General features: G+C 39.7%; 1 protein-coding gene across 1 annotated transcript; it reads right to left on the bottom strand.

Annotated features, from left to right (window-relative positions):
• Positions 1 to 213: 213 nt before the first annotated feature.
• On the bottom strand, positions 214 to 110,791 carry myo3b (myosin IIIB). The gene is made up of 36 exons (XM_047370294.1): positions 110,653 to 110,791; positions 110,125 to 110,308; positions 108,220 to 108,354; positions 102,786 to 102,890; positions 100,097 to 100,196; positions 99,469 to 99,545; positions 98,764 to 98,909; positions 88,879 to 88,944; positions 83,909 to 84,064; positions 78,086 to 78,170; positions 77,885 to 78,001; positions 77,241 to 77,345; positions 76,044 to 76,127; positions 75,721 to 75,923; positions 75,550 to 75,648; positions 73,185 to 73,299; positions 72,968 to 73,094; positions 71,476 to 71,686; positions 70,570 to 70,717; positions 68,261 to 68,414; positions 67,880 to 67,968; positions 66,499 to 66,628; positions 56,475 to 56,554; positions 51,433 to 51,453; positions 50,213 to 50,290; positions 45,684 to 45,889; positions 42,447 to 42,558; positions 42,172 to 42,334; positions 41,721 to 41,801; positions 37,219 to 37,315; positions 31,494 to 31,545; positions 30,469 to 30,592; positions 14,768 to 14,868; positions 14,342 to 14,388; positions 13,830 to 13,984; positions 214 to 342 (listed from the first exon to the last, which is right to left on the bottom strand). The coding sequence occupies exons 1-35, from the start codon at positions 110,679 to 110,681 to the stop codon at positions 13,852 to 13,854; spliced, it is 3,960 nt and encodes a 1,319-aa protein (XP_047226250.1). The 5' UTR covers positions 110,682 to 110,791; the 3' UTR covers positions 214 to 342; positions 13,830 to 13,851.
• Between the last annotated feature and the right edge of the window lie 11,105 nt (positions 110,792 to 121,896).

The raw sequence follows: 121,896 nt of genomic DNA, 5'->3' as shown, positions 1-121,896 counted from the left end.
TTTCTGCATGAAATTTGCATGTTCTCCTCGTTCAAGCGTCGGTTCTCTTGGGGTACTCATTTCGCAGTGATGCACCGGTTTGTGCGAATGTGATAGAATGAGAAAAAGGTCAATGAGTATTATTACTGCAATGTAAACTGTAATGTGTGTGAGATTATGTATTATGATAAATATGTTAAAGTTTAAGTGAGTAAAAATGTGTGAAAAAACATGATTGTTTAAACACATTTATTTGGCTCATATAAAACAGCATTACATCTAGAAATAAATAAGCATTTACAGTAAAAGTCGTGTATTCTTCAGCTGTAGTTGGTTTTTGGTTCCGCTCCAGAACAAGGCAACCTAAAGGAAACAGAACAGCGCCATTGGATTAATATTACTGTTATGAAACATGTAAATCATACCATTTGTGATAATTTTTCCCATTTTACAGCTGCATGATTCGCACTTCTATCTCTAATCCACTAAGGATCAGTGAGGAAATATGAAGATCTTGACAGTCGTAGCAGACTGACAGCCAGGACTTCAGATTTGACAGAGTGGTGGGGCAACGCCACAATACGAACCCTTTTCTAACTTTCCATATTCTCTGGACAGTTGGAGAGGAGAAAAACAGGTTCCACATCTGTCTCATAGAAGAGATTTCAGAGGCTGTGAGAGTGAGTGTGTGGGAGAGACAGAGACGGGGGAGAAGAGGGGGTAGAGATGCTCGAGGCTACTGGGTACTTGAGCCGCTATAATGGTGTCTCGTATGAGAAAACATCTGTGAATTTCCTCAGTGATCTACAACAAAGTATAACTCAGAGCAGTCACTCAGCAGACCTTTGAAGTCGCAGTCTGACAGAAAGCTGCCATTGTTCGCAGCCCCCAACACACAGAAACTCCAACTTTGGTCTCACTAATTTTCCCTGCAACGCGATACTACTCTTCTATCCACCCCCCCTCTTCTGAACCTATGAAGCTCGGGATCTCTGCATAGGAGCAAAGAGCAAAGCCTTGGCAATGTGCATCGCTGGCCCTGGGTCACGTAAAGGCGGGACAGGTCATTTTACCTCCTTTCAGCCCACCCTGGCTGCGCTAATCCAGCCTTAAAGAGGAAATCTCTGCCCCCTCTGTGATGATGTACAAGGTTCCTGCCTGCAGCGCACACTCAGGAAACAATACAATAAAAAGACATCACCTTCAAACTGAGATGTCACAGACAGAACAAGTCTCAGACGTTTCACTGCTCTCAGCGGCTATAAGCAACGCGCACACATCTTTACACATGATGTTTACAGCGTTATTATTATACAGTGGCTCGCAAATGCAACTTTTTCACCTTCTGTCACGTTGTTTTATTGGGATTCTATGAGATAGACTGACACAAAGTAACATAATTGTTAAGTGGAAAGAAAGTTATACATGGTTTACATTTTTTTTGACAAAAATCTGAAAAGTGTGGCATGCATTTGTATTCAACCCACAAAGTACATACTTAGTGGAACCTTCTTTCACTGCGACTACAGCTGAGAGTCTAACAGCTCTGCACACTTAGAGACCGAAGGCTCTACTTTGCAAAAACACTCAAGCTGAGTCTGACTGGATGGAGAGTATTTGTGAACATCAGTTTTTAAGACATCAGTTATTTTTAGGTTTTGACTTTAACTGGGCCATTTTAACACGTAATTATTTGATCTAAACATATGGTTCTCAAGCTTTTTTTGGAGAAGTACCACCTCAATAGAAGCAAAGGTTGTTGTGCTGAAAAGAAAAGAAATAATGTTCTTATCCATTTGTATATTTGGTTTAATGATCCTGTTGTCCTCAGATGTTGACATTTCCAAGTGTGATTCCCCAGATCCATGTTCCAACTTTACAGTAGCTAGTAGTTGTTTCTCCTTATTAGCTCTTTATAATTAAAAAACACCAGTCAGTCCTGAGTATCACTAGAGGCAACCAAACTCAAGAACTATAAATCTAAACCATTTTATGTTTGGTTCTGAATGTAAGTTTAGGGTCGCTGTCCTACTGGAAGGTGAACCCCAGTCTCAAGTCTTTGGAGCCCCTGACTAGTTTTCTTCCATTATTAACCTGTATGTAGCTCCATCCCATCAAGTCTGACCAGCTTCACTGTCTATGCTGAAGAAAGAAATCCCCACAGCATGATGCTGCCACCACTATGTTTCACCATGAGAATGTTGTGTTCAGGTAAAGGCCAGATTTGTTTAGAGCAAGACTTATATTTGCCCTGCCAACAATTCCCATATCAGGGTAAAGGAGTACAGATTCATGTCACACTTTTCAGATTTTTGTTTGTTAAAAATGTTAAAATCTTATGAAAAGCATAATTTATCTTCCACTACACAATAATGTGTTACTTTGTGTTGGTCTATAACATAACTCTCAATAAAAGTTTGAGGGATATAATATTTTTGCCGGTCTCTGTGAGTATAGGAGTAGGTTAAGTACTGCTGGTACCTCAACAAAATATCTATGTCATGCTTCATTGACTCTTATTCTGTGTTCCAACAGGTGACGACATACAGTAACTGTGGGAAAACATCTTTCATTTTTTTCAGCACCCATGCATGAGGACTTTAAAAAAGTTTGAAATGTCTAAAATGTTTTTCTTTTGACATTTGCTGCCTTTTAAGTAATTTTCAGAACTAGCCAGAAGAGGTTTAAGTTTTTCTACACTCTACGCCCTTTTACATCTACAGAAGTTGATGATACAAGATGTAAAAATGCACAAAATATCTAGTTCATATTTTTTCTCCCAAATTATGACACGCCCTTACAAAGACCTGCTCTGGTTTGGGTTGTACCAGTTTGGTAGCTGATCTCGGAATAAACTGGTAACTGAAAGGTTTGTTAGTTACAAAAAGAACAAAAATCTGCACCTTTTTGATGCAAGTTCACTTTAAATGGTGAAAGTTGTTTATAATATAAATGGCAAAGGGCAAATGACCTGTATTCATTTCACACAGAGATATATATTTATCGATGAAAACACCGTGGACCAACACCAGCAGATGTCATGGCACCCCAAATCATTACTTTCTGTGTAAATTTCACGCTGGAACTCAAGGAGCTTGAACTCTGTGCCCCTCCAGTCTTCCCATAGGTTCTAGATCTTTATCTCCAAATAAAATGCAAAATGTACTTTCATCTGAAAACAGGACTTTAGGCCATTAAGCAACAGTATAGTGCTTGTCCGCTTTAGTCCAGGTAACACCCTTCTTGTCTCAGTTTCAGGAGTGGCTTAACACAAGGACTATGACAATTGTAGCTCATGTCCCGAATACATCTGTGTGTGGTGGCTAATAAAGCACTGACTGTAGCTGCATTCAACACCTTCTGAATCTCCCCCAAACTCTTGAACGGCCTTTACTTTGCAATCTTCTCAAAGTTGTCGTTTCTGACCTTTTACTACCAGTGTTTTTCCTTCCACTCAACTTCCTGCAAATATGCTTGGATATAGCCCTCTGCAAAAAGCTGGCTTCTTTGGCAATGACCACGTGTGGCTCTTTCTAGAGAGTCAGTGAGTGCAGGTCTTCCTAATAATTGTGCAGACTATAATATGACATTTCTATATGAAAAATCTGACATGATATTCTAGTTTTCTGAGAAAATGAATTTAAGGTTTCCATTTGCTGTAAGCCATAATCACCAAACAGAAATAAACACTTCTAATACATTACTGTGTGTGCAATGAATCTATATATGAGTTTCTCTATTTGAAGTGAATTACAGAAATAAAAATTTTTGTTTGATGATATTCAAATTAATTGAGATGCGCAGGTTCATGCAAAGAACGAAGACAGGAATAGAAATAAGATAAATATAAAATCTGCACCCGGTGCTTGACCTCAACCATCACCTGGTTGTACACCAGGTGACATTTTATGCTCTTGCTAGCAGTGGCCAAAAAGTGACAAGCCTTCTTTGACGCATCCCAAGCTGAAACAAGGCCGTGGTAATTCTCACACCGTTACCGCTCCAGCATTTATTCAACGGCAGCTGGTCCCACCATCTGGGACAGCAAAGCTCGGGGAAAACAAAACAGGGTCACACCTTCGGCCATGCCAAATCTGCTTGTGCCCCCACCCCATCTACAAACTGAGAGAGGCTCATTTTAATTTCACGCTCTGATTTGTCAAAACCAATTCCAGCACCGGAGGCAGTGAGAAAACTTTAAGACAATACCTTTCACGGCACACAGCACCACAGACTCCACATACTGTTTCTGGTTTTCTATGTAAACCTTTTGTTTTGCTTGATCCTCTTTTTTAAGCAGAAGGAAACAGGTTCCAGGTCTATTTTACAACTGAAAAAGAGGCTGTAATTTTGACTAAAACATTCAGTCCCTTCTAAGACGAGCAGGCAGGAAGCAACTTTTATCCCTGCATGCATGCATTTTATATTCATGCAAATTTTAACTACAAAACAGCACATAGAGCCACCTTAACAAACTGCAGGTGAGAGAAAGCTGAAACAAAAGCCACTGTAACCCTAATGGCATCCTGGTCATTAAGAGAGCTTTGATGTATGTACTCAACAGACTCTTTTATCTCTTTCTTCCTCCCTTCCTCTTAGTCTTTGTGTCTCATCCAGGCTCAACCAGTTTCTTTATTAATTCCCGTCTTTAGGGAATGTCTCCCTTGCTCAGAGCCACCAACATACATCTGACATCGGATTGATGTTCACGTATGTTACCCCGTTCAATCTAATAGGCAGCAAAGTGCAGCAAATGTTGACTTTGTAGCTTTTTTAGCTATTTTCTTGTCACCTTTAATCGATGTTTGTAATGGGGAAAAAAGTGTAAAATAACCATCTGTGCTTATTCTTTACAATTAATACAGACAGGGCATGGCAAACATATTTACACCCCTTGAACTTTTTCAAACTTTGTCACATTAAGACCTCAAACTAAAATGTATTTAATTGGGATTTTATTTGACGTACCAGCACAAAGTGGTACATAATTCTGAAGTGGAAGGAAAACGATGACTGTTTTTTACCTTTTTTGTGAATCTGAGAAGTGTAACACATATTTGTATATTTACTTCCTTTACTCTGACACCTCCAAATATAATCCAGTGCAAGAAATTGCCAGAATAATAAAGTTATAGGAATAAAGTTATGAATAAGTTTAAAGCAGGTTTGGGATAGAAAATATTTCCCCAAGCTCTAAACAACTCATGGTGCACTGTCCACAATCCATCACCAAAAAATGCAAAGAGAATGGGATAAAAGTAAAGACTTGGCCATCAGCATAAACTAAAAGGCAGGGTAAGGAGAGCATAAATCAGAGGAGCAGCCAAAAGAGCCATGTAAACTCTGGAAGAGCTGCAGAGATCCACAGCTCAGGTCGAATAACCTGACTCAAAAAATCTAGCCTTTTCAGAAAATAGGCAAGAGCGAAGTAATCACTGTACGCAAGCCATGAGAAGAAATGTAACTTTTTATCTTACATGTAAAACTTTGGGGATGCTTCTCAGAGTTGATAGAACAGGAAAATTATGAAAGAAAACATGTTGCAGGCAGCAGAGACCCGATACCAATGTGACAACAGCAATTGAAAATCAGTGTTCACTGATGCCTTCTATCCAATCTGACTGAGCTTGTCTTATCCTGCAAAGAAGAATGGGTAAAAATGTAAGTCTCTATGTGTGTGTACCAATGCACATCACACTTTTCTGACTTTTATTAGTAAAAATTGTTGAAAATGATTTTGCTTTCACTATTATAGGCAACTTCAAGTATGGTCACATCAAATACTAATAAAATACACAGAGGTTTATGGTGTAAAGTGACAAAATGTGGGAAAATAATTAATGGGGCATAAATTCTTCAGCAATCAAGAGCTCGAAAAATAATTCCAGAACAATCTGACACGTGAGTATGAAAAGCACGTAAACTGGAGGATTCGAGGAGGCTGCACATGAAACTCTCCCTTTGAACTCTGAGTATATAGAAACAGTACAATATTGGCCTAATCGTGCTCTCTCTTTGAAGTGAGACATCACTATTAGGTGAAAAGGTAAGCACGCTTCTGACGAAAATAAAAGCTTTTCATCACTCATGGCGGCTGCATCTTGAGCGATTTCCATAAAATGTGGTTTAAAAAAATCTCTGGATAATGCAGTTTGGATGCATCTTTAATGAATGTGCACGCAGCCCATGAAGTAAATAGCTAAAATGGCAAAAAATAACACCAGCAGTTATGTTAGCCACATTAAAGGAGCCCTATCCCGCGCACCAGATGTTGTCAGATTTTAATGAGGCTCAAAACAAGACTGGGCTGGATTTGCAAAAAAGTTCTCAAAAAACACAGGTGTCAGAGCCTAAAGCACTGGTTTAAAACTGTCCCTCAGTGTCCTGCAGTCTGCACATCTCTACAACAACCAGGAGCTTCTGCTCGTCGGGTCAGCATTTCATAACATTTGCCTTTTGCAGCACATAATCAGCCATCGGAGGCAATTATGCACACACCTCTGCTCACCTCCTCTCATATGCTAAAAGCAGGCAATCAGCCAGGGGAGTTAATTTGGCAGAGAAAAAACAGGGGAAAGAAACACCCTCTCTGACACCGTTTGTCACCACAGTCCAACCTTGTTAGTCAAACTAGTGAGCCTATTTGAAATTCCTCTCTGTGGTAAAACAGGGCCGAAATAATCAAGGGAGCGTGATCACACTTAATTGATTCAGTGTACTTTTATGACGCACTACAGGGTGCTGTGGTGACCTATTTCAGACTGCTCTTCAGAGGAAGCAACTATCCCAGCAAGAGAGTAATGCACAATGAGGATTTTAATTATTCTGCGATCTGTGGCTAGGACCGGAGGTGAAATCTGTCTGAACTAACTGTGACACCATGATATAACACTGACAGTATTCTGCTGTATTACCCTTACATTTCATGATAAACCACACAGTCATGAGTTTAATTATGCAGGTACACAGAAATTTTTTTTTATTAATCATTAATGTTTCCAAAATTAATTAAATAATGTCTTATTATATGTGAGAGATCTCTCTAACGGTCTGTTATGGCTTACCTATGAACAATTATATGATTATTCCAATTTAACATTACCATTCCAGCCTTCCGCTTTTACTATTCCAGAGAATTTTATAATATTTTTTTTATCAAAAGCACTTACCTTTGCTGATTTGGAGAAATACAATGGATTGTTCAAGATTTAGGATCAGCAAATTACTAAACTTAACTTGACTTGAAGTTACTGCTGCAGAAAGAGAATGCTCATTGCTAATGAATGCATCAATAAAAGTAGTTCGGAATCAGAAAGGTGTAAGAATGATCAACGCTATTTTCTGCACAACAGCTTACTTATGTTTTTACTGTGGTATTTCCAATTGTACCCAACTGTAATGCCTAAATGCTTTGTATCAGGCATGGACTGAAGGTTTTCCAAGGTTTAAAATATTTGCTGTTTTAAAACCCGCTAAAATGAAGGATGCATCAATCAGGCTTTTTCTGGTCAGTATTAATTATCAGTATTCTTTGGGGTCTTACTTGACAGTTGAGATTTTGTTTTTACTCTATAACATATAAAACTATAACATATAAAAAAAATTTTTAATGTTTGCAACTTCTTTGATAAAGGTAGTATTTTTGAATCCATCAGAAAATGAAAACCTTCATCTGATTTTAATCTCCAAAAAGTGTCAAAGTAGTAATATTTTGTTGATGCATTTACAGGTCCTTCTCAAAATATTAGCATATTGTGATAAAGTTAATTATTTTCCATAATGTCATGATGAAAATTTAACATTCATATATTTTAGATTCATTGCACACTAACTGAAATATTTCAGGTCTTTTATTGTCTTAATACGGATGATTTTGGCATACAGCTCATGAAAACCCAAAATTCCTATCTCACAAAATTAGCATATAATTAAAAGGGTCTCTAAACGAGCTATGAACCTAATCATCTGAATCAACGAGTTAACTCTAAACACCTGCAAAAGATTCCTGAGGCCTTTAAAACTCCCAGCCTGGTTCATCACTCAAAACCCCAATCATGGGTAAGACTGCCGACCTGACTGCTGTCCAGAAGGCCACTATTGACACCCTCAAGCAAGAAGGTAAGACACAGAAAGAAATTTCTGAATGAATAGGCTGTTCCCAGAGTGCTGTATCAAGGCACCTCAGTGGGAAGTCTGTGGGAAGGAAAAAGTGTGGCAGAAAACGCTGCACAACGAGAAGAGGTGACCGGACCCTGAGGAAGATTGTGGAGAAGGGCCGATTCTAGACCTTGGGGGACCTGCGGAAGCAGTGGACTGAGTCTGGAGTAGAAACATCCAGAGCCACCGTGCACAGGCGTGTGCAGGAAATGGGTTACAGGTGCCGCATTCCCCAGGTCAAGCCACTTTTGAACCAGAAACAGCAGCAGAAGCGCCTGACCTGGGCTACAGAGAAGCAGCACTGGACTGTTGCTCAGTGGTCCAAAGTACTTTTTTCATATGAAAGCAAATTCTGCATGTCATTCGGAAATCAAGGTGCCAGAGTCTGGAGGAAGACTGGGGAGAAGGAAATGCCAAAATGCCAGAAGTCCAGTGTCAAGTACCCACAGTCAGTGATGGTCTGGGGTGCCGTGTCAGCTGCTGGTGTTGGTCCACTGTGTTTTATCAAGGGCAGGGTCAATGCAGCTAGCTATCAGGAGATTTTGGAGCACTTCATGCTTCCATCTGCTGAAAAGCTTTATGGAGATGAAGATTTCATTTTTCAGCACAACCTGGCACCTGCTCACAGTGCCAAAACCACTGGTAAATGGTTTACTGACCATGGTATCACTGTGCTCAATTGGCCTGCCAACTCTCCTGACCTGAACCCCATAGAGAATCTGTGGGATATTGTGAAGAGAACATTGAGAGACTCAAGACCCAACACTCTGGATGAGCTAAAGGCCGCTATCGAAGCATCCTGGGCCTCCATAAGACCTCAGCAGTGCCACAGGCTGATTGCCTCCATGCCACGCCGCATTGAAGCAGTCATTTCTGCCAAGGGATTCCCGACCAAGTATTGAGTGCATAACTGTACATGATTATTTGAAGGTTGACATTTTTTGTATTAAAAACACTTTTCTTTTATTGGTCGGATGAAATATGCTAATTTTGTGAGATAGGTATTTTGGGTTTTCATGAGCTGTATGCCAAAATCATCCGTATTAAGACAATAAAAGACCTGAAATATTTCAGTTAGTGTGCAATGAATCTAAAATATATGAATGTTAAATTTTCATCATTACATTATGGAAAATAATGAACATTATCACAATATGCTAATATTTTGAGAAGGACCTGTATATGCCAAATATCCTTAGTTATGATGGATTTAACAAATAGCAAAATAAAAAAATCCTATTCTTCAGTATTTGATGCACCGATCACCAATCCAACCCTATCAAGGGAAGATTCTCTGATATGGATCTCTGGTCAGCTGTGTTGTTACATCTGTTTAAGTTTTACTATATTGTTGGTGTACTTTAAAGTCCTTCTAACAAGGTGCCGAGGATGAGAGTTTTATCTGGCTGTATGGTGCGAAAAATAATATAGCGCTGACCCACCCCACTTGTTGCTTAGCTCTTTCAGCCAGCTGACAAACATATTTTCTCCCCTATAAGAAAGAGAAATTTGGCTGTTTGGACACATTGACATTTGCAAAAACTTGGACATTTACAGTGTGGAATCTAGTGCAGTGCCACTCAGAGTTCTTCTGAGGGTAACATGGTTTAAAAGACCTCATGATATTAAAACGTTACATTATTTTTTTATCGAAGTGAAGTCTTTGTCTATTCATAAGCTGTCAATGTGTGGCCTTGTGAAGTAAGTCTAAGCTTTTATCATGAGTCCTGTATATGCAGGTCTGTGTTTTAAAAGCTTGACACACTGTTATACCAACGTTTTATACTCTTATTCTAAAGTTAGAAAGGAAGTAGCTGTTGAGTTGACAGTCACATCTTCTGTTAGGTCGTTGCCTAACATAAGTACTGAACATGCTTCTCTTTCTTATAAACATTTTGTGTGGCCACATATTGGGTACTCAGTATAAAAAGTCCAGACAAGATGCAAACAATTCGTAAACACTTTGAGAATACCCTGATTGCCTAACCGTTAGCTGCTGACGATGCTAAAGGTAGCGGCTTACAGCCATTTTACAGTTGTATTAAAGCTGCAGTGGGTAACTTTAGTTAAAACGTATTCTTTATATTTTGGTTAAAATTGTCACTATGTCCTGACAGTAGAATATGGGACCAGTAATCTGTGAAAAAATTAAGTTTCTCCAGCGGATAAACAGCTATGGCACAATACCTGGTAGGGACAAAGCATCATTGATATGCTTTACATTGACTATGGCCTGCCCATACTTTAACTAGAAACTTAGTCCTCAAATTATTAGCACAGCACCATTAGGACAGACACCAGCAATCTTGAGCTTGAACAACGGTACGCACTGTGTGTGTGTGACACACACTGCTAAGACATGCCTCCTGGGTCTGATTGGTTGTTTCTGACTGGGGGAGCGGTGTATTTCTGCAGTATGACCCACTGGGAAGAGCCAGAGAAGCTTGATTTTTTTTCCACAGATTATCTGTCCATATTCTGCGGTCACGACATAGTGACAGTTTTAACAAATATGTAAAAAAAAACACATTTAACATTTTAACAGTCCAGACTTAAAAGCAGCTTTAAGTCTGGACTGTAATTTATCATTTTTACTTCAGCATCTATACATATATATATAAATGCATCAATTTTTAACAGTAGGAATAATTGAAGCTTTACTGTTAAAAAAAATAAAATTGTATCATCTTCTACATTGTAGTTCTAGATTTTCCTGCAAGTACATTGAAACCGTGTTATCCTTACTCAGTGTTATCATACTGTAAGAATCTCATACCACCCCAGGCCCACTTCCTACACTAATATGTGGGATTATTTCTACTGAAAAGATATGTATAAAGCTATGTGAGTTCCTTTTACAAACATTTGTGGCTGCTCAGAAAAACAAACAGAACAGTTATGTTTGGCAAATTACAGGGTCACAACCACAAAACTGGTGGAGTCACAACCGTTTACTGTCCTAATTTTAACTTGCAAAAAGTTTTTAACCACTTCCACTCCATTAGACCTAGTAGTTCCCATGGTAAAAATAGTTAAATAGATAGCCTGCAATGTCCTCATGCATCAACCTGCGTCGAACCCTCACACCGAACACTTTGGGCCACTTTAAACTCACCAGGATTCCTGTAAATCCAACCTAAGTGAAGCCAGTCTTGCTATCAAGGCAGAGCTCTAATGTTTTTCCCGCTGAGCATAAGGAGGATGAGATCCTCACTCATACCACCCTACTCTTCCTATTAAGATCAAAATCTCCTCACAGGCCCTCGGGTGTCAACAAAGGGAGATGCAGTAAATGATATGCAAATTGAAAAAAAAAAAGAGCTCCACAAATCAACTCGCCAGCCCTGCATTTCCGACATATCTTGAAAGATTTTTTTTTCTGTATTTAGGGTGAAATTCAAAGAGAGGTCTAGCTCAGCCTCTGTGAAGCCCCGTTTGGTGATTCTCTGCTCTCAGACAGCACAAAGCCCCTCCAACTAAAGGCAACTCACAGAGGGAAAACTCATCGAAAGAGTTCTGGGTTTTGCGCGGATTTGTCTTTGGATCAGTGTTAGACAGGAGACACGAGTCCCGGAAATAGGTAGATATTTCAATTTCAACACTGCTTAGGCTGGAGTTTTGCTGGGTGCAGTATGAAGGGCTTCTCATTGAAAAAGCAGATCTTGAAAATGGGTTGGTTAAAGAAATAAACAACAGGCATAACTTTTAACCTCAGATGTTTGGGGTTATTTCTAAAATGTTCATATTCATAGATCTATCAAAAAAGTAATGAGGAAATAAACGGATAACGAAAACATTAATTGTTAATTTCAGCCATATGGGACTTTATTTCAAGTGTTTTATTAATACAACATATTTTGAGGTGTACACCCCTTTAAGAGCAGCACAATATGTTGTTTTCCTTTTGTTATGTCTGTCATGATAAACGGGTTTTATAAAGGAACATCTGTAAAGCTTCACAGCAATCTGTACCCCAAGTAATATTTTTAACTTATGGCAGAATTTTATCTATTAATAAAAAAAATATCAATTGATTTTTGTTGTTGTGAAAGCAAATAAAGGCTAAGAACAACTGATTATTGTCAATCCATTTATACAGTAAAAACGAAAGGTTTCACAATAATGTAGAGATGCACTAAGAAATCAGCTGGTGACCAAAACCAGCCAACGTTTACTTTGACTAGTCCAGACCATTGACTGCCTGGTCAAAAACTCAAATTAACATTTATTTTTTGATAAGTGAACACACCATGACTGAGCACTAATAGGTTACGAAACAATTATCTTCTTTGTGGAAGCAGTTACTGTGGGATGAAGATTTAAATCAATCAACTTTTCCTGGAGTTATTCGAGGCTAATGTGAAAGCATGAATCATTGGTACACTTTTAACAAGCAGCAGGTGTTGCCTTGGATCCATCTCCAAGCACTCATAGGTGGTCCGGTCCTCGGGCAGCTGCAGTCAGAGCAGGAGATATTCACCCCTTCTGGTCCAGACTGCAAATCAGTCATGCATGTGCAAAGTGACTGCTGAGTTGTTGCTGTAAGTTCCTAAGTTGACCATAAGGTGAAAAACCAGATCAGACTTAAGAATGCTAAGATAAAAAATAAAAAAAAAATAAACTGAGTGCTTATTCACACTTATTATTTTATATTATATTTTTATATAATTTTTACATCAGATTTAGATGTAAAAATCTTTTAATTCTACAATAACTGAGAGGAAGGAAATGAGGCAGGTCTGAAGATCTGCGGATCAACCTGCAGATCTGAGACAAATCAAAACACAGTGTACAAGGGGTCTCCTTATTTGGAAAAAATAATCTCTGTTTCTCATATCAAAATGTACTTATTTCTTTCTAAATAATTAAAGGAAAACCTTTATTGGGATTAAAGCAGTCAAACCCCTCTTATAATTGCTGACAAATGATAGCATGTTTCCACCGGCATTTATAACAATTCATCTTTTGCAACTAAGTGCTTGAGATTGAAGGATCCCCATGCCATCGCCCTAATCTTGAGCTTCCTCCACAGAATGTCTGTCAGATAAAAGTTGGGAGTCTCCCTTGACCATATTACCTCCAAAAAGAGAAAAGATCTTGGTAAAATTATAACTTTAATCTAAATCTACCAGGTGTATGAGTGATTTTCGGCTGATCCACCTTGTTCATGGAACACCTTTTTGTGCACCTTTTTGGAGTTAGGGTAAGGCTCTACATTCTCTAAAGACAAACACATGCGGAGGGATGTTTTTGTAATGACGTCCATGCTAACTGTGCTAATCCGCAACATAAGATGCTAAAAACAGGTTAAAATGTCAATCCAATGCCATTTTGTCTTTGATTTAAAATGTTTTATAGCATCTGCTCCTAATAGAACAAATTAACAACCAACAGTGGGAAGGCAAGAAGAAAATTGTCCTGTGTGATAGTTTTGAAGAGCAGCTAAAATCGGTATTGACATGTCAAAGCTTCACATATTCATCAGATCAGTGCACCTTTAAAATACTCCCATAAAAGGTGAGTAAACTACTCTTACAAACTCTGAACTCTTTGGATTAACAGACAAGGGCACACTGCACAGATTGCTCATCCTGCACCACTTCTACTTGTTCTTCCTACCTAAGCACTTCCAACTCAGAGGAGTTTTCCTTTGGAGTGTCTGTCTGTCTCTGTGTCTGACATGTCTTTCTTACCAGCTGACACGGATGCAGAGCTTCAGCGCTGACTGACGAGGGGCCCGTTGGAAAGGGTGGGAGGAGGTTCAGTCGCATGCTCTTCCTCGGGGATCGACTCCACGGTCGACAGTAATTTGTAGTACTCGTCCTCTCCGTCCAACACTTTGATTTGACTGTGATGTGAGAGAAGACAAGAGCAGAAAACTTGGATAGAGAGCAGTTGATGAAGTTTTTCATGGTCTGAAGAAAAAGATCATATTTGCTGAAGCAGCAGGGATGTACTCAGGTGTTTACTTAAACATTGCGATTTATAGTACAAAGTCAGGCCTTTAATGATTAAAATTAACATTCTGACAAAAGCTTAATGTGCAGCCCCCCCTATAAAGACGCAGAGCATCCTCTCATAAAAAGCCTGTTATTTTCAGCTCTCCATTTACATTATGAGAAAACAACTCCATTTCTGGATTTTCCTATCCCACAAAGGGCCTGCTCTGTTTAGAGTCGCTGTAAGTAGGAAAGCAGTTATTTACCCAAGTTTTCTCGGCTTCCTCTTGCTCCCCTGGTGATCCAGAGATCTCTGAGGAAAGGGCCAAGAGCACACAGTCAAAAGATGAGCAGAGAGTCATTAATTTTTAATTCAAAGTGATTTTGTGTTGAATGTGAGCAGATGCTGATAATATCAGAAGTCACAGCATAATTTTTTTTCTGATCAAAGGGCTCAAGTGAGTCTGATGAAGCATGCATCTTGCTTGGCTTTGATAAACCACATCAATTATTCACCGTGAAGGCAGACATCCTGACATGAAAGCAACAGATAAAGAGCATAAGCACATGTTCAAGACAAGAGGCAGAGGAGCGTGGGGGTGGGGCTCCAGGGTCTGGCACAGGTAGGTTTAATTGTATTATCATGTGGAACCAAACTCAGACAAAGGCCTTTATTGGCACTTTGAACTCACATTTAGTTGGTTGTAGTAAAGGCTGTCTTCGGGGCTGTTGAGAAGCTTGGGCTGCTGACCACGGCGATGAGAAGTCCTCTGCTGCGGCGCCTTCACTGAACCTGAAACTGAGGAAAAAATGAGGGCACTGATCCAAGCAGGCTGAACAACAACAACAACAACAACAAAAACAAGCACCGACACGATACCAACGATGATGACAGCAGCAGTAAGCAGAATCTGCCCTCAACTCTTTTAATCTGGGTGACTGAAGAAGCAACTGATATGCTTTAAGATTCACTTAAATGCAATCACATTTCATTGATGAGATGACTCAATAACAGCTTAAGTTTACAAAGATCCACGCATATAAATCACTCAGAATTGTATCTCTCCAAACAGGTGCACAGCTGGATGTGTTGGTATTTTTTACGCTGCTGCAGAGGAAGCATTCAGAGGTAAAACTGCCCCACAGACTAATCAGATGAACCAATAACAGACTCAGAGCAGAGTTTAAGTTAATAATTATTGATTATGTGCCAATTACAAAGCAGACGTGAATAATGTTACAAATGTTGCAACCACCCTGACAGAGACTAACTCTGAGGTTCAGTGATTTAGAAAAGTATTCATAAGTTGTTTTATTTTTACATTTGGTCTCATTACAACCACAAACTTCAATCTGTTTTATTAGGATTTTATCTGATTAACACAAAGGAGTACACACATACGGAAAATATTATGTGGTTATAATTAGTTTGTTATTTTTGACAAATACAAATCTGAACTAAGTAGCTTTTGTACTCACCTTTGTTTACTCTAACACCCTAAATAAAATCACAATTACAACCAGTTACATTCAGAAGTAACAAAACTAGTATATAGAGTTCACCAGAGCTCTGTTCAATCAATCATCACATCAAAATGGAAAGAGCATGGAACAACTGCAAACCTACTAGAACATGGCAGTCCACATAAACTGACAGCAACTCTGGAGGAGCTGCAGAGATCCATGGCTGAGGTGAGAGACTCAATCGACAAGACATCTACAGGCCTTGTGTTTTACAAATCTGGGATTTTTGGAGAAGTGGCAAATAGATTGCCTTTGTTCAACGAAAGCCAAGTCTAGTTTACTATTTGCTACAAGCCATGTAGGGGGCAAGGGTCAAAGTGAAGGAAGATGCACAGATCAGATGATGCTGAACGTGAATGTTCAGGCCTACAGTTCAACTACAGATTAGTCACACCCTCTGCAGATTTAAATTTAAAATTATTTTCATTCAACCAAGAGGTTTGTTTCTGGTAGGCAATGAGACAGGCATCTCTCAAAAGATAATAAATCAATAAAAAAAACTAGTATCGGTTTAAAAAAAATTAATTTTGAATAAAAAAAAGGCATGTAAATTGTATATATGCCATTTTTAATAATTTGTGAAAAAATATTTAATGCATTAAACCAACCAAACACTTTATATTGACACCCAGCTTTTTACATGTTCCCTCTGGTATTTGGAGGAGTTATCTTTGGTGCTGAGCTCCAAGTCTTTGAGACTGGAAGGTCTTCATCACCCTAATGTTTAGCTCTTTCCACAGACTCTATCAGATTCAATTTGGGACTCTTGCTTGGTCACTGTAAAACCTCTTATCCATTCAGAAGGAACATGTTGGAATGATATATTTGAGTTAGACTGAACATGCAGAACAATGTGTGACAGAAAACTAAGTCTGCACCACAAAAACATAGCGGTGGCAGCATCATACTGCGGGATGTTTGTCTTCAGCAGGGATAGGGAAGCTAAATACTGGGTATTCCTGAAAGATGCGGCAAAAGACTTGAGACTGTGGTGAGTGTTTCTCTTCAAGAAGGACAACAACCCAATATCAACGGGGTCCAACTCCAGTCTTCAAGGGGCGGCATCCGGTATGTTCCTGATATGTCTTTGCTCCAACAGTAATCATTTGTATGGCCGAGTTACCTCTTCATCTTGTCGCCTAGCCCTGCTGAGCCCTGCCAAGGAACCATTCATTTAATTCAGACGTTGTTGACTCATGGTAACATTTAAAACATGCATGACCCCGGACTGAGGACAGTCAGTCCTGAACATGAGGATTAAATTTGGACACTGCTGGTTTAGATTAAATTTTTTTTTATGTGTCCATACCCAAATCTCAACAGTGAATCTGTGACATGACTGGAAAATTGTTGTTCAAAGACGCTCTCCATCCAATTCAACTTACCTTGAGCAAAAATTTCAATCTCAGGATATTCAAAGCAGGACTTGCATCTGCAAGTAAGTGCCCTATAAAGTATTGAATAAAGGGGGCCGAATACAAGTGCTCACAATCTTCTTCAGGTTTTTATGTGATTATTTAAAACTTTACAGATATTAACTACTTTGTGTTGTTCCATCACCTAAAATCCTAACGAAAAAGATTTGTGGTAAAAAGTTTATTTCTCCGTTTTATTTGGGCATACTGCTAATGCTAAATGCAATGTAGGAAATTCAGTGGTTGGAGTATACATTCAGAATAATCCAGGTTTCTAATGGCTTTCTTCAGTAGATAAGACCAGTCAACATGTTTATTTAATAAGAAGAAATCTCTTTTTAAAACACTCACACATCACAATGATGTCTTTCATAATTGCAGCACAAGTCATTGGATTTAATGAGCTTTGCTGAGAGTTGTCAGGTTTTAAATTTTTGGTCTCCAGAAGCTGAAGAACCGTTTCTAGATTACATGTACAAATAAAGAGCCGAAAGTCATACACAATATTAGTTTTCTGAAATGAATTATTTGCCAAGATAGACAAAGTCACAATCAGAGATATGTCATAGGATGTTTACAACTTAATTTTAATGAACTGCAATGAAATGAAAATAACATTTCATGGCAGTAATAACAGAAATAAAGATATTTAAAGCTCTCGTTCATTTTCTCCAGTACTGTTTAAACAACATTATAAAAAGAGCTTTAGGTGACATTGTAGGGGACAAACGGACCAATAAAATATGTTCAGCTGAATTCAAAGTACACTATATTGCCTGCTGTTTCAGCTTATTGTCAATAATAAAGAGAACATGAGCTATTCTAGATGTGTGTAAACTCTTAAAACAGTTCTGACTGAATTTGTCATTAAAAGGTGAACGTATGATTCAAAATATAAGAAAATAATACTAGTGTTCATTGACATTTTATTTAACAAAATGCCATTTTAAAAATTTAGACTCAAACCACTGAAGTAACATCACTGTAGATAAAAGTTATGAATCTAACAGGCGTCTATAACTTGGCTAAAACAGTTACATTTGGCCACTTAGCTTTCTGATTGTCATGTTAAACTAACCTGTTGCTGACTTTAGCCAAAACTCTCTGAATACAAGTGTGAGTGCAGTCAAGATGGACTGAGAATAGTTTCACCTAAACCTCCTTTGAAAATGATTATATACAATTTTATCTGGATTAATTTAGCAGGCAAAATGCTTAGGTTTAAATAGATTTTCAGTAGAGTTCAGGTGACAGAATTTATTAGTAAATAGTCCTGATGTTTGTTGCTCAGCCAGCTGACTGGCTTGACATGACTTGGTTTACTAGCAACAGAGCTGGAAATGGAGTTCTGTGCCACAATAACAGATTTTAATGGAAGGTGGAAACAATCATAGTTAAACTAGTCCAGTTGTAACTTTCGATTACAGTGATTTCTCATATTCTTTTTCTGAAGTGTACTTATGTCTAAGTGATAATGACTCATAGCACTGAAAAACAAAAGGATTTTCCCTCCTTTTTTTAAGACGAGGTAGAGAAGGTAAAGGACCCACTTCAGATTGATAAGTAGCTTTCTATTTAATTGATTGATAAACAAATAAGACTGATCAATGGTATGCAAAACTATAATAATATATTGTAGTTTTAATATCCATTACATTGGCCTGTATTGAATTGGAGACCTGCCCAGGATTCACCCAGCCCATAAACATGTTGGAGATAAATACCAGCACCCTCTGCAACCCTGTTCTTGTTAAAGCAGGTACTTAAAATGGATGGATGGATGGATGGATGGAAGGATGATTTAAAAGATGGCTTGCCACCCTATGCCTAACCTAGATTTTAAAAATTTACACATTACAAAACCCGAGACACGAGACAGCATCTATATTTAATGCCCAATAACGTTTAATCTCCAGTTGGTTTCAGTTAAGACACCACATTTCTTCATCGTCTCTTTCTAGCTCTGTATGTCTACCTTGACTAAAGCAGCATTTGCTCTTTCCATCTTAACACTACTTTGTGCTCACTTTGAACACACCTCATCACATCTCAATCCTGCATATCAAAGAGCAGGGTATCCCTCCACCCCTTCAATCTTCCGTCGGCTTTCTTGATGTTATTCAAACCAGCACGAGTTTACTAAAGTCACACTTAGTAAAAGTTCCTGTCAGTTTGGAGATATTGGCTAACTTCTACCGTGAATCTTATCTATCCATGCCTGGGAGGTGTTAACTGCCCACTGTGTGAATCCTTGTTACCCATGAGTATTTGAGGATACTTAGAGAATTTTCATAAACGCAGGGGGGAAAAATGCTTTGGGGGTGAAAAGGGGTTTGTCCCTCCTAAAAATACATTTAGCTGCATCAATAGCACCTTCAGTGCCTTGAGAAAGTAGTCATACACCCTAACTTTTTCACATCATGTCCTGTTACAACCAGAAACTTCTTTAATGTTTTCTAACAAAACCTCCAAGGCCTTTACAGAATAGCTATCTTTCTACTGATTAAATTACACACAGGTGGACTATTTACTAAACAAGTGACTTCGGTTGGCAGTTTGTTGCACTGGATTTTATTTAGGGGTATCAGAGTAAAACAGGCTGCAAAAACAATGTATTCTTTTCTTTCCACTTTATAATTATGCACCACTTTGTGTTGGTCTATCTCACAAAAGAAGATAAGAAAGAACATGAATGTTTGTGATTATAGCAGGCCAAAAATGTGAAAAAGTTTGAGGGGTATGAATACTTTTGCAAGGCACTGTATTTTTAGATCTAATTAAAAAATAAATAAATGTTGGCCTTTTGATGACACAGCGAGAGAAGATATGACCAAAAATAAATTTAAATGTCGTCGTCTCATTGTCTTCCACTTCATCCAGGACCGGGTCGCGGGGGCAGCAGACTAAGTAAAGACCAGCTCCTCCCTCGAGCCCTTAGACACGCAGCCTGTTTCTAGAAACACATTTGTATAAAATTGGGTCGTTCTCAGGTGCTCATTGAATTCCAATCACCAATGTGAAAGCAATTGGCAGCAACAGCGAATCTGCAGTTTTTGGCATTGACAGGTATAATGTTCAGCTGCATAGTGGCAGGTCTAAAGATTCCTAAACTTGGCTGACCTGGATTTAGTGGAAGTCTGAGCTTCTTGAGTCTCACCATGCCACAAAGGTGACCCTACTCACATGCAATGATGAAAAGAGTAAATGTTTTACAGGCTAATAAATACAGGCAATGTCATTAAGTTCATATATTAGAGTTGTTGCACGATATGAGTCATGGACGTGGTACAACAAACCTGCCGCCACCTTCTCACGCTGCATTGATATAATAAAACAGAAGCTTCTCTGCATGTAATGCATTGACCGTCTAAGCACGGAGATTGCTTTATTTCTCAAGCTATCATGGCAGACTGGATATCACGGTGATTATAGTTTTGAAAAGAAAATAATACACCGTGTCAGATCAAATATCTACAAAACAGATATTCTTCGTCATTTTAAGTCTTGTAATAAAATTGTATTTTAGCCTTAGGGAATTCTTGCAGAGCATGCTGGACATTATCTTATAATGTATTTTATCCTGATCAACAGGAGAAGATGGTGCTGGATTTCCGCAGCTATAGATCCACCGCACAGACACCGACAAACATCCAGGGAACTGACATTGAGATAGTGGACTTACAAGTACCTGGGTGTTCACCTGAACAATAAACTAGACTGGAGTCACAACACTAATGCTCTATACAGGAAGGGTCAGAGCAGACTCTTCTTGCTGAGGAGACTGAGGTCTTTCGGAGTGCAGGGGGCACTTCCTGAAGACCTTTTTTGACTCTATGGTGGGATCAGCTATCTTCTATGGTGTAGTATGATGGAACAGCAGTTTATTTACAGCTGGAAAGAAGTAGTTAGATAAGCTCATTAGAAAAGACAGCTCTGTCCTAGGATGCCCCCCTGACATAGGACTTTGGCAAAAATAACATCACTGTTGGACATGTTTCTTACTCCATACATGAAGCTGTTGCAGAACTAGAGAGCTCCTTCAGTAACAGACTGCTGCATCCTCGGTGCATAAATGAGTATTATCTCAGATCCTTCCTCCCAGTAGCTTTTAGACTTTATAACAAGAACTGTTTCTAAGAATGTTTACATTTCTGCTGTTATTTGCACAGTTTTTCCATTTATCTTAATCTGAGTATGCATTTTTAATAACTGTACAGTATTTTTTCCTTATGCTGTAAATTTGCCCCTACAGTACAGTCTCTTATTATTAGGTTCTGTGTTTACCTTCATGTTTATTGTCAGTGGTATGGTTCTTGACATTGGACCCAAGTGCAAACAGGCAGGAGCAGAACGGAGAGTTGAAGAAGAGATTTAACAAAAAACAAAAAGGCCAAAAAAAACTGAGGAGTGGCAAAACAGCACGGCAGGAAACAGGCATGGACTGGGGCTTAAGCAAAACAGCAATGGGCTTGGCATGGCAGTCAGTATTCTCCAGCAATGGGTAGACAGTACAGTAGAGTATATATGGAGCATGGACCCGGTGAAAACAGTGAGACTGAGTGGCATTAAACATGTGGACAGAGCTGTATTGGCACAGGGACACCATTAGAAGTGATTTTGAGGTTCCATATGAACGTGCAATTTCTTGACCAACTGAACTGTTGGGGAAAGGTTGTGAGATTTGTCTTCATATTATGTATTTGAAGCTCGTCTACAGGACCATCAAATCTGTAAACACTTTTTTCCCAGATCTTTTATTTAGTTTTATACTTTTTTATCTTGTTTTACGTGGTTTTGTTGGATCAAGAGTCAGTATTTGTTGGTATAATATCTCTTTTACTTCCTTTGTCAGTTTTAATGTTGAACCATCATGTGCCTCGAACCACAGATGAAAATTAGCCTTTTGGCTAAATCTGGAATATTTACAGGGTCTTTAATGTATATTGCCCCTCTTTAAATAACTATTTATATCAGGTTCTGAAAGATATACTAGCATGGTGAGAACTGAATGTAACTGGTTCTGTGTTTTTATCATAAACTAGACAAGCATATTTAAAATGTGGGTTTTCTCCAGGTCCTCTGGAGGAGTTTGCAGATATACGTGTAGATATCTAACGTAATTCAAACCACAGCCGAAGAGAGAAAGAAAAAAAACAATTAGATGATTTAATAAAAGGATGCTCTGGTCCTGGATCTCCTTCTGCCGATCAGGTCTTATGTACAACCTCACAATTTATCCTTTCTGACCTGCAGCGATTAGAACACGCTGCAGATCAGAGGATGGGTCAGGCCTCCCATCTCCTTGCCTCTGTTTGGGAAATCACTGCCATTTGATCCAGGGCAGCCCCAGAGGAATGCTGCTCCTGCAGATATATTACAGCCCGGGAGGCTGCCAACAAGGCCTCTGGCATAAGAGTCCTGCTCGGACATTGGCAAGCAGAGCGAGGAAGGTGTCAGATGGTGGCTCACATCAGGGTTAGCTAAATGATGGTGGGTAATATCTGTTGGTTTGGGAGGGAAGGAATAATAGTCAGCTGGGAATACAGAGCCAGCGTATTTCATGCAATATTGATTTCTTCCTATCAAAAGAAAGCCAAGCAGAGTTTGCTCCTCACGCTGACAGAGTTACATATTATACATGTTTGCTTCTTTAGATAAAAAAAAAGGACTGAGATCATTTTTGTGATAGGTGCTGCTTTCATTTTCAAAGAGCAGCAGATGAGCCGTGATACATCTCTAAATACCACTTTGAAATCTCTTGAAAAACCAGAATGTTTCTCAGAAACAACATAAAAGAGACGCTGAAAGGGATTTTTAGTGGAATAAATTAGAGATATATCGATTTACTTCAAATATCACGTGCTGCAATCACCTGACTATTCCCAGACGAACCATTTGGGCTTTGTTTATTCAGATGGAGAGAGCAGAGGCACCAAAAGGCATGGTTTATAAGGAAAAATCATCAGCAAAGGCCTTTGATGTCTAAATGAAGCATGTGCAACCCAGACCCCTCTCTTTACCTCAGCCTTTTCTCTCTCTCTCTCTCTCTCTCTCACACACACACACACACACACACACACACACACACACACACACACACACACACAGACACACACACACACACACACACACACACACATATTGAAACGTGTGCACAAAAACAGACACAAATGCAGACTTTAATCTACACAGATATCAGAACCTGAAGAGGATTTCCAGAACTTATCAAGGAAGGATTTTGTCGTTTTGGACATCGCTCCTAAAGCACCAACTCATGTGCTTTCAATTAGAGGACAAACTGATCAAATGTAGCAAATATTGCCAAAAGAGGGCACTTCCTGCATCTGTTTTCACTAACGCCAGCAGAGGATGTTGTTACTTACAAGCTATTTTTCACACTGAAATCAATCATCTGGCTTGACAGGGATTTTTTTTTCAGAACTTTGACTTCAGGAGAAATGTTCTGTGTGGAGGAGAAATCTCAGAACCTTGCTGAAATGGGTCATTTGTCAGAATATTTAATACAAGCGGTTTCATACAAGCAGAATCCATAAAATAAAATAATTTAGCAGTGTGGAGACATGAACAAGAAAAACAAGCCAACAATAGTTATTGAATGAAAGTCATTTGGAGCGGTGTCTGGATTGGATTTAATGAACATCCAGTTATTAAATTAACTTTGCATCAACAAAAATAAAAGAACCTAATTTGTTTTTAGCTTGGAAAAAAAACTTAAAAGTATAGTGTATTGTAAACAGTTACCCCTTAAAGTTTTTTATATTTCGTTACTTGGCAACCACAAACAGCGTATCTTATTAGTATTTTACATGATAGACCAACACAAAGCAGCAGGATAAAAGGTTTGCAAATTCTTTTAAAAATACAAATTCAAAAAGTCTGCTGTGTATGGCATTTAGCCCGTTATGATTTGACATCAGATGCACCCAATTGAACCATTCTATTGTACCTCTGCCTGTATGTTTATTGTTTTTGTCCTACTGGATTCTGTCCCAGTCTCAAGTATTTAGTAGTTTCTAACGTCTTTTCATTCAGGAGTTTCCTGTATTTAGCTCCATCCATCTTCCCATCAACTCTGACTAGCCTTGCATTTCACCCTGGTGGTGTGTGCAGTCTTAGTTTTCTACCACAAATTTGTGGAGTGCAAGACTAATAGTTTTCTGTGAACAGATTCTCCTACCGGAGCTATGGATCTCTGCAACTCCCACAGAGATACCATGGGATATTTGGCTCTGTCCATTTAGAAGGACCCCCATGTCTGTGTAGGTTTGTGAATGTGCCATACTCTGAACTATAAAAGCACTGAGAGAGCAGACCTCCACCAAGGCCAAGGCATGTCAGCTGCTGACAAAGTCACAAACCATGTGGGAATTCCAAATTGTCATGCCATGGCCAGGAACTGATAAACGAATCCTTCAAAACAATCTTGGATCCAGATGGTGCTCCGTATCATCACCAAAATCGAAATATCTGTTTATTGTACTACTAGGCACCTTATCTAAATATCTTATCAAAATCTGTTAATAACTTCTTGAGATATTCTGCAAACAGACGGACGGACAAACAAATAACTTCCTTGGTGGAGGTAATGATGCACTGAGCAGTGCTCTGTGAGATGTTTAAAACTTAGGATACTGTTTTGTAAACTAACCCTGCTTTAAACTTCTCCACAAGCTTCCACCACTTCCAAAAGGAGCATGACCTAACTGCCTGGTGGCACTGCTTGTTCAATCATGGTGTAGGCATCTGAGGCCTTCACAGAACAATGATTTTACTTGGTTGCATGGGATTTTATTTTGGCTATCAGAGAAAGGGGGAGATAAGACAAATGCCCACCACACTACACTTTTCAGATATGAATGGGTAAAAACAAATGTATACTTTTCCTTCATGTAAACATTGATGCACTGCTCTGTTGGTCCATCACATAAACTCCCAATAAGATACATTAATGTTTGTAGTTGTAACTTCACAAAATACGAGAAAGTTCAAGGTGTTTGAATAGGTTTAAAAGGCACTATTCACTCTGTCATAAGAAAATTAAAGAAAATTTTGAGCATCATATTTGCACCTTGCTTTTACATCTGGGAAGATTATTCTGCTGGAATTGTGATGATGAGTAGTTTGGAAGTACATCCTGTTAACTACTCCCACTGACATTAAGAGGATTACGTAGGTAGCGTCAGACAGAGGCAACTCCTTCCGTTAAGTTGAGTCTTTCCTATCCCGTCCAAATCTCTGCCGCCGCTCCACCAGCCTGTAATTTGCCTAAAACTCAAGGCATCCGGCAGAGACGCGGCGATACGTGGAGACAGTTAGATAAATCAAAAGGCTGAGAGACAGCAAGAGGGTGGGAGAGTATTTGTCTAGAGAACATGGAGAGGGTGGATCATTTGTCTGACAGATGCGTGTTGATACAGTGATGCTGCTGCTGCTGATTTGAAGGTGGTGGAAGTCTGTGGAGAAGCACCTGGTGGCTGCAAACCCTGTGGGACGACATGTGGGAAGTTCAAGGAGAAAAGGAAAACAAGATGTAGCAGTGAGTGTGACCTCAGTGTGGGTAAATGATGCAGCTATGAAGCTCAGAAAGAGCTCAGGACGACAAACAAAATCAATTTTTATTGACTTGAACCGTGTTATGCACAGAGGGGGATATAAGAATAACCCTAAAAGTCGAACATCCGACATCTTCCTCTTCGTCTTTGTTGAACAACCAGGTTAACCACCTTCTAAGGCGCAGAAGTAATTGGGCTCTGTGTTGTGGCTCCAATTTATCTGTCTCTCTTGACACAAATGTTTACCACAACTATAATCTGCAGAAAGCCTGTTAAACATAAGTAGCTTGGCTTTCATAAATCATAAAGTCAGCTCTGACTGATCCATGGCACCATCCTGTTTACCACGCTGAGCAGCATAAGCAGCACTCTGATCATATCTGCCACTTGCTAGCAGAAAGCTTTCTTTCTCCGCACGCCTCTGTGACTCATTTTCCAAACGTGCTGTGTTAATATTCAGGCGGCTGACAGGTGACGGAGGAAGGCGTCGTCTCATATGTGCAGCTTACATGACAACATGCTGTATGTGTGGCTTTTTTTACTGGCAAAACATGGTAAACCAAAGGTTAGGAGTGCAAAGTCCCTTAATGCTGCTTTTCTACCATAAAATACAGCAGTGTGAATATTTATCTAAAACGTGAGACTGCCTGATTAACTTAGTGTCAGGTTTAAAGAAAACAAATCTGTCCCTACTTAGAGCACGTGAAAAAGACCCAGCGTCCGTCAGGGTCACGCCCCCCACCTGTGTTTTACCATCATGGAAGCATTGTGCAGAGTGTGTGTGAGTGCATGGGGTTTCTGGAGGGTGGAGTAATTCGATTTCCACGGCTAATTTTCAGTTTTTCTCCACTGGTGTCTCGAAACAGTGCGGGTCGAGCTGCAGCCCGATGCGATCACCAGAGGCGACAGCAGGATGAGACGCAGGAAGGAGCCTGCTCTCCAAACATCTGGCAGGGGCAAGGCTTCCACGACTCGCTCAAAGGCCCTTCAGATCTGTTGGGATCAAAGCGTGCCCTGGGTGCCGGAGCCACCGTGGCCTCCCTCAACATATTCAAATGGGGTTTCCTGAAGACGCCACAAGCAGACCTCAGAATGTAAGCGAGGCGGGAAAAGGGGCAACAATGAATGCCTCAAAATCTGTGCACCCTTCACGCAAAATAGAGTTAGTGAAGGAGTCTGGGAATTTAAATATATCTGAACTGGCAAAAATGTTTTGCATGGCTTTAATTCTTATTACTTGGTAACAAAAAGAACGATAATAAGTATAATTAGTATGCTGCAAGACGTTTTGAGAATGACAGTGAGACAGAAATATCCATTAGGCCTAAACTAAAACCTCAAACCCACAAGATAAATCAGAAGGGTAACAAGATTAGCACAAAACGTCAGTCTTTACCACTAGGCCTTTGTAACATGAGGCCTAAAACAGTTTAACCTTCAAAGTCATTTATTAAAAGAAGCAATAATTTAGCTTTAATGTTTCTTGTTTAAAGATAATTTTTCCTGAAAAGTAAATTTACTTAAAAATTGGGATTTTGATTGCCGTGATTAGAGCATAATAGATGTATGAAGAAAAGTAATCAAGGCGCTCTTTGATTGTTTAGTCTTTTATAAATTTTCTTCCTGAGCTTTTATTTTATTTTTATTTTAGGTGAATAAACAATGAAAACATAACTAATGTATACACATAATAAGGCCACATCTGTAAAGAGAACCTTAAGCTCTTCATGTATTTTAGATGTGACCCAGATCTAAAGCACTTAATGACCCACAAAAGCTTAGGAACATTTATCGTATAAATATGCTTAACCAGACCTGTTTCTGGTATTTAGTTGAATTCTTGAAACACCAACCAAGACCTCACACTTGTTGACTCTCGATCCCAATTTTGGTTACAGACGCTTTTTGAGTTTCTGACAGACCGGTAATTTTCAGGTCACCAAAACAACACTTTATTGCTGAAGTTGCTACTGCAGAAGGAAGACTTAAAGATTTTTTTCTGTATGACAACATGAAGTCAGAGGAAGCACAAAAAGTGCAAGAAACTATTTAATAGGTAAATGTGTTGTCTGCAGAGACATAAAGGCTGTTCACAGTTTGGTGAAGTCATATTTAGCAGGTTTTCAGACACATCTAGTGACAAATTTAAAGAAAAAATGACTAATGACAAAGCAGGCAAATATTTCTGGTGTTATTGAAGAGTTTTAAAGACTCTGACGGGAAATCATGCATCATTATTACTCTTCTTAATGAGCAGTGGGTGCTGCTGGGAACCCCTACCCCCATCCTGAAGAAGTCACAGTCGGCCCAGTCCTCAAGCAGCATTAATTCCCAGCTGCAGTCAGAGCAGGTGCAAATCCTCTCTGTCCTGGCTGCAGTTTACTAACCCCAACCCACTAGCTGGGTTGTTGTTATTGGCTCCTCGATGGATTATAAGGCTAAAAACCAAACTATACTTAAGAGAAAAAAAGCTAAAAAGCTTTAAAAAAGTAAGCTGGCCTGTGTCTCTCGTATTAGTCACTTTGCCACTGAAGGGATGGACTTGTGAACTGGCAGTTTATTTTATATTTATTTTACTTGTTTAAAGATGTTGTTTTTTGGCACTAGTGGCCTTTATTGAACACTAATCAGACTGGAACAAGGGTGAAGAGAGATGACATGCAGCAAACGGCCCGATATTAGGAACTGAACCCAGGACAACTGCTTCAAGGACTATAGCCTCGGCACATGGCACACCTGCTCTACCAACGGAGCCACTAAGCATTCGCATTAATTAGCACTTTTAACATACTCAAGGAGTTTTTACTCATTTTGTCTCCCGTCCAGCTTCTACTGCAGCTACATTCACATGGCAAACAGTGCAAATGAATGACATCATTTAGTGACTTCTAATGACTTTTAGGATTACCAATAGCCAATTTGATTTCTGAGAAGTTAACCACACTGGCTGCTTTTCATATTTTCCTTTTTTTTGTAACATAGAGTGATATACGACTAAACTCAGCGCAATCTTCAGTTCAATGTCACCATGTGATTGTTCAGAAGGAGGAATTGCTGTAAGGTTAATGACACAATGTAATTACCAACTAGCATTAAAACTGAGTTTGAGTCCACTGTATTATTACCACTACTAAATTGGAATGTATGTAATTGCACTTTAGGAGTGGGTTGTATTGGACTGATTTATGAAAGGTTTTTGGATGTGAATTGGATTTGGTTGTCATGTCAAGTGCTTTAAGGTGACATTTGTTGTCAATTCATGGTGTAAAACTGAATTAAACAAACTGAAATTGAATTGTTGGTCATTTTATCCCTTCTTCATTTTGTACTTTTGCAGTTTAGACAAAAAGGACCTATCTGCCGTATGGTGTCAATTTGTACTTGTCCTTGGGACCTGTTGGCGAAGGAGAGAGCTGACCAAGATATGGCTACAGCAGGTACCAGGAAGGCCATCACAGCAAAGTTGTCCTGTTTTTTTAATAATTTTGAGCTTTTCACCTCTATCTGTCATAGGATATGCTTCATTTACAAATGTTGGCAGCATTTTTAAAACCTCAGAGCTGAGGTAAGAGACTACACACTGACATGGCTATTTACAGTCACTAACGGCACTAATCATGCTAAATTCAAATATAAGATAAGAGTTCAAAATGTCATCTCTGTAATTGTTTTATATTTGTTGTCAATTATTACCATGCTAATTGCTAATTTTATTTTAATGTGACTGCTGTCTCACACTGTGTGATGTTACCTCTGCTCCTAACACAAATAAATCATATTAATATATAAGGAAATAATGGAAGGTTAGAAGGTTGTTTGATTGACATAAATTATATTTACTCCAGGTCCAAGCTTTGCAAACTAGAGATGGCAAATCAGCATCACACTATTGATTGGTGGATCTGTAATTCAATTATTGCTGGGAAATAGGTATGTGGCTTTTAAGTGTGAAATTCAACAACTTGCATCATCCTTCTATGTTTTCAAATAAGAAAGAAAAGAAGAAAACAAGAGCTGCCATTAAGCTGTCTCCTGTCAGAAGACACATTTCAGGAAAAAGCCATGCTTTCTCTTTATAATCACTCTGACTCCATAAATTCATCAAACACCGCCTCGCTGAGCAGCCATGAAGCAGGGAGCCGGGGTCACCTGTATGCAGCATTACCGAATTAGCCGCTATCTAACCCAGACCTGCTGCGGCGTGCTGACAGTAATCCTGGGCATGCTGGAGAGCCCTGTCTGTGTTACATTATCATGTCTAATCCCTGTAATCTCTCAACTGCACCGCTAAACGTTGTTCCACCTCGGCCCTCTTACTTCATACCCCTCTAACAACCCTAATGAAGGGCCGGGCTCCATTACTGAGGCTGCCCCTACAGTTGTGGGCTGGGTGACGGCTGTAATAGGAGGCCCCCTGTGCAGCAACCCATTCAGCCTTCCAGGCAGCAGGAATTAATGTAATTCATTGCCTGGGGCAAAAACCAAACCAAACATATGTTCAACAAATCAGGGTTTGTGTATTTTCTTGTCACCGTCACTGTGCAGGTCTATTAGAGTCGCTGATGAGATCCAAAGCGAAGAGCCCGCCACGTGGGAAAATGAAAGCTTTTGATGTGCTCGTGCCACTTTCAAAGCCCCCCACTTGCCACAAGAAACCGGTGATGAGCTGACCCAGGTTGTTAAAATGCCACAGAAATGATCACCAAAAGCAGCTCTCTTTTTTTTCCGCTGTCAACAAAGAATGGCAGTATGGAGGATTGGCTGGGATGAAAAGGTTGAAAGGGCCGTCGTATTAAAAATGCCACTTTATCCATTAAAGCGGGATTTCTACTGTCTCTTTGTGTAATTACCTGCACCCGCCAGCTCTGCGCCCAGGCTTACCTTGTTTACACACCGCGTCTTGCAGCCTAGCTGTCTCCCTGCAAGGCTTCGTTACACCGTCTTCTCCTCTGCCTTTGTCTCTCTTGATGTCTCTCACTTGTCTGTCTCGGCTGTCAGACCCAACCTTGAAAGAGGAGGCATAAACACACCCAAAAGAGCAATGTCAATGAAAGCACCACATGAATACATACAAGTTAAAGCAAGCCTTCTAATGTTTTTTTTTTTTTTTTTTTTCAAATTAGTCATGTAGATGTTGCATTCATTTATTTACAATTTACAATTTGGCACTCATAACTGAAGCCCATTAATGTGCTTTGCAATGTTAATCAAATGCTAATGCAATTGCATATCCCCCTTTTACTGGTCCTACCTCCTAGCAAACAAGCAGCACACTGACTTAATTGTGCAGGGGGAAAAACAGCACATACAGACTTCCTCTCATATTTAATTTTATCTTTGAATAAAAGAGCTATAGGAAAGTATTAATCTGCTTAACATTTCTAAGTACATCCTCCAAAGGATTTTGCTTTTTTTAATCTTACATATGCTCAGCAGAGTTACTGGCAAAAACTGTACATTTTCCTCATTTCATCCTTTCAACATCAAATGGTGAGCAGCAAAAATTGGATCAGACTTCAAAGCTTGCGATGTGCTCCAAGTCACGGAGTGGCTCTTCTATTTCACATATTGAATCCGAGCAGGATATCAAAGTGCTACCAAAGAACCTCAGGTCTTTACTAAAAAAGGGGCCTAACATCTGTAGAAAGAGGAGCGCAAAGACAAATCACCTCGGGGGAAGAGCGAGCATTTATTCTCAGCCGTGAATTTCCAGCCTTTTGATTCTCCCCGTTCCTGTACCACCCTGTCTTCTCCACTGAGACCGAGGTTGGAGCAAGAGAACTCTTTTGTCTCAAGGACTCAAAAAATTTCCCAAGGAATAATCTGGGTTAAAGCTGCTTTGTAGACGAGAAGCGTTTTTTTTTTTTTAAGAAGAACAAAATGTTCATTGATGTTCTGTGACTTACACTTCCTTCATGTAAGTCATCTGGATGAGCCTCTTCATTCTTTGGGCCGCAGCTGTGGAAGTAAATATTTCTGTGTTAAAAAGAAACGTAATAATAAATATAATGCAGAAGGGGTGGGCATTATGACTATATTAGATGGTGAATGAATAGGACATTTTGACAAACTGCCAGTCAGATCATAGGATTGTCTATCGGGCACCTTCTACATATTGCTGTTCTACCCTCTTGCTTAGATGAATGAGTTGAATTTAATGCAGTATTTATAAAGTGGTTACTGGTATTGATGATTACCCTAGTAAAAGTTACCATTCATATATTGTTGGTAAGAGGCGTAAGATTCTCATGGCTGCCACTCTTTGTAAAAACAGCGTAAGATATTTCAAATAGTTGAGGATTAAATTCAGGATAAATTTAAAGACAGTGTCACCAGGAGTTATTTTAAAAGATTAGCTTTTCTTGTTTTACAGATGTGCACAGAGGTGGAAGACCACAACATTTTAAATAAACTGTATTATCTCATTTAGTTGTTCTGCTCTTTAAAGAGAAACACTAGGAGTCTAACAAGTTGACATTAGCTGGGTAATATAGGGTGTTTGCATTAGTATGTCACCAAACGTTGGTTAGCCACTCTGGCAGACATGCAGAGCAGACTAATAGACACTGGTACTGGAACCACGTCACAGAGGTTGTTTTTAAGTTTCTGATCTGCTCTGAAATTGTGGCAATCAGAGACAAAGAGATGAGATGAAAAACTTTTGCATTGACTGGTCACTCCAATCCTCCCTATCTTCCTTTAATAACTGCTTCTAAGTTTTACCTTCTCCAATGTCCCTGCATACGTCTCCCTGGTTACGCTTGTTGTTTGTTCTCCAAGATGGCCGGTGGGTGCTTTTTGTAAAGTCCATGTAAAAATGCTATTAGCCAGGTTATCTGCCTTTGTAGCGAAACTGCAGTCTGCTGCTAAGCAGAAGTCCTTTTTCTCCCATGGCATAACTTTCAAAACAACCAACAAGAGAAATGTGCAGTGATCTTATGATGAGCCTACCCAGGCAAAGGATTGGCAGCTTGTTGTAACTCTGCTCCAAACAGCTGAGAAAACTCTGGTCACTCCAGAACATTAAAGCCCTAAACTAAAGGAAAGGTACACGGGAAAACCTTAGTGGTCTTAAAAATATAACTTTTTAAAAACTTGCTATAGGTTGATACTGGAAACCTAGCCAGGCCTAGTTTATATTACTGTTAAAAATAAATTACCATAAACCCACAAGCACATTTTCACTGAATACATAATATATAATGTTGCATTTTAGCTTAACAATTTGAAATTGTGTGAAAGGTGAAAAGACACCCAAATAAAGGCATCTATTGATGCCTAAATGAGGCTGAAAGGAGTGTTGAGTTGATCAAATGGCTGAACCAGGCCTGAGTTTCAATGTCTTTGTCTAGGCTACAATATGGACAGGATACATGGGCTCAACATGTGGGCACAATTCATACTACATATTTCCCTAAGCTGAATAAAGAAAGGGACCGATCAACCTTAAATAGCTGCACATAGATGCACATTCAGTGTTGGTGGCATGATGGTGCAATTACAAAGTCTAGATTAATAAAGTTTTTATGAACATTAGTCCTCAAAGTAAATAGATAATCGCAAAACATTAGACCATGATAACATTATTACAATATGTTCATACTGTTGCAAGTGTGCACTTCACCTCAGTGTTGGTTTTATTACCTTTCAAATGAATTCCTCTTAGTTAGACAACAGTTTGAGTACTTCAAATCTTAAGTATGTACTTATTAAATATTATTTGTGCCTAACACAAGTTGGCTAAATAGTACAAGCCATTCAGCAAATATTCTTTGGCCTAAATATTCTTTCATATGTTTTCTATGTAATAGCTATGTTTTTACAATTGGAAATTATGATAAAATTGAATAATTGATTTTACCGTATGTTTTCTTGTTGTTTTCTCTTTTTATAACTCAGGTTTATGATTATGCAATTTGCAGAATACAAAATGGAAATATGTGTCTGTGCATGATCACTTGTGTTGCATTATTAAAAAAGAACAAAAACCAAAAGCCCACGTGTGCACACACATACACACACACACACACACACACACAACAATACGTGCTAGTAACAGTCATGCTCTGAGTCTGGAGGAATAAAATCTCATCCAATTTGGAACTGGTGATGCTGTTTGGATGCAAAACACCAAACTGAAGTGTGGCGGAGGAGAGGAGAATCAAAAGGGAAGAGAACAGCATGTAGGTGAGGATATAGATCTTACAGGGAGAAAAAATGGGTGAGATCATGTCAAAATAAATATATATGGAGAGATTCCAACACTGATTAAACAGAATTGTTAAGTGGAGGTTTGAAGTTTTCCTCACCGAGGAATATGATTGTAAACATGGAGAGAAAAATCCCCAATGAGGCACAGCTTAGTTCGAATATGAAACAAGCACAACATTTTCAGATGTGTAAATCTAGCATTTTGGATCTGAAATCTGGAGATGACTGTTGACCACAGAATTAAAAGATTTGAACAAGCTTTTTGTAGTTGTAATTTTGTTTATTCCTTGATGTGTTATAACATATTTTACAGAGAGCTTCTAAAAAAAATATATCTTTTGATCTAATATCATTCAGGAAAAATGTCTGGGGATTTGTGATAATTGATAAAAGCCAGAGCTTAAAGCCGTTGTCGATCCCCTATTTGATGCTGTTCAGTCAGTGGCTGCTCTCATGCCTAGCACATACTTTCTTAATGACTGGCCTGCCCATGTGCTGAATAAACACAAAGCCCCCAGCTTGTACATCTGGAGACCAATGCAGAGCCCAGCCCTATTTGTGGTCAGACAAGTGTGCTATCTTGGTGTAAAGTTATTTATTACATTTATAAAACGGAGAAAGGCTGTGCGCAGGGAGGAGCTTTCTCCTCTGGGGTGAAATAGCAAAACATTACATGCTAAAAGTAGCTCCTCCAGGACTGCTGAAAATGAATGACAGATTTAGGATGCAGGGCTTTCAATTCAGTTCAGATCAGCTGAGCTTTATTTATATAATGTCATCTCAAGGCACTTCACATGACAAACAGGTCTAAAACATATGCAGTTATATGGAATCCAAAATGGCCCAAATTCAGTTCAAATTAATCCGACACAGAAGCACTGTTTGCCCAACATCAGGAAAACATTAGAGATGCCATAATGCTGGTAAAAGATGCTGGTAATAAATGCCTAACTGTTAAGGTCTTTTTGCTTTGGGTTCATTGTAAACATAGGCCCCAGAGAGGAAGTACTGTATATAGTTACTGGGAAAATGTGAAATTCAGTGTTTCCATCTCAACATGGGTGTGTTGACTTGCATCTGCCTACAGCTGAATTTTTGGCAATAAAATAACTTGCAATAATAATGACAATAATAATAATTATAATATAAAATTTTATAACATGGTCTTATAAACTTTTTTTTAAACAACAAGCATGACCAAATCTATAACTGGTGTAGAGAAAACGAATAGATGGTACTTATATTATTGGCTTATATTTCTTGCAGTCTAAGGAATTCTTTATAGTAATATGTGGTAAAATGATATTGTGATGATGATAAATTTCAGATATTTTGTGAAGACCTACTCAAGAAGTACTTTCTATGTTAAAAAATGACAGAGTACATAGAGTTAATAGCAGGAATAGCTCTGCTGATGGCTTCGTCTAAGAGAGAATCAGTAAAATACATACAGTGCCTTGCGAAAGTATTCGGCCCCCTTGAACTTTTCAACCTCTTGCCACATTTCAGGCTTCAAACATAAAGATATAAAATTAAATTTTTTTTGTGAAGAATCAACAACAAGTGGGACACAATCGTGAAGTGGAATGAAATTTACTGGATGTGTCAAACTTAAAAAAAAAAAAAAAAACTGAAAAGTGGGGCGTGCAATATTATTCGGCCCCCTTGCATTAATACTTTGTAGCGCCACCCTTTGCTGCAATTACAGCTGCAAGTCTCTTGGGGTTTGTCTCTATCAGTTTTGCACATCGAGAGACCGAAATTCTAGCTCATTCTTCCTTGCAAAACAACTCAAACTCAGTGAGGTTGGATGGAGAGCGTTTGTGAACAGCAGTCTTCAGCTCTTTCCACAGATTCTCGATTGGATTCAGGTCTGGACTTTGACTTGGCCATTCCAACACCTGGATATGTTTATTTGTGAACCATTCCATTGTAGATTTGGCTTTATGTTTTGGATCATTGTCTTGTTGGAAGATAAATCTCCGTCCCAGTCTCAGGTCTCTTGCAGACTCCAACAGGTTTTCTTCCAGAATGGTCCTGCATTTGGCCCCATCCATCTTCCCATCAATTTTGACCATCTTCCCTGTCCCTGCTGACAAAAAGCAGGCCCAAACCATGATGCTGCCACCACCATGTTTGACAGTGGGGATGGTGTGTTCAGGGTGATGAGCTGTGTTGCTTTTACACCAAACATATCATTTTGCATTGTGGTCAAACAGTTCGATTTTGGTTTCATCTGACCAGAGCACCTTCTTCCACATGTTTGGTGTGTCTCCCAGGTGGCTTGTGGCAAACTTTAAACGAGCCTTTTTATGGATATCTTTGAGAAATGGCTTTCTTCTTGCCACTCTTCCATAAAGGCCAGATTTGTGCAGTGTATGACTAATTGTTGTCCTATGGACAGACTCTCCCACCTCTGCTGTAGATCTCTGCAGTTCATCCAGAGTGATCATGGGCCTCTTGGCTGCATCTCTGATCAGTCTTCTCCTTGTTCAAGATGAAAGTTTAGAGGGACGGCCGGGTCTTGGTAGATTTGCAGTGGTCTGATACTCCTTCCATTTCAATATGATTGCTTTCACAGTGCTCCTTGGGATGTTTAAAGCTTGGGAAATCTTTTTGTATCCAAATTCGGCTTTAAACTTCTCCACAACAGTATCTCGGACCTGCCTGGTGTGTTCCTTGGTCTTCATGATGCTCTCTGCGCTTTGAACAGAACCCTGAGACTACGACAGAGCAGGTGCATTTATATGGAGACTTGATTACACACAGGTGGATTCTATTTATCATCATCAGTCATTTGGGACAACATTGGATCATTCAGAGATCCTCACTGAACCTCTGGAGTGAGTTTGCTGCACTGAAAGTAAAGGGGCCGAATAATATTGCACGCCCCACTTTTCAGTATTTATTTGTGAAAAAAGTTTGACACATCCGATAAATTTCATTCCACTTCACGATTGTGTCCCACTTGTTGTCGATTCTTCACAAAAAATTTGAATTTTATATCTTTATGTTTGAAGCCTGAAATGTGGCAAAAGATTGAAAAGTTCAAGGGGCCCGAATACTTTCGCAAGGCACTGTAAGTCAGGAGTATCATCTATTACACAAAAGAATAAGTGATTAAGATAGATGATGGCCGCAAATGCTTCTTGAGTGGCTTCGTCAAGGAAAGAGACACTGTTAAACACACAATCGGTGGATCAACTATGTTTCAATGAAAGTTAAAACAGAGACAGAATATTAAAGCAAAAGGACGGTTAAACACAAAAACTCCAAGACTTTTTGCTTGACAAATCATCCCACTTAAAGGCTTTCTTCAGTTAGCTTTAGTGTGGATAGTAAATAATTAAAAAAGTAAATGACTCAAAACACATCGTTGATAACCATAAATCCCAAGTAACAGTGGATGACAAAGCCAACCTTGTGTGCTCTTCCTTGGTGGTCTTTCCTCCAGCCTCATTGTGACATTGTTGCGTTTGGGGTCCATGATCCTGACGTACTCGCTGGCCCCTGCCAACTGCACAAGATGCCACTATCAAATGTACTCTCTCGTAATGAAAAATCACACAGAATACAAAAGGCTGGTAAAAACTCTAAATCCCAGAATGCACAGCTTTAACCCACCCTCCTGCACAGCTACCATGAAGGAGTTACAGCTAGATTTGATTTCTAATTCGGCAAATCACACTTTATAATATTTTATCTTGCTCTGATTTGCATTGGTTGTCTGAACACATATAAAGTGTTGCTCTTAATTAGTTTATATATATACAGTACAGACCAAAGGTTTGGACACACCACATTCAAACAGTTTTCTTTATTTTCATGACTATGAATATTGTAGCTTCACACTGAAGGCATCAAAACTATGAATTAACACATGTGGAATTATATACTGAACAAAAAAGTGTGAAACAACTGAAAATATGTCTTATATTCTAGGTTCTTCAAAGTAGCCACCTTTTGCTTTGATTACTGCTCCTCACACTCTTGGCATTCTGTTGATGAGCTTCAAGAGGTAGTCACCTGAAATGGTTTTCACTTCACAGGTGTGCCCTGTCAGGTTTAATAAGTGGGATTTCAAGCCTTATAAATGGGGTTGGGACCATCAGTTGTGTTGTGCAGGAGGTGGATACAGTACACAGCTGATAGTCCTACTGAATAGACTGTTAGAATTTGTATTATGGCAAGAAAAAAGCAGCTAAGTAAAGAAAAACGAGTGGCCATCATTACTTTAAGAAATGAAGGTCCGTCAGTCCGAACAATTGGGAAAACTTTGAAAGTGTCCCCAAGTGCAGTCGCAAAAAACCATCAAGCGCCACAAAGAAACTGGCTCACATGAGGACCGCCCCAGGAAAGGAAGACCAAGAGTCACCTCTGCTGCGGACGATAAGTTGATCCGAGTCACCAGCCTCAGAAATCGCAGGTTGACAGCAACTCAGATTAGAGAACAGGTCAATGCCACACAGAGTTCTAGCAGCAGACACATCTCTAGAACAACTGTTAAGAGGAGATTGTGTGAATCAGGCCTTCATGGTAAAATAGCTGCTAGGAAACCACTGCTGAGGACATGCAACAAGCAGAAGAGACTTGTTTGGACTAAAGAACACAAGGAATGGACATTAGACCAGTGGAAATCTGTGCTTTGGTCTGATGAGTCCAAGTTTGAGATCTTTGGTTCCAACCACCGTGTCTTTGTGGGGCGCAGAAGAGGTGAACGGATGGACTCTACATGCCTGGTTCCCACCGTGAAGCATGGAGGAGGAGGTGTGATGGTGTGGAGGTGCTTTGCTGGTGACACTGTTGGGGATTTATTCAAAATTGAAGGCATACTGAACCAGCATGGCTACCACAGCATCTTGCAGCGGCATGCTATTCCATCCGGTTTGCGTTTAGTTGGACCATCATTTCTTTTTCAACAGGACAATGACCCCAAACACACCTCCAGGCTGTGTAAGGGCTATTTGACCAAGAAGGAGAGTGATGGGGTGCTGCGCCAGATAACCTGGCCTCCACAGTCACCGGACCTGAACCCAATCGAGATGGTTTGGGGTGAGCAGGACCGCAGAGTGAAGGCAAAAGGGCCAACAAGTGCTAAGAATCTCTGGGAACTCCTTCAAGACTGTTGGAAAACCATTTCAGGTGACTACCTCTTGAAGCTCATCAACAGAATGCCAAGAGTGTGTGGAGCAGTAATCAAAGCAAAAGGTGGCTACTTTGAAGAACCTAGAATATAAGACATATTTTCAGTTGTTTCACACTTTTTTGTTCAGTATATAATTTCACATGTGTTAATTCATAGTTTTGATGCCTTAAGTGTGAAGCTACAATATTCAGAGTCATGAAAATAAAGAAAACTCTTTGAATGAGAAGGTGTGTCCAAACCTTTGGTCTGTACTGTATATATATATATATATATATATATATATATATATATACATATATATGCCTTGCGAAAGTATTCGGCCCCCTTGAACTTTTCAACCTCTTGCCACATTTCAGGCTTCAAACATAAAGATATAAAATTCAAATTTTTTGTGAAGAATCAACAACAAGTGGGACACAATCGTGAAGTGGAATGAAATTTATTGGATGTGTCAAACTTTATTAACAAATAAAAAACTGAAAAGTGGGGCGTGCAATATTATTCGGCCCCCTTGCGTTAATACTTTGTAGCGCCACCCTTTGCTGCAATTACAACTGCAAGTCTCTTGGGGTTTGCCTCTATCAGTTTTGCACATCGAGAGACTGAAATTCTTGCTCATTCTTCCTTACAAAACAGCTCGAGCTCAGTAAGGTTGGATGGAGAGCGTTCGTGAACAGCAGTCTTCAGCTCTTTCCACAGATTCTCGATTGGATTCAGGTCTGGACTTTGACTTGGCCATTCCAACACCTGGATATGTTTATTTGTGAACCATTCCATTGTAGATTTGGCTTTATGTTTTGGATCATTGTCTCGTTGGAAGATAAATCTCCGTCCCAGTCTCAGGTCTCTTGCAGACTCCAACAGGTTTTCTTCCAGAATGGTCCTGTATTTGGCCCCATCAATCTTCCCATCAATTTTGACCATCTTCCCTGTCCCTGCTGATGAAAAGCAGGCCCAAACCATGATGCTGCCACCACCTTGTTTGACAGTGGGGATGGTGTGTTCAGGGTGATGAGCTGTGTTGCTTTTACACCAAACATATCGTTTTGCATTGTGGTCAAACAGTTCGATTTTGGTTTCATCTGACCAGAGCACCTTCTTCCACATGTTTGGTGTGTCTCCCAGGTGGTTTGTGGCAAACTTTAAACGAGACTTTTTATGGATATCTTTGAGAAATGGCTTTCTTCTTGCCACTCTTCCATAAAGGCCAGATTTGTGCAGTGTACGACTGATTGTTGTCCTATGGACAGACTCTCCCACCTCTGCTGTAGATCTCTGCAGTTCATCCAGAGTGATCATGGGCCTCTTGGCTGCATCTCTGATCTGTCTTCTCCTTGTTCGAGATGAAAGTTTAGAGGAACGGCCGGGTCTTGGTAGATTTGCAGTGGTCTGATACTCCTTCCATTTCAATATGATTGCTTGCACAGTGCTCCTTGGGATGTTTAAAGCTTGGGAAATCTGTTTGTATCCGACTTGACTAGACTCCGATTTGTGAAAAACGTTTGACACATCCAATATATATATATATATATATATATATATATATATATATATATACACATCTATATATATATAGATGTATACATATCAGGTGTTCTTGTGTGATTATTGAGATTTATTAGACTCCGATCGAGGGTAAAAAAAACCATGCTGAGTTACTCCCTCGGCCCGCTTTGTGTTTTTCTGATAAAATTATATGCACAGGGAAAGACCGCTCAAGTACATTGTTGAGGAATGGTTCTACTTTGCATGGTCTAATCTGATCGATGGTGAGCATGTCCCTCGGGCCCTGCTGAGATCTGAGAAGCCACCAGGCTCATACATTTGAAAGGCATCTGTTTATTTTCAACATGCAAATGCAGCCCACCTCAAAGGCCATAAGCTCCGGAGAACACACAATGTGAATGTGCTGGAGTGCCAGCAGGGGTGGGGTGGTGGTGGAGGGGGCTGAGGCCCCACTTGTGTCAGGTTCAGGTTCCCCCCCACCCCCCCCCGTAAACCCCCGACGGCCACACACTAACAGGCTTGTCTGAAAAGAAAGGCAGTTGCGACAGAGAGGCTTTCCTCACACCAAAACCATGTTTACCCATTCAGCAGCTTTATTTACAAGGGCTTAATGGAGCACATTTACACAAGGTGTGCAGGCGACTGAGAAGCTCCATGTGCTAGATGAGGGCAACCCTTAAGAGAGCCAGAGGAAAAAATGCCAGATCTCCTCCCCCTGCCCTCCTCTCTCCAGCCCCTTTTGGCACCCTCTCTTGTCCTCCACTGAGAGGCTCCAAGAATTGGGGGGCTGGGGCTGGGAAGGTTAATGTGCCCACTTTGATCTTCGTCAAGGCACACTGAGTAAGAATTAATTTACATTTCAGATGAAAAGGTTGACAGTATAAAAAGGCATCTTGTTTCTGGTATGTGAGAGCTGTGTAATAGGCCAGGAATTTGAGAGAGGAAGTCATGAGGAAACAGAAGGGATAAGCCCCTCTCTTGCCTTTACTGGGAATGAGATGAAAGGAAAGACGGATCTCAGTATGCGCGGTTCTTCAGAAACATGGGGACCAAATGCTGCCCAAACTTTCAAATGCGGTTCTCCATGCATTATTAATTAATAATTACTATTTCGTGGGCCACTCGTGGAGATCAAACAGGTGTTTCACAAAGATGCAAGGTTTGTAGACCTTAATCCACATTCTTTTTGAAAATTTTCTCCCACACAGAGTCACATTGGACAATCCAGATGTTTGCACATCACTGCATGATGCACAGAAACATTTAATACCTGACTGTATGTGGATTGCAGCTTCTTCCCGCTCCTTCTTTATTTGCTTGAGGTTCTGCCGTGCAACGTAGCCCCTCCAGGCTAGATGAAAAGGGAGGAACAGTGTATGTGAGAGAGATCGCCTGACCTACCTCTGTGAAACAAAATAGACTGCATATACTACCACAAGATCCCACTTCAAAACACTGCTAAACCAGGTGGCCATAGAACGGCTTCCTTTGAACTCTATGAGGTCTTATTGTTTGCTCTGAAGCATTGCTCTTAACCCATGTGGGTCAACCTGTGGTTATCAAACCATCTCTTTCATGAAGATTTACAAACACAAATCACAAAGAATCCAATAATCGGCTTCACGTTTAAACTGCAACTGTTTCATCATTACAGAGTAAAAGAAAACACAGGAACTCATTTGCGAGTTTTACGTTTGAATATTTTTTAAACAGAACTCCACCTGACTGGATGATAATGGCTCCACGGTTTCTCTTGTCCTTTACTTTCTGGTATCGGCGGGCCCCGAGCCAGCCTTTAACGTAAGCTTGCATCACCACCACCCGAGCAATCACCTCCCGCAGCAGCAGGTTCAGCTGCTCCACATGGTAATACTTCAGAAATACCTTCAGAAACACATTTAGTTTACCTATGCTCTCTTTCTTCAGATTTATAATAATAAAACATCTTTCACACATTACCCAGTTATTAAACTTTAAATGTTATTAATCATGCTACCTTTGTCTTCCCCAGCACTGTGCCCTGTAGTTTGGCCCGTTCCAATATAGCAGCCGCATTTTCTTTGCTTGTTTCAGGTATCTGGTGAGCTCGAAATGCAAGATAATAATATCTGTGAGAAAAACAAACATAAGAGAAATTACAGAAGTGGAAATCATTCAGTGATGGCAATTTACAGATGAACTGAGACTGCCAACAAAATATTTTTTAATAACAAAATAAAAACTTTCTTAACTACACCATTGCCACAATTAATGGAACCCCAATTATTGGATGTGTAAAAGCCTATTTACTACAGTTCTCCAACAATGAGCTTAGGAGATTTTGTTTAACCTCCCTTCCCATCCTCTTTACTTTGCCTGGGGGACAGGTGAACCTGGGTCCTCATCCAGACTTGGTTATCACAGTTCCAGTGGTTTTAAATTTTTACAATTCATGATTCAATTGTTAAACCAAGTAGCTATTTTCCTGTAGTGATATCCTACTTTATGAAGATCTGCACACATCTGCTTTACTTCAAAGACACCGTCTCTTGTCTTTTCCATTTTGAAGAGAGACCAGGAGACACTGACCTTGGTGTCATGGCATATTTATTCCACAGGGAAACAAAATGGTGGATTTCTAATTAAACGTTTGTCAGTGTATTTAGAAAAGTGAAGTAAAAATATTTTTTTTAGTTAGAATTATTTTATAGAAGCTATGAGGGGTGCAAATAATTCTGGTACCAGTCATTTTATAAATAAAGTCAAATAAAACATTTCGTAATATGGGAACATCCCATGCAATAAGTGTACTCATTTTACAGGGTTTGTCTTTCACTTTTTTCCCATGGTGGATTATGAGACTACAATAAAATGTATTTTGAGGCTTTTCACTCATCATTATCAGTGTTACCATTAACTGTAAGAAAGTGCTATAGTTTAGTACCTGAAAGAAATAATAATATAAGTGACAGCAAATAAACAAATGCTGTTAAAATTTTTGAAAGCTCTAATAAACAAGTTAGTCTTTTTATAAACAGTAACATCATTAAAGATAAGAAGAATGCAATAAAAAATAGTTGTTTGGAAGAAGTACATTAGCTCATATATTGCTGTATAAAAGAATAATGTCTAACTAATTTTGGAAAAATCTCTTTAATTAGGCCACTACTGGCAGAGTAGTGGCCTAGTGGTTAGAGAGCATGATATTTGCGTTTGAATAGCATGTTCTTTTGTCCTTCCGATTTAGCAGTTTCCTATAAATTTGTGCCTCTTGTCACATCACATTTAAACTTCAAGGAAACATGAAGTCAAATATTAATAATGAAACGTTCCTTAATACTCAACTTAAAAGAAAAGTAAAACATAAGATAAAAATGCCTCAGGTACATTTATTTCATAGGAATTGTCAGTGGTGTTGGTAAGTGTAGCAACAGTAATTTTGTTCAAATAAACTATTTCCTAATGTAACATTTTAACACATCTTTCCCAGGGGTGCCAATAAGTTAGTACCTGTTAAAGTTAAAAAAGGAAATATAAAAACATACATTTTTGAAAGCTTTTATGAAGTTGGTGTGTTCCTAAAAGCAAAACAAATACAACAAAATAAAAAAAACAATGGATATAAACAATGCAAACAGAAGAAAAGTTATTCCTGACTCCCTCTTTAATTTAGTTCCTGTGAATGCTAAATATTTGATAACCATGAAGTCCTACAGAAATTAGTCCCGCGTGTCACGTAGCTAAGTTTAAACACGTTTCTGCTTTTAAAGCAAATCGAGATTTTCAAATTAGTTTGAAAATCAGCTGCTCTGAAAACTCATCTCAGAAATAAGATGAGTCCATATCAGAGGCCATTGAAGATGCAGTCATCTCAGACCTGTCACCATGCAGGCGGCCCGCTGCTCTTTATTGCTCACAGTGTCTGAATCCAGGGTTTTTTGTTGGAGCTTACAGAATAGCAGCCCAGAACATGGTGGCTCTGAGTATTTGCATGGGGACATCAAGGCTCCAGAGCCCATAGTTCATCTCCAGCACTCCGGAGATGGTCAAGAAAAGAACAACAAGAAGAAAAAAGTTCTTTGAACTCCCCTCCCCGCCTCAGTCTAAAGCCTTTCATACTAATTCCTGTTGATACCTGTTATTTCTTTGATGGTAAATACAAAGCACTGCAACATCAGACGAGCCTTTGATATGAGAGCACAAATTTAAATCAGTTTTTCAGTAAATGTGCAGTTTAGCCATTCGGGTCTGTCTGTACAACCCCGACCGGGCTCAGGTGGGATGATGCGGACTGAAACTCGAGGTTAAAACTGAAGCAGCACAGTCTTCAGTTGGCAGAATCACACGTACAAAGACAACAAAAAAAATGTTTTCATGTCAAGTCCTGCATGATCCTCTAGAAATCACTCTGATATAAGGAGCAAAAGTAGGACATGCAATGCATCATAAGCTCGCTCAAAGTTTCAGCTCACCAAAATTAAACAAACACTTTAAAGCTTCCTTTCAGCAGTGAGACTAACCAGTCATCTCAAAGTTTTTTCCTACTGGCCAAAAGCCCAAGTTAATTAAATTTCAGACCATTTAAAAGCCTCTACATTAGAAGTGGATGCATATTTTCAAAGCAACATTGATCAAGCATGAGGGGTTTTCTCACAGATCCGTCTAAAAATTTTTTGGTTTTTTGTTTTTTTTCCTTCAAATGACTCAGGATGTTCAAGTTTGCACTTTTGAATGTTTGGACGAGCCATGTTGAAAGCATTGTGTGGTGCTTAGTGAGAGTTATCAGATCATGTTCCACATTTTTGGAAGAAAAGCACCCTTATGTAAAGTTCCTCTAATGATGGAGCTTGTTTTAATTGTGTTCTGACATAATACCAGTGGGAAAAGGGAGGCTAGGTTTGAGCTTTTCCAGGTCATTTGGTGCAAGAACAAACTCCCATTATGAATAGTAAAAGAAAACCCATTAAAATGCATCTCCCCTTATAATTATAATTCCACCCTGTTTGAATTTTATATATATTTCACAGACTACAGTATCCACCCAGTTAAAGTACTCCTAAGATTAGGTTCTGCTCTATCACTAATGACTACCAATTACTCAGCCTCTTGCTCGGCTCAACTTGAACTTCTACCTAATTAAAGAGCTCGTGTTTCTGTGATACAGAGCAGCGCTAACTTGTTCCGCATCCCCTCTGGAGGAGACACTCAGCGATGCAGAGTGTAAAAGACAACCTCATCTCGTTACCACTACAACCTGTTGACAAACTCCTCGAACTGGATGCGGTGGGAGTAGCCTTGCCGGCGGATGTTGACGGTCTCCAGGATCCCAGTGTAGCGCAGTTGCACCATCACCCTCTCCTTGCAAAAGTGCAGCGCCTGCCTGTCGTCGTTGGGTCTGATGCAGCGCACAAAGTGTGGCTGGCCCACCACCATCTTAGAGAGCAGGTCCATCAGAGAGTACTGCGGAGTAGGACAAAAAAACGAGAAGAGGCACAGCAAGAACAATGTAAAAACTTTGATTTTATGGATGCATATCAAAAAGTGGAAAAACTATTAAATTTTTCCCAGACAGCCTGATGTAGAGGTAACAGTACCTGGCAAATTTATTCAGTCCCAAAATTACTGAGCTGTTTTAAAGTCTCATAGAATAGACTCAAATATTTGAATCATCATACTTTTTTTTTTTGTTGCATTATTAAACTTTTTTTAAACTATCCTAATACTGGGGTTTCATAATATTACAAATGTGTATGAATGCAAAGTGTATAAAACATTTACAACTAAGTACTTATAAGATACTACCAATTAAAAATATGAAGACTTCTGAAATATGTCAATGCATCAGCAGAATCCTTTAGGCTGTCTTGTCATATTTTAAAAATAAATTCCCAGTAACACAGCAATTGAGTCCAAAACGTGAAATGACAGGAGGAGCTAGCTGATGAAAAATGTGGTGGACAGGTTTACTAATCTGGGGACTCTATTCTCACACTGACTGCTTTCATTGAAACTTGTGATTTTCCTTTTTCTCTTTGTGTTCAGAAATGTTTATGTACCAAAAGAAATTGAGGAGTTTCATTTGATGATTTTTGTGCTCAAAAACCAAATGATAGATTTTATGTTTGCTTTAAATGTAATATTGGAATTGGCTTGGATGCTTTTAAGGCACTTTTAGGATACATTGAAACCTGAGCGGGCGGGATGGTGGAACAGTGGTTTGCACTGTCACCTCACAGCAAGAAGGCCCTGGTTAAAATCTCTTTTTCTATCAATATTTGATCCATGCATTGCGCTTAAACCTTACAGGGTCGTGGTGCCTTTCTCCAGCAGTCACTAGGTACTTGGAAAGGTACACCTTTAGGTACTTAAGGGCAATTTAGAGAGACCAATCAACTTAACATGATTATTTTTGAGTTGTGGGAGCAAGCTGGAATACCTGGAGAGAACCCTCACATGCTTGGGGAGAACATGCAAACTCCATGCAGCAAGAGCCTGTTTAGGATATGAACACAGGACCTTTTTCCATCAAAGCAACAGCGCTAGCAGCTGCACCACCATGCAGACCACCATATGTAAAGCTTTCCTGAGTGTTATGTTGATATTGTGTTGCTGTGTGCAGTCAAATGGGTTCTTGGTTAGACTCAGTAGCAAATGACAATTTCCCTACAGCTAATGTCACACTGTTTCCTTTGTTGCCATGCATGTTGGTGCTTCGGAAGACATGTTTTACATGGGTCTAAGGATGACGAAATTAATCATATATTTTAAAAAATCAAGTCCTGTACCATTGATGAAGTATGTGTAATTTATTGTTGGTATCCCAGCCATGGGTTATAGGCTGGTATGAACCTCTGCACCTTATAACACCCTTCACAGCTAAGAAGTGTAGCTGCAACGCTAGTCCCTTTGTTAATGCTCCCGGCCGGGGGTCTTTCTGCACGGAGTTTCATGTTCTCCCCGTGTTCTCTCCGGGTACTCCGGCTTCCTCCCACAGTCCAAAAACATGACTGTTAGCTAAATTGGTTTCTCTAAATTGCCCTTAGCCGTGAATGAGTGTGTGCTTGGTTGTTTGTCCTGTGTGTGTCTGTGTTGCCCTGCGATGGACTGGCGTCCTGTCCAGGGTGTACCCAGCCTCTCGTCGGTAGACTGCTGGAGATAGGCACCAGCTCGACCCACTATGGAAGAAGCGGTAGAAAATAACTGACTGGCTAAAATATTAATATTAAATATTAAATAATATATTCATACTAATAATAACAATATTATGAATGCTCCAAAAGTGACCTTGGTGAGGTCTTGGAACCAAGACATGGTATAAAAGTCTTACTTTCTGTATATTCTCTATGGATGCCCCAAGCTCAGTTAATCAGAAAATAAGTTAGACTCCTATCAGTTGCATTTGGGACCTATGTGCATTAAAAGTGGCATCTCAAAGTTGACCCTCTTATGTCCAAAAAAGTTGTGGAAGCCTGGGTTAGCTGGAGATTACATAACGAATGCTACAGTATAAGATCCATAACCAGGTTATGTTGGTGCATTATTTACTTACTGCTAATCTTTAATCACCATAGAAAAGTTGTATAAGAAGGCGGCATGCAGGACATGCCTGCAGTGCAATTCAACAGTACATTTGGGTTTGTCCTGCACTTAATCAAGCATATTAATTCACCACTGGGTTATTATTATTATTATTCGCCACTATTGGCCAACTGGAATTCAAGGTGAGTGTGTCCTACTCTAATGGTGCATTCAATTTGGTTCAAAGTCAGAATTTTGATATGTTAAATAAATTGCTTTTGAGCAAAGCACATTTAAGATGCAAGTTGCAAAGCCAATGGACCTTGCTAATTGCTGTGATGCTAACTAATATTAGCAATACAAACTGATAACAGGTATTTCTCTCCATTTTATGTGTTGAAACACTAAATGAAAATGTTCATAAACAGAAAACAGAAGCTGTGTGTCCATGTGTCAAACTGGTCCAATTAGATACAAACTGTCTAGATATAAATTACTGAGTGTAAATTAATGGTTTATAACTTCCATTATATATTATGTGCTAAACTCCAGGCAGCATTGAGAACCTAGACTTTCCAATTTAAAATTTCAAGTTCAGGGCAATCTTTGAAGGGGAATCTCCTGACTTGAAACACAGTCATTTCCAATTCCAAGGGCAAATTGAACACACCACAAATATGAGGCTTTGTTTCCTAATGGATTGAGGAGTGATCAGATTTAACTTGGTATGCAGTTGGTCAGTTCAGAATGTTTATCATACAGTTGGTAACCAATATGATTGTAATGATTTGCAACAATGCATGCACATTTATCTTTGGATTGGAAGTTAGCAAATGTAATCTGAGGAGAGGCCTTCATTGTTATGATCCTATAAGACATACGTAAAAACAGAAGTTGGAATGAGACCATGAAGTAAACCTTTTATTCTGGATATTTTCCACTTTATTTTGAAATGGCATTGGCTTTATGACTGTAAAGGGGATATATCATGCTTTTAAATGCTTCCTTTTCACTCTGACATCATTCAGTTGGTGTCTATATAAAGTGGAACTGCAATGTTTTGGTCTGAACTCCTTGTTATTGTAGCTCCACAGACCCCTCTTTTACCCCTGTTCTGAGGTGCGTCTAAGAGCAACTCGTTTTTGGTCTCTTTAAATGCTATTGAGGCACTTCACACTCCGCCCTCAGGTCAAAGAGTGTTCCACTCCCCCTATTCGGCCATTTTTTTTTATTTGATAGCAGAGATTCAATTATCAAGCGGCGCAGAAATTTTTTGTTCCCACACTGAATAAAAGATGACAACATTGGAAGACTTGTCGATCCAGCCTTCCATTTTCGAGACAGAGTTTGACCCAGAGTGAGAGGAAAATAAACACGATGAACCTGCAGAACCGTGCCTTCAAATGAATCCATCACAATGGCATGTTATCACTGTATTTAAACCATCTCCATTCATACCAAGTAACTACATTAAGGAGCATAGCTTACATGGGTTACAGCTGAACATTTAGACTTTTCCACTTGCAGATTCGGCATACTTGAGCTTGGACAACAGAAATTACAGCAAGGAATAAAAATGGTAGATTCCCAAGATTGGTGAGCCAGAAGTCCATGACCTTGTTAACTATTCCACAGCAAATACTGTGACGTAACAGTTCAAAAAATGCAATAAGGAACAGAGAAAACTAAACGGATTGAAAAATATGATCCAAACAGAATATAAAGATATCTAGGCAGGACCTGGAGAGACTAAATTCAACTTTTCTGCACTCCTACAGACTCCAAGTACACAACAAAATCTATTCAAGGGCTGAAAAAGTGGATTTTGCATATGTCTCCTTTACACTTTCACTGTTAAACCAGAACTTATTTCAGTCCTGAGTTGTACATTATAATGTTAATTTTATTCAGCTAATTGTTGAGTAAATATCATAGATAGTGCTAAATCATCATCCATGATTATATGTTTAAATAATCTTCTTTTAATGGACTGAGTAGCAGAGTGTTTTATAGATTCTTTCAAACGGTCTTTAGTCTGTCTTTGATCTTACTACCAGTTGCTATTGATACAATAGTGCATGAAGTACAAAAAGACAGATTGCGGCTTGGATTTTTTTTCCAAGATGATAAGATGCCCTGCAGAATCTAAATAGCTATCAAATACCACAAGCTGACATTAAGGAATGTATCAGTTTAATTGTTTTTAATAATAAAATATTTCCATCAGTTGTTTTATTGTAGGTAAATACATAGATAAACACCTACACGGAAGTAGGATGCCACAGTCTGCCTCCTCATGCTGGTGGTTTCTTCTGGGTGACGCATCATCTCCATGGTGTCCACCTGAACACAAACATTCACAGTTAAACCCCTGGATTGATAAAACAGATCTGACTCCACACAGGGAATTTGAATGGGATGCTGTTTATTTGCAGCCTGCTCGTCCTCGGAGGCCTCTGCAGAGATAAAAGTATCATTATTGGACAGATAATATACCAGACTTCCTTTCTCTAAACAGGCAACCTGGGAATACACAGCAGTGCCATAGATACAAGAAAAAGCTGATAAACACTTAAAGCTAACAATCTAGAGAATAATTCGGCACTGCTGAGGGGCATGGAAAAATTGCAGAGCATTTCGGGTGATAAGAGTTGCCGTCAACAAGCAGACATTCATCCGAATGACGACGGATTAACGAGGACACAGTTTAGGCTTTCTAACAGCCCTTGCCTTTCATAGCTTCATCAAAATTAATGATGCGATAGATATTTTATGGCAAGTCAATGTAGCAAAGTGCATATCTGAATACTTTATTTTATTCTTGCTCAAAGGAAGAAAGGTATGCTCTCTGGGCCCATGAACAGAATGAGATCTTTTCACACTTTGTACTTGTGTATGATCTGCGTTCAGAAGAGCAAATTATTATCTGGGACCCACTTTCACTATTCTAACAAGCACGCCACCACTTTAATCTGGTGACTTTTTATAAGTGTCCGTTTCTGTCAACTTTTCTCCGGCTCTGATTGAGAACAAGACAGCATATATATTGCATCAGTCTCACTGAGCTGTTATTAGGAAGTCTTTTTCCCCTTCAAGAATAAGTGAGTAGGTGGAAGTTGGTGGAAGTTCATCAAAGAAGAGCTGTTTTCCACGGTTATTTTTCCCAAAATGGGGTCTGTGTTTGTGTCTAATTTTAAGAGTTTTTATTTTTTATCTAAGAGAGTCATCAGAGAGTATTTGTTTAAATTGATAACACAGAATTGTGGCTGTGTGGGTAAAATAGTTCAAAAGAGATGATTTACATTTTCCTCTGCCAGACTGTGATTGAAGTTAGAAAAGCGAAGCTGCACACAATTCAAAGTTGACTATGACGTTCAGTTGATTTCGCAGGGCTGTGTTTGTCCAAAAACTGCTTGCAATTTGGTTCTGCTCTACAGTCTACATGTAGATTTAGAAGATTTTACTGTTAGCAACTAAAGTCTTACCTTCAATAGGTATTTTGGAGACTTTGAGTGCAGCACATGTTGGCAAATCACATAGAAACAGAAGGAAAAGAGAAATGGATAGACAGGAAGTAAAGATACTCAACATGCAGGAGGGTTTCTAAACCATCAGGAAATTTCATGTCTCTAGATGTTGGCTATGCAACAGTTAGTTTCTTCGCACTCATTGGCACCCCTAGTTAAGATGTATAAAAAGCCAAAATTATGCTAATCTTTTATTTCAGTAGCATAATGACATTTGTGGGAAAGAGTAGACGTCTGACCCCTATTAGATTTCACATCTGATATTTTACGTGCTTCATATCTGTTATTTTATCAGCATAATATCAGACATTTGTCAGACCCTTCCTATTACCTACTGTTGTAGCTGTGTTCAACGCCTGTATAAAGGTTAGAAACAAGGTGCTGTACCTGGCTGGTTTAAGGAGGAGTACTTCTGTTGTATGCGTTATCCAGGGAAACTGTTTGCGAATGTTGTATATTTCGCAGAAGCTGATACCTTCATGCAATCTGTAACCTTGCCTTAGCAAAACATTAAAAAACACAGAGGCAACTTATTTGCTGAATTATCTTTCCCAAGGGATCTGACTGACTGGCCTTCCTAAATCTGCCTCCATAATACATAATTATTTATTTATAATTCATTAAATCCTGGGAATTCATGTATTTGCATCCCTAAATATTTATCTCAAATAAATGTAACTAAAAGAGTTCTATACTATATATATCTTGCTTTTTTAAGTTGTGTCTAGGAACTTTCATCATTAGTTAGATGAGAAAACCTAGAATTGCAGACTGCAATTCTAGGTTTTCTCATCTAACTATGAACACACTCTTAAACCTTGTGGAAGATGTTTACAGAATAGTTGATGTTGCTATTGCTTGCAACAGCTGGTCCATCAATAAATTGGTCATTTTAGAATAATAATAGGGTGTCATCAAGGTTCATGAATATGTACTTTTGGCAATATAGTGTATGTGTTGATCTTCGCAGTAGCTACCCGCCTCAGCTTGCCAATATCTCATCTTAGAGCAAGATTTTAAATGTTAAAAAACTTAAATGTTCAGAACAACTGGAAATGGGACAAACCAGGCTGGATAACTACTGATGTTTATCTTGTCACCACGTTCAGCAAGCAGGATGGTAAAGGAAATAAGAAATCTCCAAAACCAACTGTTAGAGAGCAGGGAAATTTTTATTTTGGCCTACCATCACAAAATGAACTTGCAAGTTTTGGAACCATATAGTTCAGTCAGTTTAAAGTTATAAGAAAGTAGGGTGTATATATATATATACAGTACAGACCAAACGTTTGGACACACCTTCTCATTCAAAGAATTTTCTTTATTTTCATGACTATGAATATTGTAGCTTCACACTGAAGGCATCACAACTATGAATTAACACATTTAGAATTATATACTGAACAGAAAAGTGTGAAACAACTGAAAATATGTCTTATATTCTAGGTTCTTCAAAGTAGCCACCTTTTGCTTTGATTACTGCTCCACACACTCTTGGTATTCTGTTGATGAGCTTCAAGAGGTAGTCACCTGAAATGGTTTTCCAACAGTCTCGAAGGAGTTCCCAGAGATTCTTAGCACTTGTTGGCCCTTTTGCCTTCACTCTGCGGTCCAGCTCACCCCAAACCATCTCGATTGGGTTCAGGTCCGGTGACTGTGGAGGCCAGGTTATCTGGCGCAGCACCCCATCACTCTCCTTCTTGGTCAAATAGCCCTTACACAGCCTGGAGGTGTGTTTGGGGTCATTGTCCTGTTGAAAAATAAATGATGGTCCAACTAAACGCAAACCGGATGGAATAGCATGCCGCTGCAAGATGCTGTGGTAGCCATGCTGGTTCAGTATGCCTTCAATTTTGAATAAATCCCCAACAGTGTCACTAGCAAAGCACCCCCACACCATCACACCTCCTCCTCCATGCTTCACGGTGGGAACCAGGCATCCGTTCACCTCTTCTGCGCCGCACAAAGACACGGTGATTGGAACCAAAGATCTCAAATTTGGACTCATCAGACCAAAGCACAAATTTCCACTGGTCTAATGTCCATTCCTTGTGTTCTTTAGTCCAAACAAGTCTCTTCTGCTTGTTGCATGTCCTCAGCAGAGGTTTCCTAGCAGCTATTTTACCATGAAGGCCTGATTCACACAGTCTCCTCTTATCAGTTGTTCTAGAGATGTGTCTGGTGCTAGAACTCTGTGTGGCATTGACCTGTTCTCTAATCTGAGCTGCTGTTAACCTGCGATTTCTGAGGCTGGTGACTCTGATTAACTTATCGTCCGCAGCAGAGGTGACTCTTGGTCTTCCTTTCCTGGGGCGGTCCTCATGTGAGCCAGTTTCTTTGTGGCGCTTGATGATTTTTGTGACTGCACTTGGGGACACTTTCAAAGTTTTTCCAATTGTTCATTTCTTAAAGTAATGATGGCCACTCGTTTTTCTTTACTTAGCTGTTTTTTTCTTGCCATAATACAAATTCTAATAGTCTATTCAGTAGGACTATCAGCTGTGTATTGTATCCACCTCCTGCACAACACAACTGATGGTCCCAACCCCATTTATAAGGCTTGAAATCCCACTTATTAAACCTGACAGGGCACATCTGTGAAGTGAAAACCATTTCAGGTGACTACCTCTTGAAGCTCATCAACAGAATGCCAAGAGTGTGAGGAGCAGTAATCAAAGCAAAAGGTGGCTACTTTGAAGAACCTAGAATATAAGACATATTTTCAGTTGTTTCACACTTTTTTGTTCAGAATATAATTCCATATATATATATATATATATATATATATATATATACAGGGGTTGGACAATGAAACTGAAACACCTGGTTTTAGACCACAATAATTTATTAGCATGGTGTAGGGCCTCCTTTTGCAGCCAATATAGCATCAATTCGTCTTGGGAATGACATATACAAGTCCTGCACATTGGTCAGAGGGATTTTAAGCCATTCTTCTTGCAGGATAGTGGCCAGGTCACTACGTGATACTGGTGGAGGAAAACGTTTCCTGACTCGCTCCTCCAAAACACCCCAAAGTGGCTCAATAATATTTAGATCTGGTGACTGTGCAGGCCATGGGAGATGTTCAACTTCACTTTCATGTTCATCAAAGCAATCTTTCACCAGTCTTGCTATGTGTATTGGTGCACCGACTTCAGGATACAATGTTTGAACCATTGGATGCACATGGTCCTCAAGAATGGTTCGGTAGTCCTTGGCAGTGACGCGCCCATCTACAACAAGTATTGGGCCAAGGGAATGCCATAATATGGCAGCCCAAACCATCACTGATCCACTCCCATGCTTCACTCTGGGCATGCAACAGTCTGGGTGGTACGCTTCTTTGGGGCTTGTCCACGCCGTAACTCTCCCGGATGTGGGGAAAACAGTAAAGGTGGACTCATCAGAGAACAATACATGTTTCACATTGTCCACAGCCCAAGATTTGCGCTCCTTGCACCATTGAAACCAACGTTTGGCATTGGCATGAGTGACCAAAGGTTTGGCTATAGCAGCCCGGCCATGTATATTGACCCTGTGGAGCTCCCGACGGACAGTTCTGGTGGAAACTGGAGAGTTGAGGTGCACATATAATTCTGCCATGATTTCGGCAGCCGTGGTTTCATGTTTTTTTGGATACAATCCGGGTTAACACCCGAACATCCCTTTCAGACAGCTTCCTCTTGTGTCCACAGTTAAACCTGTTGGATGTGGTTCGTCCTTCTTGGTGGTATGCTGACATTACCCTGGATACCGTGGCTCTTGATACATCACAAAGATTTGCTGTCTTGGTCACAAATGCGCCAGCAAGACGTGCACCAACAATTTGTCCTCTTTTGAACTCTGGTATGTCACCCATAATGTTGTGTGCATTTCAATATTTTGAGCAAAACTGTGCTCTTACCCTGCTAATTGAACCTTCACACTCTGCTCTTACTGGTGCAATGTGCAATCAATGAAGACTGGCTACCAGGCTGGTCCACTTTAGCCATGAAACCTCCCACACTAAAATGACAGGTGTTTCAGTTTCATTGTCCAACCCCTGTATATATATGTGAGTGAATAATATGTGGGAAAGCACCTAATGCCCGTTGTTAAGAATGGTGGAGGATCTATGATGCTGGACTCTTCTACCAGAATACTGAAGATGGATCATTACTAGTTCTTTCAAAAGGACAACTATCCAAGCGTTTGCCTAAATCAATACAGAAATGTGTCAAAAGAAGAAAATCAACCCTCTTCCATAAACATCTCAGTCCTCAGATATAAATCCTACAGAAAATCAGTGGGTTGAGCTAAAGAGAGGAGAGCATAAGAATGGGAATAGGACTCTGGACAATAACCATCGTACAAAAAGGAATTGTCAAAGATATGTGTCTCTATATACTCCACCTTTGTGAAATGTCATACAAGACTACATGAATAGTAATGCTACTGCAACAAAAGAGACTTTTCACACCAGGGATGACAATAAGTGTTGAGTATTTGTATGTAAAGGACACATATTTAAAGTTAGACCCTAACATAGCATCAGTTATTCAAATTATGTTAGTTAAAACAAAAAATAGAAATGACATTACAAAAGTGCATGCTTAGTGGGAAAAACGTGAGGTCGTTTGGCAAATGGCAAAATTATAAAAACATAATTTAGGAATAAGTAAATAAGTTACACATGAACAAATATGTTTGAATTTGACCTGATACAACACTCTATTGAAGTTGGTAGATGAACTACATAAATGCATTTCTTTATTCACCAAATACCCCACTCACTGTTTGTTAACAAAAAAAGTCTGTAAATCTGATATATGACTTTCAAGCTGCAGAAACCAAATAACAGATGGCAACCCTGCATCACCACAAGCGAGACAGCCAACAGGGTAGTCAATTAACATGGCTATGCTTCATGGCGCAGCTTTTTACTGTGTTTCTTATGGAGTGATGCCTGTGAGCAACAAATAAAAAGCAGTATGTGTTGATTTGTGCTATTGGAGCCTCACCTTGCTGCGTCCTGAACCGAGCTGAGGGGGCAGAGATCTGGAGGCAGCGGTGATCCGAGCCCTGGACGTCGCCAGATTTCCTGTTGAATATCAAATCATTAGGATAGTAATCAAAATTGTATTAATATGGCATCATTTACAGATAAAATAAGATATGGGTTTCACATTTCAATTATGCATAAGAAATGCTGTGCCCATGTGAAATCCAAAAACAACATATGTTGCCATGTGAAACACATAAATGTGATGATGTCCCCGAATGTCATCGCAAGTGAAAAACAGGAAATTCATGAGATTTCACAACGAGTGTTTTCCCATAAAGTTCCTCAGACTAGGCGGGACAGTTGAATTTAAATGGCCACCAGATCGTGCAGCCCATTTATTAAGGTGCTGTAGAAAACAGAGTCAAAGGCAGAAGAAAGATCCAACAAAGTTCTGTGAATTTTCCAGTATGCAGCCAGAAAAGAAATAAGTTGGTTATGAAAAACAAAAGTAAAAATCTGAGCACTTCTAATTGTTTTACAATGATGCAAATGATTATTGAGAAATACTGAAAACATCAAACTGAGGCAATTGCACCACGTTTGTGTTCATACAGCAGCTGCTTCATAAAAGACTGTAGAGAAAAAAGACTAAATCTCTGTGAATCCTATGGACTCAGGAGTGCAGCTGCATGCACGGCAGTCAAACATCCCCACACACACACACACACACACACACACACACACACACACACACACACACACACACACACACACACACAGACACACACTAGAAAGGATATGAGCATAGCATATGCAAGACAGTCTGAACATTTCAAAGTTTCTGCACAAGATGTCCAAATGTTTTCTCTGGCTATATCTTCAGAGGCTAAACTGTGATTAATAGCAGTGAAAGAAGCCTTTGAAGCAGGATTGGTGACATCAAAGTCCTAATCCATGGGTGGCAGGATTTTTATAATGAGTGGGAAGTATCTTAACACATTTCAAAGGGTTTACTCCATGAATAAACAATAGCTGCACAGATGTGCCACACACACACCTTTAGAAAAATGCGTCTGCAGAAACAGGAGGCAGCATTACCCAGGCATCCGTGTACGGCAAGGAGGAAAACCTTTGTAAGTTTTCGAAGATAAAGCCGAACTGACAGGCCAACAATTGTTGTAGATTTTCTACCACACGCAGACCAACTTTTCAAAATGCAAATATCCAGGCGGCTCCTCCAATATGAAGGCTCACATCAGGCACCGAGGACGTCGTCTGACAGCAATCCAAAAAAAAAAAAAAAAAAAACTAAAGACCGGATCAGCGGCTGGCTTTCCTCAGAGGCCGATCAGATGAGTATTAGAAGTTTCAAACACTGCAAGAGATCAAAATCAATTTTTGATGGATTAATTAACAGCTGGCCCTCTTCTAAATTTAGGACAAAGGACGCCCTATTGGCGCTGAAGGTTCATCGCTGAGCCAAAATAACATTGTACCCTGCAGGATAAAAATACACACAGAGATTTTAGCGCATACACGTAGTCAAACCAACCCAAAACATAGGATGTGAGAATACTACTTCAAAAGAGCGCTTTAAGCTGGTGGTGATGCTGCTTTTACTTCCTGACAGTCGTGGGATAATATCTATGTATTTTTTTCACGTTAATTTAACTATTACTGTTTTTTGTTTTAGTTTTTTTTTTTTTTTTTGGGGGGGGTTGCATTTGGCAAAGACAAAGAATGTCATTTTAAATTTGTAGAAAAAAATGGTTCTGAAAAGTAACTGCAGGATAATAATTAGAGCCTGAAAATATGATAGGATGGAAATATGAGCTGCTCATTGCTCATTATGAACAAATGTTTGTGAGAGGGCCTTGTCTTTACGGACAGCTGGAGCAGGTTTTTACAACCTCGAACGACCCTTCGGCACAATTACCCCCCCAAAAAGTATGATATTTAAGAACAGGGGCTGTTAAAACTGTGTCGTCTACATTCCCAGCACACAGGGAGGGCCCCGCTCCAATTAGCCCAGAGTAAAGCTGGATGGATTAATTGGAGTGGGTCTTGTGCAAATGAAGTGCGCTCTCTCCTCTCCCCATTAGTGCTGCTGGGCCAGATCATCTGAGCACATTTGTCATGATGAATTAGCGGCTGCGAGTGGAACGGGTTGTGGAGTGTCACTGCGCTTTCACGCCTCTCACTTCCATGACACCATCAAGAGGAGATGAAGGGGGCTGCGCCACGGAGAGAGAAACTATGACAGTTGTACCTAAGCCTCGCAAACGGACACTCGCCGCTTTCTTCACTTATTCCTTGGCGGGTCGTATTAATTCATTCTTCTGGCGGCTTTCATACCCCCCTTTCTCCTTCTGACTGCATGATTAGAGCATGGGTTAACAGTCAGTATCCTCAAAGATTTCCGCCTCTTGAGACATGAAACCATGGGATCACCTGTGATGTCCGGCCTGAAAGGAGATACTCTAATTTAGATACAGTGGGGGAACTTTTCTAATGATGTGGATCATAATTATTCAAACAGAGAGACGCACAAGAAAGGGAAGATTTGTTCTTTGACATTGAGGAAAATTTTTTTTACGCTTTGTGTGTTTTTAGTTTCAGCCAGAGACAGTTCTATCTTTTATCAGTTCTCTGAAATGATGAAAATAAATGAAACTGAAAAGAAGTTTTGATATAAGAGATTAAAAATTCAAAAAGGAGAGCAGGAGAGGGGAATATTCTCCATCAGGTCATTTAGTGGCGAGAAACAGGTGGACAAGCATTCCCGCCGTGCGTTTCTGCTTCACGCAAGCTGCTCCTGGCGCTGACTTCCAGGACAACTGAAGAGAGCGACAGAGTGGTATGTGGGGAGGGGGCAGAAAGAGAGAAAAAAAAAACTTCCTCTGCATCTGTTCGTTCACTTTGAAAATTAAGCCCAGCAAGAATCCTGCAGGAAAAAAAAAAAAAAGCTCAAGATGGCAGTTGTATTGGGGTTTCTATTGACAAGAATAGTCAATGTGCCTGGGATTAAAAAGCAATCCCGCGTTCAATATGACACCTCCCTACACGCTTTTTAGGAGTGTCAGTGTGCGCCTTGTACTTCTGAAGCTGTGGATCGAGCTGTCGACATGGGGGACAATCAAAGTTGTACGAGCGAGCAGCCTTACTGAGCTGAGTGAGCAGAGGCTTGCTGGATATCTCCACCGCTTTTCCCGCTCTCTTTTTCAAAACATATGATCTCAACTCAGCAACCAAGCAAATTAGATTAAAGGACCCATAACCCTCCCCACCCCTCCAGAACCGCCACCGTTTATGCCTGAAGATGGCTTCAGGGGACTGTTGATTTAAATGCCATCCAGTACTGTCAAAGCAGATCAATCATAAAAAGCATGGTGTAATTGGCTTTTAGTGACACAACACAGTGTTGCATTTATCAAAGGATGTTGCACCATGTGACTTCAGAGAGCAGGCTCCCTGCTACTGATGTGCAGGGTCGCCATTAATCCCACTGCTGACTCAAAACATTTTCCAAATACCACTATCTGGAAAGAAGAATAATAAAAGTATTACTCAGTAAGTGTCTTTCTTGGTAGAAGTCTGGAGGAAGATCTGCCTGTTGGGATGAAAAAAAGGCCTCTGCTGGGGAGAGAACAAAGAGCCAAACGTGTCACATATGGGGCAGGGAGAAGCCTGTCAGGAGGATCTCCTTTTACATGAAGGCACACAGAGGATGGGAGAACTGTGGCCTGACATGAAGGTGTCAGAAAAACTAAGTTTAAATGTTTGACACAGATGGAAGCCTTAAACTTTAAACCTTGAAAAATCACTTGAGAACATGCTAAGCGTAGGAACATAATTGTAGCTGCAAACATTAAAAATGTGAGAAATCATCCAGCTGACAAAGACCAAAACAGTGAAATGATGGTGAGTTTTTTACATCTCAAAAGCAAACTATATACTTTGCTTTGAATCCCAATCTTAAAAAACAAACATCAGAATCCTGAGTAAAAGGTATTTATTTAACCTGCTAAAATCCAAACTATGAGGTAAATCACTTGCAACTTACGTTTCTGTGGAAAGTGCTGTCCTGTATTAAGAAATGTGCTGATTAAAGTCGTGGCTGTCTATGTTTATGGCTTTAAGCTAATTTCTGTAAACTCTGTCACAAGGGCAAAAATACATAAACATACACACTCTCCAGGAGGGAGTTTCAGAAGATGTTCACAGAGGTGGAGGCTTGATGTAAGGCACACGCAAGTGTCTGCCCTCGACTAATGGAGGGAGACGTAAATCTGACTTTACTTACAAAAATTTCACCTCAGTTTGACTTTAATCCCACAAGTGAAGTTTTCTCCACTAATTTTCTTAACTGAATAGCGGCAAATAACACCCAAGCTGCTCCCACACAGACTAGTTAATTTTAGAGATAGGACACATCCAATCCAACATCTATCAGACCTAACACATCACTTTTAGAGCAGCTATTGGGCTGTAAAATATACACAGACTGTATATAAGCAGATGTTTAATTTGTCAGACGTAATTGTAAAATTTGCCACATTATTTAAACAAGCCCACTGTCAGTTGACAGTCTGTTGCCTAGCTTGGTCTTCTCTTAAGATATTTTAGTGTTGAGAAAGGCAAAATGCAAGTCATATACCAAACATTTAGAGCAGTGAGATTTATGTCGGCTTGTTACAGTGAGGATAACTGTAGGTCAAAACTTCAAGCAACGCCACTTTGAGATTAACAAAGGAGAGACAATGACCTTAAGTAGCAACAGTAAGGCTAACTAGATAACAGGACATTGCTCTATTTTATTCATTGAGTTTTCAACCCCTATCTGCAATAGAATATGTAGGATTTGAAAATAAGGTAAAAGATTAAAAGATCTTCAACACAAGACAGGCATACATAAAATCCAGAAAAACAGCTGGGCGCTGCTCTTACATTTAGGGATTCTGTGCTGATTATGTTAATGGTGCTAATTACTAACACGACCTGTCCAAAACTGTTTTCACCAACATATATATGTTCATGACCTTGCTTCACCAGTAAACTCCTGTCTTACTCAGCTGCTTGATGTTCTCCTGAGGTTCCCCTTCTTCCTGAAGTTCAGATATAGCAGCTCCGCAGTTGCCAATGATATGATTACATTCGTCAAAGGATTATTTTGCCAATTATGCAAAAATCGATCTTGTAACAACAAATGCAATTGAACACATGGGAAAAAGGTTCAGTAGCACAACTGGCAATGCAACACCTCAACCAAAAAACAAAACTAAACGTTAGAGATGTACTGATAAAATAGCTTATGACTGGAATCGGATGATTTTAGACATAACCAACCCTGGCTGGTAACCATCCAATTGGAAACTGTGAAATATCTTTTTCTAAATCAGTGAATGCACTATACATAATCACTACCAGATCATTGTAACAACAACACTTTTCAGTGTGAAAGTTCTTGCTGCAGGAAGAAGATTTACAGTTAGCTATTTTCAATGTCAGTAAAGTCTTTAAAAGTGGTGGAAGCACAAACAGAAGTTGTTAAAAAAGAAACAGTATTTATATGGAGGGATGTCGGCTGTTCTTTCAGGCTGCTACAACGGAGAGCTAGACTTCAGCGGATGCTGGTAATTTCATTTCTTTGCTATGTCGTGCTTTTACAGATTTTGTTGAAGCAGTTTAGAAGAAAAAGGAGTTGCTGTTTTATCCTTTTGAGCTTTCAGCCGCTGTCTGTTATGGAACATGCTTAATTTGGAAATATTAGCTGCATTTTGGAAATCTCAGAGTCAGTGTAAGGATGTACACTCACCGGCCACTTTATTAGGTTTACCTGTCCAACTGCTCATTAATGGAAATTTCTGATCAGCCAATCACATGACAGCAACTCAATGCGTTTAGGCATGTAGACATGGTCAAGACGATTTGCTGCAGTTCAAACCGAGCATCAGAATGGGGAAGAAAGGGGATTTAAGTGACTTTGAACGTGGCATGGTTGTTGGTACCACACGGACTGGTCTGAGTATTTCAGACACTGCCGATCTACTGGGATTTTCACACACTACCATCTCTAGGGTTTACAGAGAATGGTCCGAAAAAGAGAAAACATCCAGTGAGCGGCAGTTCTGTGGGCGCAGATGACTTGTTGATGCCAGAGGTCAGAGGAGAATGGCCAGACTGGTTCGAGCTGATAGAAAGGCAACAGTAACTCAAATAACCACTCGTTACAACCAAGGCATGCAGAAGAGCATCTCTGTACGCACAACATGTTGAACCTTGAGGTGGATGGGCTACAGCAGCAGAAGACCACACCGAGTGCCATTCCTGTCAGCTAAGAACAGGAAACTGAGGCTGCAATTCACACAGGCTCACCAAAATTGGACAATAGAAGATTGGAGAAACGTTGCCTGGTCTGATGAGTCTAGATTTCTGCTGCGACATTCAGATGGTAGGGTCAAAATTTGGTGTCAACAACATGAAAGCCTGGATCCATCCTGCCTTGTATCAACGGTTCAGGCTGGTGGTGGTGGTGTAATGGTGTGGGGGATATTTTCTTGGCACATTTTGGGCCCCTTAGTACCAACTGAGCATCGTGTCAACGCCACAGCCTACCTGAGTATTGTTGCTGACCATGTCCATCCCTTTATGACCACAGTGTACCCATCTTCTGATGGTTACTTTCAGCAGGATAACGCGCCATGTCATAAAGCACGAATCATCTCAGACTAATTTCTTGAACATGACAATGAGTTCACTGTACTCAAATGGCCTCCACAGTCACCAGATCTCAATCCAATAGAGCACCTTTAGGATGTGGTGAACGGGAGATTCGCATCATGGATGCAGCCGACAAATCTGCAGCATCTGTGTGATGCTATCATGTGAATATGGACCAAACTCTCTAAGGAGTTTCCAGTACCTTGTTGAATCTATGCCATAAAGGATTAAGGCAGTTCTGAAGGCAAAAGGGGGTCCAACCCGGTACTAGCAAGGTGTACCGAATAAAGTGGCTGGTGAGTGTATATTACCTGAAGTAAACATAGAGAGACTGTTGTTTCAGATTAGAAATGCTAAATAGGCTAATCATGTCAATCGAAAAGATGGCTATCATTTTAAATATGTAAAACCAAGTTTTACAGTGACTGCTTCCTCTCACGTAGTAATGCCTCTACTTAAAGAATAGCCCCTCAGGTAGGATGCCTAGAAAGAAATATGTCTCATAGAGAGGTCAGCAGCAACTAAAACTGGTAGAGGCAGGTTAAAGATTTACAAAAATCGGAGACTGAAAATCGGCCAGAAATATTTGATCCGTGCATCTCCTATTTGTGTTCTTGATAATATCAGTATCAGCAGATTTTAACTTAAAAAAATGCATCTCTCTTTTTTTTTCTTTGTACATTGACATATCTTATAGCTTTATGAAGAGGTCCAAACGTTTTGCCATAAGGACCAAAATATTAAGATTGAAAGTGCTCCTGGGTCACCAAAAACCTTAAGAAATTTAAATTTTTTGTACCTGCTAAACAATAAAACTAAACATGCAACATTTTTAGGGAAACAAACAAAGTTGTCCTATTTATGAGAAAGGGATCCGTAAATTGTTGTAGAGATTTATAGGTTTGCAAAATGTTTGGGGAGGTCGACTGATTTTTATTTTTTTAGCCAAAAAAAACTGTCTACTCTCACAAACATAAATAGGATTTGGGTCACTCTTTCTTTGAAAATGTTTGTTCAAAAAGATTTAATAAATCAAAAGGTTTGGGTGCACCCAGGTCTGCTTTAAATTAAAAGTGGACATTTGTGGTCCAATTAATTGTGAATACTTTGTGTTGCATAAAACATTGTCAAATTGAAGATTTTGATGCCAGTAAAGATTTTGCTGTAATTTAAAGATACAGAGTCTCTACCTGTGCTGCGGTCAAAATATATATGTACCATTCTTGAATTGTGGTTGGGGGGCCGCACAAAATCATCCAGGGGATGCAAATGTCCCCTGCTTTATGAGGCTAAAAAGAGCACATTGATAGTAATAATAAATGCAGTCGCACTTTACATCACAACATTCTCTGTAGTAGAACAAAGAACTGGCAGTGTTGAGAAGCAGTGTGTACAATCAGCAGGCCCAGGCAGCCCTGAGGCAACGCACAGAGTCTCTCTCTCACACACATACACACACACACACACACACCCACTCACACAGAGCCACGCTGTGACTGTAGGCAGCCCGGGCCCTGGTAGGCCTTACCGAGCTGCGCCAATTCAAACACTCTGATCCCCCTCCCTGGAGCTGGGAAAGACCCTGGCTCTCAGGAATTTGTCCATGCTAATACATCCCATTTCCTCTGACAAAACACCACCACATGTCCCACCCTCAAGGACCTGCTTTCTCCGGGTCCTCAAGTGACATTGCTATTCACAGCCTGGGAGATTTTTACTTTCCGAGGCTTTCCTAGTTCCCTGCTGCTCACCAAACAACATTACACCAGGACTATCAAATTTTCAAAGCGAGCATGTAAAAGAGACTGAGAAATACATAAATGTTTCAGAAATTAAAAAAATGCAAGGGAATGAGCTTGGATGAATTTGCTCTTCATGTACATATACTGTATGTGTGTTCTTAGACTTCCCAGATAAATATTTCATCTCAGCTGGAGAGGCTGGAGGTCTACGAGGGTGTCCTCTAGTGGTGACACTGTGAGCAGCCCCAGAGACTGAAACCACCCTGGTGCAAAAACAGATTTCCATCAGATCCTCTCAGATAATGGTAATTTCACAGATAACAGTGAATCTCTAACGTGGAGGGGAGCAAATTAAATCCCCCCACAAATTCTACCCTGAAGAAGAGATTTTTAATTTTCTTATGCCGCGCTGCCTGTATCTCACTTTGAACAGAGCTCCATCTTTTCCAGAGTGATAACACAGACCAGTGTTTCATAGCTTTTATCTTCAGAGATGATCTGCACCTTCAAAAACTGCAATAAGACGACCAGACCTCCAGCTCTTCATAAAAGACTCACACTGAGCTTTGTTTAAGCCTTTCAGCAAGCTCAAAACACACATAAACAATTTATTTCTTTTATAAATCCACACATTAACTTGATTCTTCACTTTGAATGGCAGGGCAGAAAAAAAGTACAGTGAAAAAAGAAAATAAAGAAGCTTTTAGACGTAAGTGTCTCTAACAGTAAACATTACAGCACATCTTAGCTTCTATTCAGTGCCGCTGTTTACTGAAAAGATGTGTTCAATGCATTTGTTTTTATGGTGTGCACTCCTCTGAAGCTGTTAACTGCAAGAGGAAATAGCTGAATGCTCCCTTGTGCACAACCGGCAATAGAAGTTTAGAGACACATCACAAATTTCTACAGCTTGGTCGTCTTTTGTGAATCGAAGCTCCTTTTTAATGCAGGTGGAAGTGAAAGCAGGTCTTTACAGCCACCCTCCCTAAAATGGGTCACATAATGTGGCTTAGCTGAAAAAAGGAGATGGAATCTGATAATTAAAGACATCTATTAGCAGTCCAGCTAAGTCAAGTGACCAGGAGGCCTCGACATCGGCTAATGACGAGCACATTACTCTACCTTCATTTAAAAAACAGAAAAGAGGTGGGACAAGTTGCTTTTGTGTTCCCTAAATACTGTTTCCTCATCCCCTGGGTATTTAAAAACCTTATCATAAAATATCCCTCCGCACCCACAATCTGCAGATAGCATTCAGTAGTGGGAAACCAAGAGGGAAAGCTTAGTGAAAATAAAAACAGAGCGCTGTGCAAAGAGCTGAGCCTCTCAAGAGATAATGGAGAGTGCAGATTTATCCGAGAACGATGCACAGAGTCTTGAAGTGGAGGAGGACCAGTGGATGGCAGCGAGCCGTGTCTTTAAAAAAACCACTTACCTGAACCTTTTTGGAAGCAGCACTTATACAGTATCACAGTCACACAATGTGTTTGTCTCAAACGTTTCCGTCTCTATTGTTATGATTGTCACAATATTGCCTGAGATTTATTAAATTGGAATAGTTTTTTTTTTTTGCTATACCTGTTTTAGTCAAAGGGCTGGAAAACAGCTGCTGCAGGAGTTTGTTTTCCGATGTTCTCAACACCAAAACAATGTCTGCAGGAAGAGTGTCCCGGTTCTTTTCCAGAAATCCGTTTACGTTGTACATCACCTGTCGAGCAGGACACAAGAAATATAAACAAAAGCCTTAACTTTTAAGGAGCCAACAAGTTTCTTATAACAGTTCACTGTATATTATGTCAAAGTCAAACATAAGAGATTATCAGTACTAATATTTGTAATATTACAGATAATACTGCAGTGTGATAGAAGAAACATTTAGCTTTTCTTAAATAAAAAGTAGTTTGTTCCTAAAATCACAAAAACTCCACACATTTTTAGGTAAAAAATACCACATAATACAGCCTATACTTTCTTCAAACTAATGGCGTACTTTCCTTAAACTTACTGGGTACCTTTTAGAACTTGTTAGGAACTTATTGGGTACTTTTTCCTGAGACTGTCCCAGAACACTGCGGGTACTTTATTGGAACTGTCATGTAACTTCTTGATTACTTTCCGGGAACTTAACGAGTGTTTTACAGACCTTAATGTGTGATTTAGTTCATAGCTAGCTTGTTCCATAAAGTTCCAGGAAAGTATTTGGTAAGTTCTGGGAATGTACCAAAGAAGTTCCCAAAGAGTTCTGGAAAGTACCCAGTAAGTTGCCAGAAGGTAACCTTTCAGTTCCAGGAAGCTTTTGGCTGTATTATGTGGTGCAACTGAAAACCTACACATTCATTCTATCATTGTGTTTTATGTTGTTTTAACTTTACAGGAAAGCATTTATTTTTTATGTTAAAAGAAGGAAAAGTAACCTCTAAATTAAAGGAAAGTACAGGCTGTATCATATAGTGCTATGTTTTTTACTTACATACTTTCAGTATGCTACAATAAGGGATGTCAATCAAGGTCTTTTTTGGATGATCAGCATTGTAGTAGTGGAGCACACAACCTCTGATTTCTGTTGTTGCCCTAAACGTTCATGTCAGCTAAATGTAACACAGTTGCTATAAATCAGTGGACTAAAAGGTTCTAACTGGTGTTGCTACTGTTTGTAGTTTGTGTGTTTCTTGAGTCGGTAGTGGAAGAGCTAAATGGACAAATTTAACATGTTCACGTAGCTCAAAGCGAATAAGGTGAAGCAACACCATTTAGAGAAATCTCTAAAACCTGAAGAGATGGCAAAAAAGGTAACAGAACAGGTGATTAAAATTATCGCTTTGGATGTACAGCCCATCACTGTGGTGAAAAATTGCAGGTATCTGATTGAGACTCGATGTGAGTGCATTAATAAATCGATGTTGTGTAACACTAGCAAAACAAGACAGTCAGGTTTTTAATGCAAACAAACAATTCATACCTTTCCAGCATAATGCTGTATTCCAAAACAAAGGTCCAGGCATTTAGGTATCCAAAAATATTTGCAACGCAAATTGTCTTCAAATTTATCTATGAACAAGATATAAAAGGAGAAAAGGTGTTAAAAGGCTTTATATACATGATAAGCTGCAGCTAGTCCTGTGTAAAAGTATTTTCCCATTTCAGATTTCTTCTGTCTGCTTTTTCGTCACACTTAACTGTTTCAGATCAAAGAAATTTTAATAGCAGCATTTTTAATGTAATTCATGAAGGAATGAAAGCTATCCAAACCAACCTAGCCCTATGTAAAAACACTAATTGCCCCCTAAAGAACTGCAGCTCTGTAAAGGGGCAAAGGTTGCCAGTGTATTTACAATCTTACCTACAAGGGTCTGGTCAGTGGCTTGGGGAAAGCGGCTCTCCTCATCCATTAAGGACAACAGGCCCATGGGCTTCTGCAGGAACATGTCCAGAATGGGCCTGTTGTCCTCGTACTCCACCAGGCTGGCATCCACTCCCTCACTTTGGTATTCCATCTAATTAGCACCAGAAAATGTAGAATAAACCAGTTAATGGTTTTTCTAAATGACCCAATTAAACAATCTGGGGTAAATATGATTTGTGCATGTGCATGTATGCGGGGGGAGAAAGAAGAGCTCATAATCAACTAAACTAAAAAGCTGCAGCTGGCTGTGTGTGTATGTGTGTCTGTGTAAGTTTACAGCATAATAGAATGAATACATAACAGAGCAGCTCCAAACTAACAAATAGAGCCACTTACTTATTTATAATTTATTTCAAAGTGCAAATAACCCACAGTGATATCTTATTATTGCATCTATTTAACTACAGATCAAAAAGTTCTTTTAAATATATATTTTACTGATAAAGTAGAACCAATGGATCTAAATCATCCTCATGTTTAAGTCATCAACTTGGAATAATCAGTCTGAGCACAGCAGCACTGAAGACATGCACACCATAAAAAGATCCCTCTTGTGCAGAACATTAGGCCCACAACTTAGCAGAAAGTTTTTAACAAGCTTAAGGTCTAAATTTTAATGATCACACTAGCATTTAAAGCAGAATATGGAGCTTCAAAAGTATTCATACTCTCACAAAGTAGTGCGTAATTGTGAAGTGGAAGGAAATAACACCATCATGAAGGCCAAGGAACACAGCAAGCAGGTTTGGGATAAAGTTGTAGAGATGTTTAAAGGTTACAAAACCACATCCAAAACTTTGAAGGTCTCACAGAGCACTGTTCAATCCATCATCATGGAAAGAGCATGGCCCAACAGCAAACCTACCAAGACATGGTTGTCTACCTAGACTTATAGGCTGGGTGAAGATAATATTAATTAGAGAAGCAGCCAAGAGGCCCAATGATAGATGTGGAGAGCAGCAGGGAACCACAGGTCTGTCAACAGAGTAACTAATAGTCATGTACTCCACAAATCTGGCCTCATTAGAAAAATGGCAAGACAAAAACCACAGCAACCATATGAAAGAAGCTGCACTAGTCAGAGGAGACCAAAATGTAGGTTTCTGGCTTACCTATAAAACGGCCATGTATGAAGGAAACATTGCACATTACCCTGAACACAACAACCCCCCCACCCCCAAACATGAAACAAGGTGGTGGCAGCATCATGCTGTGGGAATGTCTTTCTTCAGCAGGAACAGGGAGGTTGGTCAGAGCTGATGGGAAGATAGACGGAGCTAAATACAGAGCAGTCCTGAAAGAAAACCTATAAGGAAGCAAAATACCTGAGACTGAGGTGGAGGTCAACCACCCAGAACAACAACCCTAAACATCCAGATAGAGCTATAATAGAATAGCTCAGATCAAAACATATTCATATGTTAGAATGGCCTAGTCAAATTTGGGACCCAAATCCAGTTGAGAGACATGTGGCTTAAAAATGTATGCTCACAGTTGCCCTCTATTCAATCTGACTGAGCTTGAGCTATTTTGAAATGAAGAATATGCTAAAACGTCAGGCTTCAGACGTGCAAAGCTGGTAGAAACATCCCCCCGACGGTAATGGCCGAGAATCTAATTCCAAGTCATAATTTTCCTTACATTTAAAAATGTAACATTACTTTACGTTGGTTAATCTCATAAAATCATGAGGCATCAAAATGTTAAAAAGTTCAAGGGGTAAGAATACTTTTACAACCACTATAGCAGTCCTATTGGCCTCTTGTATATACATCCTAATGACTGAGCAGAGTCTAGATATTGGAAGCAGTAAATTATCTCTTGTGGTTTGTACTTTAGTTTAGCATTAGTCAGTCAAAAAACAACTTTCACTTTACCCTAAAAAAACAACTGTTAATTTCAACTTAAAGGCATTATATTAAAAGGCTTCTTGATTAATGTCTATTTAGTTCCATCAAGCAAAACAAAAACTTGACACACTTCAAAGTAAACAGCTTCATTAAATCAATTAAGAGTAATTTTGTGGTGCATAAGTGTATAAAAAAACCTTTACCACTTACTGGCAAGCAAGCAAGACATCATGTTGAGAACAAACAAATAAGTAAGTAAATACACATAGATGAAAATAATTTCCAAAGCAGCATTTTTTTTAAAGGACTTGGTTATTTGCTTCTTTCCAACACATTAGAAAAGCATCTTAAGCTTATTTGTTTGCAAAGTTTATCATCTTCTGCAGAAAAACTCACCTGTTCAAGGGCGAATATGTGCTGGTTGAAATAAAACTGGATCTGCTCATTTGCAATGTTAATGCACAATTGTTCAAACGAGTTCTTCTTGAAGTTTTCAAATCCAAAGATGTCCAGGATTCCCACATTCATGCAGCTCTCTGCAGCACTTCAAAGGAGAAAAGGGGGACAAACAAACTTATTCTTCCGTGTTGGAGGAAGCAGCAAATCCCCCAGCAGCCGTAGTAATTGATAAAACTTTAATGATAATCCAAGTTCAACCCATATACAGAGTCGAATCTGGACGGCCTAGTCTTAGAGGAGATCACAAACATCGGATGTTATAAATACTCTGTTAATGGTTTTATTTCAGTCTCGCAGGATATTTTCAGTATCTGCACAAACAATACAGTTTTACAGGAGAATATGAAGAATTAACATGTTTTTATGTGATATTTTACATACATTCATGCTGTTGCTTCTTAATCAGTCATTCCCCACAGGAAGTAAAGGTCACCTTAAAATCCTGCTCTGGCCAGTTATTAATGGCAATAAGGAATCAGCACAGATGAGCTGAATTCTGACAGGAACTCTGGCTTCTCCTCATTTCTGCGAGACGACTCTTTGACACTCAACGCTCATATTTATAAAGGAATTCTTTTGGATCAATGAAGAGCCTCTTTGGAGTCTCACTGAAGTCTTTTTAATCATCTGAACATTATTTTCTCTGCACGCAACTCCGTATCAAAAATTTATTAAAACATTTTTTTTTTTTTTGCTCTTCCTTTGCTTGTCTTGTCCCATTGATATTCTCCTCCGCATGTTTGCATCCACCTCTGCAGACTTCCTCAGAGGTCATCGGGCTTTGCAGAGGCTCTGTGCGGGTTGACATCTACACAGATCTTGGTCATGAGCACACACTCTCACCAGATATTCATGTCGGGCTGCAGCAGCGAGTTGATGCGGTTGACGATCCAGCTGAAGAGGCGTCCATACAAGGCCTTGGACATGGCATCTCGGACGTCGGCGGCTTTGTCCACGGTGTTGGTGCGGATGATGGTCTCACCTCTCGTGACCACGCACTGAGAGGTCAGCGCCTCCTGGAGCTCCTCGGAGCCGATGCTGAGTAGAGACGCAGCTTAGAAGAAAGGTAATTTGGACAATCAATGTCACAATTTAAGCTTTACCTCTAAAGAAAAAAAACCAAAAATGCCATTCAGAAAGGCTTCAGGAGAATTCTATAAAAATAGAAAACCGATTCTTCCCCTTTTTATATATTTCCCTTCATTGTTTCCATTGTTTTATGTTAAACAAAACATTTATTGTGAATTATATATCATTAACTGAAAGTCTTTTACATTTCAACTCCATGCACATTCTGCTTCAGTATAAAATCAGGTTTGACTAATAATGGGGAAAAGGCACTGGTATATAGAGGCTACAGTCATTTAACACATGCACACATAAAAATACAATGAAATTTACTCAAGGTTAATGAAAATGTATTTTAAATTTTTTTTATAAATTTGTAAAGAAGGAAAAAACATTTTTAAAAAACATCAAACCATGGGTCTTTAGGACATTTCACAGTTGCTCTTTATGCTAATTATTATTACAACACAAGTAATTTTGCAAGTTTCCTGCTCACCTCGTGTATTTTTGTTTTGTGTTTATTTTTCTTCTTTTATAGATATCCCTTTTGTGGTTCAGTAGGATGTTTTTTGAGTCCTTTTGCTGTGTAATATTAAGTCCTTAAGAAAAATATTTTGTTTATAGGTTGATATAACAAGGCAAGAAGTAGATTTAGCAGTTCTTCGGTCTGTTTTTATGCAATATCTGCACTGAATGTGCAGAACAGGAAACTAACAGGGCAAGAAATATTATTTTGTTCCATCATCTATTTATTAGGGTGCTAGCTGTGCCTTTTATTTTTCACAGTCATAAAACGTTCAAATGAACAAAACGTTTTGATTGTGTTGTTCTAAAAGTTTGTTTTTCTTTGTTTAAAAGCCTAAAAACAGATACCATAAAACTGTTTAAACAAATTTTATTTAGCAGGTGTTAATAAAGCTTCATAAATTATCTAATCTTCCAAGAGTCATAAATATTTTGCAGTTTTACACATTTATTAAAAGGAGCAAATGCATAAATAATCAAAATAATGGATGGAGTGCATATTTTTGCGAAACATTTGAGCTTAATTATTCTTTACATGTTTTGTTTTTCTGTGTTGCTGTTCGGTTTTCTAAAACTTTCTTGAATTTCTGTTTCTGATGTTAGGTTTTTCTCCATAGGGCCGTCATACGTTTGAGTGCCTGACTAAGACACCATCTATCTAAACAGGTTTCAAGTGCTTTCCTTAAAAAAAACAGACAATCACTATTACAGACACACAGAGAGCTGAGCTGCTGCATCTCACCGCTCTCTAAGGCCTCTGAGTTAGGCACTTCACTCTTATCTGTGTGGTGATGAGATGTGATGGCAGTGAATTCAATATTGCCCGTGTTCAGAATGCCTGACAGAATTTTGTAAACAGAGGTCACCTCCTAAAAAAATAAAAAAACAGAAACAAATAGCCCAGTTATGGTGGCACTTAAAGAAAATCCAAGTTTAACTATTAAAGTTGTGCAAAATACCTCTTCTGTGAAGCCGATATTTCTGAAACACTCCTGAATTGCATCAAACTGCTCCTTGTATAGTTTGCTTGAGATAATGTCCTGCATCACTTTGCACTGCTGACTGTCAATGTACCTGCAGAGACATTATGAGTGGAAGTATCAGGTTTCAGTACAAGGGAAGGTAAACATATCAGGGTCACTATGCTGGTGTATGATGAAAAATAGAAATATTCCAATGCTAAAATGAAACTAAAAGTACAGGTGTGAATGTGTCTGGAACACAGAAACTGCATGACTTTGACCACATTTTAAGGTCAGCTTAGGTAGATAGGATTCACAGTGAAACTTAGAAGAGAACATTTATTGGTATCCGGCCGATAGTCGAACCCCGATAGTCGAACCCCGGCTTCAGGAGGAGCAGTGTGGTTTTCGTCCTGGCCGTGGAACACTGGACCAGCTCTATACCCTCTACAGGGTACTCGAGGGTTCATGGGAGTTTGCCCAACCGGTTCACATGTGTTTTGTGGACCTGGAGAAAGCATTCGACTGTGTCCCTCGTGATGCCCTGTGGGGGGGTGCTCCAGGAGTATGGAACCGGTGACTCTTTACTAGGGGCCATCCGGTCTCTGTACAAGCGGAGCAGGAGTTTGGTTCGTATTGCCGGCACTAAGTCGGACCTGTTCCCGGTGCATGTTGGACTCCGGCAGGGCTGCCCTTTGTCACCGGTCCTGTTCATAACTTTTATGGACAGGATTTATTGGCGCACCCAAGGGCCAGAGGGTGTCTGGTTTGGGGACCAGAGGATTTCGTCTCTTCTTTTTGCAGATGACGTGGTCCTGTTGGCCCCTTCTAGCCAAGACCTACAGCATGCGCTGGGGCGGTTTGCAGCCGAATGTGAAGCGGCTGGGATGAAGATCAGCTCCTCCAAGTCCGAGGCCATGGTACTCGACCGGAAAAGGGTGGCTTGTCCTCTTCAGGTTGGAGGGGAGTTCCTGCCTCAAGTGGAGGAGTTTAAGTATCTCGGGGTCTTGTTCACGAGTGAGGGAAGAATGGAGCGGGAGATTGACAGACGGATCGGTGTGGCTGCCGCAGTAATGGGGGCTCTGTGCCGGTTCGCTGTGGTGAAGAGAGAGCTGAGCCGAAAAGCGAAGCTCTCGATTTACCGGTCGGTCTACGTTCCTACCCTCACCTATGGCCATGAACTTTGGGTCATGACCGAAAGAACGAGATCACGGATACAAGCGGCTGAAATGAGCCGTAGGGTGGCCGGGCACTCCCTTAGAGATAGGGTGAGGAGCTCGGCCATCCGGGAGGGCTCGGAGTAGAGCCGCTGCTCCTCCACATCGAGAGGAGCCAGTTGAGGTGGCTTGGGCATCTATACCGGATGCCTCCTGGACGCCTTCCTCGGGAGGTGTTCCAGGCAGGTCCCAACGGGAGGAGGCCCAGGGGACGGCCCAGGACACGCTGGAGGGACTATGTCTCTCGGCTGGCCTGGGAACGCCTTGGGCTCCCCCTGGAGGAGCTGGAGGAGGTGTCTGGAGAGAGGGACGTCTGGGCGTCTCTGCTGAGTCTGCTGCCCCCGCGACCCGGTCCCGGATAAAGCGGAAGACGACAAGTACGAGTACGAGTACATTTATTGGTTCTAGATAAAAGTATAATGAGCAGGAAAACTGTGTGTTTGCAAAGTTTTGGGTACATTATTGGTTGGACAGAAAGTCCAACTATACGGAATCATGACAGAACCAAACATACTTGTAGAACATCAGCAGAGAGAGTGGATGTATTAATGTGAAAAAGTATTTCCCACCTTCACAGATTTATTGTCTTTTTGCTTTTTTTCTCACAAATGTATTTTAAATCATATCATGTATATTTTGTTGTCAAATGGCAATTATTTGTATTATGGGAAAAAGTTAGCAACCCTATTTGGCCCTACATGAAAAAAGATAATTGTGTCATTCTTATAATATGAATTAACTGAGCCTTACTGCCCTGACCTGCAAAATCATTAGATCCCTTTCAAAGAACCGGCCTACCAAAATTACTCCAAGAGCACATTGATGGCTCAACCAGGAGGTCACAACATCTACTGTAAAGCTCTGCAGGCCTCACTTGCCTCAGATAAGGTCAGTGTTTTTTTTATTTTTATAAAATGTATTTAATGATCTGAAACATATAGGTGTGACGAAAGAGCAAAAACAGAAGAAATCTGTTAAGGGACAGCACCTAATGTTTTACAGCACTGTATTTAACATAGCAAAATATCCAGATTTTATTTAAAAGCCAGGTTAGGAAAGAAGTTTCCTTGTGATCAGATCATTTAAGAAACATTTCATAGCCAGGCATACACAGAATGTATCAGGACATAAAACTGCAGACAAACCTGGGAGGAGTCCTCTCTGGCAGCCTGTAAGTCTTCAGCTTGGATTGGTGGTAAAGTCCGGCATATATGTAGTAAAATATATGAAAGTTCTTCTCCCCCCTGAAAGGACAACAAACGGTTGTCAGAAAAATAACAAATTTAAACATGCAGCAAATTAAAGGTTTCACTCACGGGGCTTGTTTGATGACCCTTGATTTCTCCAGCAGATATTCAGAGATTTTGGCCCCAATGACCGCTCCGGTTGGTGTGAACTTCATCTCCAGGTATTTACCAAAGCGACTGGAGTTGTCATTTATAGCAGTACAGGCGTTTCCGAAGGCTTCGACGAGAGGGTTGACCTGCAAGATCTTCTCCCGGAGAGTCCTGTTGTTTGCCTGAAAGAAACATCAAGAGCATGTGATAAATTCTTAGTTTTGCATGAGGGAACTGATCGCTTTAGAGGAATTAGTATTTAAACAACTGTTTATGTAAACATATCCATAATGGGAGTATACCTTTCCTAAGAAGGTAAGATGTTGAACAATCAAATGAGCACTTTCTGTCTTCCCTGCTCCACTCTCTCCACTGATGATGATGCACTGAAACAACAGGAGCAACAAATTGTCAACCAATTAACAAATGACACATTTGTTCACGCTTTAACTGGTAACTCTCAAGACTTCAGTCTACTTCTCAAAAAAAAAAAAAACAATTTGCAGATGGGTCGAAAAGCAACAACAAAGTTTAAACTTGACAAGAGAACATTTCACATTCATGGAAAACAATTATACAGCAAGGAAAATTAGTGTTTAATTAAAATAAATAGGATCTCCCCTAAAAATCCAGACAAACTACAATAAAGGTAACTATTTATCCCTTTTGACCAAAGAGCCCTAAAAAAACGTGATGGACATGATAGAAGATCCTGATGGTGAGAAGGTGACAACTGTTGGTTCAAACATGGGGAATGGCAAGAAATGCAAACCAAAATCAGCCTGGAGTACCATGCAAAATATGGCATCATAAGTTGATGATAATCATGAGAAAGATGAGTAATTAGCACATAGCTTCATTGAAAGGAGCTTAATAAAGATCTGACGCCAGTTGTAAACCCAGCCACCAGCCCCCTGCTCATGTATAGTCTGATCTTTTTAAATGAGCACCTCTTTGGCATCAGCTCACTGCATCTTGTCCTAAAGAAGAAGTTATAATCAGTACGACCCCAAGATCACCATCTAAAGAGCAAAGCAGGGAGGTGGAAGCATTATGCTGTGGGTGTGTTTTTCTGACACAGATACAAGACATCTCACCTGATTAAAGGTCCATTTAATGGAGCCATACTCTAAAAGAACTGGAGAACATGAAGGAACTTCCCATTGCCAAACTGGGAAGATGTATCATGAATGGATGTTCCAGCATGACATGACCCGTAACTTACCACCAAGGAACAAATGAACGGAAAGAAGGAGCACATTTGGATCATGGGGCAGCATTGTCCTACAGAAAATCTGTGGAGAGAGCTAAAGCCTTGAGTTGCCATGCAGAGTTTCTGTACAGAGGAGTAACAGAGGAGTACTAAGGGGTAACTATGTCCTACATTATTTCTGCATATTTAATTGATATTCTGTCTCGCCTCACTGAAATAACCCTATAGATAAGACGCTGTGTATTTCTTTTTAGACAGATCAATATGTAATATTCCTCCAGAGGACCTGGTCCTTGCAGAATGTCACCATTCCTTGGTAGGCTGCATCTGCTGTGGCAAAGATGTGTGGAGGGTTGTCAGCTCTCTTCACGCCATGGTACAGCTTAGAAAACTGAGAAAGAAAAACACAAGGTTGTTTTAAAAAGGAGTAGATCACCTGAATAGACCTTTTTAGTCCTCTTAAATTCAGAGTACTCTAAATTTGTCTAGTTTAGCAATGTAAGGACCTTTGGGCTGTTCAGGTCTTTGTGTTTAACCCCAATTCAACCCTCTGTCAATTGAAACCCTCATTTCACTCTGATCTATTTAATTTACTACACATCAAAAGGGCCTTTTATTCTAACCAAACCAATAATAAGACCAAACTAATTACCAGTGATGAGTTAATTATAATTTGTTCATGTTGAAGCTTTAACACTTAGTTCAAAATGTTTAAGTGAGGAACTATGAACATGAATTAATTTATTTTAACCTGTGGTAGGAGAGACACCACCTTTTCACACCTGAAAATGTCGGGTACAAAACACCCAAAACTCTAAATGTACCAAATGGTGAAAAAGTGAAGTGATCAGCGCACAGTATTGGTTTAGTTAATCTGTTCATTTGAAGCTTGTAGCTCTGAGAACATATTGGGATCATTTTTCCACCAACCTGAGGAGAATAGATGCTGAGGTTCTGAAAAGGATTGAGAGCGATGAGGATGTCACCAACGTAAGTGTACACCTGCAGCTCATCATACCTCTTCTGGAGACGACTGATTATTATCTCCTTTAAAATTAAAAGAATAGACAAACAGTGTTAGAAGTAAAAATGATCAGAGCGGAATAATAAAAGTTTAGATAAACACTTTACCTCATCTAGAAATTCCAGGTTTACCAGATCATCATCAGGGCAGCGTTCTATAATCAGGGTTTTGCGAGTATTGATCCGCCTGTGCCTGTTTGAAGTAAAGAACATGATACTAATTCTGAAAGCCATCACAGGACACCAACAGTAGTTTGATGGGTGAATGTGAGACCCAGTCACATCCAAGGGTAGAGTGAAGCTCTATAAAGCTCCCTCAGGGGACCCATCTCCCAGTATAACCAGCTGTGATTGCACTTCATCTGTGTTTTGACCTATTACTCTCCAACGAGTCCCATGAGGGTAGAGGTCAACACACAGCCAGCTGGCTCCATGAAAACCACAGGGGGACACCACAGAATGTGAGAAAGAGTTAAACAGAGGTGTGAGTCAGAGTCCTTTCTGTGGGCAGAAGTATGAAGAGGCTGCACTCTAAAAGCAATCAACCTTTCCCATTAAATTCAAAGGATAGAGGTGTTTTATGATGTCAACAGATTCCAGAAAAGAAACATGGAAACCAACAATGAATCCATCATTCTGATGAATCTGTGCAGCTGCAGCCTCACAGGATTTATTCCCACACAGTACATCCTGTGTTGCTGTATAACAAGCCAATAAGCCAAACTGTTGGGTGAAGGAGCTGTCTGATGAATTCATGCTCATAACGTTTTTTTCTTCCTCCCAATCTGACAGACAGAGCTGCGGCTACAAATGGTGATGAAGTTACACTGTTATTTAGACAAGTTATAAGTTCTAAATACACTTCAATCCTTTAAAAAGAAGTCTATTTGTCTATTTACAAGTCTTGTTGTCTTTTACGATTTTAGGTTAATAAATAAAAGCAGAAAAATGATTAAACATCAATCAATATAAATGATAAAATGGGAGCATCTGTCATTTGTATTCCTTCATACCTGTTTAAATGTCTTTAAATGTATTTACCCAGATCAGCTTTGCAACAGATTTGAAGCAGAGGAAGCCTAGAAGAAAGCTGTTTTGCAGTAAAAGTTATGGGAACAAACATTATGAAGTGCTGAGATCAAAGACCATAACATTAGAAAACTTCATGAAAGATGCAGATTTACAACATATAGAGGAAGCAGAGTAAGAATCATGTTGTGATGTCTGAAAATGCTTCAGACTGATATTAGTCTGAAAGTAAAGCATTAAAAATGTTTTATTTGAAAGGTTTAAAAATAAACATGAAGCTATTAAACATGAAAGCCTCAACTTAATTCTTCTAACGTAATGTGCATCAAATTTGAATGTTAATAAAGTTCAAGACTTTACATTTAGATGTGTTAAAATTATGAGTTTTCACACCGAAAGTAATATTGCACAACTGCTGCAACTCTCTTAATCTCAACTTTAATCATGAGTAAACATTAAACAAAAAGCATGTTGCTGCAAAATACAATAAAGAGAGGACAAAAGGGAAAAGATTAGCTGCAAGAGGCGCTACAGGAAACCTTTTATCTACTGGTGCCACTTAAAAACAATTATAGACTACAGTATAAAGGCTACTTGCAGTGCCCAGAAGTACAGAATATCAAGAGCTGAGAGAGTATGAAGGCTGAAAGATTATTAAGGTACTGGTATGAGCTGCTGTCATTAAGGATGAAACTTTAATCCTCAACTTTCAACATTTATATTCCTGTTGCTTTACAGAAAGTTAATCATGAACAAATTTAGGGAACTCATAAGACGACTGATGGCAGGTGTTAAAATATGGCTTTACATATTTTGGGTAGTGACTATTTTTAGGATGGCAATCAATCTGTGATTGTGAATAAAATGTATTGCAGAAAAGCACTATTTAAATAAAATACAAAAAGCATCTGCATTAAGCCATGCAAACTAGACAGAAAGGACATCAAAAAACATCAGAAAAAAGAAATTATACTAAAAGATAAGAAATGGTTGGCCCTCTATCATAAAGGTCATAATTAAAGTAACAGATGAAAAAATGGGATGAGATGATACAAATAATGTGTAAATATAGACAATGAAAGTAGTAATTTACCAAAAAAGCAAAATACAAATAAATGGAAAAAGCAACTTAAAGTTAAAGACTAATTGTGACTGAAATGGTATTAGTGGTTAGTTTCCCTCTTTTCAAACGTAATTACCGTTTAAACAGTATAGTGATCCTTTGCTAAGAAAAATGATGGTATAAAATGTCCCCTTATGGTACATCAAACAAAACTGTTCTTTTCCACAGAATCAAACAGAAGCCAGCAAAGAAGATGTTTCTTTCCTCACTACATGCAGAAAGAAATCACACAACTATGGCAGTGTAATGCAAAGAGAGATAACTACTAGCTGGATGTTAGCAGACTTCAGAAAGGTCTGGTTGGTCTGTTTAAGCAGCTTCAACCATCAGCATTGTAGCCGACGGTCTACTTATTCTCAGCAGGACAGCCCAAATAATAATAGGCTACTTTCTTCCTAAAGAATGAGTGTCTACTGTGTTAAAAGCCTCAATACAGTAAATAAACTAAGACACGACATCCTGCAAACCTTCACAATAAAACCTTCAGGGAAAATAGATTGGTCTGATTTTTACATAACATACAGTATATTAGAGCCAATTAAAACATCTCTGCTCATCAAAACACAACGGTCTGATGCTCTGCACACAGAAATTAGCTAATTAAATATGTAGGACAAACCCACTTTTGGATTTTGACTTGCTCTCCTTCCCACTGCAGCTGGTCAGCTGGATTTTATGATTGAGCCAAAATAAAGCACCTTTCTTAAAATAATAACTTGTATTTCATAACAGAACATGTGCTTGTCAACCTCCAGCAGGGATGGGTACCTTTCACATTTGAACCGATACGGTACCGATACCCGGTACCTGGGAATCGATACCTGTACTCAAAGGTACCAGTTTTCGGTACTTTTGTGTCTGTTTATGTGGTAATAAATGTTAATTCGTTTAATAATAAAATCTCAAAATGTTTTTATTTTACATATTTATTTCTCAATATACTAATATACTATAAACTTTAACGTCCAGCATCCAGCTGTTTGTATTGTAACATCTCAGTTGTTTCAAACATTTCTTCAACATGAAAACCCTTAACTGACTACTCGGGGTTTATTCGTTACAATGCACAAATTAAAACCCAGCCATGTTCCTGGCTGCAGACAACAAGCTGCTAACGGATGTAGGCGTGCTAACGCAGGATTTGTAGCCGTACATCTGAGGCTGAAGAAAATTGCTCTTCAGCCTTGAGAAAAATCTGGTGCTTCACCAGGTGCTTCCTCAGATTAGAAGTATTCCCGCTGCTGACCTTGCACTTCGCATCACAAATATTGCAGCGAGCGTAATCTGCATCGCATTTTGAAAAGTGAAGCCATACTTTCCAGCGTTTTCTATTATGCTTTGTTGCTCTATCATGCTCTCCTGCTTATGAGATTTTTCATAGCCATCTTCAGTTTTGAAGATGGCTAGTTGAGCCATTTTATGGGAAGGTGTGTGATGGCTTGAGAGTTTTCAGTTGGCACATTTGTTTTTCCTTCTTTGTGGAAATTGGTTTGGCTCGTTACAAATCCAGTGGCACATGTGGAGTAGGTGTGGTTGGGTATAAAGGGGGCTTCAACACAGCACTTGAGAGTCTTCTCCTCTCTGCCTCCTTCAGGGAGATTGGCTTGCTAGATGGGGTAATGTTTGTGGTTACCGTTTTTTGGTTATTTGGTGCTACTTCCTTATCAGAATTCAGACAGAATAATCTTATGCTGTTATTTACCTAATCTACTATTTCTTTCACAGTGAATAGTTTTTGTTGTTTTGTTTTTTGAGTTTAAATAAAATTGGGCAAGTTAAGTTGGAGCCATACTTTGGAGTGTTTTCTATCATGCTTTGTTGACGGTACCAGCGGCTACTAATGTCATCACGCTCTTGAGCGTGCAATGCTGTGTTCATGTCTGGCATGAAAAATCGCCCACTCTTCCACTCCCTCAGTGTCACAATGATGCGTTTAGGTACCGAAACACGGTACCGTATGATTTCACGTGAATCGATACCCGGTAGTACTGACAGAATTTGGTCGGTACCTATAAAAGTACCGAATTCGGTACCCATCCCTAACCTCCAGGCTGGTTTTATGGAAGCTCAATTAGACTCTCTTCTTCAAGACAGAAACAGGAGATCATGAAGGTTCACCATCTTATTTCCTCTTAACCTTACAAATTCAGAGGTCCTTGTAAAATGTTGAATGTTCACTGAATGTTCATTTTGTCAAACTCCTGAATGTAAAAAGCTATAATTGGTTCAACAATAAATTCTGCTCTTTACCAGAACATCCTGAAGAAGAAAGTCTAGCACTGCACTTGGGTCTGAATTCAAACAATTATGCAAAGAAGGTTGTATTGCAAATGTTTGTTGACAGCTGTTGATGTCAAGGGGTTATAAGGGCTATAAGATTTAGGACTAAATACTTTTTTCCATAGGCCCAGGTATGTTTGGATAGTTTATGTTTCTTGCTAAGTAAAATCCTAATCCTCTTTTGTATTTACTCAGGTTTTCTTTGTCTAATGTGGGGGAGATATAAACAAAGCCAAAATAAAAGAAACTTGTAAAGATGCAACAACTTCTTCACAACACAGTAGTATGTTGTGAGTTATGACATTTAAGATATGAAAGAACACATAAAAAACATGTTCCTATGTTGAATCCTGAAAACAATAAATCCTATGATCTCAAATTCACCAGTTGTACTATATTCTATTACAATAAATAATCAATCATAAGAGTGAAAAATATTCTAGCTCCAAGTTATTTAATGTTTCCTCCTCTGCCTTTTTCTTAATTTTATACTCTGAATGCAGCAGGAAAAGCAGTATCGAGGAAATACTTTTGGCATGTGCTCTTTAAGAAGCGATTCCTCATTCTCGTGTCCCTTCGGAGGAAGACTTGAGACCTCTAGCGTCTGACTCTCTCCAGCTTTGAAGTAAATCACACTATTCCACCTACAGCAGCTACTTTTAAGTTCCCTACGTCTTTCTTATTCTTATCTGCTTCATTGTTTGACGATCAGTGGCATGGGAGACTAAACCGGGCGAGCCCAGTTCTCGCCCTACAAGCTCCTAATCCCATTATCCACTTTGACTGTGGACAGGAATTCGGGATCAGGCTCAGGCACCAACTCTGCATGCTCTCGGGAGTAAACAGAGCTGGCAAGGCATCAGGCTCTCAGTCAAGGGCAGCTTCAGCAAACCCTTTTATAATGAAGATTAAGCATCACTAGAGTCAGTATTCCTTCAGTAAAATTGTCACAGTTTGCGCTGTCATTTTCTGCCCTGTGAGTCTCTGAGTGAAGCTTTAACCTCATGAAATCTCTTTTACTCATATGAGGATTTCTGTATGACAGCAAAACCAATAACTAGCTCATTATCATGCAAACTATTGCTGCAAAAATCCTGTATTTTCTTAAGTACGTCCAGAGATTCATTCCTCCAGTCAGGGGCTTAATTGGGTAGACATGACAAATAGTTGAACATATATTTAACTGAATTGGATTTATTAATTTCAAGTTAGTCATCACAATAACTCCTTCTGAATTAGTCACACTCCCTGAACTTATCTTTAATCACAAACTGTAATGTCCATTGCTGCGTCTCGTCTTCATGTGCCTGATCATAACAAGATGAGAGGTTGCCCCCTACTGGTCAAACTTAATAACAGCACCTTAATTGATCCCCTGCAGCTGAAATAGAGAACTCAAAGGCCAACACAGGCAGTATATAATTTTTTTTACCATAGTTGTGTCATTTTCTCTGCAAAGACACCTTTTCAGAGGGGATTATTTTTTTTCAAAGACTTACCTGGTTCTGGTTCTGCAGCCAACTTCTTGCTGCTCTCGGATAAGATCTGCTAACTGCTGGCTGAGTGCCACATCTTTGCCGTGGGCCTGCTTGATGAAGGGGTGCTCCAGCAGGTGGGTCACAGATGGCCGGGCCTCAAAGTCCTTTATCAAACACCTTACAAACAGAAAAAAACAGCTATCAAGACACTGAAGAAAGAAAAAATTAGGATTATGGATTATTTAGTTATAAATCCTTATTACCTGAACATTGTTGAGGCTAAAATAAATCTGAAGCAACTCTGTGAGTTTCCCTCAGTTCAGCAGACAGTGTGTAGTATTTGCTGTTACAATTTGGGTCAGTACTGTCTGAGTACCACAGGCCACTATCACAGGACCTGGTGTGGATCACAGCCTAACTGTGGTGTGCAGATAGGACAGACTGTTTGCCAGGGGGACACAGTGCTTTTTAATTTCTGCCTTTGCCCACACCTCTCTCAGTTTGCAATTATTCCTCTTAAAGTTACTGAAAACCACCCTGAAAAGCAGATGATTTTTTTTTTTTACCCTCTTAGTGACACAAAACTTGCAAAATCAGAATAAGTTCAGTGGGATCTTAAAAAGGGTAAATTTCATCCTATTTTAGAGTGAGAAAACCATAAAATCAAGTATGATAGAAATCAAATTTTTTTTTTAAACGGACAGTAATTTAAAACACACTTTTCTGGCACACCTTTCTAAATCTATGATTTGACCAAGTGTATATACTGTGTTTTTCAATCTAAAGGTGGTGTTTAAGTCGAAGAAAGATATGAAAATGGTCTTTTTTGTGTCTTTACAGAGAATAATAAAGGTATCACAAATCTCAAGTTGTGTTTAAAGAAGCGCTGCACAGCTTGTTGACATGAAGGAACCTGGTGATACCAGAGCAGGAATTACCAGGTCTAATTTTGAGCTGTGAACTTCATTTTATTTTATTTTTTTACATATTTCTCACCTTTGGACAAGGTAATGAATATAACTATCTTGAGCTACAAGCCTGAAAGCAAAAAAAATAAAAGGTTTTAAAAATTATTATATATATCCTTTAAGAAAACACCCTTGGATTGTGTTTGATTGTTCAGCTAACAGCTTATTACAGCTTCTGAAGGTGTGTGTGAGCATAATGACACCAATAGGCAGAGAAGATAGGAGACAGTAACACCCATCTAGTTCCTTTCACCTAATTGCAGCAGAAATTCAGTTTCTTTTATCAGTTTGTTCAGCTCTGAAAGCTAATTCCATGAATTCATTAGCGTCAGGGCATTAAGCAAAGGTTGTTGCTATTAGCCAGGCTGTGCTGCCAGGATGCTTAGCGGAGGGCCACTTTGTCAACCAAGTCAGCATTTTGGCCGCCCAAGTGGAGACACTGGTGATGGATTTATTATCCAGAATCCCTCCTCCCATTTCCCAAGTTCCCCCTGAACACTCATACTCACACACACACACAACCATGCAAACATACACCGACGTGCATGAGGGCCTACAAAGGTTGCAAAGGCTTTACAAACAGCCTGCAAAGCTTGATAACATTGTCCAGCCTCTCCACATTCAACTTTAGTGGGCTTTGTCAAAGGAGATTAAAGTTGTTACCATATCAAAGAAATTACAAACCTGCAAATAAAAAGGTATCCATTTAAACCTCCTGCTACTGCACTGCAAAAAATGTATAAACTAAACTGTTACTGTGTGCTGTATGAAGGGGAAAGGTGACTGGACCACAATGACCAATCAATAACTGAAGTGACACAAGAAAGAAAACAGACCCTCAAGGCTGATGGTCAGCTGTTTTCTTCTATTGCTCTTTCTTCCATACAAACATAAATGTTAGGCAAAAACCATACCTACACAGAGTCAAAAAATTGAATTTTATTTTCTCATTACATTTTAGGCGAACTGCACTCTCTGAGTCACATATTAAGGTTGTATATCCCCGGCAACCATTACGAGCCAACCCTGATATTATTAGCTTTACCTGGCAGAGCAAATGATAAGTTATCTGGGCCTCAGATTGAACAGATAATTCAGGTGAATTTGTTTGTTCCTCTATAGCAGATTTACGCCGATGAACGTCAACAAAGAAAGAGAGAAGAGGGTTGATATAATCTGGTGATAAAATACCAGATTCAAGTCCTTCTGTGTTTACATATACATTCCTGCCAGCTTCAACGTAATAATAAGTGTCATTAAAGTTTTAGGGAATTAATTTCATGTTTTACAGTTTAGCAGAGAACCAAAAGGATATACAAACAGTAATTTTCTGTTCTATTATAGTGTACGCCCATCATAGATCCTTATTTATGCTTTTCATTATCATGCATCTTCATTTCAGCTGTATGATTCAATAAAGCTCATCCTTAGTGGTGTTGTTTAGTAATAATGCATTTACATGTCTGAGCTTCAGCAGCTTCCACCTCAGTTGCTCTCACAAGTGTAATTTGTAAAGTAAATAAGCAATTTTAAATAATATTATATACGCTGAATTAAACAAAAAAAACATCACATACATGAAAAGGAGATGTCTTAATCATATTTCATCACTGCCATCATGTGGCAGATGCTGCTTGCCTCCCTGTTTGGTCTCCTGCAGCTGAAGGAAGATACAACTTGGCTCCAGACAAGAACCATTTTCACTTTTTGATATTTACAAAATGGCAACAATAAACAAAACAGTGTTAATTTTTTTTTTTTTACATTAATTAGGGCAAATTTCAGCTAAATGTAGATGGTTCTTTGATATCCCACACATAAAACTCAAATTTGAATGTGAAACACAACAACAGCCGGCATATTGCTTTCTTTGTTCCCATTCTGCTGAATAAAACACATTGATAGTTTTAGACAGCTGACAAAGAGCAGCATTGACTTCCACACATGTATATCTATGGAAACAGGGTTATTCTTAACTAAGTCATTAGAACTCACATCATGAGTGGTTCTATATAGGGGCCAACAGCAGCCAATGTCTTATGATAATATGTGCTTGGACAGAAACTGTAACTGATTGGTCAATTGGACCAATTTCATTTTTTACCTTTACAGTTTTACTTCAACAATGAATTCAAAATTCAGGTGTAGCACTTTTAGCTTCAGTCTTATGGAGATAGAATCACAGTTTTCATGTGCTAGATCAGGGGTCTGAAACCTGCAGCTCCACAGCCACAAGTGGCCCTTTGGCTCATTTAATATATTAAAAGATGACATATTGCCATATTTTTTTGTTTTTTGCTTCATTATTTTGTTCTGTGCCCCCATGAAGAAACACTAGCCACCCCTTGGTAAATTTGGTCTAGAACCACCTCTGACTCACATTACTGATTTTCTACAGCTGTTTACGTTGATAAACACAAATAAGGTTGTACAAAGGGCAAATATACTTTAGAGCCTTAAAACCTAAAAAACATGTAAAATGTGAAACTGTTTATTATTTTCTTTCCATTGTTTTTCAAAGTGAATCATTTCTAAAAGCACTTTTTGTTGACAAAAAGCTTTCGTAGCCACACCTCTCTTTAAAGCAGTATTTGAAGCCCATATATGGATAATGATGTGCCATCTGGATTCACAGTTCCTGATGAACGACTGATGTACAGACGACAGGTGTGGCCTTGAAAAAAAGACCCTTTTATTGTAATAAGAAAGGTGGATGTTTAGCCACAATTTGGCAACACAGGGAAAAATCTGAGTTAGCATTCTTGCCATGATGATCAACTATACAAGAAAAATGGATAAATTCCCTGGGTGTAAACAGATGAAGTGGAACACCAAACACCTAGCATCTATATTGCTGGAGGATTCATCGTTTCCATTTATCATATTAGATTTAAAGGAAGGAACCACTCACAGCTGAGGGAGGAGGACATCTCACATTTCAAGCTACAGCTATTATAGATCCTTTGAGCAGGGAGTAAACAGCCAGACCACAGAGAAGACTGCAGTTGTTGCTTGTGAGCATAAAGCTTGTCTGGTGAGAAAATGTTTTCTTTTACAGCAGTTTTTGCTTTTCATGTGTCTTCTGTCAGTTTAAAATGTTTGCTGATGTCAGCAGATTACATTCATTCAGTGGCATCTCTCTCCAGATAATCCTCCGGCATGTCTACAATAAATAGTTAGCTCCAGCTGTGAGTAATTTTTTCCTCCCTGTATAGGTCAAGTGAAGGAGAGAGTGTTTGACTGTAGCTGTTGTCTGATTATATATAATTATTTACCTTCCCTTCCATCTACCACATATGTAGCACTAGTTTGAAGTGACATTTTAAAACCGTTAGACACAACTAATGTGCAAATCGGAATAACAATGTTGGTCAAAACTGGGCAAGAAGTTTAAGTTTTTTGTCACACATTCATCACTGTGGCAATGGACAGGCAGACTAGGTACAACGTAGAAGGCTTTTAAAATCTCTCCACAAGGTGCAGGTTTGCCAAGTATCCAAACTACTGCTCTTAGACATTATCTTTGCTGATGTCCTCACATTGCATAAATCACAACATAAATCCCCACTTTCTGAACTGAAATGTAAATTCCTTTTTTCTTGAATGAATATTGTTTTATTCACTGATGGCAAATTTCAGTATTCCAAACGTAGCAGTTTTGCACAACTCTTGACTGCATTCTCCATTTCCTGCAGGTTGCTCTGATTTCCATTCAGGCTCATTTACATATTTTTTCATTTCAGTCATGGGAATAAATAAACCCATTGTGAGCTACTAACAAAATTGAAAAACAACACTTTTACACTTTTAAACAATGCCCCAACATTTTATGACATGCCTGTTCAACCACTAATTCCACAAGCAGCTGAAAGAGGACTGGCATCATTACTCAAGATGTTACTTTATTAATTTATTGGTGGTGGGAGGAAATCTATGTGCTTCAAAACATTGCTTCTCTGTGGGTGATGAAAAAGGGAATTAAAACTATGTGAGAAAGGTTAAAGTTAAATTATTGAAACTTACTGGCCGATGAAATGGCTGAAACTTCTGCACCACTGGTCAGGATTTCGAAGCGTGGGTGCGGGATTTCTGCAACAAAATTACAACAAATACATGAAAAATAAAGACATTATCAAAAGCCTTTAGATTACACAATCATTGCTGTAACCCTAAGAGACGTTTCAGCACGTTTCCAGATTTGACAGATTGCAGCTGGCAAATGATATGTGACCATTAGACTCCTGTGAGGGTTTCTGCTCTGAGGAGAGGCTGGTTTGCATCAAGGTCTGTGGCAGCCACAGAAAAAGTGACAAATGATAACTGTTCGTTTTAGGGTCTGGCAGCGAGCATCTGCCACTGAGAGCTAAAAGTTATGGGAGATAGTTATACCTCTGCCAGCAGCATTTACGGAGGCCATCTGTAATAATGCTAACACATTTCAAGTACGCAGGATGACAGAAGGCAGGAAACCAAGGCTGGACGAACCCTGGGTACAGTCATCTTCTCAGCGAGCTGTCAAATCTGACAGCTGGAGGCTGAGCCTTTTGTCACTGTCAGGTAAGCAGTGAAACATCTGATAATGAATTTATTACTGTGTTAATTAGTTTACAATGCTCACATGAAAGACTGGAGTGCTAGAGGCAAAAGACAGGTGTAACAGTCTAAAGTTATAAAAAACAAGAGGAAAGTGCAGTTTGAACAGCAACAGTACAAATTTTAATCTTTTTGTGGCTACAAGAGAAGGATGTTAGAGTAGAAAATCTGTCATTTTGTTCAGAGCTCACTTAGCCAAGTCTTTCTTAAGAATTCAGTCAGGCAATCCTTTCCAAAGTGCAGATCAAAGCCGGAAACTGGCTGTCTCAATACAACCTCTAATATAAGCCCGAAGACACGTTCTCGCCTTGATCTTCTACCATACTGCTTATACATTACAAAGTCAACATACCAGCGCACTGCTGATAACACTGTCAAGTGTCCTCATTGTGCTCCACAAATTCACCCTGTTATTTTTTTTTTCTTTGAGTGTTTGTGTGTGAACGCTGCCTCATATTGTAAACACGAATGGCTTATTCAAATGTGGGTCCAGGCAGCCCATGCACTGTCAGACGATCCTCAGAGTGGATTGAGGCAAAATCAGAGAGGTGTTGACAGCTTTTGACAGCAAGAACTAAACCAAAAAAAGACAAAAATCAGGCAATTACATAAATATTATTTTTGATATAAATATCTTTAAAAACATTTTTTTTTCCTTTTTTCTGTTTAAATTTCCAAAGAAATTGTTTGGATGATGTGGGGCATAAACTTGTGTTGACTAAAAAAAAAAAACTCAAGAGAAATAATTTTTAAATAACTGTAAATATAAACTTATACTGTACATCCAGACTTTTTATGGTTCTGGTGAGAAAACTAAGCTGTACAGTTTAGAAATGTTCCAACAATTTTGGGCAACAATTTCAGTACTGGCTTCCTTCAAATCTTCCTTAGGGATGTAACAATCAGGTTTCTACTGGCAACACCCATTTCCAGCTTTCTTTTAGGGCCGACCTGCTGTCCCCAGTTTTATTTCAAAGAACTATACATGCATTTTGTGAAAAGTCAAGTCCTGTTATGTCTATGAGATACATGCCTGTCGTTTATGATGTGCCCCGTTTTATATAATGCTTGTGTATTAAGATGAAGGGTATAAACTTCACATTGTTAAGCTGTCAGAACACAGTAGGTTTGCCACCATCTGCCTGTGATAGAGTTAACTGCTCTACATGCACAGTCCTAGTACCCCCTGGTGGTCAAACATATTAGCAGAATTAATCAGGAAACAGAACCAACTCCCCCACTATGTCAGCAACCTCAAGCATTTGGCATGCTGAGGTAAGTGAATCTTCATTGGTGCCTGAAAAGTTCAGCGTGAAATTAATTAACATTATTATTTTTTCACTTGTGCAACAATTCAGGAATATTGTCAGTGACAGTCACCGTTTCAATCGGTGGCTGACTGATGGGTGTGTTGCTTATCTTCAGGTGTTTTTAAAAAGGTGAGTTCACCTGAACAGGCTTACCTGTGCAAAATCCTTGTTTTGTTCATACTGTGCTCACTTGGAGCTTTCATCTACTTTTTGTGCTCTATTTAAGACTCAAAAAGGAACAGCAGAGGTGTAAAAAAAATTCATTGTGCAGAAAAGCTGTTCATTCTTTGGTCAATTTGATGGAGCCAGGTGAACATTAAAAGCGAAGAATTCAGTTATTCTCTTTCTTTAAATTATTCGTTCCAGTTTTTGAAAGATTTCAGAGAAAACAAAATCACTTTGATACAGTCTTTGAAGTACACAGACTTTTTAAATTCACAGACAGTTATGTCACAGTGAAGTTTCAGAAAAAACAAAGAGTGTACGTAAACCTTCCATGATTTACAGAAGTAATAACTATTAAAGACACACTGGCATCAGGATAGACTGATCTGAGATACTTCTTTATATATTTTAAGGCTGCACAGAGGTGCAACATTACTTCTGATATCATACAGGATTTAGAAAGAAAATCACTCAAGCTAAATTAGTAAAATCATGTCTGCCCAAACCTATAGCTATGTCGGCTTTACAGCTGAAGATAACTATGTACCTTGTCAAAGATTAATGAATGATGATGATTAAATGATGCTACTGCTCTTCTAAAGTCAAACGTCCCCTTTCTTGGGCTCCTAGAGGTTTTCATACCCATATGGTTTGTAAAATATCTGATAAAGAGAAAAACATGTTTAACTGCATAAATGAACGTAAAAAAAAAAACTGCTGCAGAGTGCAGTGATTTCTAGAAGAGGAAGAAACACAGCTGTGTTTAAAAGTATTTTTCACAGAGAGTGAACACATGCATGCAAAATAGACTTGTTCAGGGATTGAACCACACACCCAAAGTTTCAGCTCATCTATCATAGGAACATCTGCACCAGCACTTCTCTGAACATACATGAATGAACAACTGAGCACTACTGCTGCATTCATCGTGCTACAGACAGCTATGTCATCATGCTGCACACTGGGGTATCAGAGGTGGAGATATTAAAGCCCCTAATCATGATCTGCTGGTGATATCCTGTCAGGAAGGAAATCGCTCACACAAAAGGTCTGTGGTTACTTAACCTTATCCAAACATTTTTTTTAAAGTGTGACTTGCTATCACAGGAAGAGTCAGCAACTTTGATAAAGAAACGATGAGACAAAGTGTTGATATCAGCATTATTTTGTCCAAACCCTGTCAGGATTTTGAGTTCACATGTAGGGAAAGCAATGCTTCTCTCTCTGGTCAGAGACATCTCTCATTAATCTGCAATATTTCATTGTTAGATTTTAATGAAGATACCTACAGATGATAATAAGTGTGTGGTGATCCCTTGGCTTTTCCCACGTTAAGGTCATTTTATAACGACCATAAAATTTATTGTTATTTTTGTTATTTTCTTGATGCCTCAACATAAATCATTCTGTAACTTAGATGTGTTTTTTTCTTGCATAAAGCAATGTCGTTGTTATTTTAGAGCCGACTGACTCAAAATTCTTCTATTTTTTCTATTAAGTGCACATTTTTTGTCAGCGGTTAAAGGCACAGACTTCTCGCTCAAACTAACACTGATTGCAGGTAAAGTTACAGGCTGCTGTTACGGCCAGTTCTACATCTTATGCAAAGAGAGGTTATAACAATTTGTGGAGTTTTTTTTGTGTCCAGTGGCAGAAATCAAGGAAATAGGTTTGGATGGAATGGAGTTTTTTTTAATAAAAATTAGGTAACTATATTTCCAACAAGATGACAAAAACAAACCTTCAGAAGTATTAACTTCATGGCAACAATAAAATGCCTTAAATAGCATTAAAGTGTTTAAATCTTGATGGTTGCACTGTGCATCTGTAGAAACAAACTACCTTTAAAGAAATTTACAATTACTATTTTAGCCTGCAAAAGAGAAAATAATGAAAAAGAATTGAGACAAAACTTAATTTAGAGAACAAAATATTTTCTAAATCAGAATGTTCAGCATGTTCTACACATACACATATGCTCTGTAAATTTGCCTTTGTCTTAATATTTGGGAGCCAAAATGCACCTGCAATGCTAAAAGTTACCTGAATTTGGCCAATTTGCTAACTAATAACTAAATAAAATCAGGCTTCCTGATCTATCAGCCCAGTAGGTTTGGTGATACTGTCAATGAAAATCTGTCCACCGGACAAAGAGCATTTAAACATTTATTTAGGAAAAGATCAACTCACTATTGTTTTTCAGTTGTGAAATCCACGTGTCAGAGAATTCATTCAGTCAAAACAGCCAAATAAGGAGGAAAAAAATTATGATTTTTTTAATTTTAATTTGTTCATGTTTTCACATTTTTTCCTCAACATCCAGGATTCCATTTGTTTGTTTCTTATACTTAATTTAAAAAAGTCAGATTAATTATTACATTGTTGTTTGTTTTACAAAGCCTGAATGTTCATCTTCTAATACAATTCAAAGAATAAAAAAACTCACTATCCATGTTTCTACAGATAGTCATTAAAGAGTAATGGCTGCGTTGCTGAAAGGATGTCCTGTGGTGGTCTGTGTTGCAGCCTATCTGAAGAAGCCTCTGATCAAAGACACTGTTGTATTACAGCTCGTGAAGAGAATAATCAGGGTTCTCCATAATGTTCTTCACTTTATGAAGAATCCTTCTATGCACAATCACCTCCGGAGGCTCCAGTGCAGTTCCCAGAACAGAGCCAGCCTTCTTTGTCAGCTTGTTGAGCTTCTTGAAGTCACTCGCTTTGATGCTTCCACCCCCAACAGATGATGGTAGAAGAGATGCCACTCTCCACAAAAGAAGTATAGAAGATATTATAGAAGCACTGTGAGGAGCTGATTGCTGCCTGTGTCTGTTCAGCTGGTGACCCATCTGAGGATCCTACCAACAGGAATATACTAGACCTGAGTTCATCTTGCTGAAAACACTGAAGGACCTAAGCCTAAATAGTGTTTGACATATTTCTGTTGCTCCTAAACTCTACAATCACCTCATTTGTTTTGTTCACATTTAAATAGAACGTATGCTTTTAAATCCTTCCTTTTCACCCTTAAATCGTTCAGTTGTGGTCTATATAAAGTGGAACTGCAATGCTGTGGTCTAAACTCCTTGTTATTGTAGCTCCACAGGCTCCTCTTTTACTTTTGTTCTGAGGTGCGTCTGAAAGCAACTCGTGTTGGTGCCGTCTTTTTAAATGCTATTGAGGCACTTTACATCTTGCCCCCCTCCAGGTCAAAGAGTGCTGAACTTTGTCCAGTTTGGCCATTTTTGTAGTTTGATAACAATTTTCTGGTGGCGCAGAAACAAGACAAAACGGCAAAAACAATGCTGAACTGTTTATGTAGTAATACTATTCAAAACACACCGTACGGTTCTGTACCTCAAGGAGCTAAAAGCAGCACACAGCACTAACATAAGCAGAAGACACAATGCTGCTGCAATCAAACCAATGGCAAGGACATCATGTCAACACAATAAATTAATGTCTACAATAAAGTTTGCTGTCCATTTAGCATTATTTTCAGCTTACCACTATGCTGTATCCATCGTTTTCATTGACAGAAGGGACTGACCGCTTAATCACATGAAGTCTTTCAGCAAATCATTCCTGAAGCTGGTGGAAGTTGCAGAAGAACTCGTCCTTGAGGTGGGGAAAGAGGAATTTACCCACTGATGTGGGTAGATTTCCATAAAAAATCATATTTAACCAGGCATCCTTCAAGAGTTTCTGATGCTGGGGGACAGGGTAATGAATCGTGTGAGTTAATACACCTAACAACTGAACTGATTCTATCCTCTTTCACCGTAGGTATACTTAAGTTTGGACTACAAAATTGCTGCAAAAAATAAATATGATGAATACGCAAAATTGGTCAGCCGGGCCATGACCATGAAGGTCACCATGACCATGACCTTCATCAGCAATTACTGTGACGAAGCAGTTGGAAAAACATAATAGATGTTAGAGAAACCTGAACGGATTACAAAACATTCAATTCAATTTAATTCAGTTTATTTATATAGCGCCAATTCACAACACATGTCGTCTCAAGGCACTTCACAAAAGTCAGGTACATACATTCCAATTAATCCTAACCATTGAACAGTGCAGTCAGATTCAGTTATTTATTCAAATTGGATAAAAGTTTTTCTATCTAAGGAAACCCAGCAGATTGCATCCAGTCAGTAACTTGCAGCATTCCCTCCTCCTGGATGAGCATGTAGAGACAGTGGAGAGGAAAAACTCCCTTTTAACAGGAAGAAACCTACAGCAGAACCAGGCTCAGTGTGAGCGGCCATCTGCCACGACTGACTGGGGGTTTGATCCAAACAGAATATAAAAATATTTCAGCAACACCTGAAGAGACTAAATTTAACTTTTCTGCACTCTTACAGACTCCAAGTACACAACCAAATATATTTAAAACTAAAAAAGTGGATTTTGCATGATATGTCCCCTTTAAGATGAGAAGATTGTTCCCATATCACGCCATAAAATGGTTCACCAGCTCTCTGTCGTCAAGTCTATTTTTCTTTTATGTTATTATAAAGTAAAACTGTTCAATGAACATCAACCAAGAGCAAGGATTTTAATATGTTAGCTATGGGGCTGCAGTAACTTTTTTTCGGAGGGCAGCATGTGGCATAACAGTAGAGCGAGCGACCCATATATAGGGGCCTCAGTCCTCGACACAGCCGTCCCGGGGTCAAGTTCTGACCCAGGAGACCCATGTTACATGTCTTTCCCCTCTTTCCACCTCACTTGCTGCCTGCCTACATTGGAAAAATAAAAAATAAAGGCCACTAGTGCTGCAAAAATAAGTAACTTTCCAGACACTGTTGATAGCCCTTACCGTTTGCTGCTCCTTGGGCAATAATTTTAGGTTATAATTTTATGAGAGCATTCTTCTGACCAGTCTGAATCTCTCTTCCTAAGCTTCATGATGTCATTACGCCTTGTTGCCCCTGACAGGCCATCATTTACTCAATCTTCCATCCTGCTCGTTCTAGTCTTTGCTCAGACAGATGCATGCGGTGTTTAATGTGTGTGTAATATCGACAGAGATCTGGATGAACAATCACAACCTTGTCCGTCATTGCTGCCTCTCTAACATTTACAACAAATTTCACACCCTCTGGTTTGACTTTACACGGACGCTCTGAAGCTTTATAGCACTGAAAGCAACCAGCGCAAGCAATTAACCTTTCCCACATACTAAATATTGAAGAACACCTTTGATATTACTAATTAATTTTGCAGTTGATGATTTTACAGCTTTGCCTTTTGTCATGCTTCATTACGTTCACTCATAGTCATCGAGAACATTATGGATCTATCATGCACATTGCAGCACACCTTATTTTCATTATTCTAATAATAAGGTGATATTAGATTGAAAACCATCAGAAAGATCTAAACTTTAAAAGCATAAACATCAGTGATTTATCGGAGATTTCAGCACAATATGTCAGATAATATCTCTGAACCACAACCAGAGCAAACACAGAGGTGACCCTCATTCATTGAGCATGTAGACGACCCCTCTGATAGGTGTCAGTGCCGTTCTGCTCCTTTAACAGTGTCATAATCGCCACATAATGATTGGCTGTACGTTTGTTTGACTCCTTTCAGTTTGTTGTAACAACAGAAGCACATGCAAGCACAAGATATCAGCTTAAGTACAGATCAGGTTCTTTTCCAGTTCTTTGTCTTTTTGTGGAGTTGTGGAGAAACAGTAAAGCCAGCGATGCAGACGAGATTAACTACATAACAGTAAAACACATTAATGTGTGATGGTGAGAAATATCAGGATGTTAAAAGGTTTTTTGGGTGTTTTAGTGCAAACAAGTATGAGTCAAGGACCTTAAAACAGAAGAAAAAGCTCTTCTGGAAAGGCTTTGTGGTGCATTAACAAGAAAAATACAGAAATAAATCAGAAACTCTGCAATCGTCAAAGCCCTGCAAAGATGAATCTCTAAGATCTTATCATGAATCACTCGCGCCGCCACCAGAGACCTAAAGGTGAAACACGTTTCCATATTAAGAAAGTAATTCCTTCAGCAGTGATACGAGCGTTTCCTCCTGAATTCATCTGCAGTGCAGCATCAGGGGGAAATACATTTCAGATAAATGTCATGGTGAAAGAATTATTTCATGCCTCCACACACTCTGTGATTTATTTCACAACCACTAAACCTTTCAGGTCACAATTCAAAGGAAGAGGCCAAACTTTGTATACTTTAGTTCAAACAGAGAGGGGAGGAGTGCATTGTAAGAAATATACCTTTTTAAACATTCCCGTAAAATTTTGAGAGAATTAATTAGAATCTGAAACAAAGACGTGGACAAATTAGCTGGCAGCCCAAGTGAAGATGTGTAAAATGGCTAAAAACATTTAAATTTTTCTTTTTTTGCAGCAGCAGCAGCAGAATAACACACTGAAAAATGTACAACCTTTTATTTGAGTAAATTTGTTTATTTGGGGAAAAAAACTCCTCTATAGTCTCTTCTCATCAGCTGACCCCACAGGTTTTCTAGATGATTTAAGTCTGGAAACTGTCGTCGCCATGGAAGAAGGCTGGCTTTGTGTTTGGTGAAGCATTTCTGTGTAGATTTGGCAACATGTCTTGGATCATTCTTCACTGAAAGACCCAGTCACTTCCCATTTTCAGTTTTCTGGTTGAGTCCCCTAGGTTTTTGTTTAAATACTTCTGAAATTTTAAAGAGTTCTTGATTCTTTGTACTCTAACAAGGTTCGTAGGACCATTGAAATAGAAATGCTCCCACAGAATCACAGATCCTCATGAATTACTAATTTGACGTTTTTGATCAGCTTTAAAAGTGCACCAACAGTGCCACCATCAGTATTGGTCAGCATGCATCAAAATGCAAATGCAAATTGTGGGGCTCCTCCAGGTTTTAGGTTCAATACTTTTTGTAAATTCTTTACATGCTTCCTCTTGAAAACGTTATCAGAATCCAAAGCCTTTATTTCCACAGTTATTGTAGATTTACAGTGCTGTGTCTGCTGCTGCTGATGAAGAAAAAAACAGACAAACCTTTAAACTGAATTTTAGATATCAAGCTATGGATTGCAAACAATTTATAACAGCTCAATGAGGTCAAACTGAGATCTTAATCTTGGTCCTGAAGGTCAAAGAGGAAATCTTTAAGGAAATCTTTAAGCTTTGATTCAAAACTCATTGCAATGTAAGACGGTGTAAATGTCTGTGATAATTTAACAAACACATCCTCCCGTCCTGTCTCCTACAGTCAGTCTACCTTGTGGGTAAAATTCGGCACTGACGAAGTGCTGCACCAGTACGCATAATTTCTACTGCACAAGCTGTGCTCCTGCATCTAGGTGAGGAGGAGATAATATTGTGACCAGGATTGGGGGTGGATTGCTGACAGCCTCATCTTGGTGTGAATGGAGCTAATCACTAATGCAGATTGCAATCAGAGGAGCACATCTCCCACAAACATAGGGATAATTGCACGATTGTTCTGATAAGAAAAGGTCAAACATGTGTGTACCCCCTCGTCAGACATGCCCCATCCCCAAAAGTGACTGTTTCTAGAGAATATATCATTGGCATTACTTTAAGGGCTTTTTATGGTACAGATTTTACTTTTATTCAGCAAAACCTGCTTTGTAGACAGGAATGAGGAAATCCACATGTTGAAGCATAGCAAAAACAAAAAAAACACATTTAGCAAAAAGAGAAAATATAATGATGTTCCTATTCAACAACTCTAATGTTTTATTATTGTTCTGCTAACTAGGGGGGAGGGCAACATTTGTGGTCTTTGTGTGAGCTGCTTCCACCTGTGTGGTAGGAGCGCCCTCTACTGGACTCACCGCGGGATTTTGAAGAGAGCTTTCACTGGGTGCATCTCAGCCAGCGGGGGGTCTCCATCAGCCAGCTCGATGGCTGTGATGCCAAGAGACCACACATCACAGCGAGCGTCGTACGAGGAGTCATACTGCTGCTCACAGGCTATGACCTGGCAACATAACACAACATTTAAGCCCAAAGAACTACATTCCCTGCCCCCAAGAACATGAAATTAAATGTAAAAGGTAAAAGTAAGAAGGGTGTCAAATCAAAATAAAACAGTCCCACTGATTCAAAGCTAAATATCCAGTTTATTTAAAACAAATTCAAGCTGGGTCAGCTCAGAATAGCTGCCGGTGTGAGCTCCACTTTCCCACAGTCAATAATTATAACTGACATTACATTTTCCAGCTGAATTTATTCTAATTGCCCCTGAGGTCCCTGCCCGACCAGCCCAATCACCGCGCCTCATTTCTGCCACAGAGTAAGGCGAGGGGCCCTCAGACTCCCAGCTATTAACCTTGAGGCAACCTCAAGAGCTGCACCCGTGGAGGAGAACAGGAGGGGAATACACAATGACACAGAGGAGGGAGGCTCGCTAAAATAACTAAGGCGCTCTGGGCAACACATAAGGACTCTACTGATTTGTATGAATGCATCAGGCACTAAAGCCAGTTTTGTTTTTTGTTTTTTTTTTTGTTTTTTTTTTATAGCTGGGCATGTCTGACCTCAGGAGCCATCCAAAATGGTGTCCCGACTGATGTGTTCCTCCGCAGCCGTGCACTGGTCAGCTGAGCTGAAACACCTGCAAAAATTGACAAGAAAATTCACCTTCTGCTGCATTAAGACCCTAAAAGCCAAAGTCAGATTTATAACAGGTACAAAATTGTAGAATTGATTAATAAATCCTAGTGTACAATCTGTTGGGGCAACCTGCCAAGCAGCAATAATAATAGGCCATAATCATTTCAAATTATGTAGGACAGATTTTTATCAGCATGAGTCCACTTCATCTCCATGACACAGGGGACATAAACAGGCCTGGGGGCGATTCAGAGTCATTTGCCAGAGCAGCTTTCTCTTAATATGCAAAGCATCAAATAATGCAATTTAAACAAGCAATAATAGCCCCGGGTTCAGGCTACGCTCCACAAATAAAAAGATGTTATGGTGAGCGGGGGACTAAAGAGAGTGGAGCACATCAAATGATTTACGCTGAGCTTGTGTTCATCCTTCACAATCAATGTTGCAGGCATGTGCTGTGCTACCAAAACATCAGTCATACTGCAAAAGTATATATATATTTTAAATACATATTAATCTGTTTTGGCAAAAATGTTTATGAAAGATAATTACCAAAGTCAACCAGTTTGACTCCCCCTTTAGTTGTAAGGAGGATGTTGTTGCCTTTGACGTCACGATGGATAATACGGTTGTTGTGCAAATGCTGGAGACCCTTTAAAGTTAGGGAACAAAAATAAACACTGGATTTTGAGTGATAGACCCAGCACAAAGCAGTACATACAGGTATATATCTATAAGAATTGAATATTATGAATTGTCACTTGTTTCAGAGATGATGATGAAATTCATATATTGTATATATTCATTACACAGAGTGAAATATTTCAAGCCTTAGTTTCCTGTAATTATGATGATTATGGTGTCTCAGAACATTTGAATAGTACATTAGATCAATAAAAAAGGATTTTTTTAAACAGAAATGTCTGGCTTTTGAAAATAATGTCAATTTCTATGCATTCAATACTTGCTTGGGCCTCCTTTTACATACATTACTGCATCAATGCGGCGTGGCATGGAGGCAATCAGTCTGTGGTTCTGCTGAGGTGTTCAGGAAGCCCAGGTTGCTTTGATAATGACCTTCAGGTCATTTGCATTGTTGGGTCTGGTGTCTGTCATCTTCCTCTTGACAATACTTCATAGATCCTCTGTGGGGTCAGGCCAGTTTGCTGGACAATCAATCACAGTACCACCATGGTCATTGAACCAGCTCTTGGTACCTTTGGCAGTCAGGGCAGGTGCCAAGTCCTAATAGAAAATGAGATCAACATCTCCATAAAGCTCGTCAGGAGAAGAAAGCATGAAGTGCTCTAAAGCTTCCTGGTAGATGGCTGCATTGACTGTAGACTTGAGAAAACACAGTGGACCAACACCAGCCGATGACACGTCACCCTGAATTATCACTGACTGTGGAAACTTCACACTGGACTTCAAGCAACATGGATTCTGGGCCTCTGCAATCTTCCTCCAGATTCTGGGACCTTGATTTCCAGATGAAATGCAAACTTAACTTCCATCTAAAAAGAGGACTTTGTACCATTGAGCAACAGTCAAGTTCTTTTTCTCTTTGGCCCAGGTAAGACGCTTCTGATGCTGTCTCTGGTTCAGTGGTGCTTTGACACAAGGAATGCAATATTTGTAGCCCATGTTTAGGATTCGTCTGGGTGTAGTAGCTCTTGATTCGCTGACTCCAGCCTGAGTTCACTCTTTGTGAAGCTCCCCCAAATTCTTTTGCTTAACAATCCTCTCATGGGTGAGGGTATCACTGTTTCTGCTCCACCTTTTCTTACCACACTTTTCCTTCCACTCAACTTTCTATGAATATGGTTGGATCCAGGTCCCTGTGAAAGACCTGCTTCTTTAGCAATGACCTTTTGTGGAGGCTGTCAATGACTGTCTTCTGGACATCTGTCATGTCAGCAGTCTTCCCCATAATTATGTAGGCCATAATATGGCTACTACATAACATATATACAGTACATTAAAATGCTTTTTTTTTTAATTGATATGTCGGATTAAAATTTTCTGACACTGAATTTCAGGTTTTATTATCTGTGAGCCATTATCTTTAACATTAAAATAAATTAAGGTTGGAAATCTTTCACTCTATGTATAACAAATCTATATAATATATGAGTTCAGTTCCTGAAATAAGTGGCAAAGATATTAAACGTATTCACGACATTCAGATTTTTTTTAGATGTACCTGTAAATGTGAAGAAGTAGGAAAATGAAACATGGTTTTTCATTTCTAAAAAAATTGGTCAGGGCAACAAACTGTATTCATAAGTCATACTATTGGTAAATAGATTCCAGATGTATGTATGTTGTCTAAATACATCTGTTCTGTAAAGTTCTTGGAAAACCCATTGCCAGGGCAATTATTAGTGGAGCAAAAATGTGGCTTTCATGGTAAAGTGGCAAGAATCAAACTATTGTTGAAACAAAAGCCATAAGAAAGTCCTCTTGATGGCTTATTTGCCATAAGCCATCAAGAGGACAAAGCAAATATCTGGAAGTAGGCGTTCAGGTGCTCATTTTTAGGAAAAAACTAACATTGGACATAACCCTTAAAACAAAATCCTCTTAGTAAAACTAGCTGAGGCAGCATTGTGCTATAGGGATGATCTTATTCAGTACAAAGAGTTGATTTCAAGATGGATGCAGGCTAATACAGGGCAATCCTGGAAGAAGATCAGAGAACTACAGTGCTTGAGGGGTAGTGTCCTAAAACCTTTAGACATGTTTCTGCTTCAACCCACCTTTGATTCAGGTGTCCTGGACCATGGATTCATTTAAAGTTGCAGGACACTGGCCCTCAAGGACTGGAGGCCGTTGCCTTATAATAAAGCAAATTAATGTGTAAGAGCGGCCTAGTCAAAGTCCAGACTTAAACCCAATTGAAAAACTAGGATCTACATTACAAAGAACAACAGGTAAAAGTTTAATTCTGTAGATGTGCAAAACTGGTGGAGACATACCCCAAAAGACTTGTAGTTGGTTGTAAAAGTCACAGGGGCTAAACACAAATTTCTAAAGAAAAATGTTGAAAACCATGTTTGCTTGTCTTTCTACTTCACAATTGGGCACTATTTTGTGTTACTCTATCACATAAAATCCTAACAAAATACATTGAAATTGGTGGAGGTAACAAAAGGTGAAAAGGGTATGAATGCTTTTGGAGGGCCCTGAAATTCAGCATGTTTGTATCCCAGGTGCTGCTTAACATCAGCTGCCAACTTACCAAAAGGGCACTGTACAAGATGTATGAGATGACGGGCTCCTGCAGACACTGGCTGCGCATGATCAGGCTTTTGATGAGTTCTGTGACGGAGCCGCCATTGCACAGCTGCAAGGGAGACAGAGAAACACAGGTGACTCATCCATCAATCACCATTCTAAATTATGATTCATTCCGGGGGTTTAGGCCACACATCCAGGCTGGAGAAAGAAGCTCAGGCTCATATGTCAGCACACTAGCATCAGGCGTTTTGAGAGGTGCTGTCATAGCCTGCAGAGTATTCCCAACATAAGCTGCTGTTACACTGTCTCCTATCTTGCTTGCTATTTACAGGGTGCTACAGCTTCAGGACGGGAAAGTTACTTCTGTTGTTCCGTTACCATCTTAGGGCAGCATACAGATGTTGCAAATGCACCTTTTTTATTAGATATGCGTATATTGTACATTGTAAATTGTAAATTTGTATATTCTGTTATGCAGAATATTGCATTGTACATTGTACATTGTAAATTGTAATTGTAAATTTGTATATTCTGTAATGCAAAAACAGAACAAAAGAGCAAAGTGTACCGGAGGCAAATTCCTTGTTTGTATGTACGAACTTGGCAATAAAGCTGATTCTGATTCTGATTTTGTTCTACTTTTTTCTATATTTAAGGATTAACCGACTATGTAAGGAGGAAAGTTCAATGTTTTAAATTAATACAAAAATTAGGTCTGGCTGCCATCAGTTGGAGCCACTCCAAGCATTCATTACGAGGGGGTGGGTGAATATTTATCAGCGCATACAGAGAGTCTGCGAGATTCATTGACGTTATTACTGGGTAATATTACAACATTTGAGTCACACATTAATTCTGTAGCAGTTGTAGCAATATATGTGGTATGCAGCACTTTTTTTTTGACATGTCCAGAAAACCTGGGGCCACCTGGCTTTGCTCAAGATCAAATTGCAAATGCAATTATATGCATGGGATGTCATAATGAACTCAGAACCAGGAGACTCTAGAGCAGCACACGGGAAGACAAGCAAGTTTATTGTCAAGGTATTTTACGGGCAGTGACAGGAGGCTGGCTTCTGGGATCGGCTCACTAAAAGAGAGAGAGTGATTACTATTAGGCTGAAGATCTCAAATGTTGATATTGGAAGGGAGAAGATTACTTGTGGACGAAGGTGATGGTTCTGGGGAGAAGTGAGCAAGCCACAGAGACTGAGACTGACATGCCAACGTGCTGTGTGAGTGGATTCCTCTGAGCGGTGGAAGGCGTTGGAGGGTGGGCAGGCAGGGCAGGTGAAGCGATGAGTGATCCTCTAGTCAGATCTTGCAGATCCTGAGCAATCCTTGGACAGAGGTAAACTCAGTGAAGTATTCACCATGAGCAGGAGGCTAACCACAGCAGGTTGTTCAGGAACGGGTATGCTGACAGTCAACAGGAAGAAGAACCAGAGCCACAAAGGATATCCAGAACTTGGCTTCAATGCCAGTAACCTTGAAAGGTGAACAGAGCTGTGGTTAGGAAAAGGCGGGGACGCACAAATGCAGATTCAGAGCAGGGTTTGTTCGGACTGATTACCACTCAGCAGAGTAAACAATCAGACGCCTCCTTCAGAGTCCTAGCCGCTTAAGAGTCCTCTCGCTGATTACCTCTGATGCAGCTGTGCAGCTGCACCTGCCTGTCGCACCCTGGTGGAGGAAGGGGACATAACACTCACACTGCACACAAACCTGTACTCAGCTCCGTGGCCTGACATCAGTCTTCAGGGGGAAGTTCCTCGCAGACAGCCATACCTTTTATCCAGTTGTGTATGTGGGAACCGACCTCCTAGGGTTCGTGTGTCTCTTGGTGATGATGGACGATTGTTGCAGTGCTGTTTTGGTTGTATCCCAGGATCTTCTGCAACGGTTGAAGTGCGTTCTGACTGAGGGAAGCCCTGAGTCTGGACACGAGGATGGAAGGAGGGATGGTTGGTAGCCCAGGGAAACCTTGAAAGGCGACAGACCAGTGGCAGCAGAGATGTGGGAGTTATGAGTGTATTCGGCCCATGAGATTCTCACTCCTGGTTCTTGGGATGTTTGTACAGAGGCATCTCAACGTATTCTCCGTCTCCTGATTCAGTCGTTCACATTAGCCATTAGTCTGTGGGAGGAAACCAGAAGAAAGTTTTGAAGAAACTTCAAAGATGGAACAGAAATCTTTCCATACCTGCAATGTGGATTAGGTGCCTCGGTCTGAAATAATTTCAGCAGGGAATCCATGGATTCGGAATACATGTTTCAAAAGAATCTTGGCAGTAGCGGTGGCTGAAGGCAACTTAGTGAGGGCGACGAGCTGGCAGGCCTTAGAGAAACGGTTGATGACGGAGAGGATAACCGTTTTGTGGTTGGATGGAGGTAAACCAGTGACTAAGTCTAGGTCGATGTGGGACCAGGGTCGGCTAGCAATGGACAAGGGTTGTAGAAGAACAGCTGGGGCTTGGTGGCTGTTTTTATTGTGGGCACAGATGGAACAGGCACTGATGTATTTATGCACATGATGGTTGAGGGTAGGCCACCGGAAAAACCTTTTAATAAAGGCAATGGTTCGACTGGAAACAGGATGAGCTGAAAAAAGGGATGCCCAATGAATAACCTGGGATCGGACTGTGGATGGGACATAGATTCGACCTTGGGGGCCTCCTCCTAGATCTGGCTCGTAAACAGGGACCCTTTGGACGTGCCCTTCTATGTTCCAAGTGAGGGAACCGGTGACGCATGACTGGGGAACTATGGTTTCTGGTTCAGGGTCTTCATCATCGGGGGAGAAATGTCGGGAGAGAGAGTCGGGTTTAATATTTTTAGAGCAGGGTCTGTAGGTTATGGTGAAATTGAATCTGGATAATAAGAGGGAAGAAGGAACTTGCAGGGAGTTCAGACGTTAGGCTGACTGAAGATAGGCTAGGTTCTTGTGGTCTGTCCATATGAGGGTGCCCTCTAGCCAATGACGCCATTCCTCCAAGGCCAACTTAATGGCCAACAGTCCGCAGTCTCCTGCATCATAATTCTTCTCGGGTTGGTGTGAAGCGCCTGGAAAAGAATGCACAGGGATGAAGCTTCTCATTTTGACTGGACCTCTGGGAGAGGACGGCCTCCAGTTTGTCCTGGAGGCGTCAACCTCCAGGACAAACTGGAGCTTGGGATCGGAATGGACCAGAATGGGAGTGGACGAAAATCTCTCCTTAAGAGTTTGGAATGCATCTTCCGCATCGGGGGTCCAGTGAAAGGATGTCTTGGTGGACATGAGAGCGGTTAATGGGGAGGTAAGGAGGCTATAGTTCCTGATAAATAATCTGTAGAAGTTAGCAAAACCTAGGAATCTTTGAAGTTCCTTTCTGGTAGTGAGTGTGGGCAACTCTGCTACAGCCTTGATTTTGCTGGGATCCACTTTCACCTGTCCACCCTCTAGAATGAAGCCCAGAAATGTTATTGTGGGTACGTGAAAATCACACTTCTCGGCCTTAACAAACAGACAGTTCTCCAACAGCCTCTGGAGGACCTGTTTGACATAGTTGGTGTGTGAATCTGGAACTCTGGAAAAGATGAGAATGTCATCAAGATAAATACAAAAACGTTGATGAAGTCTCTGAGAACGTCATTGACTACGGCTTGGAAAACCGCAGGTGCGATGGTTTGGCCAAATGGCATGACCAGATATTCGAAGTACAGCAGAGGGGTCTTAAGGGCTGTTTTGTATTCATCTCCTTGCTAGATTCGAACCAGATGATAAGCGTTGCAAAGGTCAAGCTTGGTGAAGATGGTAGGCATGACAAAATGTTTCTAGAGTGGAGGCCAGGAGAGGAAGTGGATATTTGTTCTTGATAGTTATCTGGTTTAAACCTCTGTAATCAGTACAGGGTCTCAGGATGTTATCTTTCTTTTTGACAAAGAAGAAGCCAGCACCGACAGGAGATGAAGAGAGCCTAAAAATTCTTGCTCTGAGGGAGTTGTTTATGTAGCTGGTCATGGTTTCTTGCTCGGCCTCGGACAGGTTGTAGTCGTCCTGAAGGTAGCAGAGCACCAGGAAACAGATCAATCGTAGGGACGATGCGGTGGCAGAGACAGGGCTCGATCTTTGCTAAAAGCTATTTTACGTTTGTGGTACTGTGGGGGACCGTGACTGAGATCGGATTGAGACTCAGAGTGAGCAGAACTGGAGACTACAGCTGAGCAAAGACAAGATTAATGACAATACCCCAAAACTACATGCATTCCTTTAATAGGAAACAAAAAAAAAAAAGAAATGAAACTGGAAACTGGTCATGTTCAACACAAATAAGAGACTTTAATTAATGGAAACGGGGGTTGAGAATGAAGGTTTTCTTGAACAGATCTAGAAATGGGGACAATATGAAGTAATGAATGGTCATTTCATCTATTAATGTCTCAGCCCACCTTAATGCTTTTCCTTTGAGGAGGCCGATGATATAAGCAAGGCCGGTGGACAGACAGGGCAGATGAAGCGATGAGTGATCCTCTAGTTAGATCTTACAGATCCTGAGCGGTCCTCAGACAGAGGTAAATTCAGTGCAGTATTCACCATGAGCAAGAGGCTCACCACAGCTGGTAGTTTAGGAACGGATATGCTAACAGCCGACAGGAAGAAGAACCAGATCCACGAAGGATATCCAGAATTGGGCTTCAGTGGCAGCAACCTTGAAAGGTGAACAGAGCTGGGGTTAGAAAAAGGCAGGGAAGCACAAATGCAGATTCAGAACAGGGTTTGTTCGGCCTGATTACCACTCAGCAGAGTAAACAATCCGACGCCTCCTTCAGAGTCCTTGCTGCTTAAGAGTCCTCTCGCTGATTGCCTCTGATGCAGCGCAGCAGTGTAGCTCCACCTGCCTGTCGCACCCTGGTGGAGGAAGGTGACATAACACTCACACTGCAAACAAACCTTTTACTCAGCTCTGTGGCCTGACATTGGAAGGAAACTCTTTAAGATAGCATATATTTCAATGATATTGAAATGCATGGTAGAAACACAATTTTTTTGCTTGGCTTTAAAGTCGAACTAAATCCCATGGAAAAGAATAACTCAGACAATGTTTGACAAATGCCACCGAAATGGGCAGTGCCAAGTGTGAAGATGAGCAGAGCGGGTTAGGCGGGGGTTGCTGATTTTGGTACATTGAACCCCCCACCAAGGTTTCACTTCAGTCATGTGACGTTAAACGGCTCACATGTACCAATGATCTCAATATCCAACAGGTCATTTGGAGGTTTCAGTAAATAGATAATAAAATAACACAGAGAATAGAAAGAAATATTGTCTAACATATGACATTTCAATAAATTAAATGAATAAAAGAAAAGAAAATACCCAGGCCAGTTTGGGTTTATTATTACAACTGAGAATCTGAAATAATCCAAATTAAGATAAGAAATAAGGAAGAGCTCACCTCGAGAATCAGCCAGAGCTGTCCACCGGATAAGTTGTCTGACTTGTAAAACATGCCGTAAAACTTCACCACGTTAGGATGGTTGGACAGGGACCTCAAGATGTTGTATTCTGCTTCTATCTCCTCATCTACATCCTTAAAGAAGCAAACAAGCAAACATTAAGCACAGCCTTGCAAGCTATGCAACAATATGGAATAACAGAAAAATGCTTTCAATGTGCATGATTCTATTTATTTTTAGCTACAATGCAACACAAGGTAGCTATGATTAGAATCAGGTTGTATAACAGTAACAGCAAGACAGGATGGGCTGGCGAGCTGAACTACTGCTGGCTCCAATTTTCTATCAAAGTAAATCTCAGAGGGAGGGAAGATCCACAGCCACAGAGGCAGAATGTCTCCTCCTGGACATCTGAGTGATAGTGTCAGCAGTATAATCAGGGAGAGAGATGGGAGAGGAGGCAGCTCCATTTTCTTGAGCAGAACATCGCAGTGGATCAGGATGCCAGGATGGTGGATCCTTCCACTGACACAATCACAGGCAGGTCTCATTATAAGTGTGGCCGATACATGGTCTGCTGCATCCTCAGCAAACAGAAAAATGAACGGATGTGCTGAGAGAAGCTATGCTATCAGGTAAGACTGTGCTAGACATAACGTGGTGGGAAAACAGAGGAAAGGAGGGGAAGGCTGTAATAAATCGCAGAGGCGAGAACAAGAACAACTGTATGGAAGCAAATCGTTACCATATTTCAAATGAAAAAGCATTTTCAGAAATGCTTTTTCATTTTAAGAATGTGGCTGCATAGTTTGACTCATAAATGAAATTAGTTATCAATAATCCTATTTGCATTTTAATTTTCTTCTTCAAGACTGCTCATTCTTTCACTTAATTAAAATGAAAAAGAAAAAGACATTTGAGATTTATTTTTCAAAATGTACCCTAGCAAATAGATACAAAAATTCAATTTGAAATGTAAAATTTGAAAATGAAAAAGCATTTCTGGAAATGCTTTTTCATTTTAAGAATGTGGCTGCATTGTTTGACTCATAAATAAAATTATTAATCAATCATCCTATTTGCATTTTAATTTTCTTCTTCATGACTGCACATTTTATGCCATAATCAAAAAGAAAACAAAGCAGACATTGCTTTTTCTTTTTCGTGGTCTGCCCGCAAAGTACTGCCCAGAACTCAAAAACGAAAAAGTTCTAGTAATTTTTATGTATTTTCTTCAGACTTTTCTTATTCCTGCCACTGGAGCTGCAAATGGAAATTAAATAGGAAACAAATAATATCGACCAGTGCATCTGCACTCTTTGAGCTAAATGTTTTCGTTATATGGTCACAGATAACTAAACTAAATAACTTAAAGTAAACCAAAGATTGTCCCACTGCAATAAAAGATAAATTTATTTTAAGGTTTTTTTTCAAATCTTTACCAGGAATCCTAATAAATGCACAGGGTGCTGTAAGCTGGAAACAGTTAATGAATGTCCTGATAGATTATTTTATATACTGTGTGAAAAATAAAGCATTAATCTGTATAATCAAGCACAATCCTGGTTTCCTATTACACCAAACCAAACAGAGATAACAACTTCATACATGCTCATTAAAAATCTCCCTGAACAGAGACAAACCCTGTTTGTGTAGCTGCTGGTTTCTAGAAGCATTACCCAGCTCTGGTCCTCTGGGCTCACTGTCCTTCATTACCCTAAGGGATAATTCAGCCATTCGAATCAGGTGTGTTAAAGCAGAGTAACATCTGAAAACCTCAAAAGACCTATGTTGGGGGACGCTGGTTAATATAACATACCACCTTAAATCAGCCATGATGAATCCTTACTAAGCTCTGAATCTTTACCGAGGTTGAGTAATTAACGAGCTTTGATGGGACTCACGTTGATTGGATCCAGCACTTTCACTGCCGCCTGGCTCCCATCCTTTTTGTTGGTCACTTTGTAGACTTTGCCGTACGTCCCTTTCCCGATGGTCTCCACTATGTCCCAGTCGGCCGAGGGATCGCCCAGGTTTTCCAGTCCAATCATGCTGGACTGGTAGGGGTAAAATCCATACAGAGGTCTCCTGAGGAACAAACCAGAACTCAACAGTGTTTTCACAAATCCTGTCAAAATGTTGTGATTGCATTGTTCATGTAAACCAGGGAAAATGTTTATCTCCTTTCTAATGCCTAATACTTTGTACAGAGAACAGAAGGCTGGTTGTGAAGTCATTCGTCTGCACTGCTGCAACATGACAAAAAAACATATCAGCTAAAGAGAGAAGCAGATTAAATCTAAAAACAATAAACCACAGATACCATCATCCCAACAGCTTAGTAATGACTTTAACCACCAAGGTGCCATATTATGAGTTAAAAACAAGAAGAATATAAGCAAAGAAACACTGCTTATGGTAACACTACTTACATGGCAAGTGTTATTTTCTTCTGACTCATCAGCACTGAGAAAAGTTACAAGTGAAGACTCTCTGGTGATCATAATAGAGCAACAGCGATAGCAACAGCAAATGCTTCCTCAAGAGGACCAGCAACAAGCGGCGTTTCCCACAGTGACTAAATTAGTCGTCTCCACTGAGACCTTGCTGTGCACACTAATAAGTGCAATCTCCTGGAGATCAATTGGATTGGTCAGAGATTACCTGACCTGAAGCGACAAACCTTCACCAAATCTCTGAACAAGCAGCTTCATGAAACAATCACCATGTGAGGAGTTTTAGAGGCTTCTTATATTTAAAATGTGATGTTCTTTGGACTAAAAATGCAGTACAAGAGCATTAAGTGATGAACATGGAAAAACAAAATAACATGACAGATAAACCCATTTTTTTCCATGTTGGGAAGCATACACCCACTTTTTAATAAAATGACACATTTTCTAGATAAACCTGATGGAAAGGGATGTTTATTTTCAATTCAACGCCTGCTCCCCTCATCTTAAACATGTTAATGCATCACAGAGGTTGTCTGACCCTGAGGGAGTGAAGGGGACGTCTTTTATTTTAGGCGATCTGGAAAATTGATGTGAAAAATTATGTTTAACCCTGTCACACAAGACAGGTTTATGAATCACATCACAATGGACTTTAGATGGGTGTTGAGCAGAGATGTTCAAATATGCAGCACACAGATACAACTGATATCTTTCAGCATGTCCTTTGTGGAAAAGGCATGTGATGGAAGCTTACATGTTCAATTACCAAGCATGTTTTACATCACATTTTCTAAAAAAATTTACCAAATAACCAGCAAGTTTTACCATCAGACTAATAACCTCTCATTAATAGTTCGAAAATGGAAACAGTGTGTCAATCAGTTATCTGAAAATACAGAAAAACAACATAATTTTCTGACAGTGGGAACCCCTGTAAATTTAAATTTTCTAATTATTTTATTTTGTGATGACCTACATATTGTTGTCTTGCTTTTTAGCTTTTATTAATTTCCAAAATTGTTTCACATAAAAAACCTTCCCTGAATATTAAAACAATCAACATTATTAATAATTTTGTAATTAATATAAAGTAATTAAACCATTTTTTTTAGATAGGTTTTATATTTAAAATTCATTTATTAAGGAAAAAAAGCTATCCAAAGCAACCAAGTGCCCACCCTTATTAAACAGCGTAAAATCAAGAGGAGGACCTGCCTGAAAGGCTAAAATATCATGTAAAGAAAAACATCAGACTCTAAACTAAAGAAATTCAAGAACAGGAAATGAACAAAATCAGTGAAAACTATCAGTCTGGAAAGCCATTTGTGATACTCTGGGGCTCCAGCAAACCTCAGTGAGAGCCATTATCCACAAATTAAGCTACCCCAACCAACCTGGCCTATGTGAAAAAATAATTGATGACTATAATTGATGGCTTGGTCATCAGATTATTCAAAGGAGGGGTGGCTCAGCTGAATTTATACCAACATGGACTCCGAGTGCAAAAAATAATTTACTGTATTATTGTTGGCACTGTTGTGTGCAAGGCGTCACTGTTGTAGCAGCAGCATTAAGAACCTCACCATTCAGCTAAAACAGACAATGCAGTCTCTACACACCAGAAAAAAATAACAGGGATTTTGTTTTAAAGAGAAATGTGCTAAGTCCATGCTCCTTGCATATCATGCACTCCCCTTGTCAAAAAGAAACACACACACCTCCAAGTTACACAAATAGACTGGATGTTCAGGGACTGAAGGAAGGTCTGAGTTTTTCAGGCTGCCTTTCAAATGCAAGTTGTAGGTCCATTTGTCATAACGAACCACTGGCATCATGACAAGTGATGAGGAGGGAAAAGGAAGATAAATAGGTTGTACAATATGATTTTAAAATAGCTGCAGTGTGACTCAAAATACTAATGAGGACTAAGGAATATGAGCCTTAGTGTGATAAGCTTCCAGTGTTCAGTAAAACAGATTAAATGTATTGCACATGGCACGCTACAGTAAACTCCCTTGCCTGCATTCTGTCATACTGCTGAAAAGCTTATGAAAGTCCTGGTAATTTTTCCTCCTCCATCGCGTAACTGAAACTGATGGTGGAGATACAGAAGTCTCCTAGATACAGGTCCTTCTCAAAATATTAGCATATTGTGATAAAGTTAATTATTTTCCATAATGTAATGATGAAAATTTAACATTCATATATTTTAGATTCATTGCACACTAACTGAAATATTTCAGGTCTTTTATTGTCTTAATACGGATGATTTTGGCATACAGCTCATGAAAACCCAAAATTCCTATCTCACAAAATTAGCATATTTCATCCGACCAATAAAAGAAAAGTGTTTTTAATACAAAAAACGTCAACCTTCAAATAATCATGTACAGTTATGCACTCAATACTTGGTCGGGAATCCTTTTGCTGAAATGACTGCTTCAATGCGGCGTGGCATGGAGGCAATCAGCCTGTGGCACTGCTGAGGTCTTATGGAGGCCCAGGATGCTTCGATAGCGGCCTTTAGCTCATCCAGAGTGTTGGGTCTTGAGTCTCTCAACGTTCTCTTCACAATATCCCACAGATTCTCTATGGGGTTCAGGTCAGGAGAGTTGGCAGGCCAATTGAGCACAGTGATACCATGGTCAGTAAACCATTTACCAGTGGTTTTGGCACTGTGAGCAGGTGCCAGGTCGAGCTGAAAAATGAAATCTTCATCTCCATAAAGCTTTTCAGCAGATGGAAGCATGAAGTGCTCCAAAATCTCCTGATAGCTAGCTGCATTGACCCTGCCCTTGATAAAACACAGTGGACCAACACCAGCAGCTGACACGGCACCCCAGACCATCACTGACTGTGGGTACTTGACACTGGACTTCTGGCATTTTGGCATTTCCTTCTCCCCAGTCTTCCTCCAGACTCTGGCACCTTGATTTCCGAATGACATGCAGAATTTGCTTTCATCCGAAAAAAGTACTTTGGACCACTGAGCAACAGTCCAGTGCTGTTTCTCTGTAGCCCAGGTCAGGCGCTTCTGCCGCTGTTTCTGGTTCAAAAGTGGCTTGACCTGGGGAATGCGGCACCTGTAGCCCATTTCCTGCACACGCCTGTGCACGGTGGCTCTGGATGTTTCTACTCCAGACTCAGTCCACTGCTTCCGCAGGTCCCCCAAGGTCTGGAATCGGCCCTTCTCCACAATCTTCCTCAGGGTCCGGTCACCTCTTCTTGTTGTGCAGCGTTTTCTGTCACACTTTTTCCTTCCCACAGACTTCCCACTGAGGTGCCTTGATACAGCACTCTGGGAACAGCCTATTTGTTCAGAAATTTCTTTCTGTGTCTTACCCTCTTGCTTGAGGGTGTCAATAGTGGCCTTCTGGACAGCAGTCAGGTCGGCAGTCTTACCCATGATTGGGGTTTTGAGTGATGAACCAGGCTGGGAGTTTTAAAGGCCTCAGGAATCTTTTGCAGGTGTTTAGAGTTAACTCGTTGATTCAGATGATTAGGTTCATAGCTCGTTTAGAGACCCTTTTAATGATATGCTAATTTTGTGAGATAGGAATTTTGGGTTTTCATGAGCTGTATGCCAAAATCATCCGTATTAAGACAATAAAAGACTTGAAATATTTCAGTTAGTGTGCAATGAATCTAAAATATATGAATGTTAAATTTTCATCATGACATTATGGAAAATAATTAACTTTATCACAATATGCTAATATTTTGAGAAGGACCTGTAAATAGGGAAATTACACAGATTGTTAGAAAAACATCAAGCTGCAGATGCATTACTCCTGGCTGCAGCAGAAGTAATGAATCGTTGTTCTTTGAAACTCAATAACATGCGCAAACACCTTCTGTCTGGAAAACCTGGGAGAAAAAGTGTACTTTGTTGGAGAATCGTCGATATATTCAAGAGTCAACAGCACAAGGAAGTACTCTGCAATCCACCATTGTTATTGTTAATAATAATGTCTTCTCTGGGCTTTAAAATGGTCGATAGCCGTTATGTCATGTATTACAGATTTCAGTCATACTGTGCATGAGCCATGGCTTCCCCATTAAAAAAAGATCACATTTTTCCGGTCTACACAACAATGGAGACCGGGATGTTTTAAACCATTACCCTCTGGAACAGGGGCATTTTTAGGGTCTCAAAACATTGGGGGCTTTAGCCCAAATCCAAAATATTTAGATTTCAATAAGACAATTTATAGGTAATTTAAAATTAAAATAATATAGGACATATTGTACCAGTTCTCTGTCTCAGCTGGTTTTAGACTGAATGTAAATTATTGTGAATCAAACAAAAAAGGTTTACAATAATTTTACTTTTTATTTTTGTTAAAAGCTGAATGAAGGACAAGGAGAAACAGAGTTTAGGCCTGATGAAAAACTATTTTGCAGAAGCAAATAATGACACATTTTGAGGGATTTAGAAAATAACTTAATCTGAATTTTTGCTGACAAAAGTTTTTCTTAAACTCAGAGATGTTTACTATGGGCCAGATAAATGTGCTTCTTTTGTCATCTACATAAATGACCTTTTTAAACGTTACATTTTCATCAAAGTGTTTCACTCCTGAGGCTCCATTGTCTTTATTTTTACATTTGAAAAAAGGAAAGTGGTATTAAGTTGATTTTCTTAATCCATCAAATGGTAAAATCCTAAAACACATTTATTTTATTATGCCAAGAGCTTTTGAAACATTTTATTAAAATTGTTCCTTCTTTTATATACCTGTTCTCTTTTCTTGCAATCTTTTCAGCCCTTCATTCCACTTCTGAAGAAATCTGGCCTGCTAAAAATAATAAATGAAACATTTTACAACACAGTCTTTTGTTCTGCACTGAGCATGTGAGACATTAGTGCAGTTTTCACTATTAAACACTTTGAGAGGAAAGGGTGTTAAGTTGTGGTGTTTAAAATATAGCATAGAGCCTCATCCTGGACCTTATCAGTACTAATATTACTGTTATTAATAACTGTATACATATGGTATGTATGTCCCACCTTCAGTAAAATTGTGTCCTTGTTTAATTAGTTTAGTTTATATAATATTACATGCGTAATTCAGAAAAATAAAATAGTTAACTAATCAATGGTCCACCTGTGATTAATTGCTATGATTTATTTCTTAATTATCCTGCATCTTTAAAGCCAGAGCTGCATGTTTAGAATCAGCACAGAAGATATGAAAGAGAAGACAGAGGTTTACTTTTGCACTTTCTACTACGTCTTACTGGCAGGAGGAGATATTTTCCTGGTTTATTGAGCAACACTTTTTTCTGTCTACATGTAGAAGTAGACTATAAGACTGGCTGCAGCCATGAGATCAATGTGTTGATCTGAAGGACCTTTTAATGTGTTCATCTACGTTAGGATTAAATGCTTTTATTTTGACTGAATTAAAGGACCAGATATTTTCACATTATGCAAATCCCGCTAGAAGCTCATAGAGAAGGTTGCTACTGTTTTCTATCACCTGTTCCTGAACACACCCACCCACCAGGCTCCCACTCTTCGGTTGGCTCCACGGTTGCTCTGAAATAAACCCTGTTTGAGGCGTTCAGTGTAACTTTTCAGGTAATGAAGGAGGCAGGTCGACCTGCAGTAAACTGCTGTTCTGGACTTCTCCAGAATAGAGTCCATCTCTGGCTGTGCGCGTAGTTGCGCATTTGCGGTGCCGCGAGTGCGCAAATAAGTATTTTTTGTCTTCTCCTTTTAACTCATTGTCAGGTTATTGTGGAGGGGACGTGATTATATGGAACACAATTTAAAAAATCTGATTATTTTTAACTAAAACTAAAAATGTGAAGTCAAATACCATTTTGTGGCTGCATCTTTTTAATACTTCTAAATTTCTTCTATCAAGAAGTCCAGGGCTATTGAATTGAATTGAATTGAATTGAATTGAAAACATCCCGGGGCAGAAGCCCTGGAAGCCCAGGTCTAACTACACGCCTGCTCTGGAATAAGTTTTTTAATTGCACTGGAGAAATCATGCACAAATGTTATGTAAACAAACAGCAGCAACACAACTAAACCTTTCTGTCTTCACTAAACAGGGCCTTAATGCAGTCTGACGGGTGTCTTTTACCAGTAACTATGACTCTTAAGCTCTTCTTTCTAATACAGGTCCTTCTCAAAATATTAGCATATTGTGATAAAGTTAATTATTTTCCATAATGTCATGATGAAAATTTAACATTCATATATTTTAGATTCATTGCACACTAACTGAAATATTTCAGGTCTTTTATTGTCTTAATACGGATGATTTTGGCATACAGCTCATGAAAACCCAAAATTCCTATCTCACAAAATTAGCATATTTCATCCGACCAATAAAAGAAAAGTGTTTTTAATACAAAAAACGTCAACCTTCAAATAATCATGTACAGTTATGCACTCAATACTTGGTCGGGAATCCTTTTGCAGAAATGACTGCTTCAATGCGGCTTGGCATGGAGGCAATCAGCCTGTGGCACTGCTGAGGTCTTATGGAGGCCCAGGATGCTTCGATAGCGGCCTTTAGCTCATCCAGAGTGTTGGGTCTTGAGTCTCTCAACGTTCTCTTCACAATATCCCACAGATTCTCTATGGGGTTCAGGTCAGGAGAGTTGGCAGGCCAATTGAGCACAGTGATACCATGGTCAGTAAACCATTTACCAGTGGTTTTGGCACTGTGAGCAGGTGCCAGGTCGTGCTGAAAAATGAAATCTTCATCTCCATAAAGCTTTTCAGCAGATGGAAGCATGAAGTGCTCCAAAATCTCCTGATAGCTAGCTGCATTGACCCTGCCCTTGATAAAACACAGTGGACCAACACCAGCAGCTGACACGGCACCCCAGACCATCACTGACTGTGGGTACTTGACACTGGACTTCTGGCATTTTGGCATTTCCTTCTCCCCAGTCTTCCTCCAGACTCTGGCACCTTGATTTCCGAATGACATGCAGAATTTGCTTTTATCCGAACAAAGTACTTTGGACCACTGAGCAACAGTCCAGTGCTGTTTCTCTGTAGCCCAGGTCAGGCGCTTCTGCCGCTGTTTCTGGTTCAAAAGTGGCTTGACCTGGGGAATGCGGCACCTGTAGCCCATTTCCTGCACACGCCTGTGCACGGTGGCTCTGGATGTTTCTACTCCAGACTCAGTCCACTGCTTCCGCAGGTCCCCCAAGGTCTGGAATCGGCCCTTCTCCACAATCTTCCTCAAGGTCCGGTCACCTCTTCTCGTTGTGCAGCGTTTTCTGCCACACTTTTTCCTTCTCACAGACTTCCCACTGAGGTGCCTTGATACAGCACTCTGGGAACAGCCTATTCGTTCAGAAATTTCTTTCTGTGTCTTACCCTCTTGCTTGAGGGTGTCAATAGTGGCCTTCTGGACAGCAGTCAGGTCGGCAGTCTTATCCATGATTGGGGTTTTGAGTGATGAACCAGGCTGGGAGTTTTAAAGGCCTCAGGAATCTTTTGCAGGTGTTTAGAGTTAACTCGTTGATTCAGATGATTAGGTTCATAGCTCGTTTAGAGACCCTTTTAATGATATGCTAATTTTGTGAGATAGGAATTTTGGGTTTTCATGAGCTGTATGCCAAAATCATCCGTATTAAGACAATAAAAGACCTGAAATATTTCAGTTAGTGTGCAATGAATCTAAAATATATGAATGTTAAATTTTCATCATGACATTATGGAAAATAATTAACTTTATCACAATATGCTAATATTTTGAGAAGGACCTGTAATTGATCAATACTGTGGGTTTGATTTGTTGTTTGATGTATAGATTTCCAAACAAATTTGTTTTTCAAAACTTTAAACAAAAAATTCATACATTTACATTTATGTCATACAAAGGATTCTATAAACCTATGTTTTCTTTTCCATCATATGGCCAAATAGAAGACTGTTTCTCTGGAGGAGCGTACAGATATCATTGAAGGCTCCCTACACATTGTTCTTATTTTTTATTTTTTTACGCTTTGGCATTTCAGACATACCATAAAGAGAAGCTGGCAGCCTACACGTACCAGATCAGATTTGCTCTAGGTGCGTGATTAACTTTATTAAATCAAGACTGGATATGGCGTCAAAGTAGGCAGGCCGCATTGATGTAATTGTACCCTGTGTTTGTATGACCTTCAACCATCTGGAGTATTTGTGTGTGGGTGGGTGTAGGTGGGTGATCCTATGCATGTAAATAAGTGTGTTTGTGTTGCGTTGGTGTATGAAGAGCATTGTTCTTATTTAACAAACAATTAAAAAAGGCACAAATGTAACCTGTTTTAACAGGTTGTAGGTCTTTAAGTGAGCCAGACATCTTGAACTTGTTCCAAAGTTACACATAACACACAATTAGATCAAACATTTATTACTGCTCTTCTGTGTTGTAAACTAAACCCTGCATAGGACATATAGCCAACCCTATGTTCATCACAGCTTTTAGTCTGTAACGATCTGCAGTAGAATACAATACATATGCTTCACAACATTCACCTAAAAAAACAAAAAGGTACAATAATATAAAAATGCAGAACATATGAGCTATTTGTTTTTACATTTTGCTAAGAAATTATTCTGTATAGAAAATCACTCTGTTGAATAGTTCAATTAAACTTTCTATTAGGTTACCAAAACACAGACAAGCTCTACTATTATGGCTATTGATAATTTACTGCCATTCATGCATGTTGACATTAATCATTGATCACTGATGATTCAACATTAAAAAGACAGATCAAGAAGCCACAAGCCAAACATACCTGCTACTGTGAAAGCTTGTCGCTGCCTCACATCCAAATGCTCCAGACTAATTTAGTCAACCTACAGGGATTAATAATTTACCAGTAATCTGCAACCTGATCTGCAGCTGGGTTTAAATATTCAGGTGGCAGATGTAGCCAGTCATAATGATGGCTGATATGAAGCACTTCAGGTTGCAGGCAGGTAACCAGGAAGTTTGTGACAGTTGCTAAGTCATGTGACCTCCACCTTCTTCCCCTCAGCACATATAGGTCCTTCTCAAAAAATTAGCATATCATTAAAAGGGTCTCTAAACGAGCTATGAACCTAATCATCTGAATCAACAAGTTAACTCTAAACACCTGCAAAAGATTCCTGAGGCCTTTAAAACTCCCAGCCTGGTTCATCACTCAAAACCCCAATCATGGGTAAGACTGCCGACCTGACTGCTGTCCAGAAGACCACTATTGACACCCTCAAGCAAGAGGGTAAGACACAGAAAGAAATTTCTGAACAAATAGGCTGTTCCCAGAGTGCTGTATCAAGGCACCTCAGTGGGAAGTCTGTGGGAAAGAAAAAGTGTGGCAGAAAACGCTGCACAACGAGAAGAGGTGACCGGACCCTGAGGAAGATTGTGGAGAAGGGCCGATTCCAGACCTTGGGGGACCTGCGGAAGCAGTGGACTGAGTGTGGAGTAGAAACATCCAGAGCCACCGTGCACAGGCGTGTGCAGGAAATGGGCTACAGGTGCCGCATTCCCCAGACCTGGGCTACAGAGAAGCAGCACTGGACTGTTGCTCAGTGGTCCAAAGTACTTTTTTCGGATGAAAGCAAATTCTGCATGTCATTCGGAAATCAAGGTGCCAGAGTCTGGAGGAAGACTGGGGAGAAGGAAATGCCAAAATGCCAGAAGTCCAGTGTCAAGTACCCACAATCAGTGATGGTCTGGGGTGCCGTGTCAGCTGCTGGTGTTGGTCCACTGTGTTTTATCAAGGGCAGGGCAGGGTCAATGCAGCTAGCTATCAGGAGATTTTGGAGCACTTCATGCTTCCATCTGCTGAAAAGCTTTATGGAGATGAAGATTTCATTTTTCAGCACGACCTGGCACCTGCTCACAGTGCCAAAACCACTGGTAAATGGTTTACTGACCATGGTATCACTGTGCTCAATTGGCCTGCCAACTCTCCTGACCTGAACCCCATAGAGAATCTGTGGGATATTGTGAAGAGAACGTTGAGAGACTCAAGACCCAACACTCTGGATGAGCTAAAGGCCGCTATCGAAGCATCCTGGGCCTCCATAAGACCTCAGCAGTGCCACAGGCTGATTGCCTCCATGCCACGCCGCATTGAAGCAGTCATTTCTGCAAAAGGATTCTTGACCAAGTATTGAGTGCATAACTGTACATGATTATTTGAAGGTTGACGTTTTTTGTATTAAAAACACTTTTCTTTTATTGGTCGGATGAAATATGCTAATTTTGTGAGATAGGAATTTTGGGTTTTCATGAGCTGTATGCCAAAATCATCCGTATTAAGACAATAAAAGACCTGAAATATTTCAGTTAGTGTGCAATTAATCTAAAATATATGAATGTTAAATTTTCATCATGACATTATAGAAAATAATGAACTTTATCACAATATGCTAATTTTTTGAGAAGGACCTGTACTGTGCTTTACTTTCAGACAAGTTCAAACCTCAGTTTGTTTAATACAGAACCTTTAAACATGAAGATAATATCTTATAACTACATAACCGCCACAGGTTTAGAACTTTTAGGATCTCATTAAAGAATAAGAAATTTGAAGCAGTTTAGAAGTTCAACACAGAAATTTGAGCTTTAACAATCATTAACTTGATGGAAGCAATAAATTAAGTTAAATTTTAAGACTTTTTTTCATGCAGTCTTTGACAATGTTTCTTTTACAGAAAAACCTCTAAAGGCTTCTAAAACATCTGGGGTATAATTTGACTAAACTGTTGATGATTTAAGGACTCCTTCGTCAGCAGCATAGCATCCTTCACTGCTGGTGTCCACCAACCGGTTCAGGGATTGCTCCCACGACAGGCACTGCAGAATTTACGGCCATAGCTACGGGCGACAATAGAGGCAGCATCGACAATAAAGGCAGAGAAGTCCACTCAGGCTCAGTCTCCAACCTCCTCCGGAATCTGGTCAAAGCTCTCCCAGAGGTGGGAGTTGAATACATCCCTGACCGAGGCCACGACAGACGTTCCCAGCAGACCTTCACTATGCACTTGGACCTGAAGTCTGTACAGCTTCCTCCTCTTTCAGCGGATCCAACTCACCCCCACGTGGTGGTCCATGGACACCTCAGTCCCTCTCTTCACCCGAGTGTCCAAGACATGCGGCTGGAGTCCCGAAGAAACGACTACAAAGTTGATCATGGACCTCCTGCCTAGGGTGTCCTGGTGCCAAGTGCACTGATAAACACCCTAGTGTTTGAGCATGA

This window comes from Girardinichthys multiradiatus, chromosome 7 (assembly GCF_021462225.1).
Source record: "Girardinichthys multiradiatus isolate DD_20200921_A chromosome 7, DD_fGirMul_XY1, whole genome shotgun sequence".
Lineage (NCBI taxonomy): Eukaryota > Metazoa > Chordata > Actinopteri > Cyprinodontiformes > Goodeidae > Girardinichthys > Girardinichthys multiradiatus.
This window is presented reverse-complemented; position numbering and strand designations above follow the sequence as displayed.

Coding starts and splice junctions, on each gene's coding strand:
- myo3b (XM_047370294.1), bottom strand. CDS start 110,681: ATGAGTCAGAAGAAAATAACACTTGCCAT. Junction 102,891..108,219: donor AGCTCTGGCTGATTCTCGAG/GTGAGCTCTTCC, acceptor TCTCCCTTGCAG/CTGTGCAATGGCGGCTCCGT. Junction 73,095..73,184: donor ATATCGGCTTCACAGAAGAG/GTATTTTGCACA, acceptor TTATTTTTTTAG/GAGGTGACCTCTGTTTACAA.